The sequence below is a fragment of the Miniopterus schreibersii genome (assembly GCF_964146895.1).
Source record: "Miniopterus schreibersii genome assembly, chromosome: 18".
Lineage (NCBI taxonomy): Eukaryota > Metazoa > Chordata > Mammalia > Chiroptera > Miniopteridae > Miniopterus > Miniopterus schreibersii.
The window spans coordinates 36,263,335-36,404,350 of record NC_138121.1 but is presented as its reverse complement, the minus strand read 5'-3'; the positions used below and the strand labels follow the sequence as shown (position 1 = coordinate 36,404,350).

General features: G+C 52.8%; 1 protein-coding gene across 2 annotated transcripts; it reads left to right on the top strand.

Annotated features, from left to right (window-relative positions):
- The first annotated feature begins 67,689 nt into the window (after positions 1-67,689).
- On the top strand, positions 67,690-136,346 carry NKD1 (NKD inhibitor of WNT signaling pathway 1). 2 transcript variants are annotated; one of them, XM_081117858.1, is made up of 10 exons: positions 67,690-67,869; positions 67,977-68,009; positions 68,636-68,769; positions 112,277-112,343; positions 127,103-127,209; positions 129,494-129,589; positions 132,009-132,156; positions 132,541-132,625; positions 133,906-134,033; positions 134,804-136,346. In XM_081117858.1, the coding sequence occupies exons 1-10, from the start codon at positions 67,845-67,847 to the stop codon at positions 135,391-135,393; spliced, it is 1,413 nt and encodes a 470-aa protein (XP_080973984.1). In that variant the 5' UTR covers positions 67,690-67,844; the 3' UTR covers positions 135,394-136,346. The 2 variants fall into 2 exon arrangements, with proteins under 2 accessions (XP_080973984.1, XP_080973985.1); XM_081117859.1 differs by lacking the exons at positions 67,690-67,869; positions 67,977-68,009; positions 68,636-68,769 and adding an exon at positions 124,777-124,863 and having other exon boundaries at positions 112,273-112,343.
- Positions 136,347-141,016: the final 4,670 nt, after the last annotated feature.

Below are 141,016 nucleotides of genomic sequence, written 5' to 3'. Positions count from 1 at the left end.
GTTCCTCCAAAAGAGGAAGACACTTGGATTCTGGGTAGGGATGGGGGAGAGAGAGAGAAATATTCCTCCTTTGTTAGGGTTTGGCATCTACTGTAAGCCCCTAAGCTGGACAATGACCTGAATATGCCTGACCCTGGGTCTGTAAATTAGCTGGCAAAAATAGGGCAGGAAGGCTGTTGCATGACCCCCCCCCCCCCCAGGAGCTGCAGGTACTCTGGGCAAGTTCACCTGAGTTCTTTTTTTCATGATAGTGGCTTTGCTGCCTGAATCAAAGATTAGCCAAATGAAGAAGGGCTCTGCACTTTTGTGACCATGATTTGGCCAATGAACTCACAGCGCCATCCAACAGAGAGGATCACACACAGGGTGAAAGCTACAGCCACGTCTCTGATGCATGAAACGCTGTACTCGAGAAATGATTTATGTAACGACATCTCACCTCTTTTATTTCACATTCCAATCTTAAGATAACATTTAAAACCTTAATGTTGTTTTCAGGAATAGGCAATGAAAGAAATCGTTCGTGCCTTTGCCACTCCTGGAAGTTTTGTTTTTCTTTATGAAAACGACCTACGTACAAAGTCAGTATTCAATGAAAGTGTGAGGAGCATTGCTAAGTATATAAAGCAAGCAGTATTGGGCTGAAAGGCATGGACAGTCTGAAATGCAAAAATAGATTGCTGATAGGAGTCCTTGAAATAAGTTTTAGAAAGTTGTAAAAAAATATCACCATTGGGTGCAACTAAAGTTATCAATGAAAATGTTCATTTGGACCAAATTCGTTTGGGGCATTTCACTTGGTGCCAGAGACAAATTAAAAAATTTATGGCAGCATGGTAAAGTCTTTGGAACAACCAAAATGGCCTGAAAATGATTTTGAAATTAAAAAAAGACAAACCCGACCGGTGTGGCTCAGCGGTTGAGCATCAACCTATGATCCAGGAGATCTCGGTTTGATTCCTGGTCAGGGCACATGCCCGGGTTGCAGGCTCGATCCCCAGTAGGGGGCGTGCAGGAGGCAGCCGATCAAAGACTCTCTCATCACTGATGTTTCTCTCTCTCTCCCTCTCCCTTCCTCTCTCTGAAATCAATACATATATTTTAAAAAAAGACAAGATTGAGGGGGTTGTTCTAGACTAAAGAGGACCCAAGGGACAGAACAGCTAACTGCAAGGTGTGGTCTTTGATTGAGCCCTAGTTTAAACGTCTTTAAAAGAGATTTTTAGCCCTGGCCAGTGTGGCCTAGTTGGTTGGGTGTCATCCTGTGCACCAAAGTGTTGCCAGTTCGATTCCTGGTCAGGGCACACACCAGGGTTGCTGGCTCGATCCCGGTAAGGAGCCTGCAGGAGGCAGACAAATGATGTTTCTCTCTCTCCCTCTCCCTTCCTCTCTCTCTAAAAATCAATTTTTTTAAAATAAAGAGATTTTTAGAACAAATGAGTATTTAAATGTGAACTAATTATTAGATGATATTAGGAGATTGTTGATTTTGTTAGAAAAGAATATGGTATCATGGAAAATTATCCTCTTTTTTGACAATACATGCCGAAGTATGACTGTCACAATGTCTGAAATTTACTTACAAAGGGTTTAGCAAAAAAAAAAAAAAAAAAAGATGAAATATATATGTTAATTCTAGAGGGAAATTTATTGATTTTCATCTTCTTAGTCTATTTTTTTAGTATATTTCAAACATGTCTCTAAAAAACTTAAAAATGTTCCAGTGCGTATAAGAACCTTTAAATCTCTTAATAACCTGGTCACAAACAGCAAAAACACAGCGGCAGTGACTGATGAAGAAAAAGAGTGGGTGCGCTCTAAAACGCTGGCTTTATGGCCCCCACAGCAACAGTAACCCGAGGGAGGCGTGGGTGGTGGGGCCTGGGTGTGGCCGGCGGTGACTTTACCACAGCGTGTGAGATCCCCACGCTGGTGGCCCGCCAGCTCCTGCGGGAGCCCTTGCCAGGGTTTATGGTTGGGTTTACGAAATTCATTCAATACTTTGGCACCTGCACAAGAAATACATGTATGCCCTTGGAAACGTGAGTGTGCCCTCGGAAAAAAAAAAAAAAAAAAAAAAATTAAACCGAACCAAAGCCTATAAACTCAGTGTGGAATCTACAAATTGTGTCTCACCTCTCCCCCGTCCTCCTGATTTCACTGTCACCGCCCCTGAGGTTAAGGCTGCCGGTGGCTTTCCCTTAGATTCAGGAGCTGTGGTTCTTGACCTTGGCTGCTAAGAAAGCCCTGGGTGACCTTGAACCTGGGGCCTTCAACTTCTCATCAGTAAATAGAGAAGACCAAACCTGTCTCTCGGGTGTTGTGTGTGTGTGTGAGTACACGTAACATAAATGAGCTATTTCAAAGTGCGCAGCTCAGTAGTATTGAGAACATTCCCACACTGTAGTCCGAGATTTTTCCTCTTAACGGACATTCCGAGCTCCTTAGGCACAGTCGCGCCAGCCCCCCGTCCCCAGCCCCCCGTCCCCAGCCAGCCACCTCCTTGCCTCCATGCATTTACCGACCGACGATATTTCAAATGAACAGATCGTACAATATGTGACCGTCATGTCCGGTCCTGCTGCTTTAACCCGACGTTTTCGAGGTGCAGCCACGTTGCAGCGTCTCTCGTTTCGCGGCCGAGCCATGTGCACGGATGGACCGCAGCTTGCTCATCTGTCATTCGCCAGCGGACATTTGGGTTGTTTCCACCCGACTATCCTGAGTAATGTTGCGATGGACATGCACATGCAAGTGTTTGTTCGCATTCTGTTACCGATTCTTTTGGGTGTATACCTGGGAGTAAAACTGGGTCATGTGGCGAGTCCCTTTAACTTTCTGAAGAGCTGCCATGCTGGGTCCCACAGTGGCCGAGCCACTTTGCATCCCCCCCAGCAGAGTTTGGGGGCTCCAGCTTCTCCCCATCCTAACACTTGTGATTTTCTGTTTTCTGGATGTAGCCGTGCTAGTGTGTGAAACGGCTTTGTTTGCATTTTCCTAATGACTAGTGTGTTGAGCATCGGATCATGGGCTTATTGGTCATTTGTGTATCCCCTTTGGAGGAATGTCAAGTCCTTTGACTATGTTCAAACTTGGTTATTTGTTTCCTTGCTGTCCAGGTGTGGTTCTTTCACTCTCTTGATAGTGCCTTTTGAGGCACACACGTTTGAGTTTCGATGAACCCCATTTTATATATATATTTTTTCTTTTGCGGCCTGTACGTTTAGTGTCATACGTAAGAGACCATTGCCAAACTCAAGGTCATTAAGATTTTCTCTTAGGTTTCCTTCTAACAGTTTTATAGTTTTAGCTCTTAAATTTAGGTCTTTGATTCATTTTTGTACATGGTATAAGGTAAGGGTCCAACTTCATTCTTTTGCTTGTGGACATATATCTAGTTTTCCCGGCACCATTTGTTGAAAAGATTGTCCTTTCCCCATTGAATTGTCTTGGCACCGGTGTCATGAGGTAGGTGATCACATATGCAAGGGTTTATTTCTGGGCTCTTTACTCTGTCCCACGGATCTATAAGTCTATCCTTACCACACTGTTTTGATTACTGTCACTATACTAGGTTTTGAAATTGAGAAGAGTGAGTCCTCCAACTTGGTTCTTTTTCAAGGTTGTTTTGACCAGGGTGCCTTGAAATTGCTATGAATGTTAAGATAGGGCTTTCTCTTTCTATTGAGGTTTTGATAGGGAGGGTGTTGACTGTAAATATTGTCATCTGAACTGTTAAGTCTTCCAATCCATTAACACAGGATGGCTTTTCTTATATTAGGCCATCTTTATTCTCTCAGCAGTGTTTTGTAGTTTTCAGTGTATAAGTGTCTCACTTCCTTGGTTAAATTTATTTCCAACTATTTCATTTTTTTTAGCTGCTGTTGTAAATTGAACTGTTTTATTAATTTCCTTTTTGGATTGTTCATTGCTAGTATATAGAAATACAACTGATTTTTGTATGTTGATTTTATATCCTGCAACTTTGCTGGATTTATTGGCTCTAATAGCATTTTTTTGGTGTGAATTCTTTAGGGTTTTCTACATAGAAGATCATGTCATCTGTGAACAGAGATCATTTTATTTCTTCCTTTCCAAATTTGATACTCTTTAATTTCTTTTCTGGCCTAACTGCTCTGGCTAGAACTTCCAGCATTATGTTGAACAAAAGTGATAAAAGCAAGCATATTGTCTTTTTTTTTAATCTTCACCCAAGGATATTTTTTCCATTGGTTCTCTTAGAGTGGAGGAACAGGAGGAGGTGAGAGAGAGAGAGAGAGAGAGAAACACTGATGTGAGAGAGACACATCAATTGGTTGCTTCCCGTATGGGCCCTAAGCAGGGATGGGGATTGAATCTGCAACCGAAGTACATGACCTTGACCCAGAATTGAACCCGAGACCCTTTGGTCCCAGGGTGGACGCTGTAACCGCTGAGCCAAACTGGCCAGGGTGTAAGCATGGCGTGTTCCTGATCTTAGGGGGAAAGCCTCCAGCCTTTCGCCATTGAACATGATGCTAGCTGTGGATTTTTCATACACAGCCTTTATCGTACTGAGGACGTTCTGTTCTATTCCTAGTTTATCGAACGTTTTTATCATGGAAGGTTGTAGAATTTTACAAATGTTTTTCCTGCATCAGTTGAGATGATAATATGTTTTCCCCCTCATTCTATTAATGTGGTGTGTTACATTTTCTTATGTTGAACGCACTTGGTTTGGGTGTATAGTTCTTTTACTATGCTGCTGAACTGAGTTTCCTAGTATTTTGTTTAGGATTTTGAATCTATATTTTTAGAAGATATTGGCCTGTAGTTTTCTTATACTGTCCTTGTCTGGCTTTGGTATCAGAGTACTGCTGGCCTCATAGGTTATAGATTGGGAAACCTTTGTTGCCTTGAGTCTCTGAGGAATGACTACTACACAGAGTACAGTTCTTTGCTGACCTCCGTTGTACATGTGATGTGTGTACAAGACACAAACCTTTATTGTGGCAGATGTTGGGCTTGTTTGTTACTGCAGCATAACCTAGCCTTTCCTGACTAGTAAGGCAGGCAGTGCTATAACTCCTGTTCTATATATATATAAGGATACTGAGCCCCTGGATCTTGCCCAATGTCATACAACTAATTTAGTTTTAGAAATAGGGATAGAACTCATATCCCTAACCCCAGTCCTAGATCCTTTCCCACTGGCTTCTGACAGCACAGGTAGCTTTCTGAAAGAGGCTGACCTTACTTGGGGCTCCTGATGCGATGCAAGAATGATCCTTTATCTCAGGGCAACTCTCTCTCATCCCATTGTTTCTGTGTCCAAAATCCCACTATTGGCCTAAATTATATTTATATTTATTTATTTATTAAAAAAATATATATTTTATTGATTTCAGAGAGAGGAAGGGAGAGGGAGAGAGAGAGAGAAACATCAATGATGAGGGAGAGTCATTGATCGGCTGCCTCCTGCACGCCCTCTGCTGGGGATTGAGCTGCAACCCAGGCACGTGCCCTGACCGGGAATCGAACTGCAGTCTCCTGGATCCTAGGTCAATGTTCAACTGGTGAGCTGCGCCGGCCGGGCAGGCCTACATTTAAAAGCATCATTTCCTGTTATAATGCAGATCCATTCATTGCGGAGATGGTCTGCTCCTAGTGTGTGGGTGCAGCCTGTTTTGGAGATTTCGCTGATCTTTACCACTTTTAGGAGACTGGGCTTTTCTGGCCATGTCTGACGAGAAGAGAGAACATGCTCATGGTCTGGTGGTTCTGTGCATGGCATCGGGTCACAGACCCAAGTTTGAGTCCCATTAGCCTCAATTTTCTCAGCTGTAAAGTGTAGGCCAATAAAAAAGAGGTTGTGTTAAATTAGTTAAACCATATGAACCACCTGATACACAATTAATAGCCACAATAAATAGTCACTAGGGAAAGACTGTGGGAATTTGAATGCCAGGATTTTTGTCTAGCGGGTGACAGGGAGGCGTAAGAGCAGCAGAACATTTTAGGATGACCCTGCTGGTGGCCTCGTGCAGGTGGGTTGGGGGGAGGGCAGGGGGAGGGGACCAGTTGGAAAGCCATGTAAGCAGTTGCTGTGCAGGCCGGGCCGTGCAGGGACAGTGGGTGTGCTAGGGCAGGACAGTAGTGGGAGGCCAGGGGAAGGGGGAGCAGGGCGGTGGTGATGACTGCATGACCCTCTCAGCATGCCTCTAGTCCCTGCGTGGTCCAACCCGATTTCAGTCTCTGGTCCAGCCAGCCCAGGCCCTGCCCTGAGCTCCGGCGCCTACCCACAGCCTGCAGACCAGCTGGGGGGTGGGATGGTGCTGCAGGCTGTTTGCAACTGGCTGAATGCTGATGTCCACAACTTACCAGTTGTACTTTGAATATTAGCCCTGCCTGTAGCTGTCTCCTCTTCCTGAGAAAAGGAAAGCTCTCGGGAACCATCCCAGATACCAAGGGCAGGCTCTGGCAGCGGGGCCACTCTCGGAGCTGGCTCTTCCCTTTAAAGCGAAACCACTGGCTTTAGGCTTACTGACCCTGGGCACCGCTGGGTTCCCCGTCTGTGTCCACAGGAATCAAACCTGCCTGGGCTCTTTTTCCAAGTCAGCTGAAAAGTTTCTAATCTCTTTGCAAAGTGTCAAGTATCTCCCAGTGCCTTAAAAGGTGCTTTTCTAAAAGCAGATCAAACAGTTTTGACATTTGCTTCCGAGCCATTTAAAGTCCTACTACAGGCTGGCTGCTGGCCTTGGCTGCTCCCCGGCTGCAGATAAAGGTTTAAGTGGCATCTCTGGGTGCAGGTATGAGGAGCCTGTTCTTTGGGAGCCGCACCCCAGAAGAAACATATTCTGTAGAAGTTAATCTGCTGCTTTGTCTTGGCCAACAATTTATTCTTTCATGAAAGCCAGGCCCTGGCCCCCAATTGCATTCTGTGCACACATTTTTTTAATTTGCTGAATTTGCAAAAACACATCAGTGGTCCCGCTGCCTTTGGGTTTTTATGTTTAGCAAAATAATCCCACAGCATTGCCTTCAAAGGGCTCCCAGCATCAAGCGTCCCCCAGCTCCATCCTGGCCTTCCAAGGAGGGAGCCGAACAGTGCTCAGGAGCTGGTGAGGAGTGTGGGACCTGGGTCACTTGTCTGTTAGCAGCGCTGTGAAGGGCGGCCAGCGAGGACCATCCACAATGGGCTTGTCAACTCAGATGCCAGCAAGAGTCAGGGAAATACAGGAAATGGGCCAAGAAAACTGGGGGTTGGGGACAATAAGGAGTGGTGGGGACTGAGGCAAACTGGGCACTGCATGCCCTGTCTAACTGGGGCTGCTGGCTCGGCATGGAACAGTTGTTGCCGTGTGGGAAAGTGGGCCCAGTGCCCTCAGAGCTTCCCATTTTTCAAAAGAAGTCGGGCATTTGGCGTTTGTACAATGTGAAATCTGTCCATTTCTCAGTGTTGGCCCAATTCTTTTCAAACACTCTGCAGGCCAAAGCAAACACGTCTGTTGGTGGAATCTGGCTGTCGGTGTGCGCTCTCTGATCATGGGGCAGAGATAAGGAGTGGGGAAGGCCCACTCACCTTTTTGCTTTAATAGGAGAGGTCATCCAGTTCAACGGTTTCATTTTACAGATGGGGAAACTGAGGCCCATCACCTAGAGATCTCATCGACTGCCTTTCTCCTCCAAGATGTAAGATTTAAGAATGTCACTCTCCAGGATGTTATGTCCCCCCAGGACTTGCACTTTTATAAGGAAGACCTGAAAGTCTTTGCAACTCAAAGAAGTGCTTCTCTTCGGGGGTGGAATTTCAGACAAAGGGACAGAGCAGTGGGGTGAGGCCTTTTCAAAGGTCCTTCAGATGCTAGGTGACTGTCCACTCTGCCCAGTCCCAGGTGGTTCCTGGGGTAGGTCTCCCCCCAGCAATATCTGGGAGAGGTACCTGTTCTCCCACAAGCTGGGTCCCACAAGAAACGGGGCCACTGGAACTCAGGGTCACGTTTGGCATTGCCACACCTGCCTGAAATTCCCAAGATGCTCTGGCTCTGGCTGCTGGCCACCATGGAAGACAGTGCCTCCCTCCCTGGGTAAAAGAAATCCAAGCTGCAAAGATTCATCCCAGGACCTGCTCCAGCCTTGGCCAGAGAAGAGGCAGTTTCCTAGGAGGGGAGGATGGCATTCTCACCTCTTGTCCTGCTGGCATGGAGGAAGATGGTCAGAGGGCCCTCTCTCCTGCCCCACACCCCCAGCCTTGTTTTTGTCTGCCTCCACACCTCCTCATGTGCAGCCTGTCAGAGGCCTGACCACCAAATTAGCTCTTTGTGATTTTATTTGGCTTTTATTGGCTCAAGCTGGATGTTGGAGATGGAGCCAGATGTGAGGCTGGGGGACCACTTGAAAGGCCAGGTAATTAGCAGCATCTGCCTTTGCCTTCTTATCTTGACAGGCGGACACACAGAGCCGTGACCTGGGAGCTGGGAGGCAGCTGCCTTCTCCACATTAAATGAGACAAAGGCCAAAGGGGAGGCGTACTTGGCCTGAAATGCCACCATCTGTGTGTGTGTGTGCGTGTGTGTGCGCGCGTGCATGCATGTGTGAGTGCATTGAAGAACCATCCCCTCCATCCATTGTGTCTTGCCCCCAAACTCAGAGAGAACCTTCTGCCAACCTCCAAACACCTAGGGCAGAGTTATTACTTTCAAATTGAGGGGTAGTCTACATAGAGTGGAATGTATCGATCGTAAGTACATAGTTGTGATGAGTTTTCATGAATGAGTAAAATTCATGTAGCCCATGACCCCATGAAGATTTCCAACATGTTCGTCTTCCTGGAGAGTTCTTTATGCTCCTTTTAAGTGACTCCTCCCCCTCCCCTCCCCAGGCAACCACAGTTCTGCTATTGCCATAGTTTTTGCCTGCTCTTAAATATCATGCAAACGAAATGATAGAATATCAACAGAGATTCACAGTCTTTTTGTGTCTGGCTTCTTTTGCTCAACATAATGTTTCTGAGGTTCATCCAAGTTGTTACATGTATCAGTCATTCATTCCTCTGTATTGCTGAGGATTGTTCCATTGTGTGAAGGTATCACATTGGTTTATCCTTTCTCTGGTTACTTGGGTTGGGTGCTTGGGTTGTTTCTGGCTTTTGGCTGTTATGAATAATTAAGTATACTAGTTTTCAATGGCTGTGTCACACATTGCCATAAACTGAGTGGCTTAAAACAACATAAATGTATTATTTCCTAGTTTCTATGGATTAGGTGTCCAGGCACAGGTTAGTGGGGTTCACTGCTCAGGGTCTCACCAGGATGAAATCAAGGTGTTGGTCAGGGCTGGGGTCTCATCTGAACCTCCGGGTCCTCTACTAAGTTTATAGAATTATTGGTGTCAGTTTCTTGTGGCTGTAGGACTGAAGTCCTCAGCTCCCGAAGCTGACCTGTTCCCTGCCATGTGGTTCTCTCCACAACATGGAAATTTGCTTCTTCATGGCCAACAAGAATACATCTGCCACCATTTCAAATCTTTCTGACTTCTTCCATCTCTGACCTCCAGGCCCTCTTTTAAAGGACTCGCCTGATTAGGTCAGGCTCGCCCAGGACAACCTCCCTTTTGATGAAAGTCAGCTGATTAGGGACACATGCAAAATCCCTGCACCTTTGCCATATAACAGGAGTGCTATCCTGTCATGTTCACACTCAGGGTGTATATACCAGGAGGCTATTTTGGAATTCTGTCTACTGCAAGTACCTATAAACATTCTGGAGTTTTGTTATTTAAGTATGTATCTTTAAAAAATAAAGTTTTTCTGGTCAAGCTAAAATAGCAGTATCCCACTTAACAAAATAAATAATTATTTGTAAATATCATCTTATACCTGGTTCATATTTAGTGAGGGAAGCGGCTGTCTTAGCAATGTGTCTCATTAGCTGGTCTGTCCAAAGGGGAGTCTTGCCAGGACCTTGCAGCCCCCCTGGGCACATTCCCTCAGTTGCTTTCCACCTGGCACAGCGCCCTTTATCCTGGCTGGTTGAAGAGGGCAGGGCTGCCACTGTCTGGATCAGTGCGGTTGCTTCCTTTTGTCACTGTTTAGCTTCATCCTTTATCCCCTTTTCAGCCTGTGAACTGGAAGTCAAATCTGAAGTTTGATGGACCCATGTAAACATTTTTTGGCTGGAACATATGAGAGATGCTGAGGGCTTCAGATTGTGTAATGTGGGGAGACGCTTGATTTCTGGTTGTCCTACTGCTGGTTGTACAAGACTGATTCCTGGGTCAGGGTGGGGACCGGCTGACCCCTCCAGTGCTGTATATACATCTTGGGCCAGAAGGAAATCTGTGGGGTCTTACAATTCAAATGCCCGTTTATGCATTGGCTGTTAACCTAATGTTTTAAACACATCAATTGATGATCCTTGTCTGAATCAGTGATTTCATTAGGGGCCAAAGGTGGACTTTTGGCCCAGCCTTTCCATTCTGGGATGCTAGGGTTTGGTCCCAAATCTGCCTGGCTTTGGCCTCTGGAGGCCTGATCTCCTCTCAGCTGGGACCACCTGGCGTAGACCCTCACCAGGGGGTCTACGAGGTGGCAGGAGATGGGAGGGGCAGGGGACCCAGTTCTGTAGCAGCCCGTGTGCAGGTCAGGCTTCAGGCATCACTGCACTGACACCTCCAGGTGGCCCGGCCCGCCACCACCTAGTCTCCGGGCCCTGGGGCACGTTGTGGCTCTCCAGTGTTACTTAACAAATGAATGAATAAATGTGAGGTAAGCAGATGACTGGATGCTCATCTGGCCCGAACACTGGGCTCCTGAGCCGCCTGAATGTGCATTTGGCTCTGGGTTTCCCAGTCCTTTCTCATTCAGGAGCCCCAGCCAAGCACTGGGAACCTCTCGCTGGGTCTCTGACTGGTACCTGCTCCTGCAGGGAGCCCACCTTGATGTTGATGCCCCTCCTCCACCCAATGCCCTGGACTCTGCCTGGGGCAGAGCTTCCTGAGGCGGAGCTCCGCCAGCCTGCTGGAGGGGCCTCTCCCGGAGCCTATCTTGCTCCCTGGGGCCCCATCACAATGGACCAGCCAGGCCAAGCTGCAGCTGGAGATAGGACGGAGCGAGGCTGGCACGCCACCCATTGGAAGGTGCCCATCAGATAACAAACATGAGGCTACTCAGGCGCATTGGGGCGTGGTGCACATACTCCCCAGACACGACTCCCTCCACCCTGGCCTTCCTCCTGGAAAATGGCTCAGCAGCTGGGCTCCGACTCCAGACCAGCTGCCCCTCCTGCAGAGAGATCTGCCTTTAATTTAGAAGTTCTATTTCTTCCTCTGAGGAAAAGTCTTTGTGGTACCAATTAAGGAACACTTTTATCCCCTCCTGTTGGAGGAGTGAGGACTTTGGGGACTTCCTAGGAAAAGGGCTCCTTTTCTCACTCATTCCCAAGGCAGGGTGACTTTTTCTTGGGAAGGGCACCTGGCAGGTGGCTCTGGGAGGGTCCTGCTGGTGACTTGGAGGTTGACACCTATGAAGGGCTTGCTGTGTGCCAGGCACTGTGCTAAGCACGCTGCATGGTACCTCCCTGCACCTTCTCAACCTCCCCACAGGAAAGCCTGGTGTCTTCCCAGCTTACAGATAAGGAAACCGAGGCTCAGTTATAGGATGGAAGGAGTCCGGGGTGGGCAACTTGTCACCAAATGACTGGTTGGTCTTTTCAAGTGATAGTGTCATACTGAGGGCTCAGCGTTGGTGTCTGTTGCCGGCAGATTAGACGTTCTGCAGAGGGAGTCGCTCCATCCACCTTGGTGAGCGGAAGCTCATGTTTTTTTGGCTCATAAAGAGTGTCTGCTCCTGTCACTGTGGCTGCTCCTTCCATGAACCCATTTTACCAGCGCTGGAGTGGCCAGTGACAGACGCCTGACCTTGACAGGCCCTGTTCTTCTAGTAGATTGTTCTATGGCAGATGCTCTCCGAGGGGAGCTCCCCGGGCCTTCGCCTCACGTTGCCTTCCCCAGGTCTCCCTGGCGCACCCCCCTCTCTGTTCTCTCCCCTTGCCCTGTGCTCTTCTATCTGGCAGCTCCTGAGTTGTTTCCTTTATAATAAACCAGCCGTTATAAGAAAGCCCCTCCTGAGTTCTATGAGTCGTTCCAGAGACTTATAGAACCTCCGGGGGGCATTGTGGGAACCTCTGAACTTGTAGTTGCTGAGGCAGAAGTGTGGGTCACCGGGGGACCCCATTTGTGGCTGGCATCTGAAGTGAGAGCTGTCTTGAGGGACTGAGCCCTAAACCTGGGGAGTCTGATGCTCACTCCAGGTAGTTAGGGTCAGAATGAGATTGAATAGTTGGACACCAAGTTAGTGTCAGAGAACTGGAGACCTGGGGTCAGAAAAAGACACAGGTAGGCCCTCAGCGAGTATCTGTTGAATGAACAAAGAATAACAGCTAACACAAATTAAGCACCAAAGCCTGTGCCCCATGCCAAACTCTCTACAGTCACTCATTCAGAAAACACTTTTTGCGTGAGTGCTACATGCCATGTGCTCGTCTCTGTGTTCAGGCGCAGCTGGGAGCAATTAAGCCAATACAACAAATATGCTTTTAGCACCTACTACATGCTCTGAGTACTGGGGAGACAGCCATGGACAAGCCAAGTGTATGCAACAAATATCTACTGAGTCCCTACTGTGTGTCATTGCTCCCCACAGGCCTGGAGGATTCAGCAGTGACCGGGCAAAATGCCCACCCTGTGTGTATTCCGCAGGAGCCACAGGAGGTAAATTCTCTGATTTTGTCCATTTTACAAATTGAGACCCAGAGAGGTTAATTGTCTTTCACAAGGTCACACAGCCAGGGCAGTGAGGCTAGACCTGACCCCTGGCCTATCTGACATCAAGCCTGTGTTCTCACCCTCGGGCCCATACTGAGTGTGAATGTTGGGGCGAGTCCTGTGGTCCACCTTTCTGCCCACTTCAGGGCTCCTACCCCGCCACGCAAGCCCCCTTCTTCTGGGCCCCCCACCCTGTTCCCTCGGCTCTGATACACAAGACTCTGACCACGGCTGGCGGGGTTCCTGAGTGACAGCCCCGAGTGCCGTAATGTGTTTTTGCGCACAAAACCCCGTGTTCAGCAAATTGCTGTGACCGAGACCCTATCCAGTTACCTGCCGCATCAGAGGTATGCTCTGCACTGCCAAGCAAAGCAGAGAATAATACCTCTAAGAATTTTAACCATTAGATGGAAAAAGCACGCCCCTGGCAGCCCCTGGCAGGCGCTGCCCAGCGGGAACCAGATACAAAGCAAACAAGGGTTTGTCCCATGTGTGGGCCCATGTCTTTCCCGGTGGAGAGGACCCCTCCTCCCCCTGGCCCCACAGTCACGTTGTCAAAGCCATCGGTCACCTGACTCCAGTCACTGGCTGGCTGGAGCTGTGTGGCACTGGGGTTTCCACTCACTGGCGTGGAACCCTGAACTGGCGTCTGCCCCTGCGTGGGCGACCACTGAGCCGGGGGCTCCGGGCATGGCTCTGAGGCCACTTCTCCCCAGCTGAGCTGCCGGACTTTGGGCGAGTGAGGAGCCTCACACGGGATGGCAATAATAACACACACGTCACTTGTGGGGCTGAAGCGGCTGAACAGAGTCCTTAACGCAGTCGATAGGTTCTTGGGGCTGAGCTGAAATGTCTAATGAAGCCAGTTTTTCCATCAGCTAATTGATGTAAACAACAGTGAAGTCCCTGGGGCACCTCATCCATGTTACAATGAAACTACGTTGAACAAAATGATGTTATATGAAGACCTGCTGTATAAGCAAAGATGGGGTACGCCCTTGGGTGCTATAGTTTCAGCTGTTAGCTTTACCTGAAAGCCAGACGTTGACGTGCGTGTCTCAGAGGCACCTCCAGCCCCTGCCAGGTGCACACGCCCGAGTGGAGCAGCTGCGCTCCCCACGCCCGCGGAGCTCCCAGCCCAGGGAGGTGACGGCCACATGAGCAAGCCTGACGTTAGAACTGGGTCTACGACAGAGGTTTTCACCTGCCCCTGACTCTTTCCCCCTAAAAGCCATCAAAGACCAAGAAAACTCTGTGCTGGACATGATCCTTCACCCACTGCCCCTTCCAGATAATCGGGGGGGCCCTACCAGTCTTCCGAGGATGAACCTGCTGCCAGTCCCTCCCCAGGCACCGGGAGACCCTCTCTTCTCGCTCAGGGCTGGCCCCTCCTGGACCTAAGTCCACCCTGATGTCCTCAGTGGTTCAGTGCTCTGATTTTACACCTAGTTTTGGAGTCAGATGACCCAGGCTTGGGTCCATGTTCTGCCAGTTACTACTAATTTTGGCACGATGGGGCAAGTACAAATCTTTCTGTCCCTCAGTTTCCTCATCTGTGGGTTGTAGTGAAGTTTTTAAGGAGTTAACCACAGAAAGCACTCAGAAAAATGCTGGGCCCCTCGCAGGTGTTCAGTGAGTATCAGGTCTTATTATTCCTAATAGCTGTAAAGCGGCAACGATGACCCCAGGGCTGTTGACAAGATGGCACGTGCGACATGCCCATCACGTGGTCAGTGCCAAGATGTGAGCGGGGGTCTGTGCAACGGTCGGAACCGCTTCAGAGCCGGCCAGCGTTCCGAAGCGGCTGGACGCCACGCTGGCGCTCCGTGCAACGGGGCAGGAAGTGGAGCTGCTGAAGAATGATCGGGAACCTGGTCATCCCATTGCGTTAAGTGAAAAATCAAGAGGACCCTGGCCAGGTAGCTCAGTTGGTTAGAGCATCGTCCTGATACGCCAAGGTTGTGGGTTCGATCTCCACCAGCGTACCTGCAGGAACCAACCAACCAACGCATGAGTAAGTGGAACACAAATCGGTGTTTCTCCCTCTCCCTCCCTCAGCTCCCCTGACCTTGCTGCAGTTGCAAAGAGGCTTCTTCCCCTGCCATCTGGGCAGGCTTGGGGTGGCTTTGACCAAGAGATTATGCAGAAGTGACACCGTGTAACTTTCAAGACTAGGTCACAAAGCCATGGAGATTCCCTTCACTTGCTGGAACCTTCTCCTTTAGAGCCCCTAGCCTCTGGGTAAGATTACCCTGTGGCCGCCTCCATAGTCTGAGGAGTCCTAAGCCACATGCGGAAGCGCTGAGTAGGAACTTGGGTCAACAGTCTCAGCCCAGGAGCCAGACATGTGAATGAAGAAGCTTCTAGATGATTCTAGTCCCCAGCCAGCTGTTTAGTCTTCGTATCTGAGACTTCAGACATCATGAAGCAGACCGGCCATCCCTGCTGTGCCCTGTCCAAACTCCTGGCCCACAGAATCTGTGAGCAGCATTAAATGACTGTTCTTTGCCAGTAAGCTGGGCATGGCTTATATGCTGATAGATGTCATGTATTGATAGATAGCTGTTATATATTGGCAGATAACTGGAATGGGGGATTATGAGAACTTTTTATTCTTTTAACTACTTTTCTGGAAACTTCAAGATTTTAAAATTATGAGCATATGTTTTTATTATTAAGAAAATACTGCCCGGCTGGGCGTGGCTCAGCGGTTGAGCGTCGACCTGGGATCCAGGAGATCAGGGTTCAATTCCCGGTCAGGGCACATGCCTGGGTTGTGGGCTCGATCAATGACTCTTTCATCATTGATGTTTCTATCTCTCTCTCTCCCTCTCCTTTCCTCTCTCTGAAATCAATAAAGATATATTTAAAAATAAAAATAAAAAGAAAATACTCATAGGCCCGGCAGGGCTTGGCTTAGCAGTTGAGCGTCGACCTAGGATCCAGGCGATCGAGGTTTGATTCCTGGTCAGGGCACACGCCCCGGTTGCGGGCTAACCGATAAGTGACTCTCATCATTGATGTTTCTATCTCTGTCTCTCCCTCTCCTTTCCTCTCTCTGAAATCAATAAAGATATATTTAAAAAAAAAAAGAAGAAGAAAGAAAATACTTATAAGGAAATGTTTGTTGAGTGTATGAAGAAAGTAAAGAAGGAAAAATTAATTAAAGAAAAGGAGAGAGAGAGAGGGAGGGAAAAAGGAAAGAGGGAGCCATTTTTGTGGGAAGGCCCTGACTCCATCATTCTCAGGAATCATGGCTCAGATGATTCCCCTGCACATTTCTTTCCTCTGCGACTCATTCCCTTAAACCACTCTGCCCTTGGACTGTGAATGAAGGGCAGCAATAAATGAGTCAGACAGCTGGCTGTGTGTCTTTGTGCAGCTCACTCAACCTCTCTGTGCGCATTGTCTGACCTGCTAGGTGAGGCACACACAAACACTAGGACCCAGCTGGGCTGTGGAAGACACCGGATTCAAATATGAGGCTGCTTGACTTCTGCCCGAGTAGCTCTTCTTTGTCCACTAAGGGGGTCCAGAAAAAGGCCTTGGGGGGTTTTGGCAGCTGCTCCCAGCCTGCCCCGCCTGGGAGCCGTCTGTGTGGGCTGCCATGGGGCAGAGTGCTAGGCACAGAGCAGCGAGGCTGGGGGCCCCGGGCTGCACAGTCCCCCCAGGAAGCCGAGTGATCCCTCCCGTAACCCTTTCACCCCTGCATTCTCTGAATGAAGCCATTCAGAGGAGGAAACCCGACCGCCCATGTTTTATGCATGTCCAGCCATGCCAGGAGCGGCAGGTCTCCCATGGAGGGATTATTTTTAGCCAGAGCCTGTGAGTGAGCTGGGGGCTTGAAAGAAGCCACCCCCTCACCCAAGGCCCCCTCCCTTGTTGGGTGGCCAAGGCACTGTTAACAATCTGTGCCCAGCAATGGGGGTACTGGTCTGAGCCAGGCCTCTGCAGGGGGCGAGGGGGGTCTTGTCTATCCAGGCTGTCTGTTGTGCAGCCAACTAAAGCAGCTGGCCATCACTGACACCTGTGTGGCCACCTCCCATGGGGAGCTCACTCCCTCCCTTTGCAGGTGTTGGCTCTGGGTAAGGCTAAACCCAGGGGAGGGGCACGAGCACATTGCAGAGAATCCGTGTGAGAGGATGTCACCTTTGTCAGCCCTTTGAAACTCCTCTGCCGCTGCAAAACCTAATCCGGTTGTTGGGGGTGCCTAGCTTTCATCACTCCCAGCTTCCTCCTGGTCCATGTCCCCAGCAGGTAGAGTGTCCATGTCAGGGTAGATTGTCAGCAAATCCTAGGTAATTAACATCTTTTTGTGTCAAGTTTCCATGCTCATCCTCCCTCATTCCTCCTGCCTTGCTTTCAACTAAGTGTCAGCAGCAGTGTGGCTAGCATTTATTGAGCACCTACTCTGTGCTTAGCGATTTTTCACACAATGTCTTTTAAAAATCCTCAAAGCCCTTTGGGGGCAGGCACTGCTATGGGCCTCATATTTTCTTTTTTCTTACGGTGAAACGGAGGCTCAGAGAGGTGAGTGCTTGAAGCCACATAGTGAGTTTGGGCAGAGCAGGAACTCAGACCCAAGCCCGTCTGACCCAAAGGAGTGCTCTCTCCACACTTTGAGGGCAGACCTGGTGACTTTTAGGTTAAGGGCCAAACAGCTCAGAGGTGTTTTTCCTATGTTCTCTCCTTTGGATGAATATTCAGAAGCTACAAAATGTGGAAATGGAAGGAACCGTGGAGATCACTTCTTTCAGGCAGTTCATTTCTCAGGTGGAGAAACTGAGGCCCAGAGAGAGATCACTTGGTGCCCTCTCCTGTGTGCTGACCCTCTTCCAGGGTTCCTTCTGTTCCAGTCCAAGGTTTTCTGTCACCTCCTCTCCCTGAGCCTCTGCCTGCCTTTGTCCACAGGACAGGTCATACACTGGACTCACTAGCTGTCGTGGTCGTGAAAGTGCTCAGTATACAGATGGGCCTGACTGCCTGTTGCCAGCCCTGCTAGCCTCGGCCCCATTTGGCAGATCGGTTCCAGGCCAGCTTGTAACCCCTCTTGGAGGCATTGACCTGAGCGACAGGGCCTTCATTGCAAATGTCTCTGTTGCTTCGAGCCTGGCTAAGGGTGGGTGCTGAATTATGACTGTGAGGATGAGTGAATTGTCACTGTGCAGATGAATGAGGAATGCTACATAGATGACCAATGTCCGGACCACTCAGAAATCCCTCCAGGTCTGTCCACGAGAGAGAATTCAATAGAGGGCCTCGATTACAGAAGCGCAGTAAGAGCTGAGAGGCCAACCAGAGAAAGGAAGGACAGCTGGGCGCCTAGCAACGCCAGGAAGCTGCTTCCCCCCCCCCCCCCCCCCCCCCCCCCCCCCCGGCCCGGGGCAGGCAGGGGAGGTGGTGTTACCAGAGCCCGGGAGCTGGGGCAGGAGCGAGAATCTGGGAGGGGCAGCCTTCTGGGGGTGAGGGGGGACCAGAGACTAGGCACAGTCTCTGTTGGAGACACCACAGGAAACACAAAGATGGGGGCGAGGGGAGAACACCTTGGCTTTTCCCTCCTCTTACTCGGCAGTGCCTCCCACTGGCCAGACCAACCCAGAAGCCAGGTGGCAAAGGAGCCTGGGAAACAGTTCCTGTGACACGGAGCAGAGCGGGAGAAAGGCAAGGCTGGGATCGGGCATCAATGGGCAGTGACTGGCACAAGGTCATGAATATCATCCCGGTCACCTCATGGAGGCCCTAAGAGCAACCACTGGCCAAGTGCTCCCAGGTGCTCTACCTCCTTTTCACCCCAGGCTGACACTTTTACAGAGAAGGAGGCCCAGACACAGAGCAAGGAAGTGTCTCTGCCAGGGACGGGGGACCTGGCTTTGACCCTGACCTCGTGCTCCCATTCTGTGCCCCCTCCATGGGCTCGGGTGGAGCGGTGCCGCCTTCAATACAAGGTAGTCAGTGTTACTCTTTCCCACCTTACAGCTAGGGAAATGGAGGCGCGGACAGGTTACACGACCACCTGGGTCACTTAGTCTGTTGATAGCTGTGCCGGGAGTTTGAATCCGCTTCTGGCTCCAGAGCACAGGCCCCTAACCCTTGGGCTTGTTGAGGAGGCCAGTCCTCTGTCCATGGGGCTCCCTGGAACCCTTCTCGGGGCCACTGCTTGGAAGCCCACGTGACACCCTTTAGCTCCTTAACTCTGCCCGGATGGATGGCGGGCTGGCGAGGCTCAGGCGTGACCCGCAAGCCCAATTAGAGGAATTCAAAATGCCATTTATTTATCAATGACTTAAGCTCATTTGATCATGAAGGATGGAGCCCAAACTGTTCTCTGAAGCCACTGTGGTCCCTCGGCTGTGCCAAATCTGCCTTTGATCTGCTAATCCTGAGTTTATAAGGTTAGGAGATAAGCAGGCGGAACGAATTCTTTTCTCCTGTGGTCCACCTAAGGGGCCATTCCCCCAAACATCACAGGCCGCCCGGGCCCCTGTGGCCTCCTCGCCCGGATAACTCAGGTGGTGTGTAAACGGGCCCCTACACCTGGGACAGGCTGCTGGGGCGGCAGGCTCGCCACAGGGCCTGCCAGCTGCCCCCTCAGCTCCCCCCTCCCCCTCCCCCTCCTCTTCCCCCTCCTCCTCTTCCTCCTCTTCCTCCTCTTCCTCCTCCTCCTCTTCCTCCTCCTCCTCTTCCTCTGCCTCCTCCTGCTCCTCCCCCTCCCCTTCCTCCCCCTCCCCTTCCTCCCCCTCCCCTTCCTCCCCCTCCCCCCTCCTCCCCCTCCCCTTTCCCCCCTCTTCCCCCTCCTCCTCCTTGTACCTGCCCCTCTGGCTGACCTCAGGCTGGGAAAACCAGGAAGCCAATCCTGCCAGTGACTTCCCCAGGCTGCTGGGACCTGCTCCCTCCTGGGTCTTCCTTGTCTTTCACCCACAGATCTGTCCTTCCCTACTGTCCTGCATTTGCCCTGGAGAGGTGACTGAGACCCTGTCCCTAGCAGAAGGACAAGACTTCAGGCCAGCTGAGTCCAACCCATGTGTATTTGCTCTTGCAGGAGAAAGCCCCCAGGGAGTGTTGATAATTCACTGAGCTGAGGAACCAAGAGACCTGCAGACAGGGGGGCTGTGAAAGCCAGCTCTGGCCAGCTGTGTGACCTTGGGCAACCGGTTAACCTCTCTGAGCTTCTTTGTTCATAAAATGGGGATAATGATGGTACCTGCCATCATTAATTTAATTCTCGCTGCGAGGATGAAATGAGGATGCCTACAGCCTGGTGCAGAATAAATGCTTAATAAAGGGCACTGTTGCGATGATTTTTGTGATCATTCATAATAATGAGAACACAAAGTCTGTGCAGGGTTACACACTCATCTGTTCGGTGGTAGGCCTGTCCCCATGAACCCCAGGGACAAAATATTTGGACCGAGCCATGCTGCTTAGGCCAGTGCTGGGAAGAGTGATTAAGACCCAAGTGGTCAGTGCTCTGGGGGAGACGGGACATTGGCTAGGTGCTCTGGCCAGCAGCTATGACTGTCATTCAAATCATAGATTGGCAAGGGACACGAGAGAGCTTGGCAGGTTGGAAGAGGCCAGGATCACTTCGAGGCGGACAGAGAAAGGAGTCTCCTGCTTCACAGCGAGGCTGACTGGTTGGAGAGCTGGGCTGACCTAGTTCATGTGGAATTCATGCTTTATGCAAAAGGCTGTCACGGCCAAAACTAGACCTAGAGAGGGGAAAGGGGGGTCCGAGGCGGAATGGCTTGCTTACTCTGCACTGGGGCGGGAGAGAAGTGGGTCAGGGCAGGAGCACTGTTTTGGGAGTCTGGAGACTTTCTATTCTCACGCCACTTCCTACCAGCTCTGAGTCCTTGGCCAAGTCCCCTCCCAGAGATGATATCACCTGGCCTCGTGCCTGCCTCTCTGTTCTTAAACTATAAACTAAGCTCCTTTGAGAAGAGGCTCTGCCTCATTCATCTTTGTGTCGCCCACAAGTCAGCGGAGAGCAGCCATTTATAAGACGTTCCTAAAATAGACTCAGCTCTCCACTTCACATCTTGGAATGGGGGCTGGGGGCCAGATGCTGAGATTTCTGCCGATTTCTAGGTGCCAACACTTTCACAGTCACTGCTGGCTCTGACTGCCTGCTGCCCCGAGCTCTCCTCTCACTTGCGTCTCGTCCGTGACTGTGTCTGTTCTTGTCCCTGCACTAGCCCCAAAGTGGACCCAAACTCTTTCCCCAAACAGTCCCCAAATGCCACTCAGGCGAGCCATCCCTTTGGACGCAGACTTTGCTGACTGGTGGTTTCAGAATGAGGAAGGTGGCATTGCAGAAGCGGACAAGTTGAAGTCAGTATTTGTCATCGACCTGGAAAGGCCCCTGAGCCCCTTGCCCCTACGGAAAGTTTCCGCCCAATACCTTTCTGGGTGGGCTCCAGCCACGTGGGCCCACTCTTATTTCTCCAGCTCACCCCTCACCCCTTCCAAACCCTTAGGTACAGCAGTTTATCATCTTCCAACACACACGTTGAGGCCCCACTTTCCCATGCAAAGTGCCCCAGAAAGAGATTTTTCTAAACAAAGTTTTCTCTGGAAATGGGACTTTGGAACCAACTGTTAAATCGCTTTATTTATGTCTGTATTTCTTCTTACCCTTTTCCCTGCCTGCCCGGGCACTGCCCTCTCCGGGTCTGTCTCCCCTCATTTGTAAATGGGCTCACCGTCCCTGCCTTTCCATCTCACAAGCCTGTTTGGGGGGATTAAAAACAGAGAGGTATCAGCACAAGAAACCAAAAGGGCCACACACACGTCCGTGTCCTCCTTGTAATGAATATTCCATGATGATGACAATGCACCGTCCGACTCTGGAAGGACTCTGGTCTCTTCGGTTTGGATCTCCGCACAGGAAGCTTTTGACCTCGCTGACAAAACAGCTCTTTGCTCGGCCCGCCACTGAGATCTGCCAAGGGCAGGAAGGATGGTGCGGAAACTGAGGTTCCTGGTTAGAGAGAGGCCAGCGGCGTCTGCTCTGCCTCCTCTCCTGGGGGGGGGGGGGGGTCTTGTTTCTTCTTATTTTGATTTGGATTTTTTTTTCACCATATGCACATCTTCCTCTTGGCTTCCTTCACAGCTTGATAAGTGATTGGTTCTTGCTTTCAACATCAGTTGCAAGGCATATACTTTTTTACTTAGGTGCGATTCTGTGTCTAAGTTCTTGGGCACTGAGAGAAAGCAATAAGTTCCCCTGCAGAGGTAGGCTGTGTAAATATATATTAGTTTGGCAGAAGGAATGGGGACTGATAAAATATTCAGAAAGCAGCCTGCTCTGGAGGGATGTTATTCTGCACAGCCAGGGAGCAGATTAATGACACCGTCTGTGAGGAAGAGAGAACGGCCCATAAAATATGTATTAGTGGGGTTGGAGGTGGGATGGGTGGGGCTGCTCAGGGTTGGCCGTGCGGGCCCCAGCCTTGGAATCTGGCACCCACCCTTGGTCTCCTCCATCAGGGCTCCCAACACCTGGCTCTTGGGCCCTGGAGGGTGAAAGCACCAACAGGGGTGTGCTGGCTATACCAAGCCCGCTATAGGGGATCGGACGGGTTCTTTGGGTGGAGAGGTGGGAGGCCTGGCCCTGCCTCTAAGCTGCTGTGTGGTCTTAGACAAGTCACTTAACCTCTCTGAGTCTTTGTTTCCTCCACTAGAAAATGAAGACTAGATGATTCCTAACAGGGCTGAGTAAGTGGTGGGAAGGTGGATGGGATGATCACGGGGAATGAAGCAAGTTAGAAAGAGTATTTGCTAGGCTTCGCCATCAGGGGAGTACTGTATGTGCCAGAAGAAATTCTTCGATAAGCTTGGGGTAGAGGGTAAGGCCCCTTAGGAGCATGCCTGAGTAACAAGTGTGGTCCCCAAGTTGCTTTTGTAGGTGGACAGTCCTGTTAACTTTAGGGTGTGTTTTTTGGATGACTAGGAGTGCAAGTTTGGGGGGAGAGCCGAACTGCTTGGAGGAATGGCTGAGGGGAGAGAGGCCGAGGGTGTTAATACCGGTCAGCTCCTCCCCTAAGTCCAGAGGGCACCAATATCTACACCAATCAGACCACCGGAGGGGCCCACAGACCTGGACCTGGTCCTGGGCCCGATTCCTTAAGTCGCTTCTGCCATAGACAATGCAGGATGCTTTGTCCCCTCCCCACCCCCAATTCAAGCCCTTCCCCAAGCTTAACTCTGCAGGATTCGCTTGTATGACATAGGGGGGCACACAAACTCTTTACTGTGGCTGGACCCTCAGATTTTGCCCAGTTTTCATGGGCTAGGCATTGTGCTGCTGGGATTATCTCATTTCAGCCCTGGAACAACTCTGTGTGGCAAATACTATTATTATTCATTTTACAAATGAGGAGGCTGAGGCTCAGAGAAGTCAAGGAACTAGTCCAAGGTAACACAGCAGTACTCTGATACAGAGGCCACAGCCCTCATCATGGTGCTATCTTCTCTCTCCCAGTTAGACTGAAGCTTCTTAGGGGCGGGCCCTGGTTCCATTGCCCCCATGAGGCAGAGCCTAGGCCTGGTCCCTGGGGTTCAGCAAGCACCGGTGATCAATTGAATTCCCTGTTGGGAAGAGACCTTCCCAACCTCTCATTGACAGAGTCCTTGTCCAGTCATGGGTTTGGACGAATCCCACAGAAGGACATCTGCTTGGCGTCACCAAAGCTCAGTGTCTTGGATTTAGAGGGTGCTCCTGGTGTGTTTGTCGGCAAGGTCTCACTTACGACTGTTTCTCCTCTGAGCACCTCATGCTGAGGTTTCCAGCAGCTTGGACGAACCAGTGAGCCTCCAGACCGGGGAGTTCACCGGCCCCGTGGGAGAGCTGAGGGGCTGCTGGGACCTCAGTGGACCGGGACAAGGGGACTCCCATGACAAAAGGCATCACAGACAAAACTGGGGGAAGACAAAACCACCCAAAAGACCCACTATACATAAAAGGGAGGCAAACAACTGAGTAGAAAGTGGGCAAAGAATAGGAACAGGTCGTTCCCAGGAGAGGTGACTTGCAGGGCCGCTAAAGCAGGTGTGTGCACCTGGACAGGTGCAGCCCCCAGTCAAAGTGTGAGAAGATGCTTACCCCCCCATGACCGGGGAATGCAGCCCACAGAAACCACGTGGTAGAGATCGGATAGGCCTTCTCAAGACGTGGCCTTCATCCCTCACTCCCTCCCTTGGTTCCTCCATTTATGTCTTTCTCAGGAGCCAAGGCTGAATTCTGAAAATCAATTCTTTGTAGATTCCCTAACGTGGAGCCCTCCCTTCTGATCAAGATCAAAGAGGAGGTGCCTTCTCCCCATCTGCCCCTGTTCTGGAAGCTGGCCATGGGAAGTCACAGGAAGCTGGAGGTCTGGTCGCCTCTGGTTCAGTACACTGTCATCGAAGCAGGAACAATGATGTCCTCGCCCAGCTGGGGCAGCTCAGCGGTTGAGCATCGACCTAGGATCCAGGAGACTGAGGTTCAATCCCCTGTCAGGACACATGCCCGGGCTGTGTGTGGGATCCCTAGCAGGGGGCGTGCAGGAGGCAGCCGATCAATGACTCTCTCATCATTGATGTTTCTATCTCTCTCTCCCCCTCTCCCTTCCTCTCTCTGAAATCAATAAAAACATTTTTAAAAAAAGAATGACGTCCTCCGGGGCCTTGGCAGGACAGCAGGGGCTTCCTCCCAGACCTGCTTCTCCCCTGCGCTGACCATGGTGGGGGGCCTCTCTCACACTGTTGAGGGGGCCCACATTGCTTAGAGTGTGCCATGAGCTTCTTTCTTTTCAAGGAGCCAGAAGATGGCCTGGAGAAGGGCCCATGTCAGCACCCAAGGTGGGCGAGGCTGGACGTCAGCGCTGGTGCTGAGCATAATGGGGTGGGCACCTCCCTCCACCTTGGGAGCCCTCAGGAGCACCAGAAGCTGCCACCCCCGACATTTTCCATAAAACCCTCCCAGGTGTGATCCTTCAATGTCTTTGTCCATCTGTGACTAAAGACAGACGGAGCCTGGGGCCTATGGCCACCAAAACAGGGCTGCCCGGGAGAGCCCCATCTGCAACCTCCCATTGGGCTACCGTGAGCGGAGGAAATCAACTGGTACTTTTAGGGTGATGAGAGAAGCTCGTCCACCCTGACTGATGGGGAAATACTTAAAATAAGAATTACGGCAACATCAACGGGCTGTCGCCAACATTAATGATACAGCTTGTCTAGAAGATGCTGTTAGTTTGCTAGGGCCGCCATAACAAAGGGCCACAGACTGGGGGCTTAAGCAAGAGAAGATTATCCTCACGTTGCTGGAGGCTGGACGTCTCAGATCAAGGTGTCGGCAGGGTTGGTTTTTCCCAAGGGCTCTCTCCTCGGCTCGCAGATGGCACCTTCCCCTGTGTCCTCACATGCTCTTCCCTCTGGGTTGTCTGTGCCCAAATTTCCTCCTCTTATAAAGACATTATTATATTGGATTAGGGCCCACCTTAATGACCTAATTTTTACATAATCACTTCTTTAAAGACCCAGTCTCCAAATACAGTCACATTCTGAGGTGCTAGGGGTTAAGGCTTCAACATACGAGCTTTTGGACATGATTCAACCCACAGCCGATGCTCAGTGAGTGCCCCTTCCCTTCCTCTCCAGGAAACTGTAAGACACCCCAGTGACTAAGAGTGTCCACAGCTCATCCAGCGTGCTGTGAGAGGCGGTGTTCGGGAATGTCATACAGGCCCTTAATTCAAAGTCTAACCCTTTGATGGGACTTGTAGATGACACTGGAACTTTCTGAAATGAAATGTAGCAAATGTGAGGGCCACTTGGGAATTAAGGGCCCAAGCTGGGCACAGGGGATGGGCAATGAGCTGGACCATGCAGTGGCTTTGGTCATGACCCCACTGATGTCTGCAGCTGGGACCCCGGAACAGTCTTTACTGGGATGCTCTGGTATTGGGGACTTCCCATATGGCATCCTTGCTCTTTTAATCATCACCCAAGGGTATTTTTTCCATTGCTTTTCAGAGAGAGTGGAAGGGAGAGAGAAAGAGAGAGAAACATCAATGTGAGAAAGACATCAACTGGTTGCCTCCGCATGTGCCCTGACCGGGGTCAGGGATGGAGCCTGCAACCGAGACACATGTCCTTGGCTGGAATCAAACCCAGTCCTCAGGATGATGCTCTAACCATTGGGCAAACCCAGCTAGGGCGGCATCCTTGCTTTTCTCCTCCTGTCTCCTGCCTCTGGCCTTGGCCTTTAAGAGACCAAGTCCTAATAGTGACACCCACCACAAGCCGTTTCTCGAGCACTCACTAAGTGCCGGACACTTCACTAAGCACTCTCTCCATGAGTTACGTCACCTCTCTAGGTGGGGTCTCTTGTTATCTCCATTGAAAAGGCCTGGAGAGGTCAGATGACTTGCTCAAGCTCACGCACAAGGCAGAGGCCAGAATGGAAGTTCAGGCCAGTGGTGGTGGTTGGGTTGGGTAATGTGATCAAAGATGCAGACGTTGCTTCTTTGACACAGCCCACCAACCATGCTGGACCCTGACCTTTTCACCCATGGCCTGGCCTGGAGCCTGCCCCCTCTGCCTTCAGGACAAGACAGCCCCCTCCAGCTCCACTCTGGCCTCTCTCGCTGTCACTGTGCCAGCGGCAGGGAGCTTTCATTCGAGTGGAATTGAGCCGAGGACTTTTGTAGCACTTCATTTGCATGTATGCCAACAAGCCGCAATGTGTAGCAACCTTGGAACACTTTCAAAGGCAGGAATAATTCCTCTGAAATCGGTCTTCCGAAAGCTTTATCTTGTCCTTTCTTTTTTTTGTTAATCTTGGAGCCCCTTAGCATGTCAAAGCAATTTTTCTGATGTCACATCTTCTAGACATTAGCATGAAAGGGCTTTAAGAGATGATTTGAGAAAGAATAAATGTTGAATGAGCATTTATTATAGAGCCGTTTATGCCACATTTGCATTTTGACTATTTCTGCCATGCGGCTGCAGCAGCAAGCTGATTTGAAAGTCAATGGTGTCTAAACAGGCGAAGGTACAACTGTGTTTACACTCGGCTGTTCCCTCTACATGTTGATTTCTAGAAAGAGGAGGTTTCATTGGGCTGAAGTGTCTTGGGGAACGAGACTAAGCAGAGCTTGCGTGCCTGAACACCCAGGTGGCACTGCCCCTGAGCAGAGGTCAGGGAAGCCCATCGGGAGCCCCCAGTTTTTTCTGCGCACCTTCTAAGAAATTAACTAGCAGTTCCTGTCGCCTTCAGGAAGCTGGCCTGGCCCATGTGGCATAAGTGCAGCGGTTCAAGGCCCAGCCTGTGCGTGAGGCTGCAGCCTCTGCTAGCTCCTGAGACCGTGTTTTTATGTTTTCTTATCTGTGACATGGCCCTGACACCTGTCCACATCTCATGGGGTCGACGTGAGGGCAAATGGAGGATAGGAAATCTCCAGTGTGGTGCCAGGCACATAGTACGTGCTCAATAAATAGTCATGGGTTTTGATATTGTTATTGGTTTGGGGGCTGCAGAACTCGGTCAGAGTTCCAGAGACATGACCTTGGTTTGTGATAAGTGTGGGCTTTTCCGTCTCTGCACCTGGAAGAAGCTCATTCTGTGGGTTCTGACCACAGGCAGGTGGATGTGAGTAGGTTCTGGGGCATCTTAGGGATTGTGTCAGGCCTGTGTGTATGTGTGTGGGAGAGAGAGACAGAGACAGAGACAGAGAGTCAGAGAGAGACAGAGAGACAAATACAGGAACAGAGAGAGATCAGCTCAGTGTAATTCCAGGCTCCCTGAAGCTCTGGTCCCTAGGAGCTCAGGTCCCCAGCCCCGACTCTTTATTTCCCTGTAAGTCTCTTTCTGTGTTTGTCCCCCTTCCCCCACCAGACTGTAGGCTGTTTGAGGGCAGGGCGAGGCTCTTATTCATTTTCATTAAAATCTGGCAGTCAGTTGATGCTTAATACTTTCAAGCTTGTTTTTTAAAAGCCCCTCACCTGGGTCCAAGGCAACCTTAGGGGGGGCCCAACCAGTGCCAGCCTAGAGGGGCTGCTGCTCGCAGCTGGGGGTGGGGGCCTGGAGCCCTGTCTCCTGGGCAGGACCTCTCCCTTCCCTCGCCCGCACCTATCTCTTTGGAGCAGAGGAGGAAGCCCTCCCCCCAAATCTAGATCACCCCTTTCATTTCACAGGTAGGGGCTTCATTTCCCCTTGGTCACACATCAAGGCCATGGGCTGAGCTAGGCCTTGGCAACCTGGTAGGCCTCCTCTCAACCCTGTCCCACCCTCCTGTGGGGCTGGGTTCCTTCTGGAATAGTCCCTAAAGCCAGCCCTGAGGCCAGGTCTGCTCAGCCCCTGCTCTTGCTGTTATTCTTCCCCACCCTGCTCCCCAGCTCCCAGCCTCCCAGTCCTGCCCTCCGCCCAACAACCCCCCTACCTGCTCCCCTGGCCCCACAGACTGACACTCAGGCCTCAAATCATTCTCTTATTTCTCTGCCCTGTTTCCTTGATTTTTACAAAACCAGACCAACACCAGCTGTACCACTTCTTGAGCACCTACTGTGTACTGGGCACAGCCCGAGGCCCTTTCTCTGCAAGGCGGCCCCACCCCCATCGTGTGGATGAATGCCCAGGCTCACCTAGCTCAGGCCTCAGAGCTGGGATTTGAACCCAGGCTCTGCCTGACTGCAGGGACTCTACAATTGTCACATGGCTGGGCTGCTTCCACATAAGCATCTGCTACCTTTTCTGTCGTCCTTGAGCCTTCTCAGGGTGGAGTCTACCCTGCTTGGTCCCCTCCCCTGGGCCAAGCTCAGTGCCAAGGACATCACTAAGTCCCTCCATCTAGACTCATGGACTTGATCACACACTCACCCTGCTCATCTCCCAAAGGACCTGATCCTGGCCACCTCCCTGAGGCACTGCACGCTGTATGTCTATGAAGAGAACCCAGGAACATAAGACAAGTGCCGTTTAATGTTCCACTGAGTCTGGCAGAGCTGTGTAGCTCTGGGCAAGTTACTTAACCTCTCTGAACCCTGGTTTCCTTCTCCCTCAAATGAGGATAATAATAGAGGAGTTGCTTTCCATCTCTGGGCCTCCCTTTCCTCTTTATAAAATCACAGTTGGGCAATCTATTTCTGAATTCCCATTAGTTCAGCAGGTCTCAGACCCCAGGGTGTCAGGAGTGGGATTTGCCCCTTTCCATCCCCCAACCAGAAGGGAAAACGGTCTTACCCAGGCTCCCATCCAGCAGGCGATCTGCAGCCTGGGCTGAATCCTTGTTCTGTAGAGAAAATAAGAGGGAAGGGTTGCCAGTCAGAGGCTGCTTGAAAATAAAATCATAAGCGTTGGTTCAGGAGGAGGAGGGGGAGAGAGAGCGCGAGAGCTCTCGAGCCCACTTCAAGGCCAGCTCCCCTCCCCTGGCTGGAAACCTGTATCTGTGAGGATGAAGGGAGCAGAGCAGAGGCAAAGGCTGGCCTTCTGACGAACATGTGGTGCCCACTTTGAACCGTGGCCTTTGTGCCTCCTATTCAGGGCAGCCTGGAGACAATGGGGGGGCAGGCACACACGGGAGGACAATGACAGGGACATCGCTGCCGTTTTGCATTCCCTTTGAAGTGGCTCTGCCCTGGCCCCCTGCCACTCCAAAAAGAATGCTTTTGTTGCCTGCTCCAAAGATGCTGTAAGATGCTGCGGAAAAAGTAACCGGAGGGGATCTGCTCGATCAAAAAAAAAATTAAATATAAGAAACAAATTGAGCTGGCCACATGGGGGATGGCAGTAGCTTTGAACCTGAGAGGAGAAGGGACATCGTGATCCAACCCTTTCTCTCTCTAGGGTTTCTGGGCGGCAGGCTCAGTGGGGGCAGAGGCGTGCTGGGTGGGAGCTGGGGGCCAGGGAGGGGGCTGGGGTCTCCTAGGAGGCCTCGGAAGCTGGAGCTGGCACTAAGAAAGCTGAAATCCACTCTAGTGCTGGTGCTTGGGCAGAAAAATGCTAGACACAAAACCAAAGTAATAGTAGCATTTGCTGAATATGGTGTGTGCCATGCATGGAGCTAAGTGCTTATTTTCTTGCCTGTGTGATTACCTTCGAAATGCTTCACTATGAATCATGTGATGAATGTGTGTGGAAGATAACTGCATCCTGGAGGCGGCGGTCAGCATCAGAACAGCCTGAATCAGGGATCCACACTGCAGGGTGCAGGGCTGGGGCAGGCCATGGAGCGGGAGGAGCCCTGCGAAGTCCCAGGGGGTGCCACGCAGACTGTGGTTTTCTCATGGTACCTGCTGGAGTTGCAGAACGGACACCCTGTGCACCTGCACATAGTGTCCCTGGCAGGGTCAAGGGATCTATGAAGGGGCCTCATGAGGAATATGTACCTTCAAATACTGTTATCAAAATCAACATCGAGAATTTGCTATTAGTGTGAGGGTTGGTAGAAGCAGTTTCTTTCATTGTGACATGAATGGAGTTCAAGGTAGCAGGTGGGCTGGCAAGGCTGGAGAGGCCCTGCTGCCTGTGAGAGATGAGCTGTATGGACTGGTGAGGCCCAACTTCTACCCCCAGCTTGGCACGGTGTCTGGCTCATTGTAAATGCTCAATAATTGTTACAATGATCCCCATTCTGCTGTTGAGGAAGCTAAGGCTCAGAGAGGTGAAATGACTTGCCCAAGCACACACAGCTCATAAGTGGTGGTTTCAGGTGGGGGTACTCTTGGGCTCTCGAGCCCCTGTTTGTCCTGATTTTGAAAGGGACCATCTCTCAAGTGGGCAGTAACTTGGTCAAATCATGACTTTATGCACCATCCCCTCAGACCACATGGGCCAAGGCCCCCTGCTCGACAGAAGCAGATGCCCAGACGGTGAGCCTCTGCTCCATCAGATCTTTTGGACGTGCACTAAGTATCCAGAACTCTTCCTGCCTGCATGCCCTGGGATGGCCGCCAGAGCTCTCTTCCCAGAGAGTGTTCAAAGGCCAGGGCCAAAGGAGGTCTTGAATTGGTGGGCAATCCTCTGGGTCCCTTGTTATCATTTCCAAGCACCCAGCCCCACCGCTGCCTGCTGCCAAGATTGGGGGACTCCTGGGGGTGCCTCTCTCTATGTCCACCCTGCTGAGTCTGAAGTGCCTGGGAATTAACACTCCCCATGAGCACAGGTGTATGAAGCTCCCTTCCTCCTTGCCCTGGTTGGGACAACTCCGAGTATAACTTCTGCCGGCCCCCTGTGGGATCAGGTTGAAGCTGTTCCCTGCTGAACTATGCCTGAGATCACACCTTCCTTGGTCCTGCCCTTCCCCACCCTGCTTCACCCACGCCCTTGCCAGTCTCCCTCCAAGTTCCTTCCCACTCCCCACAGGTGACCAGTAGGCAGAGGAGACACAGAGGCCACATAAGGGACAGAGACTGTGAGCTGGCAGGAAACAGAGGGTGGAGAGGAAGGGAGAGAGGACCTGAGAGCCCAAGAGGATCAGGATCCCAGGGGTTCAGGGCTTTTCTGTCTGTATGTGTGTCTGTCTGCCAGTGTCTCTGGGTAACCAGCCCCTTGCAGGCTCTCTGACAGCCCCACGCACTCTGGCCTGCTGGCCTGCTGGCCTCCTGCACAGGAGTCCTAGCCTCAGCTCCTGGGGCTGTCTCTTTATGGCTCCTGCAGACTCCAAGGTGTCCTCAGTGGCTCTCACAGCCAAAGGTCTGGCTATTCTCAGCTCCTGGGCACTCAGCAGCCCACAGGTTGGCATGGGTAGGCAGCCTGTACCCCCATCATCTCTCCTGTGGGTGATGCTCCTGCTCTCAGGAACTTTGTTGTACCCCTGAGGGCTGTAGCATAGAGCCCAATGTGCCATCCTAATCCAAGCTCCCCACTGGGCAGACCAAGGGCCTGAGGAGACCCCCTTACCTGCTGGATCCAGGGTGTGCAATATGCTGAGTAATGTGCCAGCCACTGCAGGGGGAGAAAAGAGAGACACGAGGCTAGCTCCCTGCCCTCTGGAACATGAGGCCCAGGTACAGGCCTGGCAGGTCCCAAGCAGCCAAGAGCAACTGGGTGCCAGTGGCCAGTGGCCAGTGGGCTGAGTCAGACAGGCAAGAACTCAGCAGAGGGAGAGGAAGCTTGTTCTCAGAACATCAGGAGGACTTCCTGGAGGAGGGAGTATGAACTGAGCTTTGATTCCTGGAGCCAGGGGGCTGTAGACAGAATCAGGCAACCATTGCGCCTTCACCAGGCTCTTGCCCAGGCTTGGGCTTGTGTTTGACTCACTTATTCCCTGCAACCCTGCAAGGGGGATCCTCTCCTTTCTAGATTCTAGATGAGAAAATTGAGGCACAGAGAGGTCACAGAGCCCACACAGCTGGTGACTGGTAGGACCCAGGTTAGAGCTGTCAGTGTGTCGGGGGCACACAGACCCTGTAAAGGAATACATTGCTGTCATTCAAGGCCATATGCTTTCTAGTGGAAGGAGGGAGGTACAGTGTGGGCTTAGGATGAGGCTTGTGAGAGGTGTGGAAAGCTGCACAAACGAGGAAACTTTTGAATTGGGCTCTTGCAGGATGAGTAGGAGTTTGTCCCGGGCAGAGGAGAACATGTAGGTCAGAGAGAGGGGGCAAGGAGGAGCTGCGAGTGCTTATAGGGTACGGCTAGAAACGGGGCTGGAGGAAGGTGAAGCTGAAGACAGCATGTAGCACATTGTAGAAACTCAAAAATGGTTTATTGGATGAATGAATGACCGACTCCTATCCCCAGGGTCTTTCCTATATAGGAGGAGTTCGATAAATATTTGTTAAGCAAATGAATGGAAGAACAAACTGTTTTTCCTTTGCCTGGCACAGTGCTTGGCACGCAGCGAACAGTCCATAGCCATTTGCCGAATGAAAGAATGAATTAATGAAGCGGTGATGCAATGGAATGGGGGGGGCACCGGACCGCCTCGCGCAGCCGGGCGGCCCGTGCGGTGCCGGGTGCCGGGTGCCGGGTGCCGGTGCCGCGCCGCCCGCCCTGCCCCTGGTGCGGCCCTAACGCGGAGCAGATGGCGCGGGGCGGCAGCCGGGCGCGGGGCCCTGGGCCGCCGCCGGCGCTTTGAAGTGAGCCGCTGGGGCCCCGCGGCCGCCCCGCCAGCGCCCGGCCGGGCTGGCGGCCGCGCGGCGGCGCGTGTTTATCCAGGTGCGGGCTGGGGGCTGGGCGCGGGATCCTCTTTCCTCCGGCCCATCTGGGACTTCAAAGCGCAGCTCAGGCTCAAAGGCGGCCTCGGGTGGGGGCGGGGTGGGGCGGGGTGGGCGTGCTGGCTTCCTGCGCTCAGCCGCTCGCAGGCCAGAGGGGTCCCTTCCCCCTTGCACCACTGCCCCCCCCCCCCCCAGTGCGCTTTTTTGAGCACCTACTGTGTGTCAGGCCAGGCGCTGGGCTCTGAAGCTGTTGCGTGTATGATCTCTTGTTATCTCACTGTAGCTAGAGACTGGCAATGCTATGCCCCCCATTTTACAGGTGAGGGAACTGAGGCCCAGAAAGGTCAAGGACTTGCCCAATAGCCTCCCTGCATCCCTGTCTTTAGGAGCAGCCCCCCTCCAGTTCTGTCTGAGTCTGGTCCTCCCAGCCACGGACACGTGGTTACAGTTCATTATACAAGCAGTGTCTGGCATGTCTTGAGCACCTACCATGTGCCAGGTGTGTGGTAGGCAGCTAGCTCCAGAGTTCTCTTTGCCCATCAGATTCTGCTCCACTTCCTCCAAAGAGCCCTCCCAGGGAGCCAGGTTCAGGGCTCTTTGCATCACAGAGCAGCCAGCAGAGCTTGGCTGTCCGCACCCTCCATCCATCTTCTCTTGGTACCAGGCACCAGCAGCATGGGCATCACAGGGGAGATTGTTAGCAGTGCGGAACCTCAGGCCCCTCCTCAGGCCTGCAGAATGAAATCTGTATTCTAAAAGATGCCCAGTGCATTAAAGTATGAGGGGCACTGGACTGTAAGGGCACTTTGGCTAAAAGTCCGCTATTGTCACTGTGTGACACAGCCTGTCATTAAAAAAGCTATCCCTCCCTCATCCGACTGGCAGCTCCTCAAGGCAAGAGCTGAGCCGTCTAGGTCGGACCAGAAGTGTTTCCACGATGCTCACCCCGGCAGACTGGGGTCTTCCCGAGGACAGGTGTTGGTCCTGCCCACCCAACCGGGAACTTAGTAGAAACTCAGTAGAGCTGGTTCCTGGTCCCAGACTTGCCTAAAGCGTGTGATGCCTCCCCCATCTGATTGGAAGTCTCCAGCGTTCCCTATGGAACTGGACTCTTTGTGGGATCAGGAGCCACCTGCAAGGAGAGGTGTCTGGTGTCTGCGCTCTCCCAGAGGGTGGAGAAGCCCAGGGTGGAGGTGGGACCTCACTCTGGCATCCTAATGACCTGCTTCCTGGCCCAGGGTGTGCCTGTTAGAGGGCCCTGGCAGGGCGTGGGGGTGGGGGGTGAGAGGGCAGATACCATAGTGGGACCTTGTGTACTGCCTGACACCAGGCCTCTGGGCAAACATTTGTCCTTGCGTGTCACCAAGGGACCATTCAGGCGGCAGTAAGCCCGAGGGCGGTGCAGGAGTGAGCCTGCTGGCAGCGGGAGGGTATTTTTAGAGCTTTGACTGACAGCCCTTTATTAAGCTGTTGCTGCCTCTGCCCCGGCCCCCAGCCCCTTCTGGCCTGGACAAAAAAGAAAGCACATTGTCATTTTGTTAGGAAGAGGGTCCTGGAAGCCCCTCCTTGGTCCCTTGCGGAATGGACAGGTTATTTCTCGCTGTGTTTGGGGTCCAGACACCCCTGCGGCACTCCCAGCATGCCCCACAGCCTGGATCTTCACACATCGAGCAGTGATAAATGGCTTCGGCATCGCTGCCATCACCTCGCACCCTCTGATCCCGCTTGCTTTGTTCTTCCTTTAAAGCCAGTGGGCGGGTGTGCGTGGGGGGGGCTCTCTCTCTTCCCCTTCACCATCAGCGGTCTCCTGGATACTTGCAGGCCTGTGCTCTGATACCACTTGAAAGGGACCGCGACACTCAGTTATCTGGTCTGGGAAGTCCGGCCGTGAGTTGTCTGTGCTGACTGGTGGAGTACGTGGGGTGGGAGGGCATGCCTGCCCGTGGATGTGTGTGTGCACGAGTACCGTGTGCATGCCCGTGTATGCTTGTGTGTGTATAGATTTGGAGATGTGCTAATATGCGTGCCTTTTAGTAACTATAGCTTTATAACTTATTTTGATCTTCAGTAAGGCAAGACTGCCCCATTCCCACCCACCACACAAACATCCTCTGTTCTTTAAAAAAATTTTTTTTTGATGACCCAGTAGTTGCACTCTTAGGAATATGCCCAACAAATTTGTGCATAAATGTGGATCAAAGGACAAGTACCAGAAAGCTATTTGTAACATCTCCAAGCTGGAAACTACCCAAATGCCTGTGAGAGTAGAATGGACAAATATAAGCCGAGAGGGCTCTGCACTGGGACACTGAGAATAAAGAAATGAGAATACACCATCGACAACTCAGGTAACAGTATGGATGAACTGCACCATTACGATGCTGAGTGAAAGAAGCCAGAATTCAAAAGAGTACATATGGTTTGATTCCATGTACAGAAAGTTCAAAAACAGGCAAAGCTAGTTGATCAAGATAGAGACCAGGAAGATGGTTACCCTCAAAGGTGGTAGTGACTACAGAGGGGTACAGAGGGCTTCTGGGGCAATATTCTGTTCCTTGATCTGGGTCTTGGAGACCTGGGTACGGCCACGGTGTAAAATTTCACTGAGCTGTACACTGCTAATCTGGGTACTTTTCTGAGTGTATTGCTATTTTTGTGTTATAGTTCTTCCAGGATTTTTAGGATCAGCTTATAGAGTTCAATGAAAAATTCTATTGAGGTCTTAGTTGGAATTGTATTATATTATAGATTAATTTGGGGAGATTTGCCCTCTTGATGTCATTGGTTCTTTTTCTCCATGAACATGGTATATCTACACATTGGTATATATTCACATTGTTTACATCTCCTCCTAAAGTTTTATGGTTTTCTCTAGAGTCTTGTGGACTTCCAGTTGGGTTTATTCCAAGGTACCTTGTGTGTTGTTGTTATTGTGAAGGGAATATTTTTCTCTTGTTTTCAAATCTTTTTTTTATTGTGGTAAAATATACATAACATGAAATTTACCATTTTCACAATTTTAAAGTATACAGTTCAGTGATTTCACTATAAGATGGAGATATTAAACTTGGAATGTGTGTGTGTGTTTGTAAAATCTGCCAATTTGAATATGTTGGCAACCAATTTAAATTTTTTAGACAGCACTGTGCAAGTCACATAAAATCAGGCTAAGGATTGGATTTGGCCTCTGGGCTCCCAGTCTGTGGCCTTTGACCCTGGTAACTCATAAGGGTCTTTCTATTCTGGCAGATTCTCCCCAGTCTGCTGGCTTAGCTTTTGAGCTGCTGGCTGAAGGCTCCCCCATTTTCTCAGGAGACTGGGATGCAGCCCTACCTTCTGGCTCCAGCCCCTAAACCAGTATGGTCAGGAGCCTGGTTATCTTCCTTTCTCTGTGTTTTACGCACATCTCAGTGGGGGACATGTCTTGACCAGACTCAGCCAGACAGAAAAGCTTGATGGGATTTGAGGTGAGGACTGGATTTTCCACATCCATTCCCCGCAGCCCCCTCTCTTGCATGCACCAGCTGCGTGAGTGACTTTTCCTCTTGCACTAAAGAAGGTAGCTTTTACCCTCTAATAGTAAAACACTTTATGTTTACACCTGCACACGCATAAATGCAAAAATGTATGCATGTAAACATGTGTGTTGATGCACTTTTTCCATTTTATTGTGCTCCCTACCTTCTTTTCTCCCTCCCCGCTCCCACCCCAGCCATCCTTGCAAGCTGGTAGCATCCCCTGTGTCCCTATCTGTTCTCAAACAACCATATATGGACACACGCATAGACACAGCACACGTGTACTGTTAGAGGTCTTTGCGTCGAGATATTATGTATGTATGTTTCTCTGCATTTCACTTTTCTCCTCTGACACTGTGGAAGCCCCTTGCATGGGCTCTAATTTGTTCTTTATACAGGCTGAGTAACAGTCTAGGGTGTGCAGTGCTGTGAGCCAGTCATTTCCCACTGCTGGACACTAGACTACGCTGTGGCCAGGAGGATGCCCTGAAATTGGAGCATCTTAACACAGATGTTTATTTCCTGTTCCTGTCCAGTGCCGTGTGGTTGGGCAGCCTCGGTGATGTTCTCCAGACTGGGGCTCGGGGATTGGGATCCTGCTGGCTCCATCAGGGGGAAGACGGGATGGGATCACGCAGTGGGCTTTATGGCCACACATCATCTCTTCCCCCAGCCCATTAGCCAGAACCTGGTCATGTGGTCCCTACCGAGCTGCAAGGGAGTCTGGGAAACAAAATCTTCCCTGCGTAACAGTCTCTGTCACACTTTGTTTTGAGGGTTTTTTTCCCATTATGAATAGTATTTCAATAACTATTTTTTTTGTCATTTGTCCTTAGGCTATGGTAGTTTAATTTCTATCAGGTTTCCAGGGTTAGGGTTGCTGGGTCAAAGGAACTACATACATATTTTTAAATGCAAAATTTTAATGTCACTCCTGAAGTTTTAATTGGTGTTGCCAGAATTCTTTTCAAAAAGACTGTAATAATTTACATTTTCAGCAACCACATATGAATGAATGTAGCCTTTTTCTAAGTTCCTGCCAGCAATTGCATGATTGTTCTTTCAAATTTTCCTCTGTGATATCTCATTGTCAGTTTAATTTGCATTTCCCTGACCGCTAATGAGTGTGAGCATCTTTTCATTTGTTTGTAGCCACTTGCCTTCATTCTTTTGTGAATTGCCTATTCATGTCCTTCGTCATCATTTCTTTTGGGTTGTTTGCCCTTTTCTCTTCAATTTGTAAGAGCCCTTTGTGTATTATAGATGGCAACCCTTTGCCCCCAGGGTCACAAATATTTTTTCCAAATTTGTTGTTTGTCTATTAACGTTGCTTATGGTATCTTTTACCTTACCAAAGAGTAACGTTGTTATGTGGTCAAGTGTGTGTGTATTTTTAGTTTCTGTATTCCAGGTTTGCATTTTGAAAGGTCTCTCCTCACTGGGGTCCCGTAAGAAGCTGCTTTCCCTTCATGGGCTGAGAATTGGAAATAGCCCTCCTCTCTCCTGGGTGTTTGTAGCCACCCTGCTACTCCTGGCCACATGAGGAACAAGGGCTCAGACCTGATTCCTACAAAACTTTCCAGGCCTTTGGTAGCTGAACAACCTGGGTCACATGGATGAAGATTGGGAGGCAGTGAACCTGGAGGGGCCCTGAGCTTGGAGCCTGAGAGCCTGACTGCCAGAACTGTTATGGGTTGCCTCCGGGACCTTGGCTGAATCCCTGGGCCTCTTTGGCCTTCAATTGCTGCTGACTTCTTAGGGTGCTGTGAATCTCAGGTGAAAAATGAAACACTGTACAGGAGCTGAGATGCAGAGATAATGGGACAACTGACGATTTCTGCGTCTTGACAATGAGTGACTTTACATCATCATCTCACTTAATCCTCAACAATCCCGAGACATAGGTATCATTACCTTCTTCTTAGAAGTAAAGAAAACACCCTGGCCGTGTAGCTCAGGTGGTTAGAGCATCACCCCAATACACCAAGGTTTCCGGCTCGATCCCCAGTCAGGGCACATACAAGAATCAACCAATGGATGTATAATAAGTGGAACAACAAATCGATGTTTCACTCTCTCTCAAATCAATCAATAAAAAAAGAAAACATAGGCTCTGAGCGCCTAAACTACATGCTCAAGGTTGCATAGCACACAAGGTGCAAAGCAAGAGTTCAGAATTTGGGTCATTTCTAACCTGTGTGTGTGCATGCGTGAGTGTGTGTGTGTGTGTGTGTGTGTGATAGGCTGGTGAGGAGAACTTTACAGTATTTCAAAGAGAGACTCTGCAGAGCTTGAGGGTTATTGTGAAAAGCGTGAGAAATTTTGTCACACACTCCGGGTATTTCCTGGGAGGACCACCTTCCTGGCATTCAAAGTTATCAAACTTGTCGAAGTGGACAAGGGCGGCCTCCAAGCAAGGCTGGTGCGGGAAGGCTGCACGAGGCCTCTGATATGAAATTGCCCCAGGAGGAAGGGGCAGGCCCACGGAGTGGAGGACCAGCTGTGACAGGCACCAAGGCGCCATGGGTATGGGGCTCCTGGGGCTCCTGGGGCTCCTGGGGCTCCTGGGGCTCCTGGGGCTCAGCTGGGCTGTGGCTGAGACACCTGGGGGGTGAGAGCCAGGTCGGTGTGAGGCAGGCTGCCTGCTCCCACAGACTCGAAATCCCCAAGTTGCCATGACAACTCGCGGTTCACATCAACATACAGAGCATGGGGAATTCACTGCCTCTCCTGTAACCAAAGCCTGCGGAGCATCTCGCTTCAGGTATGGCGGGTTGGTGTGCTCACAGGATGTCGTCGGGTCCCTGTTTCTCTCTGGCCTCTGCCATCTTTTCGTAATGTTTCTTCAATTTGGTCTTATTCTTAGGCAGACGCTCCCCGGGAGGCAGCGAAGGCGGGCACACGCCAGGCTGACATCCTAGAGCTTAGCATCCCGTCGGTGGAAAGCAGACGCCCGTTTCCCACGCCGTCCACCCAGGCTCTCCCTGGCCCGGCGCCAGTCACACGGCCAGCTCTGGCCCAGCCCCTGGGGCCCGGAGATGAACGCTCCAATTGGTGCCCAGGTCGGGGCATGGCCCTGGAGCTGCAGGTGGCTGGGGCTGTTTCCCCAAAGAAAAGGAAAGTTATTAGAATAATGGTTGCTGTCCAAGTAAAACTGAGAGGTACCCACCTCCCCTGACACTGTACCTTTGGGTTTCCCTGGCTCTGGGGACCAGGCAGAGCCAGTCGTTCTGAGCCCATAAGTCACACTCAGAGAGGAAGCACCCACAGCTCCTGCCCCAGAGACTCACCCTGAGTGGGGCTTTGAGGGGAAGGAGCAGGACCAGCCCGGCCATCCCTGCCCGCAGGGGCTGCTCGTGCGAGTTCCTGGCTGAGCTCCTCTCAAGGCTGGATCACAAAGCTCTGGAAATGCGTGTTTGGGATGGAAACACAGACACGCAGTTAATTATGGCGTCCTGCTCGGCGCCACCCTAATTAAGGCAGTTCCCTGTGGGGGCCAAGATTTAATGCTCTGTCTTTTATAGTGCTTGGTGGCAAGTGGGCGGCACTGTCCTCTCCCCTCCCTCTGATGCATCCCGTCTGGCTGGCGGAGGGCCGGGGGAGAGGGCAGCCTGGCTGGCTGGCAGGCAAATGAGAAAGGCGGCCTAGGCCCCAGTGGAGGGGCAGAGCTGCCCTCCCAGGACAGGGACTGGGCAGGTGGGGTCAGTGTGAAGGGTAGTGATATTAATCTTGGCTCTCTCCTTCTGGGAGGTGGCGGGTGGGGTGGCAGTGTCCCACTCAGAAGAAAAATGTTAGGACTCTCTTGGCTCTAAGGCCTTCCAGGAAGTTGGAAATGGCCCCCAGATGGCACTGGTGACATGGCTGGCCAGGAGCACAATCAACTCCCGATGTCTGGCTTCATGACCCCTGTGATGGAAATAAAACAGGGAGGGCAGATCCACTGCCAAAAAGTATATTAAAAACACCATAGAATTGCTTTAGAAACCACCAGAATTCCCCTCTACTATCCACAGTATACGATTGTCCAGTCCACTAAAATAGAATTCATTGGCTCACAGAGCAGGCGGGGACATAAAAATCACTCCATCCTACATGTGAAGGAAATGTGGCTACGAGAGAAGTGATCTTTCCAAGATCCCAGAATGCGGTACATTGGTGCAGACGACAGCCCGAGAGTAGGTGTCACCTCCAGGGCCAATGCCCGATGACTGGACGGCGGAAGGATATGATCGGAGGCCTTTATCTCGCTCAGCAGGGAACAGACTCTTGATTGATTAGTGATGCCTACCTTGGGCACTGGAGGGGGTGTGGTAGTACCTGTGCCAAGTTTTTGCCGTCCCTGCCTACATGTCAGAGGGATGCTCTGAGACAGGCCCTGAAAGTAGACAATCTTGGAGGGTTCGGGCTGGGAAGAAGCTGGAAGTCAGAACAGGCTTGGTGAGAGAAACAGGCAGTCTGTGAAGCCCCTCCATGAATTGCCATCAAACAGCCACGAGGGATTGGTGGTCAGGATTGCAAACTGGGAGTTTTGAAGGTTTTTGACTTTAAGGAATCTTCAGATGAAGCGTGGGCTACATCTCTGCAGTCCTGCCTATAAAAAGGGCACATACTGCGTGGTCTTCTGGGAGCTTTCCTTTCTGTGAAGACACTTTTATTTGGGGTTTCTGCTCCTCACGTCTGAAGGCAGTCTAATCACCTAATGCCTTCTTGAGGGAGAAATAAAGCCCACTTTCAACAGATAAGAAACGTAGTGGGATCCTTTCTTCTTTCTCGTTTCTTGGACTTCTTTGGCTGTGGCGGTGCACTGGGCCTCACAGAATTCTTCCAGAAATGCCTTCCTTGTGAATTAGTGTGTGAGGGGGTTCGTGTTTTTCTGGCCTGGCTGCCCTGCTGGGCACAGGGTCCAGGTGTAAGGGACCAAGGATGTGACTGCTCAGAGCCCTGGCCATGTGCAGAGAGGCTGCAGCCCCTGTGGCATGCTTCTGATGCTTTTGAATCCCCACTGGGAATCATTTTCCCTTTTCCATCCCAAATATGGGCCGGGGCTCTGGAAGGCGTGGGAGAACTAATTTGAGGCGAGTGTAAACACTTCCATGCCAGTGGAACCCTGGCCAGCAAGAATTCCAAGCCATCCGAGAAGTCTGCCAGCCTAGAGCTGGACTTTGGCTGGGACCCTCTGCTGTAGCTACTTTTAGCTGGGAACATTTTTCCCAGACTCTAGAAGGCCACATTTGAAGGATTAAGATTTATTTAACAAAGATCCCAAACTGACTAGGGGCATTTCTACACTGGGTTGGCCATTTACATGCCTGCCTCCACTTCTGGGTGGTGGAACCTACCTACTTGTTAAGATTCAGAGCTGAGGAGGCAAGTAATCCTGGCTATCTCCTGGGGTCTATTTCTTATTGACTTTGGGCCAAATACCTAACATGTTGGAGTCTGTTTCCTCACCTGGAAAGTGGAGATAATATTCATACCTACTTCGAGAGTCGTGGTGAGGACCAGGCAAGATAATGTGCAGATGAGAATACTTGCACATGCTGGTGTTTGTATCTGTCAGTCCAGGCAAGGCTATGCTGCAGTAACAAACATCCCCCAGAGCTCAGTGGTGTACCACAACAGAAGTTGTTTTTTTTTCTCTTACAAAGTTTGCTGTAGGTCCAAGCTACATTTCAGGGTGGCTTTTCCCCTGCATGTGACACATGATCCAGAAGATTCTATTTTGGTTCTACCATGTCAGTAAGAAGCCTCCCTGTTCACTGTGGCAGAGGAAGAGACTAGCTAAAGAATTGGGCAGAACACTCTTGTTCTCAGTTTTTGGCCAGAACTATCACATAGGTCCTTCTATTAGCAGGGGTGTTGGGATATATAATTTTCTTTATGTCCAGGAAGGAAAAGTGACCAGATATTGGGGAGCACTTGTAATGCCTCCCACTGTGTTCAATAAATATTTGCTTCCTGCATTTTCGACAAGGCATAGATAGATGAAAAGATAAATGTATTTTCTTAATTCCTTGGAAGCAGGCAGTCCTTTGCATTTTATAGAAGGCTTCCTCAACCTCATTTCTAATCTCCTGGGGAAGATGTTTCCCCCTGGTGTGTGAGCAGAGGGAAGATGGGAATAAAGTGCTGGGGACCTACTTGGTGGTTGGACAAGCAAGTGTCAGAACCATCTGACTCTGCAGAGGAATTGCCCTGCCCCGAGCTTCCAAGGAGGCAGGACGTGAGGCTGGCCCTTCAGCAGTTCTTTGTGGATGGGAAGGAACACCTACCGCATGCCAGGCTCAAGCCAATTGCTATATATGCTTATTACTAGCACCCTGACTTTACAGCTGGAGAAACCGAGGCTCAGAGAGGCGAACTCTCCTGCCGAAGTCATGCAGTCATGGTGCAAGGAGGGAGGGGACGGGGGTGGGATGTTGGCTTGAGGAGAAGGTCAGGGATGCCCAGTCCTCCCTTATCCCTTTTGCTCACATTATGGCCCAACAGGCAAAACAGGGGGAGTTGTCTGCAAAATACCAAATGTAACAACATGAGGGAGGCTCTTTGCAAAAATTCATGGTGCTCACGGGAGTTTCTTACAATTAAAAAATAAGATTTAACTTTTCCGTGTAGAATCGGCCACTGGCTTCTTTTGAATGAAAGGGGCTTGTGGGGGGTTCTGCAGAGTGATGACGGGGATCTTCTCCATGTTGGGGTCTTAGGCTGGCCAAGATCAGGGTCAAAGTTCCCTTTTCTTGTAAGATGGGGAAACTGAGACCCAGAGCAGGGAAGGGATTGCTCTGGGTCACACAAGTAAGAAGTGGCAGACAGGTGAGAACTTAGCTGTCTTGACCCCCTGTCCCTCTCTCGACCCCCTACACAGCTGTCCGGGGGGCAGAGAGAAAGGGAAGTCTGTGGGCACAAAGCCAGGAAGTGACACCCCCACCACACTTCAGCCCCCTAAAGTCCCATTTCTCACAGGTGATCGAGAATATGTTGTCATGGCATTTGTTAGAATTCTAATAAGATGTCAGAAAAGTCAAGCCCAAGGGGCACAAGGCGGGGACGCCTTGTTTTCTGTGTTCACCACCCCTCTGCGCCAGTGCTCGGCAGCAGCAGGCCTTCCGAGCTTGGCCCTGGCCCTCCCCGGGCTTGCTCTCCCGACACCGCACTAGGGCCTGCTCCTCAGTACGCACCTGACCTGCCCCCCAAACCCTGGCCTTGGTTTTGCCAGGAACTGAGGTTTGGAACATTCAAACGAGGACAGGCAGCTTGCAGGCGGAGGTGGGGTGAGCTTCCCATCCCTGGGCGTGCACAAGCTGAAGTTGGTGGGTGCAGCATGCTGCAGGGGTGCCTCTTGTACACGGGAGCCCCCCGCCCAGGTCCTGCTCCGTGCTCCAGGGACCGTCTCCCACGCCCACTCGCCCTCTGGCTTTGGCTTGGGTTTGGCCAACGGGAGATCAGAAGGCGCCGGAGGGAGCAGTTAGCTGTCCATTCCTGCCTCTCCCCGTCAGACCACTGCTTCAAGCTGTGGCCACCCCCGATGCCACCCTCCTCGGTTCTGTACCTGCTCTGTCTCTTGTCCTTCCAGGTGCCCCATGGTGCTCATCTCAGGGTGCCACCCCTGCCCCGGTTGCCCTTCCCCTGTAAATGGCTCATCATAAGCTCCCCTCAGCCACCCTGTGGCAGATGCCATGTGTTTCCTGCCGGACCCAGACTGATACAAACAGGAAGGACGGGGCGTCAGTCCCCTGGACCTAGTCCCTTCCAAAGGTCCCAGCTCCAGGTCGCAGGGTGCTTTTGGCCTCCCAGCTTTTCCGATGGCCTGGCCCCTCCCGTGCCAGGCCTGCCTGAGCTCCCACCAGCCTTATTTATTTATTGAACAACATGGAGCACAGTTTCCTTTTGTGTTTAATGTGTCAGCGTTTCAATGGATTCGGACTTCAAGGCTTGGGTTTTGTTGACAATAATGAGATCACCCAGACAATTATCGTCTGATTTTTCAGTTCGCCAGAGAGGGGAAGATTAAAGAAAAGTTAAGAAGCTTTGGCTGTTTCCTGTTACCCGTTTGCTGGGAGGGGTGGGGGTGGGGTTGAGGGGCTGCGAAGAAGAGAAAATCTAACTGCTTGAAAACGTCCACGTTGGGACACACTCGGACTGTCTGCACCCGGCGGCTTTGCTCGCAGACAGCGGTGCCCACGTGGGGTGACGACCAGGAGCCCAAAGGCTCCTCTCCCCGGGTGCTTCCCGCTCGGGCCACAGCGCCTGAAAGTCCACCAGCTCTGACATCCGCTCCTTCGGCTTAAATCCTGGGGTGAGACAGGAGGCTGGAACTCAACAAACATTGAATATTATCATTATTATTCTTGATAGAATGATTGTTACTGGTTCAGCTCAGCTGCTAACTTGTTGGCATGGCATGGTTTCACTCCTCCAACCTCAGTTTCCCCTCTGTGCTGTGAGGAATGCCTGAATGAGCCCATCCAAGCATGAGCCCTGACACCTGCCACCTGCCACAGATCCCTCCGCCTTAGTTGCGTGGCTATATCAGGTGAGGAGACCCTGGGCAGGGCGTGTGAGCCTGCTGGAGGGACAAGTGGGCCCTGGAGGCTTCTTCGCTCCTGTCACGTGCTCCTACCGAGTCCTCAGCCCCCGGAGGACAGATCTCAGCTGGGGGCTTTAGAGCACATCCCATGGGGCCCCTGGAGAAGTGGGGTGCTGGGGAGGGCAGGGCAAGCTGGAAGGTCTGCCCTCCTTCTGTCCCTCCATCTGGGGCTCCTAGCAGGCCCCTCCTGTGAATTACCCCACTGACTGATAGACTATGGCATTTACGCTCAGAAAAACCATCCAGAAAACGACTCTACCGCTGGGCATGTTCTCACTGCCCTTTCTAGAACACTGCAGAGACCCTCCCCCAGAGGCCCTGCCTGTCCCTTTGATTATCAGCTTCTCTCTCATTCCCTGCCACCTCCCCCTCTAGCTCAGCCTGCCTCTGTGGCATTCCTCTCTGCCCGCCTCCCAGGTTGTCACTCCGCTGCTCTATCTGGGTGGTGACACTTTGAAACAACCTGCTAAGTATGGGATGGTGGAAGGTGATTACTGGGACAAAGCTGTTTTTCAAAGAGAGAGAGAGAGGAGGAGAGGAGAGCAGAGGAGCGGAGGGGAGAGAGAGGGAGAGAGATGATAGGAGGTGAAGGGGACTCAGAATCTTAAGCAAGAAGAATGCTAGACAAATGGGGAAACCGAGGCCCGGAGAGAGGAGAGGACCCCTGTCTCCCAGCTTGGCTCAGCACGACAACCCATCACCTAGGCCTTGAATCCCCTACAGCAAAAGCAAGGGCCGTGTCCTGAGTTTTTTTCATAAAGCTTTTTATTCTGGAAGTCCTTCCCACTCTTGGTGTTTGAAGGTCCCTTCTGTTATGAAATCCTGGTGACAGTGGACAGTTGCTGATTTCCTTTATAAATTTCCTTGCTTGACCTAATACATAGATTTTAAAAATTGGCAATGTCAAGTTGATAAGCCACATTTGGGGGAGATTTAACTGTTGTGTGATAGCCAATGTCTGGGGACATCTGCGTTCCAGCACACTGAGAAGGCACAGACCAGCATTTGCTGAACTCTTCTGATGGGGAGCTCCCTACTTCCCCTGGAATGTGGAACCACGGAACACAGGCTTAGGGAGGCCAATGCTCACAGATCCCCTGCCCCAGGCCAGGCCGAGCCTGCAGGTGAACCCAGAGGGCCCTTCCCGCACCCCCACCCCCACCCCCCGCCACAGGACCGAATTCACAATGTAGCCCAGCCACTCTGGCTCCCAAGGCCTTGCATCCCTGGGGGGCAGAAAAGGAAGGACAAGTGATTATGAATGATCTTTTACTTTCTTTGCTATTGTCTGAATTTTTACAACGAGCAGAATAACTTTTATAGCCACCTCCAATAAATCATCTTCATACTGAAAAAAAAGAGCCTGTAAGCCTCTGCTCTCCAATCTCAAAAGTAATAATTGCTCGTGGCACTACATGGGGAATCCAGGGAAGGCCTGAGAACATCTTGCTCCCTGAGAAAAGGACCGCAGGCAGTTTTCGACTTTGTTTTCCATCATGAGGACGACTTAGAACCGAAGGACACAAGCCAGGAACGTGGTGTCAAACACTTTTGCTCTGAGAGGACCTGGGGGCAGAGTCTGCTGCCTCCGGGGCTCCCCTCTCTTCCACGTGCCTACCTGGCACACCCATCTCCCCAGGGCACACTGATGCCAGCCCAGGAGCTCCCCTGACACCTCTTTGTGGAGCAGGATACAAAGCAGCATGGGACAGCCAGCCGAGGGACGCGGCCACTCCTGGGTGCCCAGGAGAACTGTGTGGGATGGGCTTTGATGGGGTTTATTGCTTCATGTTGTTTAGCTCAAAACAGAGCTAAGGCTCCTAATCATCTCGTGTGATTTGAAAACCATTTGGAAATGGTTTTCCAAGCAACCTGGGCAGACCCTGCAGGGTCCAGGAGGCATTCAGGGGCCTGGCCTCAGGTTGCAGGCCTGCCGCCCCGCTCTGCCTGACACCCAGTCCACAAGGGCAGCAGGTGCCTGACGCCCAAGGGCTGGGGGAGCGAGTGGGTGTGCAGGGCGTGGGGCGGCTGGGCAGGGAGCAGGGGCTCCAGCCTGGGCCTGGGGCATTGTCCGCAGGGGCACAGAGGGAGGAGGTTTTCTGGGGTAGCAGGGGACAGAGATGAGCAAGAAAAATGGGGTCATTCTTCTAAAAGCTGAGTGCGCAGCACTGGGGTAACTCTCAGGGTGGGGAGCCCTGTTTGTTCAGGGCGGCCTGGGGGTCCGTGCCAAAGCGTGGCTGGGCGATTCACCGCAGGAACGGCCAGTTCAGAGCACAGGGGGAGCTAGTGCTGGCATGGCAGGTAGTTCTGCCATCTGGGGGTTTAGGACCTGGGGGCCTTCCAGCCATCAACAACATGGGGAAACTGAGGCCCAAAGAGGAGCAAGGACTCTCCTAAGCTCCCTTAATGAGTTAGCAACAGAGCTGGGTTCCCAATCCAGGTGGCTCTGGAAACCTGGGTTGTAGCACTGCAGGGCCTCTGCTTCTCCATCTGAAAAATGGAGATAAATACAGATCCGCCAAGGAGCCGATGCAGGATCCAGGTGCTGTTTATAACTGGCTCCTAAATCCAGTCCCCATGCCCCTGCCTGCCCTTCTAGGCCCTTCCCAACTTCCTCTCTCCTCCCAGCCCCTCCATTCAGCTTCCTGGGGACACGTGCTCTTTCCCTGTTCTGTGTTTGGTCCCCCATTTTCCAGTAGAGGACGAGCCTGGCTCCCAATTCTCACCTCCGTTCTTTGTGGTTGCCCTTCTGGAACACAGGCCTGAGACAAAGGCCTTTCTTCCAGTTCTGGGCATGGCTTACCAGCTAAGGAAAGAAGGGGCACAATTTCCTAGGGATCTGAGTGCATTGCCACCTGGGCCAATGGCTGCTGAGAGGGGGGAAGTCTGCAAAGACACCAGCATTTCTATGCACCAACTGTGTGCCTGATATTTTATAGTCATTTAAGCCTCATGAAAGCCCTGTGGTGTGAATGTTATTTATCCCCGTTTTACTGGTGAGGAAACTGAGGTCCAATTTGCCAGAACTACTTCTCTCTGAATGTTGTGCATCCATCTAGCCTGAATCCTCCAGGCCTGGGCTGGAGACTCACCTTGTTTCTCCCCTTGATTGGACATCTCAGGGGCAGGGCCTGGGTGACCACTGGCATGAGGGCTGAGCAGGTATTTATTTGGTGCCACCAGCTTTGTGGGGTCCCAGGTCAAAGGGGAACTACTGTATACAGTTCTGTGAATTTTGATAAACCACCACCATAAGCAACATATAGATTGTCTCCGCCACTCCAAAAATTCCCCTTGGCTCCTTTTAGTCTATCCTGGTCCCCACCCCAACCTTGGCACCATGATCAGTTTTCTGTTCCTATAGTTTTGCCTTTTCCAGAATGTAGTAGAAATGGAGCCTACACTATGGAGACTTTTGAGCTCTTTAACTTAGCAGAATGTGTGTGAGATTCGGCAATTTTGGTCCATGTGTAGGTGGTTCATTCCTATTATTGCTGATTAATATTCCTTTACTTGGATATACCACAATTTGTTTATTCCAGTTGAGGAACATTTAGATTGTTTCCAGCCTTTGATGATTACAAATAACACCATCATAAATAAACACAGATTTTTCTGTGAACATACATTTTTATTTCTTTTGGGTCATACCTAGGAGTGGGATTGCTAGGTTGCATAGTAAGCGTATGTTTCACTTTATAAAAAATTGACAAATTGTTTCCAATGTGGTGTTGCCTTTTCATTCCCACCAGCAATGTAAGACAGTTCCAGTCGCTCCCAGTATTTGTCAGCACTTGGTATTGTCGAATTTAAAAAAATTAGCCATTCTCATAGGAGCATAGTGTTATCTTACTGTGGTTTTAATTTGCATTTCCCTAATGACTAATGATGCTAAACATCTTTTCATGTGGTTATTTGCCATCTGTATATCTTCTTTAATGAAGTGTCCAAATCTTTAGTGTGTTTTTAATTAGGCTTTAAAAGTAATTTATATATTCTGGATACAATACAAAGTGTTTTGTTTTTTAAATCAGAATCTGTCTATAATATTTAAGGAGATTTCAAGTAAAAGTTAGATTTCTGGTTTTTAAAAAAAGTTGGAAGATCTTGCAAGGTTGAGACCAGCATCCCACATGGCAACAGTGGCTAAGGCTAAGTAGTGCCTGCATCTTTGGATGGACTGGTTCCTCCAACCTCCTGCCTCTTTACAAGCCAGCCTACTAGGCTTTTGAGTTTGAGACCCTCTGAATAATGCATTCTTCTCTGTTTGACTGTGATGTGTGCCGTCCACAGTGACAGCAAGCCATAGGGCTGAGTTCAGATTTTGCACTGTTATTTTCCCCATCTTCCCCCTTGCTCCTTACCAAACCCATTTATTCAAATGACCACTAAACCTTCCTTATGCCCCTTGGTTCCTTGATGTTCCCCACCTGGCCACCATGTTGTGCCATTCATGTGGTAATTTATGTGGATGGCACCCCCTGGAGTTGTGGAGTGCACAACCCACAGTACCATACATGCTAGCCTGGTCCTTTGTCCCTGCCTAGCCCAGGACTCAGGTGTTTGTTTTTTGCTCACCAGGTGGGAAGATGCTATGCAGCACAGACCAAAACCTGAAGTTGTCTCAACCTTCTTAGCTTTTGAGTTTACACTTAAAAATTCACTGAGCAGATTATACTGGCCCAGTGGTTCTCACACTTCGGGGTGCACTAGAATCACCTGGAAGGTGTGTTGCAACACACATGGTTGAGTTCCACTGCTTGTCCAGGACCAGCTTTGAGAACCACTGATGAACTGATGATCCAGAGGGGACAGGACGGGAAGAGAGTGACTTGAGTGGGAGAGGCTCATCTAGGGAGAAGAGGTCATGAGAGGAAAATTAAATTCCTTGAGAGAGGAAAAGAGTACGTGGAATTCTAAGATCCCTAAAGTAACAGGATAGAACCAGGGGAGAGCGGAGTGGTAGCCCCTCCAAGGGAAATGTGTACACCTCGGATGGCTGGACTGAGACCCAGGCCGTAGCACAGATCCCATGCCCAGGTGTGGCTGGAGGTCCCAGAGTTGCAGGGACCCTGTGAGTTGTCAGCTCTGCCTTCAATAGTGACCAGGAGCAAGTTCTAGTCATGCTGCTGGGAGGGTACTTGGAGTTGTGTTTAGTTTGATTTTAGAAAAATTAAAGGGTGACTTGTTTTTTAACACATCTAAGATCACAGAGTAAAATTCACACCTGCTACAGATGGTATCAGTGGTCAGCACCTTCATCTTCCCAATTGCAGGGGCTTAGCCCACAAGGATTCTCTTTCTTGAGCACAGAGAAACCAATGGTGGAAGGACGTCAACAGATAATACAGGTTAGTTTGTGAATAATCGCTCAGTGGAAGTGTCAAGAGTTGGTTGAAATCACTGCTAGTTTTCCCTATCACTAAAGCTTTTTATTTTATTTTTTTTGGTTAATCCTTACCTGAGGATATTTTTTCCATTGCTTTTTCAGAGTGGAAGGGAGGAAGGGATGGAGAGGGAGAGAGGGAGAGAGGGGGGAAAGGGAGAGAGAGAGGAGAGAAACATCCACGTGAGAGAGCCACAGCTACTGGTACCCTCCCACACAGGCCTCCACCCGGGGCGGGGAGCGAGTCCCCAACCCTAGGTACTGCTCTTGACTGGGAATCGAACCTTTGATCCTTTGGTCCCCTCTCCCCCCAGGATGCTCTAACCACTCTACAGCACCGCTAGGGCCGCTAAAGCTTTTTTAATGATAATAATAACAATCTTAATGGTTAAAACACTGGCCAGGTGCTGAGGAGCTACCATACCAGGTACCATGAGCAAGGATCTCCAATTAGTTTACTTATTTTGAATCCCCCCAAATCCCTACATGGTAGGAATTTATTATTCTCATGTTATAAATGGGAGAAACTGAGGTTAATAAGTTGTCAGGAATAGAACCCGGGTCTGTCTTACTCTGTTTACATGGAGGATGATGTGGCTGTAAGGACAGATCACCTCTTAAATGTTAAGATTCAGGGAGAAGTCAAGGGCGGGGGTGGGGTGGGGGTGGGACAGCTGAGGCCGGACCTCAGGAAGGCCTGGACGGGGAGGTTGGCGGCTCCTCCCGGCTCCCCAGGGCCCTGTGGCCTCAGCTTGTCCCCGCATGTCACCGTCGCCCTTCTCAGCCTACAGATGCCTCGCCATCTGGTTGTCTGTGGCTGGGCTTTGGCCACCCCGGCACAGCTGTGCAGACTGGCCCCGAACCCCACTGCCAGGAGGGAGGATCTGACTGGCCCAGCTGGGGCCAGGTGTCCACCGTGGTCCGATCGGCTGTTTCAAGAGAGGGCGCGGGAGGGGGAGAAGGGAGGCGGAGGGGTGTGCGGGGAGAGGTCTCCCCGGGTAAAGGGTGTGCTCTGAGCAGGAGGCACCAGCTGTGCAGGCTCCCTGGGGCTCCCAGAAGGAATCACCCAGCAAGAGTGGAACCCCTTGCCCAGGTGTGGAGCCAGGCCCACCTGCGTCTACCTCTTGGCCCCACTGTAACCTTGGGCAAGTCCTTGAGCCTCTAAAGCCTCAGTTTTTCTCAGTTGTAAAAGGGAGAAACTAGAACCCACTCGACAGGACTGTTGTGAAGGGTAATGTCTACTCAGCATCCCGCACCTAACAGGCCCCCAGCATTAACGTCAGGTGGTCCCTAGGTTATGGGAAGGGTCCTTGCTGTGCATTTTTCCAAAATAGCTGTATGGACCCTAATATCAAAATGAGAGAGGGTAAACCCATCCGTTTGTCTTCTAAGTCTTATTTCTTGAGTCTATCATTAACCTCTGCGTGACCTTGGGCTGGTTATTTGAATGCCACAGGACCTCAGTTTCTCGTCTGTAAAATGGGCACAATCATTCCCACTACTGGCTACCTTCTCCAATGCAGAGCTGAGGTTTTGGTGGGCCCAGAGATAAAAAAGCAAGAACTTCTAGGAAAACAATCATTTACAGGATTTGTTGAAAAGAGAAAAATGGTGCTGAATAGAGCAGAAAATTCAAACACCCAGCCCAGAGGATCACGAAAAAAACCTGCAGAAAACTGGTTAGCTTATTCCTTCCATTGAGGCCCATTATTGCCAGATATTCTAATTATTAAAGAGAAATTAAGACTAAAATATTCTATTTCTTTAAGAAATATTTAAGTATCTGGTATATGTTTAAAAACTTTTCATATTTGCATTAGTATTTAAAGAAAAAATCGTCACGGAGGTCAAATAAGACCTACTGTGGGGCCGCCAGTTTGAGACCCCTCCTCTGAGGCTGGCATGAATGTCTGGGCCTTACTCTGAATGTTTGGGCCCACTCAGGCTCTGGTCCAGCCTCTGGCCAGCCTCTGGCCAGGCCGCGGCACCCTCCCCCACGGCAGCCTCCTCCTGCCTGCTGCCAGGGATGACTTCAGCTGGAAGACAAAGGGGCCTTCATGTTCAAAGGCCGGAGGAGGGGGACGGCTCATCCTCGGTCCTCCACAAACAAACAGGGTGGCTTTGATCTGGGCAGGGGTGGGCGCAGCAGCTCCAATTAGGCGATCAGCCCGTGACTGGGCTAAAGAATGTTCGTAATAAAATAAAAGATCTAAGTGGGGGTAATGAAGGGTAATGGAAAAATGGTGTCACTCAGGGTTTTCTCTGAGCTGGCCCATTTGAGGTGGATTAACCGACTAGTAGGGGAGAGAGGACAAGGGGCCCTCGCCCTCATCCTGGGTGCCCGGAAGAGACAGCAGGACCCCATTTCCTGACGCATGTCCCTCCTCACCTTTGCGGATGCCGCCCCTCCTTTCCAGAGTGACCACTGTCCCTCATTCAACTCAAGTGAGTCAAGACGTTCCCCGGGGACCCTCCTGGGGAGAAGATGCCCTGCTGTCCCACCTTTGTCGCCATCACCCTGCTGTGAGGTGCTTCACTCTCTGGAGCCTGACCCATGAGTCTGGTCCTGCCTCCCAGCAGGGCTTGGGCTACTTCCTTCTAGAAACTTTGGTTCCTTGGAGGCAGGAACCTGTGCGTTGGGATGGCAGGTCTTCCTCAGCGTCCACACGTGTGCACCATGGAGGAAGGGCCAAGAGAAGACATTGAGCTCAAGTCAATGGTGTGATATGTCAGTTTCTGCAGAAGGAAGCACGGGGACACCTCCAGCGTGCCAACTGCTTTATGCCCATTACCAGGCCTGCTGCACGTGGCTGCTCCGGTTGTGCCCTGCACAACCCACGGGGTGTCGTGCAGCTTAGGGAGTGTCTCCTTCCATAATTCCATTGTCTTTATGGTCATGCGGCAAGGCAGCCACTGGTTCTCAAGTGGGGAAACCGAGGCTCAAGGAGTTGAATAATGTTCCCCAAGCAGGATGACTAAGCTGGGAACATGGATCCTGCTGGCTCCTGTTTATGTTACTTCATCTGGATGCGACCCTGACAACCTGGAGTCGGTATGGAGTAGACACTGCTCTAGGGTTTTATGCTCATGAACTCATTGAATCCTTGCCCATCCCAATGAAGTGGCTACAGTGAATGTCATCTCCGTTGACAAACGCAGAAGCTGAGGCAGAGTGTGGACCAGACTGAGGAAGTTGCCCAAGGAGATTTAGGAATCAGAGTTGTGGGTGTTTGAAGTCAAGGAGCGGGGCCCTCAAACCCCACGGTGTTACCCACTGCATGTCTCACCCTCATTCTTACTTCATCCTGGCTACTTGGTCTGATGTGGGTCTCCCCTGCCTTTTAAATTGGTGATTCCATTCGCATGAGAAAGCCCAGGGAGAGATTTATTCTGTTCCAGACCATTTTTGTCATTTCCATGTGTGCAGGGACCACTGATCAGGAATTTCCTGGAGCGATGGGGACCCAAGTCACCCAGCCAGCTCCTGGGGATCCATCCAGGGGCAGGAGGAGAAATTCCCAGGGTCCCTCCCTCCCTGCACCGGGTCCTGCTGCCGGGGAAACTGTGAGTACCGTCTGGATTTATCTGTAATATATGAAGAGAAGGCAGGCCTTTCCTTGACGTGGAGCTCCTTTGGCTTTTCCGTCCTTTTTCTATTAGCTTCAGCTAATTTGTATGACGACTTCCTTTGCTTCTGAATTGGCAGCGAGTGGATGTGATGGGGTATTAGCCTTGCTCCTGTCTTCTCAGTGACAGAAGCGGCTCTTTTTAAGAAGACGGGTGACTCCGAGGAGGTGGCTGTCTCCCATCCTCCCGGCGGTGGAAGAGGGGGAGTGTCCAAGAAACGGAGTTCTAGAGTGGCGGCTCTGGTTTAGCTCTTGGAGCAGAGGAGATTGCGGGGACAGGGAAGTCAAGCCAGTGCCTGGACAGGCAAATCCAGGAGCCCACTCTGGAGGCAGCTGTAGAGACACCTGTGCGTTTTTCCCCTCACTGGTCTCAGACTTTTGAAACCCATCAGACTTCTGAGCTAGGTTCATGAAGTCCTACCTCTCCCACTAACAGGCCAACCGCTCCGTGGTGTGGAAGTCCAGCTAGGACCGGAGCAGAGCGAGGATGGCCCCTGCCTTCCCGGCACTCTGCGGTGCTGAAAGTCCTTGGTGGTGGGTTCCAGCTGGCTTGCCCGCCCAGCCTGGGGAGGCCTCTGCTTTCCTCGGTCCACAGGTTCAACTGTTAATCTTGTCCAGAAGCCCCGCACATCACACCCATAATAGTGTTTGACCAAGTGTCCAGGCACCCGTGGCCAAGTCAAGTTGACGCAAAAAATTCACTATCACCACCTCCCACAGAAGCCAAGTCCTTGAAGGAGAGATGGCGATGTGTCCAATGCCCGCTGGCTTGGCATTGCTGGGAAAGGTCTGTGCACATAGAAAGCCACATGCTACTCTGTGGGCCACGGTAGGGCTCCCTCGGGTAAACCTGACGGTACTCATGACCCCATCCTTGCTGAGGAGCACCACTAACCTGTACTCCACATCCCAGCAGTTGTGCTCACCCACCCATCACATCCACAGCCTCCAAATTTCCCCTCTTCCCCTCAGCTCCAATCCTGGGTGGGCCAACTGCCTGCACCTCAGGGTGGACATCCTGTCCCCTCCTGCCTCTGACAGGCCACTCTCTTCCCGTCCTGGTGTGGCTGCTGGGGTGGCCTTCAAAACGCTCTCCTTTTGTCACAGATGCCCAGGATGCTGGACTGGCAGAGTCTCTGGAGAGGGGGTGTCTTCCCCAGCCCCTCTTATAGCTGGGAAGCTGAGAGCTGAGGCCCAGAGAGGAGAAGGGACTTGTCTGAAGTGGCTGCCCGGCCCTTGGGCCCTGGGCTTCCTGTGTGTTCCCCAAGGGGCAGAGTGAGGAGAGGGCTGTGGGGATGACCGGGAGTCCGCATGCAGGTAATGTGATAGGGGTGGGGCGCATGTGTGTGCCTGACGTGTGTGCTGTGCACGTGAGTAGGTATGTGGGTATGTGTGGCTCCTACAGAATGACCTTGGGCAGGGGATGCTGAATGGGGGGCTGAGGGCAAGGGGGATGGGCGGGGGCCAAGTAGAGCCAGCTAATGGATAAAACCACTTCTCTGGGGCCCTAAGAGGGGGGGTGAGAGCTCCACCTCCTTCAGACACAAGCCACCTCTAGCATACCTTAGGGGGCTTGCAGTGAGCTGTTCTGCCCCAGATCTCCTGAATGAGAGGGGGTGGGGTGGAAGTTCACCAGGGTCCTCCTGCCACCTGGTGCCAGGCAAACCCCGGGTCCAGCTCTGTGGAAGTGCTTCTAGCTGTGTGCCCTGCTGGTGCTCGGCCCCTCAGGGCACGATTTCTGCCATCTGTACAGAAAGGGTTGTGCCAGGCTGGAGGCGGTTTCCAAACACCAGCTTCCAGGCCAACATCTGCCCCTGGCCTTGGCAAGACCAGAAGAGTAGAGACAATGCAGTGAGTTGTTCATGAGCCTAAGTGCATTCAGTTTAACGGACCATCCTTTCTTCTGTGATGATGTCTTTCTTCTTTTTGATATTCAAATGCCCTTAAAAAATTAAATTATAGATGCTGTGCCTGTGTGTGCACGGTCATATGCGTATGGGAGGGAAAGGCAGAGTAGTGACCCAAGTGTGGTCTGAGGAGGCCTGGGACCCCTCAGACCTTTTCAGGGGGTCGACAAGGTCAGAAATAGTTTCCTAGCGACGCTGAGATGCTCTGTGCCCATTTCACTGTGTGGACATTTGCACTGACAATCAGTAGCTGGTGGGTGCAGGAGCTGGTGGGTGCGCTGCAGTGAGAAGCACTGGTGAGGCTCTGATGCATTCGCAGGATGAAAACCAGAAGAGACAGCATCACTTAAGAATGTCCTGAAAGCAGGAACATTGATTGATTTGCTAATTTCTCCATCCTTGAATACAGCCATCTTAATATTGTGTGTATTATTGTGTGCATAAAGCATTTCTCCGGCATGCCGAGATACAATAGTTATCTTAGGAAAAGTACCTGTGCCATTGTCTGAGTTGAGAGCTGAATACCACTTTTACTTGGGGGAAAAAAAGAGTCACAGAGAAATTAGGGTTATTTGGACTTGACAGACATTTTCCTGAAAAGGAGTGAGATGTGCCTGGCACCTCGAGGAAAATGATGGAGAGTATTTATTGCCAGTGATAAAAATTCAAGCTTTCAAGATAATGGCGATAAATGCCTGGGATAGAATGAGCGTTCGATGACCACTATCCTTCCCTCCCCCACCCCCATCTCTCACCTTCTTCCCTCTCTTCTTGGTGGAGATTAGCTGCTGGGTCCTGGCTGGCAGTCTCTGAGAATTTAGCATGAGCACAGGGTAAGCTGCTATAAGATTTGTCCCTCCAAGTAGAGCAGCTAATAGAAGTTCTTTCTCTTGTGTAAGACTCCAAGTTAAGAGGTAGTCTGGGAGTGGGGTGCAATTTGACTCCATGAAATAGCTCATGGCCCAAGCGACTTGCATCTCGTTTTCTGCCCGCCCCATGGGTGAACCTGGACCTCTGCACTGTGTCTATGTTCCAACCTCTGAAAAGGAGGAAGGATCAGGTGAAGGGCAACACACATCTCTGCTTACATCCATCCACACATGGCAACATGTAGCTGCAAGGGAGGCTGGACAATGGAGTGTTTGGCTGTGTGGCAGTTCTATCACTAAAACGAACAGAGGGAAAGTGGGTACTGGGGCACAGATAACTGTTTCTACTACAGTGGATGTAATATCAGGAGAGAGAAATATGAGATTAGCAAACATGTGGCACCTATAGGCTCTCAACTTCAAAGAGATTCTCAGGAGAAAACCCAGAGAGGCTGACAAGGCCTCAGCACTCGGGCACTGCTTCCTATCCTCACCTTGTCAATCTATACATGTGATCTAGGCCATGTACCCTCAGGTTTTCTCCAAACATCTGAACCAATTAAGTGTAGGAGGGACCCTAGAGATGCCCCCTCATTCTATAAAAGGAAGACTGAGCTCAAGTCAGGGAGATTCTTGCCTGATGACACACAGTGAGTCAGAGTTAGGGTGGCCAGTTCTAAGAGGTCAAGTTCACCCATTTAAAGACATCACCAAAGACCAGGCTTGGTTTGGGATGTGGCAAGACTGGCCCAGGCAGGTTGCTGACTTAGCTGGGCAAACATTAGTGCCTGGGCGTGGTCAAACTTTCTCCTCCTCTGAATGCCAGGCTTGTAGGGGTTAGATATCATAGATGGAGGCAGAAGTCATAGATTCAGTCCCAGGTTACCACTTATAGACCATGTGAGCTTGGGCAGGTTATTTCAAGGTTTGAGACTTACTTTCTCCATCCATGAAGTGGGCCTAATACCTCTCTGACAGGTCCTGAGTTCTATGCATGGAGCAGTGGAGTTATGAGGACATTCTGCCTTCCTCGGGTAAGATAATGTCCCCCTTCCCCTCCTCACCTCCATCCTTTGGGGGACTTTTGCCTTGCCATTCCAAACTATGGTTGGTGTGGGGCTGCCAATCAACTCCATTTGGCCACAGGATTGGGCACCGAACTCAAGTTGACCTAACCAATCTCCTCTAGTGATTGGCCCAGGAATGTGCACATGACCCAAGCTAGACCAATCAGAATCCTTCCCCAGGATTTTTCTCACCAGAGCTGGGGAACAATAATTCTCTTTCACTCTTAGCACAGTTTGTTAGGTTACAAGTCTGAAGCTGCGCATGTCTGTCCTCCCAGCACCTGGGTTATGTGAGCCCAGAAAGTTCCTTTCTGCTTGGGCTAGTTTCAGTTGGATTCTGTGATTGATACTTACAACTAAAAAGTCCTGGAGAAAACATTATATTTTGGTGTTTTTATAATAATAATGAGAAACCCTTTTATCACCTATTTACCAGGTTTTGTGCCAGGTGCTCCACACATTAGCTCGGGACTCACCTCCATCTGTGGTATTTGTGTGCTCACCTCCCTGAGGCTGGGTTTGTCCAAACCCTTTGTGGAGCACCCAGCTTGGTGCCCGTCCTGTACTAGGTGTAGAGCAGCCTGATGACATCCCTCAGTGGGTCACCTTGGACTTGGCATCCAGTGTGAGGTGGCCAGTGCAGACAGCTGCCACCACATGGGTTCCACAGGCCACATGGAGCTGGCCCTCTGGCCAGGAGTTGGCTGGGGACTGAGGTGGCTGCATGAAAGTGGGAAGGATCCCTACTCCTGCTTGTCCCGAGCACCCCATCCTCAGCTCCTTCTTTCCTACCAGCATGTTAACAGCTGGCTCCAGAATTCCTTCTGGGGGCTGTGAGAGTGGGGGGGGCAAGGAATTGTTTCTATTAAACCGCTTATGCTGAAGGTAAGGCCTTCCCAGGGCTCCAGCTAGCGTGTGGTGTGTGTAAGGGAGCGAAGTGTACACAGCCACTCACAGGGAGCCTGGCAATAGTGGGCCCTCGGCACAGCACAGCTTCTCACACTTCGGCCTCCCTGCCTGGACTTGAGGACAGGCGAGGACCCTGTCTGATTCATCCCTGTGTCCTCTGTGCCCAGCCCAGTCCTGGGACATTGGAGGGACCTGGTACCCGTTTGCCAAGGGACTGGGGAAATAATGCTGAGGACAGTGAGGGCATTTGTAAAAACTGGGCAGCAGGCATCAATCTATACCCTGTCTTTTCCCCTTTGGGTGAGAGCCTGAGGCCAGGCTGATTATCACAGTCCCACCCCTTCCCCGCCTTCCATTTTCTTTGGGATGAGTTGACCAAGCAGAGGGCGAAACTGGTGACCACAAGCTGGGGTCCAGCAGGAACACATGTTTCATTTGGCCTGAACCATGACTTGAACTTTTTAAAACTAGTTGACAATATTAAAATTTGGTGATTTCACCTAGAAACCTGGATTTCCAGCTACTCTTGCAAAATCAAAAGGTCCAGCAACTCCGGGCCCTCAGGTAGTCACTGGCTCTGAGCTGCAACTGTCCCTCTAGGCCGGGCATGCACCCCCAGGTCTAGCTGGTCCAAGCCCATCTCCTTCGATTCCTGCCCCTCCCCTGGTGAGGTTGTGACCCTGGTTCTATGGAGTCTGTGGGCAGTGCCGGTGACCCTTCAGGTCTCAGTTTGGCAAATCATGGCCATGCGGGGGCTTCTGTCTGTATGGGGAGAGTTCTCACTGGAGGGAACCTGTGGAGGTGCCCTCCAAGTGTACTGGCCAGTGTGCCAGCGCTCACGGCCAGGCCTCCATGGGCACCGTCCTGCCCACTTTCCCTCCCTTCCCTACCTCAGCCAGCGAGCCAGGCTGCAGCATTGTTTTGGGACGCAAACATACACACGTTATTGGAACCCCAGATCAAAGGCGGCGTCCCACAGACCGCCTCTCAATGGTTCCTTTGTGCTGGCGGAAGCCTGTGAGGAGTTAGGACCCAGGCAGAGAGGAGGGGCTGGGAAGGGGCTCAGTACAAAGATACTTGTCACCCAGAGAAGCCTGCGACGATGATGTTAAAAGAGGCGCCAGGTGGAGGATGGACCCCAGCTTGCTGTTGGAAGATGCAAATTAGAGTTCTCAGTTCTGTGAAGAAAACACCAGGCCCTGTGTGTGGCTTCTGGGGAAGGGACAGCAGCGACTGGGTTCAGGAGCAGTGGCCTCTGTCTGCCCTGGGTGGGTGTGATATAAACAAAGCCTCGTGGAGCAATAGGGTGGCAGTGACCTCCTGTTGGGCACAGAGGCAAAGGAAACAAAAATGGCATGGGCTTGGAGAAGGCCGGAAACACCAAGGGGACAAGTGTCACCTCTGGTCAGATGGCTCGTTTGCGCAGCCATTCCTGCTTTTGTCAAACATTTCTAAAGCCCCTACTGTGTGCCAGGCACAGAGTAGTGCGAGGCGGGTACAAGCATGACTGACAGGGTCAGGGTAGGCAGGGTGCTCTGCTGTGCCCACCTCATCTGTAGAAGTGGCATCGCTCTCCCCCCAGGGCCTGGGCTGGACTGGCCGCCCTAAGCCCTAAGCGGTTCACACACATTGTCTCATTTATCTCTAGGGCTGGTTTGAACAAAGAAGTACTTTGAGAGTTCAGCTGCTGAGCCAGGAATCCTGCCTGCATGGGGGGGGGGGGGGTGTTGGAAAGCAGGTATGAGAAGGGGGTTCCTAAGAGGGAACCCACGAGGACTGAATGGAGGTCAAGAGGTCACTGTGGTGCTGCGATTCGGAGGAGATGGGCAGACACTTGCTGACCCCTAAGCTTCACAGGGCCTCTGTCCTCAGCCCTCTGTCTACACTCTCTCCCTAGGGGATCTCATCAATGTCAGGCTTTAAACCCATCTATGTGCTTATGACTCCCAGGTACATCGCTCCAGCCTGCAGCTCACTTCTGAACTCTAGGCTCATAGATCCCGCTGCCTACTTGATCTCGCGGCTTTGATGTTCAACAGGCCTCTCAAAATAACGTGTGCAAACTGAAGGCGCTAGCCTGCCCTGCAGACCAGTCCCACCCACAGGCTTTCTCCTCTCAGTTAACAGCAGCTCCCTCCTTCCAGTGGCTCAGGCCAAAGCCCTTGGCATCTTCCTCAAGGCCCCTTTCTCTAACTTCCAAATACATTCAGCATCAGACTTCTTACCTCCTCCACGGCGATTGCCCTGGTCTGAGCCATTGTCACGTCATGGCTGGGCTGCTACAGTCACCTCTCTGCCTGTCTCCTTGCTTCTGCCTGGTCTCTGGCCACCCCCCCCCCAATCCACACTCAGTTCTCAACACAGCAGCCCAGTCATTTCAGGCCTTGATTCTCTAGCTCCCACCTCTTTCCATTAAAGCTGAAGCCCTTTGCCCGAGGCCCACCTTATGACCTCACCAACTCCTCCTCCTTGAAAGCCCCTCCCCCTCCCTCTGCTTCAGAGCCACTAGCCTCCTTGTTCCCCAAGTATTCTCACATGTGCCCACCTCAGGGCCTTTGCACTTGCTGTTCTCTCTGCCTGGACCTGCTTTCCCCTGGTACCTTCATGGTTCCCTTCCTCATTTTCAAGCCTTGGCTCTGGCCCCTCTATTGAAATTGCAGCCCCTCCCCTAGCATTTCCTCACCCTCTTTCCCACTTGATTTTCCCCCCACAGACGCACCACACCCTACATTTCACTGACTTACTTTTGTCTGTGTAAGAGACAAGATAATATAAGAGCCTGGTACAGATTAGGCCCTCAACAAATCTTTGCTGAATGACTTAATTAATAAAAGAGAAGCACCTTTGTTTCTTGGGCCCCTCCTTCCTGACTTCTGTCCCTCCTCCCCAGGACTGTTACTCACTCAATGAAGAGGCGTTTTGTCACCCGGGTAGCTGCAGAGAAAGCTGAACCTTCTAGAGCCTCCGAGTGTGATCTACAGACCAGCAGCGTCAGTCTCATCTGGAAGCTTACCAGAAATGCTGATTCTCAGGTCCTGCCTTCCAACAAGTTCCCAGGGGAGCCACATTAAATTCCAAACTGCCCTAATCTAGGCTATTTGACCCTAAGCAAGAAAGGGGGACCAAGGGTCTCTCAGGGACCCAGGGCCAGCACACATAGGAAGCACTGACAAGGTTTGGACCTGGGAATGCGCAGTATCAGGCACCGAGATTGTCTATCTGTCTCTCCCCACCCGGTTTACTAGCTCTGCTGCTCTCTGACTACTCCTACTCTGCTCTCCCTGCTTGTTGGTCAACCCACATGGACTCCGCCAGCTCCTCCAGCGCCTGGGACTAGGGAGTTCCTCAGCTGCGGAGACCGCCGGGGATGGGACCTCAGGCTCTAGGCCTCTCTATTTGAATTCTGCAGAGATGCTGATTGGTCAGGCTTGTGGGTCACACATCCAATCAGCTGTGGCCAAGGAGTGAAGGGGTCCTGTGGTACCAACAGGTAGCAAGGCCACCCTGAAGCTGTGCCCGGTGGGGTGGAGTGGGAGTGAGGGAGGGGGAGGAGGGGGAGAAGTGGGAGAGGGAGAGGAAGGTAAGCTGGAAGGGAAGGCAGGTGAGGCAGGCAAATTGACCATGAGCATCACTACAGCGGCTGCTTTTCCTCGTATCTTGAGCTGGGGCTTTAAGAAGCCCCTGCACCCACAGGGCCTCATGTGTACTAGGTATTTGATTGCTCAGAGGCTTGGAGGTGCCCAAATATGTCCTAAGATGCGGAAAATGCCCACCATAGACACATATGGGGACACCCCCTCAGGGAGCCTGCCCACCCTGCCCTGTCCTCGAGGAGCTTTCCTTCCTGTCATCCTCTTGGGCTAGGTCCCTGGATTTAGTACTTGGAATCTCAGGCTAGTCCAGCATTTTCCAAAGTGTGTTCCACTTGTTTCTACTTGAGCTTCCTAAAAAGGGTTCCCTGGTCTGGTGAGTTAAACAAATAAACAAATAAAACCCTGCTTAGGTTGTTCTCCTTTTGGAGAATTGAAAAGCTCGGCTGCCCACTGAAGGTTCTGACAAGTCCTGCAGGAAAAGGAATGTGTATCCCTTTGGCCAAGGCAGGGCTGCCCAAAGTTTCCCATGGAGCCTTTACACACATGTGGTATTTGGTGGAACCCATTTTGGGAGCTGCTGATCTATCCGACCCTTTCTTCTGTTTCATAAACGGGGAGACCACGTGTGGTGATTAAGTGTAGGCTGACTGCACATAACTGGAAAATGAAGGCTTAAAAAGATGGGAGTTTCTTTCTCCTTTTTGTAAAAGAAACCTGGACATGGGCAGACTGGTACCATGACTGGAAGGGCTTCCCAGACAAGCCGGGAGAAGGGCAGAGGGGCAGGAACAGAGGAGAGCAGGGGCGCAATGAGGCCCGGTCGGTTCTCTCCCTCCTCCAGGGTCACCCGGGAAGTCTGCGTGTCCTCTGAACTTGCTAGAACACCCTAGACCCAGAGGAGTTGGTGGCACAAAAGTTCAGTTTAGTTCAGTCAACATTTAAGCTCCAGAAATGGTCCTTGGACTTCTTTCCTCTAATACCCAAATACAGTGGCTTGGGGGCCTCACCCCTTGTTCTGGGGAAAGCCCAGCTTCCCCCCACCTCATCTCCAAGGACTAAGGCTGGGGTCTGGCATTCCTCCTGGCTGCCTCTGGCTCCCACCTTCCCCTCCATGACCATCTACGTTCCAGACAGCCTGTGGCCTGTTGCCCTGTGGATGACGCACCTTGGGTCTCCTTTCTGATTCCTTCATTTTGTCCTGTGCCACTACCCCAGAGGTGTGGTGAGGATTTTGCCGAGGTTTGGAGTAACTGAGGGCAAGTCAAGCATAGAGCTGAGCAGGTGACAACTGCCAATCACTTATTAGTCATCATTGTCCTGAAAATTAATGCCCCCCCCCACCTCCTCACTGCCTGTGCCCCTTCTGAGGCCTGTGTTATTTCTCTCTTCTCCCACTCTATTTCCCTCGAGACCCTTTTCTTCCCTTTCCTGGTTGCCATCTCCCAAATCCCTGTGCCTTTCTCATGCAGGACAATTTCACTGCCCCCTGGCCGAAACCAGGTTTCCAGCCCCTGAGCAGTGCCTAAACTCACCAGGGAACTGTGGAAAAGCCACTCCAGGGACGGGGAGGGGGAAGCACAGACTTGGACATTATGTTTTTCTTTAGTATACCTCAGATCAATTCTTGGCACCCTTCCCACTCTCTTATTGACCACAACACGCCCCAGGGCCAGAGGTAGGGCTGTGTGGGTTCTTCTCGTTCCACATAGAGCACCTCCTATGGGCAGTGCTGGGTACTGCATCTAGAGATGTAAGGCAGGCAAGACCCCAGAAGGAGCCCCAAGTGGAGAAAGAGGGGAGGGGACCTAGGCTATTCAGAGTGGCCAGAGCTCTTCAGGTTAGAAGGTCAAGGAGGGCTTCCTATAGGAAGTGGCATTTGAAGGGGGCCAGATCAGATGGCTTAACCTGGGGATAAGCATGGGGGTGGCTAATGAGGGTGATGTGGTGTTTCCCCCCCCAAACTTCCCAGCTCCACGTCTGACAGATTTCGCCTAAACCAGCCTTGCTAAATCTCAAGCCCCATGAAACCCGTTTCTGCTCTAATCTCTCTCTTATCTCTTCCTTGCCTTCCTTCCCCATTCTCCTCCCCCAAAGGATGGGAAATCTTCAAAGAAAAAGATGTCACTGTAAGTATACAGCCCAAGAAGTGGGCCAGATAAATTATTAAAACACATAAAAAGACAGTGAGTCGTGGCTCAGGAAGCCAGCAGAGACCGAAGAGCCACCCCAGGTGGGTGGTGGGCTGGTGGACCCTGGGGAGCCCCTCCTCAGAGCCCTGGACAGGCTAAGTTTTCACTGGAAGGCCCACCTCTCTGGTTTCTTGCCCGGGGCCAGGTTGGTGGTGGGGGTGGGGGGTGTCCCGATTCCAATACAGCAAGTCCCAGGCGCCTGCTGGGCTGGGAAGGGCCAGGCTGGAGGTGGAGGGGGGCCTTTGTGTCTGGGCTGGACATTTGGGATTTACTTCCCCCAAGACTCAAACTGGTAACTGCAGAGTTTTAGTTGTTGCTTTTATCTCTTTTTGAACTGTAAAAAGAAATTCCCGAGGGGAAGGGGGGATACTTTTTTCTCATGAAAGAAGAAAGCCATGACTGGTTTAAGGAAGTAACCAACTTTCTGAGTACTGTGAGAAAGAACACTTAGAGTTTTGCTTTGATTTCCACGCACCCTGGCACCGGTGTGGGGGTGGGGGTGAGAGAGACAAGCAGAAACCCCAACCAAAAGCCATTTCCTTAGATCCGGGGTCTGATTCAGACACCTCCCCCCTCCCACCCATAACCTGTCACCTTGCTCTGGCTCTTGCCTTTCCCTCAGGGTTCTCACTTCGACACAATTGACATTTTGGGCTGGATGCTTCCTTCTTTTGGGGCCTGTCTTGTGCACTGTAGGATGCTTAGCAGCAACTCTGGCCTCTTCTTCTAGATGCCTTCAGACATTGCCAAATGTCCCCAGGTGTGTGTGTGTGTGTGTGTGTATGTGTGTGCAAATTGCCCTCACTTGAGAACTATGGCTAAGTTAGTGTTGCCTTCTAACTTACCACACTGTTTGCCTGGCATCACATTAATTGTTTCTTGCCTGTCCTCCTCCCAGCAGAGGATGACATGAGAGTGGGGATTGTCTATTTTGTTCACTGATATATCGTAAGTGCCTAAAACAGTGCTTGTCACAGAGCTGGCACTGAATCAGTGTTTGTTTCTAGACGGGAGACTCTCTCTCTGTGGTGGAATGTGAAGTCTGGACTGTGTTAGGACAGCCTGATGCAGGAGAACAGCATGGCAATGGGATCCACAGGCTTGGGTTTAGTTCCTAACCAGGTCACTGGCTGCTGTGTGACCTTGGACAAGTGACTTCACCTCTCTGAGCCTAGTAGGTTCCCTCTTTTGTAGACCAAATACAAGCCTGCATCAGAGAGTGGTTGGTTGTGAGGGCTATACATCACTTAGACCAGCGATTTTCAACCTTTTTCATCTCATAGCACATAAACTAATTGCTAAAATTTTTCGGTACTCCAAAAAATATATTGTTTTGCCAATTGACAAAAAAAAAAAGGTATAATTTTGATTCATTCACACTGGACGGTTGTTGTTGTGCTGGCTGTTGTCATTTTTTAATTTGACAGTTTAAGGGAAAAGAGGCCAGTGCCCCTGACTAAAGAATCAGGTATTGCATGTGGTACTCCGGTTGAAAATCTCTGACTTAGACAATGGCTGGCATATAGTAGGTGGTAGATATTCTTTAATTGCAACATATAATGGACAACAATTTACCTGCTTATAAAATTAGCCTTCGTTTCCACCAAAATGTGTGTAAAAACAGGAAGCTTGGAGGATGGAACTAAGACACTGTTGGGGGAAGATATGTCTGACTCTGGAAGGCCATGCAGCTCCCAAAGTCCTTTTGAGGCATGAAGCTGCTCCAGAGCTGTGATGTCCAGTGCAGTAGCCACTAGCCACATGTGGCCACTGGTTGCTTGCAATGCGGTTAGTCTGGGTTGAGATGTACTCTCAGCGTAAAATACACACTGGATTTCAAACACTTAGCGCGAATCAAAGAATGTAAAATATCTCATATGTTGAAACTATATTTTTGATATAGATTAAATAAAATATATTATTAAAATTAATTTCCTCTGCTTCTTGGAACTTTTAAAAACAAATGTGGCTAACTAGGAAATTTAGAGTTACGTTTGTGGCTCCCATTTTCTTTCCACTGGGCAGGGCCACACTAAGGAGCTGGCAAAAAGGGCAGTCTTGCGTCTCCATTTTACAGATGTTAAAACTGAGGCGCTCACAGAGAATTCAGTCCAAGGGCGGAGCTGGTCTCCCTCCCAGCCCTGGGCTTTCTTTTCCCACGCGCAGGCTGTCCGGTACCAGGGCGAGCTTAACAACAGGCCTGTGGTGTCCCCAGCAGAGAGGGCATTCTCTCAGGGAACCACAGAGGTGGGGTGGAACCCCTTGATGTCGCCCTCCCCGCTGCAGAGACCTCTCCAGACAAAACAAATAAGCCCTTGGGTCTGGCGAAGTGCAACTGCGAGCGGAAACCAAGGAAGATCAAAGACCCATTGGTTACCCCCTTCCGGGCGCGCAGCTGGCAGCTCGCCCCGACCCCAGGCGGGCACCCACAGGCCCCCTGGGCAGGGGATCCGAGCGATTGGCCGGCAGCTCGCTGCTTTCGGACACTTGTCGCCGGAGGAGTGGGCTGGGTCCACAACTGGCAGGGGCGCGGTAGGGGCTGCGCCCAGACTCACATCCAAACCCAGGGGCGAGGCGGGGGGCGTGCGGCCAGGAACCGGCCGACATTCTCCGCGAAGGCAGGTCTCGGGAAGACTCGCAGGGCCGCGCAGCCCGCGCGCAGCAGCGGCCTCTCCAGACCTCAGTTTCATCACCTGTGTATTGGGGCCCTGGGTCCCGCCCAGCTCGCGTCGAGGGGAAACGGGGTGAGGGGTGAGGGTGGGGGGAGGCACATTACTTATAGCGACAGGAGCGGCTGTCCTGGGGCGGGCAGGACCTAGGAAGGTGTTTGTCCCCAAAAGCCTCAGCCAGCGGCCCCGACCCCAGGCCCAGCGCAGGGTCTCCAGCCCGCGCCCCGGCCGGGGGACGCGCGCGGCGGCCTGGCGGGGGCGCTGTGTGGGGCGGCGGCGCCCGCCGCGCCCGCCCCCGTCCCGCGGGCCCCGCCCCGCCCGCCCGGCGGCCCGCCTCGCCTTTGATGCGCCGCGCCGGCCAATGGGCGCGCGGGGAGGCGCGGGCGCGGCGCGGGCTGGGGGCTCGGCGCGCCCGGCGTCAGTCGGGCCGCGGCGACGGCGGCAGGAGCTGGTCCCGGCGCCGCCTCGGGCTGCGCTCGGCTCGGGGGCCGCTCCCGGAGGAGGGCCAGGCGAGGGGCGGCGAGCCGCGGGGCCCCGGGCCGCGCGCATGGCTTAGGGCGCCCCGCCCGCCGCGCCCCAGCATGGGGAAACTTCACTCCAAGCCGGGTCAGTGCCCCGCCCGCGCGCCGCCCCGCGCCCCCGCCCGCGCCCCGGTCGCTAACTCTCTGCCTCTCCTTTCTTTCCGGCTCCCGCCGCCCGCGATGTGCCCGCAGCCGCCGTGTGCAAGCGCAGGGAGAGCCCGGAAGGTAGGGGGGCGCGGGGCGCCGCCGGGATGGACGGATCGGCCTAGCCGCGGGGTCCCGCTGCCGGCCGCCCCAGCCCTCGCTCTGGCCACCAGTCCCGCACACCGCCCCGGGGCAGCCTCCGTGTCCCCTCCGCCCCCCCTCGGTCCTGCGCTCCCTCTCCTGAGCCCCAACCCCTCCCCTCGCGGTCCCCGCCCTCCGCGCTCACTGCGCCCCCTCGTCGGACTCCCCAGCCCCTTCCCCCAGGATTCTGTCCCTTCTTTTTTTGGCCCCCAGCCCCCTCTCCCGAGACCTTGGCTCCTGCGCCCGCTGTGCCCCCTCTCCTGACCCTCACCCCCTGTTCGGTGCACCCGGCTTCAGACCCTCACGCGGGTTCTCAGCAGCCCGTCCTCTGGACTCGCTCTTCTGTTCCCCAGACCTTCCTCCTTGGGCACTGCTCCCCCTTCGCGCTCCCCTCTGGGTCCCTGCTCTTGGGGCTTCGCTGAACCCCCTTCTCCTGTCTCTCGGACTGTGCCCGGCTCTCCCCCCTCCCAGCACCCCTGCCTCTGCGGCGCGCCCACTCCCTCCCTCCCCTCCCCGGGAACTTTGGGCCCGGGGGCCAGACTCAGGGCCCGTGTCGTCCCGCCCAGGTGACAGCTTCGCGGCGAGCGCCGCCTGGGCTCGGAAAGGCATCGAGGAGTGGATCGGGAGGCAGCGCTGCCCCGGCGGCAGCTCCGGACCCCGACAGCTGCGGGCGGCGGGCACCGTCGGCAGAGGAACCCGGGTACGATTCCCACAGCCCCCCTTTCAACCTCGGAGATGGGTCTCCAGACCCCCCCCCCCGCAACTTTTACCACCTTCTTGGCACAGCCTCTAAGTCCAGAAGTCCCTTCTCAGCCGCCCCTGCCCCACCAACATGACCTGTACGCCCCTGCCCTGAGGAACCTTACAGGTGACAGGGGTGGCAGTCTTCTGCCTGGTTGGGAGCAGGGGGCTGCCCAGGGGGAAAGGTCCTAGGTGAGGAGGTGGTGCAGGTCCAGGCGATGGGGTAGCTTGTCTGTGCTGGGAGGACTTGGGGGCCTGCTCTTGTTTTTGTGGCCAGCATTCTAAGGTGGGCTTCGAGGTGGGGCTGGGTAGAGGAAGCAGGTATCGAAGGGTATCTGGGTGGAGCTCAGGACTGTGCGGGCCTCCAGATATGCTCTGTGTGTCTGTGGCACTGTCAGTACCATCTGCCCGGGAACCCCAACAGAGCAGCCTGCCGTCTGGGTGGCAGAGCTTGGGAGGCACTGAGACCCGGTAGACCCCCTAGCCTGGCCCACGAGGAGAGCGCCTCATTCTGCTGTAGCCTGGGCCCACTCCTGAGGGTCCCCGAGGTTGGAGTTGTTCCTGGGGAAGCAGTAGATGTGACAGGGGAGTGAGCGAGTCCAGCCCCAGCTCCTGGCCTGGGACTGGTGTTCACAGATGTCCTCTGAGCTCTGGAACTCGGCACGGTCTTTCAGATGGTCTGCGTGGAACTCAAGCAAGCCAAGGATCAAAGGATGAATCAACTTTTTGATGTGACATTTAATTTTTTTTTAGCTTGGAGGGGAAAAGACTGAGTCTCAGGTCTGGTTAGTTCTTTGGTCTTGTCCATGGGCTGGGGAGGGGCCAGTGGAGTTTTCAGATGTGTGTGTGCATTTGAGTGGTGGGGCCTGGGCTGGCTGCAGCTCAGTGGCAGGGGCCAGTGCTGGGAGGTGAGCCTGTGGATAAAGCCGACTCTTGTGCACGTATGAAATAACCTCTGCTCCTGGGAGAAGCTCCCATCTGCTCCTCCACCCTCCACTTAGCTGGAAATTTCTCCTCCACATGTCTCGTCATCTGTAGACTGGGTTGGAACTGGAGCTGCTGTCCCCTAGCACGGGTCACAACTTGGTAGGTGGGGGCACTGTAGTTAGGGCCCTTTAAAAACAGACCTGCAAACTTCCCTGTCTCCCCCAGCGTTTCCAGTTTATGATGTACATATTTTTTTAAAGCCCAATGAAAATGATCCGATTTAGCCATATGAACAAATGCATTTGTGGCTCAAGACAGAGCCAACTGAGTGGATTTCCATTAATCAAGTTTGGGGTTTTTTCCGCCTGTTTATTTTTACAAAGTATTCCTGCAGAATGACATTTTTTGCAGCCCCCCCCTCCCCTTTTTCCCCCCTTTCCTAAACTGCCAGGCAGCCTGCTCCATGCTTTAGGGGAAACTTGAAATACAGCGAGGGCTTACTTCAACTGACTTTTATCTTCAAAGCCGTAACAAATGTTACCCGCATGTTTTTGGTGGGTCTCCTTGGCATCCAGTCCTGGAGGATGGGAGGGAGGAGGAAGGAAGGAGAGAAAAACAAAAGTCTGTCGTTTTTAATTAAATAGTAGTGTTCCCAGCAAAAGGAATGCGAGCCAGTAAAAGTTGCCATGGGGGGAAATGAGGGAGGGTGAGGAGGGGCCCCAGCTTAAGTCGGTGGCTTTGGTGAAGTCACGGAATTGTGTTGCCTGGTTCCTTCCCCCAGCTGAGGACGGCACGGGACGGTGCCTGCCCCCCTTCCACATCCCCCGTCTCAGAGAAACGCTGAGGGGTCATTAATGTTTGTTCAAAGCACTTTTGAAGATGCAAGACACAGAGCCATGAGCGTGACATATGTTGGTGGTGGAGGGTGGGCCCTGCCCTCCAAGATACTAAGGGGAGGGAACTTCTGCTTCCTCGGAGTTGTGCTTGGTGACTGGGACCCAGACACCTGGGTTTCCACCAGCCCTGGTCCAGCTACTGGGTGTTCAGAGGTGGGGGTGGCAAGTGCACCCTGGGGAGAGGTCAGGTGAGCCCAAGGTGGGGGCCTGCAAGGTGATTTCAGGTGGTACCTGGAGGATACTTTTAATCCTAATAGTTATGGTTTTATCAGAAGAAAACTAACTAGGACGTCAAACCCATGATTTCTTAGATATTATTGCTTAGGATGAAATTAAGTTGAAAGAGGTCACCTGAAGTTGACTCCGAGAAAAATAACTGCCAGTGGTCACAATGGTGAATGTGGGGACGGGATGCCCACAGTTTGGGAAACACTGATTGTGAGCAGGACCGCTGTGGGCAACCCTCAGTCTGATTTACTCCCTGACTTTCAGTGGCAGGGAAAGGGGGGTTGCAAGTTCCCCGGTTACATCATCAAGATGTAGCAGGATGCGGGCTCCCAAGCCTGCTGGTTCCAAGGGCTGCCAGAGCCCCCCCCCCCCCAGCCCCAGGCTGCCTTGGTATGGGCTCTGTCTCAGCCCCTTCCCCAGCCTTTCACCAAAGTGTCCGAGGGCACCTTAGTGGTTCTCTTATTATTGTTATTATTACTATTATTATTGCAATGATAACGACTGTTTATTAAGTGCCTGTCCGTGTCGAGCGCTTTGCTTACATTATCTTAATCCTCCTCATACCCCTGTAAAGTTACCAGCCAGCTGGTGGGGACTCTTTTTCTCCCTCTCCGGAGCACTTTCTAGAACAACGGCAGCCACCACGTGTGGTGAAGCCCTGTGCCGGAGCATCTGCCCGGGAGGGCCGCACCTACTACTTCCCAGAGGGGTGGCAGCCTGCCAGCTGCGAGTGCTTCGGGGTGAGGCAGGTTTTGGGGTGCACAGAAGCAGGAGGGGCCGCTGCTTGCCCTCTTCCTCCCTCACGGGGTCTTGATAGCTTCGTAAATGTTCAGGTGGGTGGGTGCAAGTCACACTCAAGGCCCTGGGGTGTCGGAGGGTGGACCTCGTTGGCACTGACCTAAGCCTGTCTTCCTGAATGCAAAACGAAACGAGGCCAGGCTCTGCCACCAGAGCTTGTCACCTGTACGGGCCATTGTACCTTTGTATACCTTCAGAAGCGCGCCTGTAAAATGGGCATAAGAACATTCTTATCCCCAGCCGGGTTATGGCAGGTAACTCTAAAACGGGGAGGCTCGCTAAGACACTGGTGGAGATGGGGGGCCCAGCTTATGAAAGCAGAGTCCCCCGGCCCCGTACACTGTGGGCTCACCTGAAGGGACACCGGCTAAGGCTGTGGCTTCTGTCCTCTCTGTGGGTTCAAGGTGAACTCCAAGGGGACATGAGCTCAGGGGAGAGAAACGATGAGGAACGCGAGGTATACAAGTGCTACGAAAGGAGCAATCGAGTGAGCAGCTCCTGGGCCTGACAGCAAGGGGCTCCACCATGAGAAATTAAAATAAGCATCGAAATCTGAAAGGGATGGGGGGATAGCCTTGGAAATGGGAAGCAGCAACAGGCACTACAAAAGAAAACCAGTTGGAAATTCTGGGTCTGGACACTATAATGGGTGAAATAGGAAAGCTTAATGACGTAGAGACATAGATGGAACCATACTTGGAGTAGCAGCCCGTGTGGCTGTGCCCGCTCACGGATTTAAGACGAACGCCTCCCCGCCCCCGTTTGGCCCCTTTGTTCTGTGAGAGGCCTGAAGGGAGCCTGAGCCCTGTGCAGGCAAGGCTGCTGCTGGAGCAAAGGTGGCTGCCAGGCAGTTGGGAAATTTGATTAGGGGACACCTAGTGCATTTTGGTATTTAGGGAAGATTGGGAGGGCGCAGGCCCGGTTGGAGCCCGCGGGTCCCTGTGGGGCTGGGCGCTGAGGTTGGAGGCCGGCCCAGCTGCTGCCCGAGTGCCGGATTCCCGGGGAATTACCCTTGAATGATACCAGTTGGCACAATTAAAAAGCCCCGTGTCTTCAGCATATGGAAAGTGTTAGGCCTCCTTACGTGGTTTCAAAGCTATGTGCCGGGAGGTGGACTTGACATTTGAGGTAGAGCATAAATTAAATATTTGCTGTTTTGGAATTAAAAGATGACTTGCTTTGAGGCTGGCAGAGGCACTTGGGCCTCCCCTTGCTGGCATCTTTGAGTTCTTCACGGAGGGTCTTTGCCCCTGGCACCCAGGCCAGCTTCATACCCTTGCCTGGGAGCTTTCTTTACCCCTGGGGAGGAGGGAGGAAGACTGGGCAGCCTGAGCTGGGCAAAGTGCCAGTGGGCTTCTGGTTTCCAGTAGGCCTTGGCCCCTCAGGACGGGGCGTGGGGCGCAGTCCCATTCTGAGAGCTTTATGCATCTCTGTGGCATGCTCTCTGGTCGAGGCCTCAAGGATGTCCCGTCTTCCATTGGAACTTTTTTTCTTTGAGGAGGCCGGTTCCCTGAGTCAGGCTGTGTGCGTATTTTAGTCCCTTGAACTCAGGAACAGTCCCTGTGTGTTCACATTCTGTACAAACCCAGGGACAAGCTAGACCAGAGGACAACCATTGCGTGTCCCACAAGCTCCTGGAACCTGGGGTGTGCGTCGTCTCTTCTCCCGGTGGAGATGTCGGAGTGAGGGGAGAAGGCGGCCAGTGGGTGCACAGAGGGTGCCCCTCTTTATATCAAGAAGCTCAGGTTCCATGCTCAGGGACCGAACTGTCCCCGAGGGCTTCAGACATCAAGGCTGAACCATTGAGGAAAGAGTCACTTTCTGGGTAATGCATCTTCCTTGTGGTAGCCCCCGGGCACGTAGTGGGCGCTCGGGAGCTATGTGCTGAAGGAATGAACGAATGAATGGAGGGTAGATTAGGTCACCACCCCGGCCTCCTCCCACATCTGCTTCCCAGCCCCGTGGGACCGGATGCAGGAGTAAATGGATTAGAACTTTCAGGCGCTCAGCTGTTAATTAATTCCGATCAATAACGAATTGTCATTCCTCATGAACCCCCTAGCTGTGCCAGGCCTTGAAGATACAGTAGCAAAGAAAGAGACGCGTCCCTGTCCTCCGGTGGCATCCAGCCTAAAAGAGTAAGCAGGTAAACGGGCTGACTGACAGTAACACTCATGAGATGCTGTGAGGCAGCCTTTCGGCCAAGACCTGAAAGCCAGTGAGGAAGAAGTGTGGGCAGAGGGGCGGCACGTGTGCAGGGAGGTGCCCAGGCTTGCGCTTGTCCGTGGAAACGGGTGACTGTCGGGTTGGGCAGCCCAGAAGGGACTGTGGGCTCCACGTGGCTCCACAGCCTATGGGGCCTGGACATCTCTCTGGTGCCCAGTCTTTCGCAAAGCCCTGCGCACTCCTGGCTCTCAGCATGTTGAGCTACCTGTCTCTCTGGACATGTGTGAGCGGTGGAGCTGCTGAGCAGTCAGTGTGCCGCCCCAGCCCCCAGCATGCGCCCTAGAGCTCATTACTGCGGAGTGTCATGTACTTGGGGGCGTTGCTCCAGCTGTTTGGATGGATTGGTGGTACCCCTGCCCTATGGGGGTGGAGGGTCAGCTGAAGGGCCAGAAGCCTGGCAGTGGTGGGATGTGGGGGACCTGTGGGGTGGGATTGATTGCCCAAGGGCCAGGGGACAGAGGCAGTGACAAGTCCATCCCAGAGAGAGCTCATCCTGGCCCAGAACTGCGGTGAGTCTGCGCCTAAGGGAAGAGGGACCCTTGCCTTAGTTTACCAGATGTGTCCTAGAAGGGGGAGTGCAAAGTGACCCTCATGTCGATGGGCAGTGCCAATGTCCCTGAAATCTGGGGGCTCTGGCATCAGGTACCCTGTGATCCTCCTAGTTCAGGGGTTCTTGCAGCCTCGCTCACTGGCTGTGGGTTCACAATGTGCTTTGGTTTAGAAACTTTTGGAATTTTTAGGTCGCTTGTTGGATTCCAAAGCAGGCACTTCTGGCTGCCTCCCCGACTTCCCTCTCTTTTTTCACTCACACATGTTCTTTTTGTGGCTCTTGTCTCTCACAGACATTCTTTCTCTTCCTCTCGCTCTCCCTCTCCCTCCCCCCTCTCCCCCCTCTCCCCGAGGAAGGAAAAAATTCAGACTCTCACAAACAAAATATCTGCCATTCCATCTGAGGGAGAACTGAGGCAGGAGCCCAGAATATCCTGGAAGAAACGCCAGCAAGAGCTGAAGGCCTCAGTTGTTTAATCTGGAAGGCGCTCTTTGATGTCACCGTGCTCCGTTTATCCTGGGAAGCTGCCTGCTTCTTTACGGCTGGCTTCAGCCTCTCGGCATGAAGAGCGGCTGAGTTCCTTCAGGGTGGAGGAAAAGCCTGATCACTCCCCTAAGGGCAGGCCTGGTGATGCCGCTGCTCCTGCCAGCCCAGGTGGGGAGGAGAGCCTTTTCCAAACAAGCATTTCCAGAGACATAAGTAATTCTTTGATAACTTCCCGGGAAAGCGGAGGGGCCTGTTTATCCATGTGGGCACCGGTCACGGGGCCTTGTGAGGAAAGCCTCAGGTCCCGCCACTGAAGTCATCCTCAGCCCCAGGAAGGTGGCATGCACAGGCTCTTGCCAGGGTGTGTGTTTGCTTTGAGGGCACCATGAAATTGGTCTAGGCTTCACTTTCCTTACTTGGTGAGCCACGTGGGCTGTGGCCGGTGTGTGTGGCCTTGTGTGTGGCCTTTCAGAGGACTCCAGGGAGCTGGGTGGGCTTCACAGTGGTGTGACATCAGCTGAAGAGCCCTCCCTTTGGGTCTTGGATTTTCCAGCTAAGAAGCAGGATAAAGCACTTATTATATTTTTAGCAACTATCTATTGAATACATTCTATTCAAAGTCATTTATGCATCTGTGCAATACATACTGAGTACGTACTTTAGGCCACGTACAATCTGCTCTATCAATCAAGCATGGTTCTTGTTCTCATGGGGCTTACACTCTAGTACAAAATATTTTTAAAAACAAATTGTGGAGTCTAAGTTGTGGTATTTGCCTCAAAGGAGAAGTACTGGGTGCTCTGAGAACATTTAATGGGGATCACACCTAATCTGAGTGGTATTCGTTCCACAAATCTCTTGAGTGTGCTTAGGGTGTTGTGGAAACTGTGAGAAATAGGACGTAGTTCCTGCCTCGCAGAACTTAACGTTTAGTGGAACTAAATGTTCATCTTTGTCTCTCATTGATTTTTCTTTTCTTATTGCATTGGTTACATACCTATACTGTTTCATAACCATTAAGAATGATGTTTGTTGTTTATCTGCTTAAGAAAGCTTTCTTCAACTCCTGGTTTGCTAAGGTTTTTAAAAGCAGGAATGATTATTGAATTTTATCAAATGTTGCTGGGGTGTTGATGGAGCTGATCATTCTTTGCAAATGTATGATTTGTATGCATGATTTGCATGGCTACATTTCCTAGTGCTCAGCTTTCTTTGCACTCATAAACTAGATCCTTGTTGTGATAGATTGCTGTTTTAAAATGTTTCTGTGTTTGCTTTGCTAACATTTTACTTTGGATTTTGTATGGATATTCATGTCAGATTGTTTGGCTCATAGTTTGGGAAGGTGGGTATGGAACAATGAAGACAATGTTAAGGGACTATTAGAGGATGCTCTGGGGACACTGCATGTTTAGAGCAGCAAGTGCCAAGTGGTCTACGGTCAGAGGTGGTCTTGAAGGAGCTGTGTTTTAAGCCCAAAGGTGAATGGGGGGAGGGGTGGCGGTGAGCAAGGCAAGGTGGGGATCTATAATGGCAGTGCGAGCGTGTGCAGGGTGGGCCAGCAGCATGTGGTGAAGACAGCAGTTCATTTGAGATGCTGATTGAAGTTCAGTTAGCTGAAGAGGGGTCTGGGCCTGGGCCTGGGCCTGGGGGCCTTCTCAGCCATGGTAGGGAGCTTAGTCTTTGTCCTTAGGGGAGACAAGGGTCAGGCCCTGTGTGAGGGGCCAGCAGGGCAGAGGTGAGCCCCGTGATCTGGGGGAGCTCTTGTGAATGGAAAGAAGGAATGTGGGGATGGCTTTCAGTTGTAAAAGTACTTTGGAGGACCAAGAGGAATCAAGTGACTGTCTTCTATGGCTCAGTAAGAGATTCCAGGATGTCTGCATTGGTCCCAGCACAGCACTTAGTTCTTAGTTGCCATCCAGGGGACCCTTGGAGCTATAAGTGATGGGCCAGAGAAGTCTAATAGGACATAAGGTAGAATAGGGTGGCGGTTAAAGAGCAAGGAGTCTGGAGCTCAGTGTTCTGAGTTCAAATCCTACTGCACCGTTTTCTAACTGTGGGACCTTGGGCGTAGCATTGGACCTCCGTGTCAGCCAGGAGGAGAATGGGCTGTGGTCAAAGAGAACTCAGAGGGGTTCTGCTTTGGGTTTGGAGTGACGGTTGGGGTGTTTGAGATACAGAGAACAACCAGGTTTGGTAAAAATGTCTCGAACCAAGGGTTTGGGAAGTGCAAGGGCTCGGAGGCATGTGTGGTGCTTAGAGAAGCTCTTCAGCCCACTTCGGCATGTGACTTAGGATGGGCCACAGACTCTGAGACTTCAGGGCAGAAATACGTGGTCCCACAGAGGGCCTGGGCCATGCCTGGGGGCGGAAGGTGCTGTTATGTCTGGTAACCCATTGTGAGCCCTTGCCTACCCACTGCAGATCTTCCCCTGTGACTATTTTTTTTACTGATATCTATGCACTGCAGCTTCTCTCCTTTCTGGCAGGGTGGGAGGTTGGGGGAGAACCTCCCCTCACGTGAAGTAGTGCCAACCTGGATCTGATTGGCTGGCCTGCACCTGCTGCCTGAGCCCCCCCCCCCCTCGAGTATAGAGCTGGGGCCTGGAGAGGGTGGGGCAGAGCATAAAGGGCTCCTGTTAGTGGGATGGGCCTGTCTACCCTCAGGCCACAGGTGAGGGCTGGGGAAGACCACAGCCTCCCAGGATGTTTTTCTAAAGAAACTCCCGAAAGCCACGTGCTCTGCCCCTTGCACAGAAGCTATGGCTTAGGGCGGCTCCACTGAGGGGCTTGGGCATGCTCCTTAGGGGCGCCACTCCATGCCTGGCTTCTAGAGGGAGCCTCGTTACAGAGCGGCTTGACCTTGACTTCGTTTGTTTTCCCCTCGACTTTAAGAGCAAAATGACAAGGTAAGGAAACTACTACAAACCAGGGACACAGCTGCCCTTTCAGTGGGCACTGGAGGCTTCTCCTGTTCCCCTGCCCGGAAATCCAGAGGGGCACACCTCAGTCAGTCCTGGGTACGTGCCCCCTTCTCCATGCTCTGTGGGCGCTGCTAAGTGCCCCCCGTGAGCTGAGCCCCTTGGGTGCTGCGCTGAGTGTCCGCTGTATCCAAGCCCTGGGCCAAGTGCTGTCTGTGCTGCTCAGTTTTCACAGCATTGTTATGAGGCAGGGACAGTTATCATCCCCATTCTACTGACAGGGACACTGAGGCTTAAAGAAGTCTACTCCTTATGCAGAGTCACCAGGCTTGTAAGTGGAATCTTGCTCCAGCCAGATTCAAATTTAGGTCAGTTGGATTTGAGAACCATCTTAAATCAGTTTAGATGACTTTTTCCCCCTTAAACTATTTTATTACCGTATTTGTGGCTCATAAAATCAATTCAGTGACCAGCATTTAAAAAATGAAATAGAAAAGAATAAATTTATGTCAGAACTTCACATGCAGTAAGAGTGAGTATTGCTTTGTGTAACTTTGTGTGTGCTTTGTAGACGTGGCTATAGACGTGGCCATCCATATTTGGAGCTGATTAGCTGGATGTACCTAGGTTATCTGTATCTACGCACGCACTTCTGCCCAAACCCATATGCACAGGGGCCAGTGATAAACCATAATTCTTACAGTAGGTCACCATCAAAGTTTGGGAAACACTGGGGTTTGGTCATGGGTGTGGGCTCTGAGCCTGCATGCCTGGCTTTTAGTCCTAGCTCTGCTTCTCACTAGCTGTGTGACCTTGGGCAAGTTCCCTACCTCTCTGTGCCAAAGTCTCCTTCGTTAGCTTCAGGCCTTTTGGTTTGTTGACTTGGTCAGAAGGAATTCTCCCAGGACGGCCATGGGTGCTTTCTTGCTTAGGGCCTGAAGAAAATGAGGAGTCCTTTGTGGGTCTCATGTCCTCTTGCCTGAGAAACCACCTCTGAGTGTGAGCAGCGGTAGCTGCCTCCCCGGTAGGAGGACACACGGCGGGGTCTTTGGGGGCTGGACAGAGCACAGTGTTGGGAATCCTGAGCCTGGGTGGGGTGGGGTGGGGTGGCTTAGCTAGCAGGCAGGTATCTATTGTGACCTCTCCTGGCCTTTGCCGCCTCCTCTCAGAATATAGTGAAGAACGGGAGGGTGTTTAGGTTATGTTTTGCTGTATAACAGATAACTCCAAAATGTATGACTTAATCATTTTATGATTTGCTTAAGATTGTGCCTTTGCGTAGGGCCTGGCAGGGCTGACTTGTCTATGGCTCCATGTGGCATAGTTGGGGTGGCTCAGACAGCTAGGGGCCACTGCAACGGGTGCACTGGGTCATATGTCAGGGCCTCGGTGTTCTTCCAGGTGGCCTCAACACCTGGCTAGCTTGGGCTTCCTCATGGTATGGTGGCCTCAGGGTATCAGGCTTCCTCCCCAAGAGCGAGGAAGTGGGAATTGCCGGGCCTTCTTAAGGTTAGGACAAGCATGGGCAATGCCACGTTCTTTTGCTTAAAGCCATTCATGGGTCCGGCCCAGATGTCGGGGAAGGGACTGTACTGGGGCATAAATACTGGGAGGTGGGGTTCACTGGGGGTCGTCAAAGTCGTCTACCAGAGAGGTTGTGGTCTCCTGGACAGAAACTGTTGAGAGGCCGAGGGAGAAAAGGACTGCACGGTGTTGGTCGGGTCCTGGATGCTGGTGGTCACAGCTGGGTGGGCAGGGACTGTCTTGATGGAGGGACATCAGAGGCAGGCTGGAGTGGGTCATGCGGCTTCTGGGGAACACCTGCACGTGCAGAAGCACATACTCGCGAGAGCATCCATGGCTGCGTTATTCAGAAGAATTAACACTTTGTCACGGCTCAGACATCCGTCGCAGGGTGCAGGCTCGCGAGCCACGGTGCCGCGGCCTCACGCCTCTCCCCGCGGCGCCTGAGGCTGTGCTGGAAGGAGGCCTGCCAGCTGTGGCCTGAGCGGTGCAGGAGCCCAGCCCAGGAGGAACTTGGTCTTGGTTTTGGCATTACACAAAAGTCTCTTCGGGGCTACACGTCCTGTATTTGCAGGTGCACAGGGAAGGGTCTGGAAGGATGCCCCTCAAAGCCTGTTCCCCTGAGGAGTGCTGGGAGGAGGTGAGGAGAGGAGGAATTTCACTTTCTGCATTACGCATTTCTGCACTGTTGACTTTTCAGTGAGCGTGTACTATGTTTGTATCTTTCAAAAAGCTAGTACAAGAGAGTGAGGGTTGAGGAAATAGCATATGTAGGCAGCTCTATGGAGCTCTACTGGTGTGGGGGGGGCAGGGATAGGAGGGGGGGTGGGGTGGGAAGGACTCAGAGCCTGACCTGAAGACCACCTGCATCTGAAGCTCCTCAGTGCTATTTAAATGCAGAGACCTTGGGTCCCTGTCCCCAGAGGCCCTCTGAGTCAGAGCCTCTCTGTACTGGCTGATAACTGTGCTGACGGGACCCTGGAGGAAAGTGGGGAGGGGTGGGGTGCAGGGCAGAGGCGGCTGAGGCAGGATGGCATTCCCCGTCTGTAGAACCGTGGGATCAAGCGAGTGGCCCTGTGGAGAAGCCGGCACAGTTCCTGGCTTGTGACAAACTCTTAGTTCATGTCTCTGTCTCCTTCTGTGCCCTTCCCCATGGCTGTGGCTCCTTCAACCAAGTGGCCTCCGAGCTTTCCTGACCGTCATCAACACCTGGCCTCTGTTCCATGGTCCCGGGGCCTCATTTTATACCTGGAGGAGGGGATGTTAAAGGCCCTCTACCTGGTGCTCTCCAGCAGGACTTCCTGTGAGGATGGCAGTTCTCTGTGGGAAGAAAGTTCTGTCCCCAGGAACTGTTAGCCACCTGTGCTCTGAGCACTGGAATGTGGCTACTGTGGCTGAGAAACTGAATTGTAAGTATATTTTATTTGAATCAATTTAACTGTAAATTTAAATAGCACAGCTCTGGACCGATGGAGAAGACCCAGCACTGCAGTGCAGCTGGCTAACCCTAACCCTATCCCTCATCCTAACCCAACCCTATCCCTAATCCTAACAGTAACCCTAACCCTATCCCTATCCCTAACCCTAACAGTAACCCTAACAGTAATCCTAACCCTATCCCTGACCTTAACCCTAACCCTAACCCTAACAGTAACCCTAACCCTATCCCTAACCCTGACAGTAACCCTAACCCTATCCCTAACAGTAACTGTAATCCTAACCCTATCCCTAACCCTGACCCTAATGATACCGCAGCTCAGCTAACCCCCATCCTGAGGGCTGTCCAGGGAGTTGCTTGCAGCAGGTGGTGGTGGGAAGAAAGCTCTGCCCTCAGGAAGCACTGGGGAAACCCTCCGGGGCACTTCCCAGACCCAACCCCTTGGAGTCCTGGCTTTGATCAAGCTTGAAGGGAAGCAGCCCCAGCTGGTCATTGTCACAGTCAGCGATGGGAAGGGTTGTGGGGTTCCAGGTGGGTGGGTAGGAGCACCTTCTGGTGTCATAAATCGAGGTCCTGCTGGGCAGCTGCTTCTGGGTGCTCGGGTGAGGACCCATCCCCTTGGCTCTGGTCTGGGGCGCTGCAAGGCAGAGCCCACCTCCGGGGCTGGAGCAGCTGACTGGGTGCGGCCTGCTTTTCCCCAGTAGCAAGAGCCAGTGTTTATCCAGAGCTTAATGGTTTGCAGATCCTTCCTCACAGTGATTTGTTAGGCCATTACTATTTGCAGAAACCTGGCCAAGGTCCATAGTCATCCCCTGGGGAAACTGAGGCAGACTGCGAGGTCTGAGACCGGGTTGCGTGTGGCTCCCATCCTATCCTCAGGGCAGAGGCTCAGAGAACGTTTGCCAGGTGAATGAGTGTGTTTTGGGGGGGCCTGGCAGCTTGGCCAGAGGGCCCGGGGTCTCAGAGGGGGCAGGGGCTCAGGTTCTGGCCTCTGAATCCCACCTCCTCTCTCAGGTTCCTGCTGCTCTGAGTCTCTGAAGAGCACCCCTCCTTGCTTCTTTCCTGCCCTTCAGAAAGGGCCTTCCACTTTTTTCTTATAAATAAAGGAAGTCGTGTGCATGGGTTAAAAAAAAAAACGGGGGAAGAAAATTCAAAACAGTACTAAAGGGAACGGAGGAAAAGGGAGCCCTCCCTCCCACCTGATCCTCCCCGCCTTCCAGGTGTCCGTGGTCCCCAGTTCCTCGGAGCTTTTCTCGCTGTACCCCGTCTCTGCACACTCACCCCGGCATGGACTGTGGGAGCCTCTCAGCCCACAAGACTGGGAAGGGTTGGCATTTGTAGGTTAATTGAAAAATTCATTTAAGATGAGGAACCATAAAAAAGTGACAGAGGCCTTAAACATTTTCTTTTAACTTAAGTTGCACGTTATAATCTGGTTCTGCTCCTGGCTTTTTTAACTTCACAGTGTATCTTGGAAATCATTCCACATCCGTACGTATAACCTTACTGCACTGTGGCGCTCAGCCCTCCATTGTGAGGCCGGCCCGCAACGCCTTCCACGGATCCGTCAGTGGCCACTTTAGGTGGATGGTGTGCATTTCTGCGGCTGTGCTTCTGGCCCGCCCTAGCCACACACACACTCTACACCCTGATGTCATTGCCAGGGGTGACTTTACTACTTTTCTGGCAAAGCCAGTCTCTCCCCCAGGTTTTGTCTTCAAAACCCAGAAGGGAAGCGGCTTTGGGAGGAGTTTGTGGTTGAGTAAGTGTGGCCTTGCTCTGGTGGATTAGGCAGGACTTTTTGGGTTTTAAGCCCGTCTCACCTGTTTTATACAAAGGCACGTTATTGGCTCATGAAACTGGGAGCTTTAGAGGGTGGATTGAATTCAGGTACAGCTGGATCCTGGAGCTCTGGCTCTGACCCAGGATGCTGGTCTGTGCCTTCAGCTCTGCGTTCTTTTGGGTAGGCTTCATTCTCAGACAGACTCCCCCAGGTAGTGGTAGTTTGGCTCCCACCAGTCTGGGCTTTCATCTCCGGCTGGAAGAGAGTTCCAGCCAAAGCCCAAGCTGGGCTCCCTTGTTTTGATGAGTCACATGCCCATTCCAGAACCGATCTCTGTGCCCCTGATGTTCCTGGGAGTAGGGACTGGGATTAGCTACTCCCAAACCTCAAGGGCAGGAGGTAAGAGTGGGTGGTTCCCTAAAGAAAAGCCAGCAGTAAGGAGAAGGCTGTGAAATACATGCTGGGTGGGCAGAGAGCACCTGCACAGCCCGGCCCCCGGGGTAGGACTCCCTGACCACAGCTCTGGCCAGCAGCTGGCGAGCATGCATGGGAACAGGCAGCTGACCGTCTTGGGAGAACTACTCCTTGACAGTGGGCCTTGGAAGCGCCTGCATGGTTTGCCACCTCCTCCATACAGCCCACATGGGTCACAGCCTTACCTTCAAGCTCCTGGCCTTTCCATGAGGATCATAGATCTATGATTCTTAATGCTCAGCAGGTAGGTAACCAACTCTTTGGGGCGACCACTAATTCTATTGGTGTCTCTCTCCTCGAATAAATGCTCTTATACTTTTCACTCCACTTTCAGGGTGCCCATAGCCCCAAGGTTAAGAACCCTGCCTTAGTTTGTATGGCTAGTTTTTTAAACCTCATTTTAACTTTTTCCCCCCTACGTGGGCCTTCTCCCAATTCCAGGGGGCTCAGAGCTTTGAACCTTAGTTCAGATAAGGTTTATACTGAACCCTGTTGAAGTTGGGTCTTAAGTTTCCTCATCTGTGAAATGGGGAAAAGAATACCCACCTGCTGGAGTCATTTCAAGGATTAAATGAAATAATGCACATAGCGGTTTACTGCTTAGCCTGCAGTGAGCTCTCAGTAAATGTACCCAACAGCCTGCGGAGCTGCCAGTAGGTCTGCACTGTTCTGGGTTGACTTACTTTGTCTGCCCGGGTCCAGGACAGCACCTGGACAAGCTTGGGTGCTATTCGATGGGTGAAGAGAGACCACCCTTTTCGCTCAGGAGTTGCCACGTGATGATTTTTTTCCACTTCCAGATGGGGAAACTGAGGCCTGGGAGGTTTCAGTGACTTAGCCAGGTGTCTCGGGGTTAGTTTGGGTTAGTTATGACTGCCTTTACACTCCAGTTATAGGGGACCCCTCCCTTCTAATCTGTGCCTTCTGCCTGGATAAGGGCAGGCCATAGGTGACAGCTCACCTGTGCATGGTAGCTGCTTGATGGAGTTCCCAGGCTCAGCAGGGTCCTTTCCAGTCTCAGACCCCAGCCAGTGGGTCCCTGGCCCGCCCAGCTGGCCACCGGGTCCAGGGTAGCGGGCATTGTTCTGTAGAAATTCGAACTGGGGCTTTGCTTTGAAATTAATACACAAAGTCCCTGTGGTTAGCGGCAAATTAATCACAGTGCTAAGGAGGGACTGTCTGGGTAGACATGACTTCATGAGCTTGTCATAAAGTCAGCCCCTGCCATGTTTTACTCTCCAAGATTTTTGACTTTCAGAAAAGGAAGCACAGATAGAGTTACCAAGTTTTGCAGAAATATTTGTACTGGGCAGAAGATTGCTTTATGGCGAAGCCAGTTATTTCAGGAGACAAGCAAAGGGCCCTTTCTTTTCACGTCTGTGGGAGGAAAATATTATGCCGGGAAGCCTGCTTCTTGGACAGGCCGTTCGAGAGGCTAGGCCACATTTCTGGAGCTGGGAGTGGGTGACAGGTGGTGTGAGGGCCTGGGGGACCCCGAGCGTGCCCCCACTTTCTCTTACCCCTTCGTGGGGAGTTGGGGCTTGTTTCACAGGTAGAGGTCCCCCCAGTATGTGAGTCTCCCCACTGGGGAGACAGCAGGTCTGGGGTCAGAGCTAGCTCTGCCATTTACCAGTGTGGGGCTGGGTCTTCACCTATCTGAGCCTCAGTTTCCCATGTGTAAACTGGGGGTAACATAGCTCTCGGTGGCATGGGCGTGTTGTCAGCGTTAAATGAGAGCATCCATGCCAAGCTCTTACTTCTTGACTTGGTTCACGCTCTCCATGGAGGTGAGGCAGGTCGGAGGCAGGCAGACGGGCCTCCCTTCATCCACGTTCCCGAACCAGCTTGTCCCGTGGCTCCCTTTGCTGGAGCCTTCGGGTGCAGTGGGCTGTCTCCTGAGTCCCGAGTGAAGACGTCCAGTCTGATGCAGCGGGTGGGAGGCCGGGCCACCCCAGCGTGGCAGATGTGTGGGCCTCCTTCCCTGCGCTGGGTCGGTACCGCAGTTCTCGGAAGGGCCTGTCTTCTCTGGGAAGTTCGGGGAAACATGTTGGCTTGGTGGTACTCAAGGAGGGTGGGTTTGACCTTTGGGGAGAAGAGTTTGCTCCCTCCCCCTCCCTCGCGGAGGAAGGATGCCTGCCAGGAGCTCTGTTTGCGTCTGGAGCAGCCATGTGCCTGATAAGGAGGCGGCATCCTTGCCCCCTTCTTGCTTCTGACCGTGATCCTTTTAAGTTGGGCCGTGGGGAGGGCTCATTTACTCTGTTCCCTTCCTCACCTCCCTTTCATGCTATAGAGTGCGAGGGAGAGTTTATCTTGTTCTGCAGGAGATCTGTCGTCTTGGCTTGGGAACGGCATCCAAGTTTACAGAATGGAGTCTGGTGCCCGGAGCCTTCGGGTAAATATTTTGGGAAGTTGGATTCCACCGGCTTTAGGGCCCGTGGGCTGGGCAGCGCGTGCTTTTCCGTGACTGGACGGCCGAACTTGGACTCTGCTGATACAGTGCCGGGTACATGCTGAGGCATCTTAGCACCCAGGATTCCTGCCTCTTCAGGGCCCCCTTGGGCTGTGCCTCCGCCCTCCCACCCATGCCTATGGCTGCTTCACTCCCTGCAAATACATCTGCCCCCCTTTATCCTCAGAGCCCCTTGTCCTTCTCGTGGAGCTTCCAACATTCATTCACCACCCCCATCCCTGAAGCCCGCCCCCAAGCCTGCCCCCCGTTCCTAAAACCTCCACATCGCTTTGCTGACACCACCTGTGTTCTGCCCTGGGCTGACTGAGGCAGATAGGTGGGCCCTGGACAACATCCATGTTCTCCTGCCTCAGTTTCCTCATCAATACAATGGGATGGAAATAACAGAACCCCCTTCCTAGGGGGAGGGTGACAAGCTAATACCTGGGAAGCCTCAGGGCCTGCCATGCAGTAGGGTTTGGTAACATTTCAGTCTCCAGACTATACGCTCCTGGAGAGGCCAGTTTTCATTCACCTTTGGATCTTCTTGAGAGCATGGGGTTCTGTCTGTAAGGCCTGAGGGCACAGGAAGTGGAACCCGCAGGCTGGGAGGGGTGGGTTCCTTGGCTGGAGAAAGTCTCTCAAACTTGGTTTGTAAAGAAGATAAACGCTATTGCTGTAGCAGGGTGGTTGGAGCACAAGGGACATGGTCCACTAGCCTCTGGTGTCACACGGCCATCGAGCATTTGAAATATGGCTGATTTCTAAGGCTTAGTATGCAAACAAAGCATAGAAAATTCGTCATCAATGATTTTCACATTGATTATATGTTTTAAATGGAAGTATTTTAGATATGTTGGCTTAAAGAACATTATTAATTTCACTTTTTTAAAAATGGGGCTACTGGAAAAATTAAAGTTACAAATATGGCTTTTGTTCTATTCCTATTGGGCAGTACTGGTCTAGATTCCATACCATTCGTTCTTGGGGACAGAAAAATCTCACTCTTTTTAGTTATAAAGCACAGATATACATATAGGTCTATATAAATAGACACAGATATCTGTGGTATTAACATTTCACGGTGGGGTAATAGGAAAAAAAGCCTAAATACGCTCTGTATGGGGCTGGGGGCAGGTAATGAAGAATGAGAGATCCTGTTTCAGAGACAGCCAGACCTGAATGAGATGCTGGCTTTGCCCCTAACTAGCTGTGTGACTTACGATGAGTTCCTTAACCTCACTGTGCCTGTTTCTTCACCTGTAAATGGGACTAGAAATACATCCCCACCTATCTGTCATGTCAGTTAAATATGAATGCCTCTGAAACACTTTGCTCAGTACCTGACAAACAGAAAGCAGGTAATAGGACAGTTATTATGGTTATTCATATTAATGTGCAATTAATATTCATATGTAATTACTATTAATGTAATTAATATTCAGCATCCAGAGGCCGAACAGGGCTTCCACTTCCAGAATTTACTGAGTAACCATAATGACTTTTTGCCTCTGTTTTTCCATCTGGAAGATGTGTTGCTGGAACAACCTGCTCAGCACTGTGCCAGGATGTGGGTGGGGGTCTGCACTGTGGGCTGGTCATGGTGGCCTTTGCTGGGCTCATGGCTGACCCTCTGGCTGTGTGGGAATCCAGCTGTCAGGGCTGTGCTGGGCTGGGCATCACCTCCCGGTGGCTGCTTTCAAAGGGAGAACCGGGAGGAAGGTGGAGGCAGACGGAGAGGGGCTGTCTGCTGACTGCCCGACACAGACAATTGGATTAAAGGTGCCCTTCAAGGACTTGGAAATTGTCAGTGACATGGGGACTGCAGGCAGCCACCTTCCAATAACAAAAGCAAATTCCCTCTTCTGAGATCACAGTTTGAGAGACACAGACGCTGAGGCTCTTCCTCCAGTGGGAGGAGGTGATGGAGAGGCCGGTGAGCAGTGCAGCTGGCTGTGCGGCCTGGTGCACTGGGGTTGATGCCCATGGTGGCCTTGGCGATTGGGTGCGGGTCTTTGGAGTTTCAGGTGGCCTGAATCCACGTGGAGGTTTCCAACAGCCTCTGGTTTATCTTCTGTATTTCAGCCAGGCTGCTCGTACAATGCAAATGGGATTTTATAGAACTGTGTGCTCCTACTTAAATCTCTACCTTGACTTCCCGCGACCTCAAAGGTATAGGGTCCTTCCCACGGTCTAAGAGACTGAGCATGATGCGCCCGTTTCCCACTTCTCAGCCCTGCTCGCTTCCTCCTCACCATTCGTGATCTTTTTGGAACACCCCCCCACCCCACCCCAGGGCCTTTGCACATGCTGTTCCTTCTGCTTGAAATGCTCTTCCCGATACTCTTTGCTGGGTTCTCCCCTGCTCGCCCATCAGGACTCAACTTCCACATCACTGCCTCAGAGCAGGCGTCCCGGAGGCCCCACTCAGAACCTGCTTCCTTCCTTACTACCGCTCCTGCTCCGGCCATGTCATCTCTGTCCTCATTCTTGTCCTCTGGGTGCTCGCCTCCAGACCAGTGCTCATCAGTGATTTATTCCTGTGGTAACTGAGTGACAGCTCACCTCCCACAGGAGCATCAACTCCGAGGTGTTGGGCAGTTACCCCCGGGGCTCCAAGGCCTGACACAGTGGGGGGCACGTGAGAGGGCCTGTTAATCTGTGCAGAATGAAATCGCTTTGCTGTACGTCCTGGGCAAGGCCTCTCTCCTCTCTTGGCTTCAACCATCCTGTTTGTAAGTGGGGGTGGTAGGACTCAGTCACTTCTAAGTTGCTTCCATCTTGGACTTTTTTAGGAATTAACCTGTGCTTTTTCTTGGACCCCATACGTTACTTGGAAGGCTGGGTGTTGCAGGGTCACGTGTCCTACCCTTTCCTTTGTGCTCCAACTGGGCAGGCTCATGGGTCTACTGTGGGACCCTGGGAAACAGAAATCCTCTGTGTACCTACTAGCCCTTCCCTACATGTGGGCGCTCGGCACCCCCAAGGTTCCTTTTAGTAATGAGCTTGGCTGCAGCGTGGCCCTGGGGCTTGAGCCCGTCTCTGCCCAGCCCAGAGAATGCTGAGGCCAAAGGGGTGCTGACCTGCCCATGCAGAAGAGGGAGGACAATGGGCTCTGAAACCCGGTGAGTCTGAATCCTGCTACCTATCAGTTATGTGACTTTGAGCAACTTCCTAACCTCTGAGACCTCAGTCTCCCCATCTGTAAGATGGGACTAGAGTTGACCCTCTTGGGGCTGGTGTATGAGTTCAGTAGCCGTGCTTGTGACCCCCGTGGCCTGGCATAGATGAGATGCTCAGTACAGCTGCTCTTGTTATGATTAATAATTATTCCTTCACGAAATTGTTCTCGTGAGGGAGAAGGAGATAGAAATCTTTCTGGAATTTCTTCCCCCATGGAAAGGTCTTTGTGATTTCCTTCCTTCTGGAAACCCCCTGCCCTCAGCACCACCCTCTCCCCGTCCCTCCATTGTTCCCCCTACACTCTGTCTGGTCACCGGCTAACTCATTAGTGTCTCCAGTTGGAGGGTTGCTATGGAGACCTTGTGCTGAACTTGCCCTGTGGGTCGGTGCGTGCCCTGTTACCCCCCCTCGGGCCCAGGGGCTACAGTCAAGGGTTAGGGGGACAAGGGAGGCTCAGTGTGGAGTCTGGGCCTCCATCTTCCCCTTGAGCTGCCCTGCGGAGCCAGCAAGTGCTTTTTGGGGTCAAATCAGAACTGGCCGGGGCTCTGCCGCAAGGGACCTCCCTGCCTAGGCCGTCGTCTTGGCTCAGGGCTGGAAGAGGGTCTGCCCTGGCAGCCCTGTGGAATCTGAGACCTGGGGGGATTAGCACCCTTTCTGAGCGCAGCTCTGAGCCCTCTGGAGTGTATCTGGCAGCTGTTCCCAAGACTGCCTCTTGTGCATCGGGGTAACTGGGGAAATTCAACATATAACTTCTGGGTTCAACCCCTGGCGATTCTGACTCAGTGGGTGTTGAGGCCCCTTATGGAAATAGGCCAGGCCCCCTTCAGCCACAGGGATGGAAGGGGGAGGGGTGGCGACCCGAAGAGGATCAGGGTGTCATTGTCACAGATGGGGGAGGGGTGCCCAGCGGCACCAGCGACAGCTGTTAACTAACTATATCTGGGGTGCAGCCCTGGAGTCTCCTTTTAACATACACATATACATATATGAATATATATGAATGTATACATGTGTATATTACATGTGTATACATATCTATACATTTCTAAATTTTATTTGTGCCTTATCACAGCTTTTTTTTTTTTTTAAATTATGTTTTTATTGATTTCAGAGAGAGGAGGGGAAAGGGAGAGAGAGATAGAAACATCAATGATGAGAGAGTCATTGATTGGTTGCCTCCTGCATGTCCCCCCCCGGGGATCGAGCCCGCAACCCTGGCATGTGCCCTGATGAGGAATCGAACCACGATCTCCTGGATCCTAGGACAATGCTCAACCATTGAGCCATGCCCAGCTGGGCCCTTATCACAGCTTTTTTAAGTAAACGTTCTCCCATTTTACAGATGGTAAAAGTGAGGCCCTGAGTGACAAGGTCCCTTCTTCCAGGTCATGAGTATCAAGTTCTGGAACTCGATATTGAATCTTTACTTAGGACTGCCTGTGCTCCCCCGGCTTCCCCACGGCCTCTCTTGGGACTCAGTTTTCCTGCCTGTCAGATGGGTACACTGTACTCTCCTTGACCAGCACCCTGGTGGACAGTGCTTGGAAAGTGGAGCTGGGGATTGGAAACTGGGGTGCGTGAGTCACCCGTCCCGACGCAGGGTGACTCCTTGAAGTCAGGACTTGGGGCTGAGGTGTCCTGGGAGGGCCTGTTTGGTTTGGTTGACGTTTCCGAGTGATGCTGGGCCTCACTGGTACTCTGGCTGAGCTGACACAGCCGTCTTTCCCCAGGGACTAAATTTAGGATTCCTCGGCTGGTGGCTGGGCCTTGGCTTGTTTTTGGAAAGTCTCCATTCTGCTCCTCCCGCTGCGATGGCCAAAGCTCAGGCATGACCAGAGGACTGTCTTGCCTGGTCTCCACTCACACACTCCAGCCTGAATCGATCCTTCCGAGTTAATTAGCAGCTGGCCCCATAGGCCTGGCGTGGCGGGCAGGAGGGCCGTGCTCCTGGTGTGCCAGGAGCCAGGGGGTCCCCTCCCCACCGCGCAAAGGCAGAGGCCCTCTCACGGAGGCACTGGGGTTTTCTTTGGCACTCGGTGAGCAAATGGCTCCCTCTCCCTTTTCTTCTGAGCCCTGTAAAAATAAAAAGTTAAAAGACCCTCAAGTTTGAACAGTAAAACCAAATACATGAAACCAAGCTGTTTCCATGTGGGGGCCACAGGCTGAACACCCAAGTTTGAAACTTCCTCTCGTCGGAATTTATGGAAGGCTTGGAAACTTTCCCTTTTCCCTTTAAACATCAGAATTGGCTCGGGGCATTCTTTAAAAGCACAGCCCTGGTGCTGCTCGCAGCTTGATTTAATACAGCTTGAATACAATACTAACTTCTGAACCCGCTCTCTTCAGAGAGACGTGGAAACTTGTTTCATGACACCAGTAAGTAGGGGTTTTTTTTCCTTTAGCCAAGAAGTATATTCTAAGATTTATTAGATTCTCCACTGCCCTCCCCCTAGTAACCCAGATTCTCACTGGAAGTAAAGGAAGCTTGCTCAGAACATGTTCTTTAACTAGGGGCTGGAAGATAGGGAGACCAGTCCTGGGGGAAATGTTGGCTCTAGAAGATTCAGCAGTGGCCGGGGCCGCTTCACAAGCATTTGCTTCATAGACCAGAACCTTAGGACCTGGGCCTTAGGCATAGCAGCAGAGGGGTAATTGTATTTTGGGGAGACAGGGCTGAGTGGGAATGGGGGTGGGGACATTGGGGAGGAAAGTCAGCCTTCCTGCCAAGGGGAGGGGTAGGGTCGGTCAGCCTGTGTTCCTGGGAGAGGTTATCTGAAAAGCCAGAGATGTTTTCACAGTTTTCCCCCAGAACTAACTCAGATTCCTTCTCGCCTCTGCCTTTGTGTGTGAGTCTCACATCTGAGGGCTCCTTCCCAGGGCCATGGGGTCGAGTTTGGCCTTTAGGATGCTCAGGGGCTCCAGTGTTGGGAAGGGGGTGTGTGTCCTTTCTTGTTTTCCCTCTGGATGCAGCCGAGGCTCAGCTGGGTGACCTGCACACGTGTTTTTGGCTCCTACAGCATAAAACATTTTTAATCCACTAGTTGCCAGCATTTAAAAATTGGACATATTACATAAAAATCCAAATATGAGAGGATGGAAGATCTGGAAACACCAGGCCTACATTTGGGTGTGGCCATCATTGGGTGCACCTTCTAGAGCAGGGCTTCTCGACCGGAGCTGGAGCTGGGGACATTGGCAAGTGGGAGACATTCTTGGTTATCACAGCCTGGGGCGGGTGGATGCTACCAGTATCTGGTGGATAGAGGCCAGCGGTGCTGTTAAATATCCTGTGTGCACAGGACGGCCCCTCATATCAATAATGCCAAGATTAAAAAACCCTGTTATGGGGAGCCTGAGGGTTTCCTTTGGCTTCAGAGCTCTCCAAGCCCACTCCTGGCTTCTGGAAGATTCTAAGCTCCCGAGGGGCTGGTTGCCAGCCCCTTGGCTTATTCCTGACTTTTGTTCGAAGTTGAGACTAGTTGCCCCTCCCCCGTCCCAGCAGTTCATTGGGTGGGTGGGCAGGATACACTCATTGAATAACTATTTTTTCCAAAATAATTTTTTATAACTTATTCTTGATCAAGCTAGTAGGCATAATTATTTGGAGGCTTTCTGGTGGGCTGCATGTAGGAGGCAGTGGCTGATCTGGTGAAGCAAGGTGAGTTTTTCCTGCATTGCTTTTGCCTTGAGCTGCCCACCTGGTGAGGATTTGTTTTCTAGACCCATGGCATTTTCCTTTCTTCTCCTGATTTGGATTGAGTAACCCTAGTTATAGCAAATAAACCTTGATACTACAGTGGCTTACCATACTAGAATTATATTAATCGCTCATGTACCAGTCTGAAACAGGTATCTTGGTTAGAAGGTGACTGTCACCCATGTAGTGATTTAGTGGCTCAGGCTCCTTCCATCTTTTGGCTCGTTCATCGACCAGGGCTTCTGAGTTCTCTGCTTCCAGCTGATGAAAGAATGAGAGAATGGAAAAACTCTACCCACTTCTTATGATCCCTAGGTGTAAGGTAGCACATAGCATGTAGTTGCATGGCCCCATGATGCAAGGGTGCTGAGAAATGTAGTCCCATCTGGGCAGTCATCTCCCCATTGACAGCCCACACTGTGGAAGGGGGAGAGTGAGTATTGGGTGCAGGTATCTAACTCTGCTCCAGCCCCAACTTGAGTCCCTGGTTTGGTTCTGTCGCTGTCTTGGGTGCTGTCTCTTGCATTTACTCAGCACATCTTCTGCCAACTCCTGACGGAGATTTTGAGTCCTTGCTATGTGGGGCTACTGCTACTTGCTCAGAAGCAACTGCATTGAAGGAGCTGGCTGAACAGTCAGTGCCCACTCTCTGTGGTCATTTTGTGGCTGTGGGTACTTTGTGGGCTTCCACAGAGCTGGTGACTTGTTTTTCTGATCCAGGATGATGTTGAGCTATTTTGCAACATCCCTCAGTGGCTGTGAGCCGCCAGGGCTCAAGGAGTGGGATCTAGGGGGGCTGGATTGTGTGGAGGGAGACTGCCTGCTTGGTCTCCCCGAGCTGTGCATGCTGGAAGGTGCATTTCTTGTCCAGCAATGCATTTGTCTCTTGTCCAGCCATAACAAGGCAGCTTCTGGACCAGATGCCAGCCTTGATCTGAGGAGCTCCCTGGGATGTTTCTGAGAAGGCCAGAGTGCATTGCCCGCCCAAGGATGTCTCAACTAATTAGTCCATTAGAGTTGATGGGCCTCAGATCATGAATTTGGAGCTGTCTGCTAATTATGCCTCAAATGTGATTTTAGTTAAACGATTAAGGGCCCTCCCAGGGCTGCTCTCCCTGCAGCAGCCCCTTGGGCCTCTGCCTGGAGCTCTTGCCAAGATGAGGTTCTTCTCTGTCCTGGGAGAGATCTGCTCCCTCCCAGGGCCCGAGGGAGGCTAGATCTTACAGGTGGCCATTTCCAGACTGAAGTCTTTGCAAAGAATGTGGCAGCCTCACACCTTCCAGACATTCCTGTATATGTGCATCGAGGGGAACGGTGCCACTCACTGGTCAGCACACCCATTTATTCTGGACAGGCTCTCAGTGGCTCTGGTGACCAGCAGGGATTCTGGGGTCCAAAGCCTACTGCCTTCGCCTTGGGGTTCACCCCAGAACTGTCTGTGATTCTGATGGGAACGCAAATTTGCGTAGTCAATGCATGTGCTGCGGATCCCCCCCAGGCCTGCTGTGGATGAAACATAAGGTGTGTTTCTCTCCACCTCAGGCTGCGTGCGGCCTCTGTGTAGGTGCTGGGCTGGGTGGGCTGCATGTAGGAGCTAAGAGGTTGTGGTGAAGTGGCTGCATCTTCTTTGTTGCCCTCCCACTGAGGAGTGGAGTTTATTCCTTACCTGGGATCTGGGCGGGTCCAGTAATTGCTTTACCCAGTAGAATGCTCTGGAAGAAACACCTGAGAAGTCCTGGCAGCTTCTGCTTCTGTGCTTTTGAGAGCCCCGAGCTGCCATAGGAGCAGTCCAGTGACCTGGCAGGAGAAACCACGTGGAGAGGTCACGGAGAGAGAGAGTCCCTGAGACAGAATGGAGTGAGAGGGGGACCCAGCTAGCCTAGGGTCTCAGCCAAGCCTGGCCTTCCAGCCACGCCTGCCAAGGTCCCAGATACAAGTGAGCTGTTTCGGGTGCTCCAGCCCAGTCCCCATGACTGCAACCCCAGCCTCCATCTGCTGGCAGCTGCGCAGAGACTCAGGTGCCGGCATAGCTGACTGGCTGAGCCAGTCCGCCTACAGCATCATGAGAATTAATAAGTGGAGGTAATAAAGAGGCAGTAAAGCCACTAAGTTTGAGGACTGTTGTACAACAATAGATAACCAAAATAGAGGTGTAGCTAATGTCAGCTTGCGTGGAAGAAAGATGACATGTCCCCTGGCACGCAGTAGAGCGTCGCCTCATGCATATAGAAGGGAGCAGGGACAGAGCAGTAAGTGGTTTTATTTAAGGGACACAGCACACAGGTGTGACAGAGTGACAAGGGTCATTACTCCAGATGTGACTCAATCCCTTCATGGGTGTCAAGAGTTCTAGGATTCAAAGCCTGATCAAGATACGGAAGTTCATTGACAATCTCTCGTGGAAAGCAAACCCATGGATTTAAATGGGTTTTCCATTCCACACAGTATTGCTATTCACGCTGTTAATCTCAGGAGGGTTTTCCTGTGTCAGAGGGTGAGTATATTCCCGTGTATATACATATTTACATACATACAACTATTTTACATATGTGTGTTTATGTCTAGTTAGCTGTTGCTGTGTAACAAGCCACTTCAGGGCTTAGTGACTTAATAGTCATCAGTCACTCCTCATACATCTACAGGTCCGTTGAGCGTCTTTATTGAACTGGGCCGGGCTGGGCTCCTCTGGGTTGGGTTTGTTTCTGCTTCTGAGGGCAGCTGCCTGGTCTAGAAGAGAATTGGCTGGGACCCGTCGATTCCTTCATGACCTCGTCACATCCCTCCAGCAGGCCAGCCAGGCATTTCCCATCGGTGACAGGCATCCGAGAGAGGAAGTGAACACCCAGGTGGCTTATCAAGTCTCTGGCTGAATCACACTTGCTCTGGTCCCGTTGGCCGGGGCAGGTCACAGGGCTGAGCCCAGAGTCAAGGTGGGAGGGCACCGCTGAAGGGTGTGAACAGATAGGGCCATTATTGCCATAGGCCTGCCATGGTGGGCTGAGGCGCCTTTTTCCTGCCCACAGGCCCTGGAATTGCCACTTTCCTAAGGGGAAACTTGCATTGTTATTCAGCCTGTCGTTTTCTCATCTGTAAAATGGGCACCATGCAAGGTAATCAAAAGAAGACAAGTGTGAAGCATGTGGCACAGTGCCTGGCACAGAATAGGCACTTGGAAGATGTCAGCAATTATAACGATCAGCTTACTTATAAGCAACCCTGGGTCGCAGGCACATGGTCATTGGTAGCTACTGGCACTGGTTGGTGTCTGTTCCTTGGCCTCTATGGATAAATGATGGGTCTCTTCCAGCTAGGGTGTCCCCACCGACTCCATCTCCCCCGACTGTGGGCAACAGGGGTCTCGTGACACTACAGCCCCATCTTGCAGCCCCCATAGTCCCAAGGGCTCTGGGCTATCGTCTGTAGATGGGAACAAGTTGCTGACACCCAACCTAGGGTCCAGACGTTGGCCCAGGTGCCCATGGGCTGGATGCACAGAGCCCCCTGAGGAAGTCCCAGGACTGCTGGGGGGCCCTGTGGTGGAGTCTTCCCTGGCTCCCCTGAAGGGTCAAGAACGCTGCTGCATTTGGGAGGTGGGTTCATTTTTGTTCCTTTCCCCTCAAAACTTGGCCTTTTAAAGGGGTTTTGTTCCAGGGTAGGGAAACCTGTCATTAGGTTCAGATTTGGACCATGTGGTGCCTGCCACCATTCAGACACTGAGGAGCCCAGAGGCATGGCCAAAGTCCCTTGCTGGCATTTGTACCAAATACGTGGCTGGGCCCAGGGCTGGGATGCTGGCAGTTTCAGCCTGGTCTGCGCGGGAGCTGGACGGGGCTGTGGCGGGAGTGCCGGAGAAGGCGCCCAGCAGCTGGGCTCTGTCATCTTCTGGAGACATGGCCCCTGTTGGCCAAGGAATCTGGGCCCGCATCTGAGATGAAGCTGCTTTGGATGCACACCCCCGGCCCTGGAAGCTGCGGAGCACCCTGGGCAGTGGGCCCAATTGGGGACTTGGGGCCTGGATGCCGGGAACTGAAAGCTGGCCTGACTTCTGAGGCCTGTGGGGCTGGCTCTCCAGAGGCCTCGCTGCCTCCAAGATCCAGCTGCCAAGCAGCCTCGACTTAGGCAGGGCCTCCCGTCCTCCGAGCGCTGCTCCGCCCCTCTTCCCCCAGCAGGCCCCCATCCCTTGCTCTGTGCCTCAGTCCCCCCACCCTGGCTGCACAGTGTGTCTGCCTTGATTTCTCTCTTCTCTTCAATTAGAATCTGTAATAGTAGTAAAAACAATAGCAGCCAGAGTGACAGTGGTAATAGCTACCATTTATCTAGAGTCTTCCATGTGCTCAGGCGTGCTGAGCCCATTACATTGAGTGTTTCATTGTGTCTTTGGCTATTTAACGAACAGGTCCAGGAGGCCACCATTCCTGTGTATGGTGAGGATGCTTATGTCCATTGTGTGTGTGCTTATCAGACTCGGCACCCAGTGTGGGCCTGGCTCTATGGTGCTGTGACTGTCCTCACGCTCTGGATAAGTGTCTGGAGTGGTCAGTTCACATGTGGAGCTGCTATTTCTGCCCACGGTCACAGCCACCCTCTTGCAGGCCTGGCAGGCACCCAGTGGGAAAGGCAGAAACACCCACACACATTCATGCCTCCTGCATGTCAAACCAGCAGATGCTAGAGACATTCACAAGCTGTCATCACTTTTGGGGCCGGGGGTCCTTCTGTTTTTCTGTTACAAGGGCATCTTTATGTACTTTTCATTCACCTTGATTTTTATTTATTGTACATACATTCCTATAGAGCTTCCGACGAGCCAAGGCACTGTTCTAAGTGCTTTGCAAATATCACCTAGTTTAATCATCACAGCAACTCCATGAGGTAAATATTATTTCCTGTTGCTACAAAGGAGGAAACTGAGGCAGAGGGAAGTTTAACACCTTGCCCAGCATCACACAGCTGGTAGGTGACAGAGCCAAGACCCAAACCCCAGGCAGTCTAGGGGCAGACTCTGGGCTCCATGCCACTCGGTGATGCTGCTGGCTTGTGGCTCCACTATGAGCTCAAGGCCGTTAGCACTTGACCTACTGTAAAATTAGGGCTGCTGGGGTCCTTCCTGCGTATTTCTTGAAGGTATGTGTTTGCACTTCATTCCACAAAGGTGCATGTGCGCTGTTTCTCACCCACGCAGGTGCAGGTGCGCTGTTTCTCACCCACGCAGGTGCAGGTGCGCTGTTTCTCACCCACGCAGGTGCGCTGTTTCTCACCCACGTAGGTGCAGGTGCACTGTTTCTCACCCACGTAGGTGTAGGTGCAGGTGCTCTGTTTCTCACCCATGCAGGTGCAGGTGCAGGTGCGCTGTTTCTCACCCACGCAGGTGTAGGTGCGCTGTTTCTCACCCACGCAGGTGCAGGTGCACTGTTTCTCACCCACGCAGGTGCAGGTGCGCTGTTTCTCACCCACACAGGTGCAGGTGTGCTGTTTCTCACCCACGCAGGTGCGCTGTTTCTCACCCACGTAGGTGCAGGTGCGCTGTTTCTCACCCACGTAGGTGTAGGTGCAGGTGCTCTGTTTCTCACCCATGCAGGTGCAGGTGCAGGTGCAGGTGCGCTGTTTCTCACCCACGCAGGTGTAGGTGCGCTGTTTCTCACCCACGCAGGTGCAGGTGCACTGTTTCTCACCCACGCAGGTGCAGGTGCGCTGTTTCTCACCCACGCAGGTGTAGGTGCGCTGTTTCCCCCCCAACCAGGTGCAGGTGTGCTGTTTCTCACCCACGCAGGTGCAGGTGCAGGTGCGCTGTTTCTCACCCACGCAGGTGTAGGTGCGCTGTTTCTCACCCACGCAGGTGCAGGTGTGCTGTTTCTTACCCACGCAGGTGTAGGTGAGCTATTTCTCACCCACGCAGGTGTAGGTGCGTTGTTTCTGAGTCTGAGCTGCTTGTCTCTCTATGGTCAGTGCAGTGCCCTGGGCTAGCACTTTGGGACCAAGAGAGCAAGGTGCGAGGCTGATCCCAAGTCTGGGTGGGGGATACATTTAGATCCACAAATTACCTTCCTGCTCCCACAGCACTTCTACTCCAGGCAGTCCTGAGAGACTGACTCCTGGTTCTGTGAATGGGCGGTGGCCCTTAAGGGTGGCCTGAGGTAGCAGAATGATGGAGGTAAGGGCCTGGCTGAACTGACCTCATCACGAGTCCATAGAATCAGGGACTGTTGGAGCAAGAAAGCCTTTGGAGACACCTTTTTTCCCTGCCTCCTCCCTTTTTCCAGGTGGGGAAACAGGTATAATGCGAGGTTCCCAGGCTAGCATTTTTCCCTCACCATAACCACATGTCTCCCATGAACAAGACTGGGAAGTAGGGCAAGACTACGGAGGGATTTGAGTTGGTTGAAAATAGGGAGCTACTGAGGACTGCAGATCAGGGAGGGATCCTGTGAAAATAAAGGAGTGTGCCATCTGGACTGGGGTGTGAGCCGAGGAGCTTGGGTGGCAAAGTGCTTTTCAGGTTCCTCTGGCTGAACCAAGAAGTCAGGCATGGAGGTTGCCTGGGGGTAGGCCAGGGAGCTGTGTGGGACAGTGTCGAGCAACCCAAGGGGCCGCTGTCTGCTCACGAGTGGAAGAACCTGGGCTGTGTGTGGCATATCACAGCCTGGGTCTCAGGTTGGAGAGGCCTTTTGCACCTGTCCAATTTGCATTCTGGGCAGTGGCTTGGCTGCTGCTGAGGACAGAGCTGGCTGAGGCTGCAGGAGACACCAGGCCTGTGTTTTGAGCAGGAGCCAGGGCTGGATTCTGGAACAGACAACCGGCTCAGGTCCAGTCCGTGTTGGCCCTAGATCAATGGAAGCCATCACAGGGCCAGTGCATTGCCTCCGAGCTGGGTGGGGCCTCTTGGGGTTGCTGTCCCCAGAGTCACTAGCTCTGAGAACATTATCAGCATGTCCTGGTCTGCCAAGGGCGGTCTTCCCTCTGCCCAGGCCCCCTGACTCTGATTCCTGGTCTCTGCTTGACAGCTCACCCAGGATGTTTTTATCAACACAGAGAAAACACAGGGCCTGCCGGGAGGAGGAAAAGGAGGGGTAGCCGTTTGCTTTTTGGCTGCTCTTTGTGTTCAGACACTGTGCCAGCTCCGTGGGGCCTCCTCAATGAGTTTTTCCACGCATGTCGGGGAGACTGGCGACCCATAAGTAATAATAATACAGAGCGCCGAGGACTACAGTGGGGCATCACAGACAGCCGGGGCCGTACTGAGTCTGGGGACCCAGGGTGGCTTCTCCAAGAGGGGACCTTACAGCTGAGGCTGGGAGTAGGTATTATTAGGAAGTACATAGAAGGAGAAAGTCGGGGGAGCATTGTGGGCAGAGGGCAGGGGTGGGAAGAGTGGAGGGGAGACAGAATGGAAGGCATTAATCATGGGGGAAGGTGGAGTTGGGCAGTTGCAGGGATCGAGCAGGACTCATTCATCGGTTAATAACAGAAAACAAGCTCAAACTGGCTTAAACAAAGGGGACAATTCAGTGGTTCTTTTAACTGAAAAGTCCAGAGAAATACTGGCTTCAGGTATAGTTGGATCCAGGTGCTCAGACAGTTGTCAGAGCCCATTTTCTATTGCTTCCCCTCCTGGATCTGTTTTCCTCTGTGTTGGCTTTTTTTCTTAGTATCTCCCTGTAAAGAGGTAAAATGTTCTCTTGTGTCAGATTCCCATCCTCACATCTCATTCCTGTCAGCAGAAGAGAACAGATGTCTTAGAGTCGCATCTCTTTGGCCCAGCTTGGGTCAGGTGCCCAGCCTTGTGGCCAGGGATGTGCAGAGTTTTCATGAGTCAGACTTGGGTCATGTATCCACCCTGTGGTTGGGGGAGAAATCAACCCTGTCCACACCTTATGGGTGAAAGTGGTAGTGGTGGGGTTTCCAGATAAAATACAGGACACTCAGTTAAGTGTGAGTTTCAGGTGAAGAACAATTTTTATAAAGGTATACCCCCAATACTGTCTGGGACATATTTATCCTAAACAGTGATTGAATCTGAGATCCAGATGTAACTGAGTTTCCTGTGTTTTTATTTGTGAAGTCTGGTGAGCTTCTGGAGGGTGGCCCTCCAAGGAAGGCCAAGGTCTTACCAGGAGAAGGAGGGATGGATGCAAGGGGGGTGGGGTGTGTGTTTCCAAATCACAGATGTGTACTGCGGAGGCGAAGAGAGGGACCAAGAGCTTTTCTTGAATCTTGATCCTTCCTGAAGGTACAGTCTGTGAAGTCAGCCCTAAGAACTATGGGTATTTGGTAAAAGAAGTCCCTGGGGGGGGGTGAGGAACTCAGAATGGGCTTCTGGTACTTGAGTTAGGCCCTAGGGTTAGGGAGAGGCATTCATGAAGTGGGGGCAGGGTGAGTGGTGGGTGAGAGAAAATGTCTCATCTCCACCAGCCTGCCAGTTAGGACATCAGGGTCCCTGGCCCCTCACCTAGCTGGACTGGCTATGGGGTGACAGATGTCTTTGTCTGTGACTAACCAGCTTGCTGTCCACCAGCCTATCTGCTCCCTATGAATTCACCAAATATGTCAGGCTTCCTCCAACGACCAGTGGTAGAGAGCTGGGTGGTTGAGCAGCGAGCTGGGTAGTTGAGTAGAGAGCTGGGCGGTTGAGTAGAGAGTGTCTGGTTGAACAGAGAGCTGTCTGGTTGAGCAGTGAGCTGGGTGGTTGAGTAGAGAGCTGGGTGGTTGAGTAGAGAGTGTCTGGTTGAGTAGAGAGTGTCTGGTTGAGTAGAGAGCTGGGTGGTTGAGCAGAGAACTGGGTGGTTGAGTAGAGAGCTGGGTGGTTGAGCAGAGAGCTGGGCAGTTGAGTAGAGAGTGTCTGGTTGAGCAGAGAGCTGGGTGGTTGAGCAGAGAACTGGGTGGTTGAGTAGAGAGCTGGGTGGTTGAGTAGAGAGTGTTTGGTTGAGTAGAGAGCTGGGTGGTTGAGCAAGGTGGGTGGTTGAGCAGAGAGCTGGGTGGTTGAGTAGAGACCGTCAGGTACCCCGGAAGCAGAGCCTGCAAATGAGGGTCCTAGGCAGGTGTGCAGGTGATCCATGTGGGGCAGCTCCCCGGGCAGACTAGTGGGGAGGGGAGGAAGAGGGGCAGAGTGGGAAAGAAGGCCAGCAAGGTGCAATTTCCAGCAAAGTCTTAGGTGGAATTTCCAGCAAAGTCTTGGCTTCCGCCTGACCCTGCAGGGAGCTCTGGAGTAGAACTTGTGCCTCCAAGTGGTGCCTCCTGGAGGCAAGGAAGCTGGGCTCCTGTTCTGCGCCAGGCAGTCACTGGAGTCAGGGCCACCTGGGGACAGTGGGGGTGGGGTGGGAGGGCTTAAGTTCCTCTGAATCTGCAGACAAAGCCCTAGGGATGTCCTGAAGAAACCTCATACGTGTGGGCTGCTGGTGGGGACACCCGGACTGAGGGGTGAGCCACCATCAAAGGGCCTGGATAAGTTGGGAGGAGTTGCATGCTGTGAACCCCTCCAGGGGGTTTCTAATGCAAATTATCTTCAGAGTCTGGAGCAGTCTTTCAGAGAAGAGCCCAGGACCTTCCCCAGTCTACATGAACCAAAGCTTGTGGGAACTGGGCCTGAGGGTGTGAGCTGGCTGACTCAGAGCATCCCAACTTTGGTGGAATTGAGGGGCTCCAGTCCTTACTTCCTGCCCCTGTGGGGACTGATCTTTTTCAGACTGGTTTGGGTGTTCCTGATTCTAATTGTGGCTCTGCCACTCTTTGGCTCTGTGACCGTGGCCAAGCCCTGTCCGTTTTTGAGGCCTTAGTTTCCTCATCTGTGCTCTGAGAGGTTCTTAACCTAAAGTTCACAAAAAAGGTCAATGTGCAGTTTTATTCCCTTGACATTTTTCTGGGGGAGAAATTCTCAGAGGGGTTTGGACCTCCCACAGGTCAGAGCCTCTAGAAAAGGGCTCTGGTCTGGGCCTGACATCCTGGGACACAGGTGTCACATCCCAACTGCACCTTGTTCTTGCCTCCCCTTGCAGAGCCTCAGTCTCCTCATCTGTAAAAGGGCTGATTGTTCCCTTGTTGACCTCTTAGGGTTGTTGGGTGATCAGGTGACGCAAGGAGTGCAGTGGGACACAGTGTGGGTGTGAGGGGTGGAGTCACTGCCATGAATGCCTTCTTGTCCCTAGGCCCAAGAGCGTCCTCAGACCTTGGATGCTGGTCATCTAGCATCTCTTAGACCTCTGTGACTTCCCAGGGACCACTCTGTGGTGACTGGGGTCCCTTTTCATACAAAATATTTTTTTTAGGTCTTTGCTTGCCTCAGAGTTGAATGTGGTGTGCAGCTGTTGGGGTGGGGAGGAGAGAGCTGCCATCCTCCCCTGCTCCCAGGGACAGCTCAGCTGGCCTGATGCCATTTCTGGAATCAAGGCCTTGTCTGCATTACATGACCACAAAAAAGGGTCTTGCCAGCCCCCTGGCTCCCTATGCGTGCACAGCCAAGAGCGGTGAGAGGCAGGTGGTTTCTGGCCGTGGTCTCTTCATGGTTCGTGTGCACAGGGTCTCTGTGGGAGGGGGCAGTGGGGTCTGGGGGTGGAGAAGCCCATTGCCTCCACCTTCCTTCCCAGCTGGATTCAGAAAATCGCCTCTTTCACTGGAAAGTTGCAAACCTCACCACCATGACCCTCCCCGCCGACTTCTGTGTGCGAGTCCTTCTAGGACAACTTGGGCTGGTTTCTGTTTGCTCTCGTGCCTTCTCCAGGATGCTTTGCTGTTATTTCTGATTGTAGAAGTGATCATGCATGCTCATGTCAAGCAGTTTGACGACCTTGAGCCCAGTGCCCAGGCACGACCTCTGGGAACATTTTGTGCAGTCTGCCCAGCGCCTCTGGCTGCCTGGAAATGCACGTAGAGAATGTAGCCGATGCTGTCGAGTTCTCCCTGCCCTTTGGCAACTGCTTTCTCTTTCAGGAAAACATGAGGAATGTTTCTCCAAGTCAGTAAGTATAGAGCCGCATGTAGTTGTTCAGCACATATTGGTTGAGTGCCTCCTCCATGGTCATGGATATGGGGTGTGTCAGATGGCAGTCAGTGCCCAGGGAAAACTAAGGCCGAGCCTACAATTTCAAATAGAGGGGTTTGGAAGACCTCACCCTGGGAGCAGGTGACTGAGCCCACCCCGTAGTAGGGGAGGGAGGGGGAGGAACTCCGGGCAGAGGAAAGGGCCGTGCAGAGGGCCTGAGGTGGGAGCATGCCAGGGGGAGAGAGGAGGGCAGAGAGGGGATGGGGAGACAGATGGTGGGTCTTTGTAGGACATTAATAGGACTTTGGAGAATAGGAGAGGATGGGGGGCAGAGAACAGGAACCGACTGCCACTGTCCAAGTGAGAGAGGACAGACTCTATGGCCGGGAGTCTGTGGTAGGTGAGGAGGTGAGCCCTTGCTGGCCTCAGGGACATTGTGAACGCAGAGCCAACCGACCAGATTCACGGTGGGGTGAACGCGCAGGGGTGGGGAGGTTGAAAGAAGCTGCAAAATAACCCCTGGGTTTCTGGCCTGAGCAGCAGGAAGGAGGGAACTGCCCTGGTGGATATGGGCAAGAAATGGGGAGGACGGGTCTGGGGCTGCACGACTCAGATTGCACACGGGCTTGAGACACCCTGGAATAGCTTGGTGCTTGTGGGGGGCAGGCAATGATGCTGTGTCATTCTCCATGGAGCAGCCGCTTAAAAAGCTTAATTTCTTTTTAGTATAAAACTATTGAGGGAGAGAAGACACGCAACACCACAAATCCAAATAGTTCTGAAAGCTGGACAGCGAGGAGATAGCTCCCAAATCCCATTCCCCAAGGGCAGCCACTATGATGAAAGTCTAGCATATCCTTCCAGAGAGTTCTGGGAAATGTGTCTCTTTTGTTTATTAGCCAGGGGATCTGACTCTGGACTACTCCTCACCTGCTATCCCACCTGACAGCCCCTGGGACCCTCGGAGGCTCACTCAGAGCAGAGCCATTACCTTTTCTGTTCTTTCATGTCCCATTCTTATGTGACCCTCAAGGCACTTCTGTGTCACAGGCTCATCTTACAGATGTGGACACAGATTTATAGGCACAGAGCTGGTGACACCCAAACAGCTAATATACCGAATAGACTGAGCTCTCTGGGAGCCCAGAGGGACCTTTGATTCTGCCCAAACTCGGCTGTTGCAGGGAGGCTGGGTGTCAGCAGTCACTGGTGCAGGGGAGGGATAGACCTCATGGCTAGCAAGGGGGAAGGTGCTCCAGGCAGAGGAAGCAATGCAGGCAGGCAAGGGTTTGGAGGCCCCGGCAGGTGGTCCAGCCTGTGAGAGGAATGGTGGAGGTCCCCAAGGCCCCCAAAGCAAGGACTAGGACCAGAGGGGCAGGAAGATGATTTCTGCAAGAGCTTGGGGGCCAGATGGGGTGGACTCTGTGTGTGTGAGAGTGTGTGTTATGTGTATGTTGTATATGTGTGTAGTGTATGTGTTGTGTGTGTGTAGTGTATGTGTTGTGTGTGTTATGTGTGTTGCATGTTATGTGCATGTTGTATATGTGTATGTCGCATGTGTGTTGTGTGAAAGTATATGTATGTGAGAGTGAATGAGTCTATGTGTGTTACATGTATGTTGTATATGTGTATAGTGTATGTGTTGTATGAGTCTGTTATATGTGTGTTGTGTGTTATATGGTGCGTGTGTTGTGTGTTATATGCATGTTGTGTTGCATGTTGTGTTATATGTGTATCGTGTTATATGCAGTGCGTTGTTATGTGTGTGTTGCGTGTGCTGCATGTTGTGCGTTACATGTGTGTTGTCTGTGTGAGAGCGTTATGTGTGTGTGTGTTGCATGAGTGAGTGTGAGTGTGCACACACAGCAGGAGGGGTCCAGAGTCTAGCCCAGACCATTGCCCTCTTGTCCTCTCCTGAAAGCGAGGACTCCTGGGATGTAGAAATGAGAGGATCTTGTTCCACCTGTTTAATTGGGAGAAACAAGAAGCCCCAACCCCGCATTCTCCAGGGGTTCCAGGCTGCATGGAGCCCCCGATGGGGCTGGCTTGTGCTCCAGACAGGGGCGCACACCCTTTCTTCACAGTGAGGTGGCCGTGGTCTGTGGGGACGCCGTTCTTTGCTCGACAGATGACAGCCCTGCCTGTCATAAGCAGCCTGGCTCATAGCCACCCTGCTCAGCAGGGCACGCGCGCTGGACCCTGGCAGCAGAGCCAGCGCCTGTCCCGGGGCCAGGAGCTGCTGGCAGAAGCAGTTCCAGCTGCTCGAAGATCAGAGCCACATCACAGCGCCTTTGGCCTCTCCCGTTATCGGCACTCGGCTGTGCGGTGTGGTAGGCCAGTGCTGGGCAGGTCAGCCGTGTGGCGCGCCAGCTGTGTGGCAGGCAGTGGCGTGGTGGGGTCAGCGGTGTGCTGGGTCATGGGCTGGTGGGGTCATCTGTGTGGCAGGCAGTGGCACGGCGGGGTCAGTGGCCGGGCAGGAGGGCAGCTGAGTGCAGTCGGCGCTGGAGATGTCACTTGAGGCCTCACAGGGCCCACCTGTGACCAGGTGTACGGCATCCCTGAGCACAGTGGGGTAGATGAGAGGACAGGAAGGCAGAGAATGACAGATGTCGGAGAGAAGTAGCCGCTCCATTTATGACCTGCTGGCCAGCTGGCAGCGTGTGGAGGGCCTCACCGTAGCGCTCATTCCCCTGTGCCAGCTGTACCACGGTGCTGTTGTTTCCACATTCAGGTGAGGAAACTGAGGTACAGACAGGTGGAATCATTTGTGCGGGGTCACACAGTATAGGGCGGAGGAGCCAGGGCTTAACATCAGACCCTCAGGCCAGTCACCTCCCTTCTCCAAGCCTCGGTTTCCTTGGGGTGAAGCACCAGCTCCCCGGGTTGCTGGAGAGTTTAGTAACGTACCTCAGGTGCTGAGCAGAGCCCTTGGCACAGGCCAGGCCCTCACGACAGAAATGCTGCTTACTGTCATCACTGAGTCCTCTGTATTCATCACCTCGGTTACTCCCTCACCCCGCAAGCCCATCACACCCTGGTTTCCACCATAAACACTCTTTTGATCGCTAGTAGGGAAAATCCCAGGGAAGCCAATAATGGACTCGCAAAGCCCCAGGGGCTGCCCAGCCCTGGACAGTCTGCCTTGTGTTAGGTCATCTCAGCCTAGAATCACAAAGGTTGGAAGATTCTGGGTAATGCCCAAGTTTTCTGTTGGCCTTAGCCAATTTTCTCCATGCCCAGAAATCACATTGTGGAAACAGGAGCTTTTGAGGAAGTCCTGCAGTCGGGGAGGGGGAACGCTTGTGGGGCTGTGAGCACCTTCTTTCACTCCTCCTTACCAGGTGCTTGCCCTTCCCACCTGTTGGAACCAGCCTGGTGGCTCAGGGTGGGGGTGGGGGGAGAGGACCTCAACACTGGGCTCTTTAAGCTCGTAGTTCCCAAAGCATGAGCCACATTCTGTGGGGAGATGGGGCATGGGGTAAGTGGGGACAACTCCTGGTTTAATGGTTCTGTATCTGTTAAAAAATAAGCATTATTTTATTTTATTTTTTTAAAATATGTCTTTATTGATTTCAGAGAGAGGAAAGGAGAGGGAGAGAGAGATAGAAACATCAATGATGAGAGAGTCATTGATCGAGCCCGCAACCTGGGCATGTGCTCTGACCGGGAATCTAACCCTGATTGCCTGGATCCCAGGTCGATGCTTAACCACTGAGCCACGCCCGGCCGGGCAGCATTATTTTTTAACCCGCCCCCACTAGGACCTCACACATATGATTGCACTGGTCTTATTGCATATGGCAATGGTAGGTTTGAGAGAAAGAGAGAGAGTAGCAATGTGAGGACAAGTGTGGCAGCCCTGGTGAGACCGGGTTCTGGGGGTAGTTGGGACACAGGTGTGTGGATGCTGACTGCTTGCTGGGGGGACAGCCCAGGAGTAGACTTTGCTGGCCCACACTGCTTGTGGCTTCTGCTGCAAAGCCATCTTTGGAGGTTCTCTGCACCCTGGAGGGTGCAGGGCCTGGGGCTCGGAGGAAGGGAATGTAGTGACCCCAGGTTCAGGCCCCGGGCGAAGCCCTTCCTGTTAAGCTCTGCCATGCCACTGCCTTCCCACTACCCACCCGCCTTCCACCTTTCTGATACGCAGTCCCTCAAGTCCAGAAAGTGTGTAAGGCTGCAGTCCCCAGGGTGCGGGGAAGGCGTCTCTCAGCAAGGCCTGCCCGCAGTGGCGCGGGCTCCCCAGGATGCAGGCCAGGCTGCTTTGTACAGTGTGCTGGGAGAGGAGAGCTCGCCAGGAATTTCCTGGGGCAGCTCCAGGGCAGACTGCTTAGATGGAAGGGTTTCGGGGTGGCCGGGTCCTGCCTCCCAGCCTTTGCTTCCCTGGCTGGCCGATCCCAGCCCTGTGCATTCCTGGGATCTCTAAGTTGTACTGGGTTCTGTGGGTACCAGGAGTTTCCTTTGAAACCCGTGGCACCAACATCTGTTAGCTCTTAGAGCACAGAAAGATTGACAGAGAACTGCTGGGGCAGGCGGCGGGGGAAGATATTAAGCTCAGGAGTATGAAGTCGCAGAGACAAAGAGGAAAAACCCCAACTGAACTCCAGCCCGCTCCCCAAGGCCCTGCTTTGATGTGGTTTCCTGTCCCCGGAGGCCTTATAAGGCACTGTGCCTGCGATTCTGGGCTCCGGCTGGTGCTGGCTGCACAGGGCGCCCAGAGGAGCTGGCGTCTCTTCCTGGGGCCCCTGTGGGGCAGAGGAGGGCAGTGCTGGGATTCTGGAGGGAGATAGGTCTTAGCCCTGGGGCCTGAGAGGCCACCAAGCCTGGCCATTGGGCAGGGGACAGCCTGGTACCAGGCTGGTGGGTCAGGAGGTCTGGGGATCCAGGAGGCCTTTGAGGAGAACTTGGAGCAGAGGCTGAGGCCCACTGTCCAGGGGACCTGGGAGCAGGGGGTGGGCAAAGTGATGGCTTCTTACGGGGTGGTGGTGAAGGGTGTGGGCTCTGGAGCCAGATGGCTCGCCTTCAGTCCTGGCTCTGGCACTGGTTGAGTGACCTTGGGCGAGTCATTAACCCCTGTGCCTTAGTTTTCTCATCTGTAAAGTGGGGACAGTAATGGTACTAGATCAAAGGATTGCCATGAGGACTAAATGCGAAGCCCTATGAAGAGCGTGCCAGGCCCTGGCTGGTGTGGCTCCGTGGTTAGAGCATTGGCCTGCACACCAAAGCGTTGAGGGTTCGATTCCCGGTCAAGGGCACGTACTTGGGTTGTGGGTTTGCTTCCCATCCCTGGTCTGGGCACATGTGGGAGGCAACCAATCGAAGTGTTTCTCTCTCACATCAGTGTTTCTCCCCCCTCCCTCCCTCTCTCCCTTCTTCCCTCTCTCCCACTCTCTGAAAAGCAATGGAAAAAATATCTTCTGGTGAGGATTAATAAAAAACATATATATTAAAAAAAGAAGACGAGTGTGCCAGGCTGGGAGCGCGTTTCTAGGTGACCGTGGGTGCCTTGGCTCTGGCGAGCCTTTCCGCTTCTCCCAGGAATGGTCTGGTGGCCATCTGACAATAAGCGTAGGAGTAATAAGCAATAACCACTGACCTCTTGGGCCCCAGGCATGGTATCAGGCACAGTGCTGAGCACTTGATATTCAGTGGCTTACGTCATCCTCACACACACCCAAGACATCGTGAGGGCTGTCCTCCCTGTGCACACATTGAGATAAAGTTCCTTCACCCAGAGGGCCCAGCTTGTGCCAGGCAGAAATGGGATTTGAACTGTGGTCTCACCAACTCCAGTTCCATGCCCTGCACCTCCTGCACCGTGGCTCCCAGTAGGGCTCCTTTCTGGCAAGAGGCCCGAGTGCCTTCCTGCACTGTGGTCCTGAGGACCTGGCAGGGGACCTTGCATGCAGGGCTCTCGCCCAGGGCTCTGTCGTGTCCCGTACCTCATGGGTAAAGGCTATGTGGACCTTTGAGACCCTTTGGACAGATGGGTCTACTTGGCCACTGACCCACAGGAGCTGCTGGCTGGGCTGATTTTCTTGCACTTCTTTAAGTGTGATTCTTGGTCCCTGGCAAGTGCCAGGGCTCTGAGCCACCTCTGTCCCTGTGCCCACAGGAGCCCTGATTTCACTGTACATGCTCCGGTGGGGCATCAAAGGAGCTGGCTTGAGTCGTGGCCCTGCCCCTCGTCGGCTGGTGCTCCAGAGCCAGGCACCAGGCCTCTTGGAGCCTCCTCCTCATTTAAACACAGGGCCAGTGGGAACCCCTTGATATGGAGGTTCTGGGGAGGGGTCTTTGCACTTGGTAAGAGGTGTGAGTGGCTGCCATTATTTTCCGGTCTCATATGCTCCTTGAGGGCAGAGGGCACTTTCTTTGTAGGAAAAAATCTAGTATCAATTATACCTGTCACTTCATAATTTGCAAATCATTTTTAAGCGCATTTATTCCTTGAGAGATGGAAAGAAGCGGGCCATTGTGATGCTTAAAAGACTTACTCTCTCTATAAGGTGCCTAGCACGGTGTCTGGCACATAAGAAATGCACAGGCATTGTCAGCTGTCATATTATTGTTGAGGCTTATCACTGTGCCCATTTAATAGGTAGGCAGACTGAGGACCACGGGGACTGCACTGCACTTCCCTGGGCCATCTGGCTCAGTGGATGAGATGAGTTTTTGCCGTAGTTGAGTATCTGCAGTGTGTCAGCAGACCATGGCGCTGAGGAGCTTTCGAAGTGTTATACAGAGCAGAGCGTGGTTTAGCAGGAAGAACTTGCCAGAACTCTAGAGGCTTTAATACATCAGAGAGCATGGTCCTCCCAGCAGACAGTTCTCAGAGAGCATTGAAGCCATCATCAGAGGATGCTGTGGGTGCGTTCTACACCTCGCAAGGCATTGTTACAGGGTCCCAGACAACTGCTTTGTTGGTGGTGACACCTGGAGTCTTTCAGCTCCTCCAAGTGTGCCACTAAAAGACACGCGTGCTCCAGAGTCTTTGTCTCGCAGATCCCGTCGGCCATGCAGGGAGCGGTCAGGGTGGCGGCTGGGGTCAGCACCGAGCCCCGCACTCCGGAGGACCTCAGCATGCAGAGGTCTGTGGTTCCCTTGAAGACAGTCCCCGGCTCCTGTGACAAAGTACCACCGCCTGCCAGCCTCTCTGTGGAGGCGGCATCCGTCTTCCCCTGGCATGAAAGATCGGCTCTAATTGGCTGCTGGGGCGTGCCAGCCACCTAATGATACCACCTGAGTGTGTCCCTTTCCTGTCACTGTTTCCCAGGTCCCCCGTCAACTCTGGCTGTGTTAACACAAACAGCCAGTTTACAAGCCCCGGAAATGTTTGGTGATTATAATAATTGGCGGAGGAGGGGAGGGGAGCCATCCGGACTGAGGAATCATGTGGCCTGGTTTTGAATCGGTGGGACACCTAGGGTCTGAATGGCCACCTTGTAACAACCTTTGAGAAAAAGACTGCAATGCCCTGAACGATTTTAAAGAAGAGAACAGAGAAGACCAACCCCGAATTCCCAAGCGTTAGCTGCGTATCTTTAAAACAAAACAAAATGAAATGAAATAGGAGAGTTACCCCCAGCTATGTCCAATTGGTCAGGTGGACTATACAAAGCAATTTTAATATTTTAATTTAATTTTTCTCTTAAGACGTGCACTGGGTTTTCTTTTAAGCATCAGAGGAGCAGGATCCCCCCAGCTTTTCAAGGAGAGGGTGCTTTTTCTTTCCCTTTTCACTTATTTTTTCTTCCAGAAAGGGTAGCTGGTGATAGCTGCTGAGTTTGGGCTTTTTTATCGCTTGCCATTTTGTGGTTGGAGAAGTGCTGCCACAGTGTAATTGTGGGCATCGGGAGCGATAAGGCTGTGTAATCCTCCCAAACTCACTGCTTCCTACATAAAGGAGCATTTCTCAAAGCGGGTGCCTTGGAACACAAATCCCACGTCATGCTTTGGAAAAATAAAACTAGTCTAACGAGGTTCGAGATACCACATTATTTGGGTACTCACAGTGTCCATTGCCATAGTAAGGAACTTTGTTTAACTTTGTTTAAAATAATCTTTTTTGATCACAGAACTCTTCTTGGCAGAAAACCAATAAATACAGAAGATAGTTTGACAACTAGCCTTAGCCTTTTGTCTGGAGTTATCCTGCTGGGCTGGGGTCAGAGAGATGGGACCTTTGTGGACATCCCAGAAATTTCCCAGCCTGTGGACTAACCAAGCTCCCTGGGCCAGCCTGACAGCCCCCTCGGGGCAGCCTGATCCAGCCGAGGGGGAGCAGCTCTGCCCTCTGGGATGAGCTACTTGCCACCTTTAACCCACGCGAGGGGACCAGGCAAGGCATGTGCAGGGAGGCGTGTGTGTCGGGAGATGTGGGAGGTGTGATGGAAGTCAGAGCACAGAGGGTCCTAAATGTCATGCTGAGGAGTTAGGGTTTATGTTAAGGGTGGTAGGAGCCCACCCTGGGGCACACGGGCCTCTATGAACCACCTAGACAGCCAGCCTCCATGGAGGAAGGATCCACATTGAGATCTCTTCTTGAGCCCACAGGGCAGGCTCCTTGGTCTGCCCAGAGGGATAGATGAGGGGCATTTTCTGATCTGGTCTTTGTCTTTTCCTGGGGTGGAGGGTGGAACTCTCTTTCTGAGGGAGCAGTGTGTCCCGTGTTGTTTTGTGGTGGGCTACGGGCCGAGAAAATCACTTCCTAAACAGCAGTGCGATGATCAGTTCTTCAGGTGTGATGGGATTGTCCTCGGTGGGCCCGGATTCCCACCAGAACAGTCAGAACAGGGTCCCTACCTCCTCGTGACCAGCCAGGCACATGTTCGCAACGCCACCTTTTCTGTCCCCGTGCCAGGTGCCTACCTGACCCCGAGATATCCTTCATACCCCTCCCTGTCTTGTCTTCCTCCAGGAGCTCGTGGGTGAGGTTTTCAGAGAAACGCTCAGCGAGGATGAAGAGGAAGACTTTCGACTGGAAGGTACTAGAATCCATTGCTTTCTTCCCAGAGGGCAGTGAAGTGGGGAAGGGGCCATCTGGTCTACCACATGTCCTGCAGACCCTCCAGAAAATCTGCAGTCCAGGTAGAGGGCAGGACTCGGGGTGGGGGACGGGGGAGCTGAGGAGCAAGAGGGGAGTGTGGCTTCCATAGTCTAGGCCCAGAGTGGAGCCAGACCACGTGGGTTCACCTGCCGGCCCTGCTCTGTCAGCTGTGGGGCCTTGGACAGGTTGTTTGACCTCAGCTGCTCCGTGGGGAGGTGACCACAGTGGCTCCTCATGGGCCCCTCACGCAGTGTCAGGCATGCAGTGAGCACTCCCTGCGATAGCGATTATGTTTCCCATTTCTCCATTCATTCACCCACCTGGAGCACACGCGTGTGCACACCCACCCGCCAGCCCTCACCTCCCTCCTCTTAGTGGCCACACCTTCTTTCTTCGAGGGGAAGCACCCTGCTGAAGAAAGAATTAGGACACTAGAGGAGAGGGCCACCGCTGCCACTGGCACACTAACTTGACTCTGGCCAAGCAAGGGACCTTTCTGAGCCTTTCGCTCCACATTTGTAGCAAAGCAAAGAGGGCCTTTCCCTGCCTGGCTTCCTGACTTGGTGCAAGGAACAATGGCACCTACCGGTGTTTGCTAAACGGGATTGCATTTCCACTTTCTACTCTGACTCAGGAGAGAGTTGCTGAACTGATGCCTCCTTACAGCAGTGAGGCCCTCTGTGCTGGGGAGGGACAGGCAGCTGGCAGGAGAGCTGGGGGCCCAGGGGTCTCTGGGGAGAATCTAGGCCTTGAGAGGAGAGCAGACAGCCCCAGCAGGTTCTCGAGGGGGACTGTGGCCACATGTGGCCTGAGAGCCGTTATAAAGGTAGACCCTCAGGCCTGCGAGTCCAGTCTGCACTTTCATGGGCTCCTAGGCGACCTGTATGCACACTGCACTGTGAGAAGCACTGTTTTAGGAGAGTCATTCAAGTGTGTAGGAGGCAGGCTGGGGACCCAGGTATGTAGCGAGCTTTGCTCACTCAAGAGCAGGTCTTCAGTCAAGGGGGAGGCCCCATGGACAGACAGCTTTGTCCAGGCTGTGGGTGTTTTCCTTGACCGTGGAGGCCTGTGGATCTGGTGGCTGCACTCAGGGGCTCCCCACGTCTCAGTGGTCACCCTGACTCCATGGACAGATGCCAGGATTTGGTGCTTAGAGGAGATCTGGGGAGTCAGATAAAGGTCTGCAGGATGTAGGCCTGGGACTTAGGTTGACCCCAGACACTAATCTAACACTTTTTTCATTTATCTGTTCATTTACCCATTCACATGGGAACTTACTAGCAAGTTCATTCTCTGGTACATCCACTTCTCCACCTGTCATTCGCTTACTATCCATCCAACCACCCACTTGTCCACTCATCTATGTATCTATCCACCCATCTCTCACTCATCCCATCACCCACCCAGCCACTAACCCATGACTCACCCATAGCCCACCCATCCAGCACTCACCCAGCCACCACCAGCCAGCCCTTATCCATCACCCACCACCCGTAACCCATCCTCTGCCCATGTAGTCATCATCCATCGCTCTTCCCTTAACCCACTTAACCCCCCAGTTATCACCCATCTGTCTCTCCATCTGTTTTTCCAGCTACCCATTGTTTATTTCCTCCTGGGTTAATGTCCAAAATGAGGCACTTCTCTGCCCATTGAGGCCCAGTCTGAAATCATGCAACTGATTTCAAATGAGTTGTCTTTCCCCCTACAGCCAGACAGGAAACGGCCGCCCATGGAACCCACCTCCCTCTACAAGGGGGGTGACCTTGGTCAGCACAAGCCCTGATGTAGTATAGCAGAAGGGGCACTGGCCCAGGAGCCCATCGATTAGGCTCCCTCCCAGCTCCGGCAGTGACCTGCTGTGGATCTGGGCCCAGTCCCTCTCTCAGGGCCCCCTCCCCCTCTGTAATGGTGAGTGGGGACTGGTGGGTGCTCAGAGGATGGGGGCACTTTTCAGGGAGGATGAACTGCAGTGGGGTCGGTACTTACAATGTTGGGCACCTAGGAGGTGCCCGAGGGTCCCAGCTCCTGTCTAGGACAGGGCATGAATTTGGGGGCACTTGGTCTGACCTCATAGCCCACTAGCTGCTTGTCAGGCTTCCAGGGCAGTCTGGGCGCCTTGCCAGCCATGGAGGGTTTTCAGGCACGTTGGTGCCACCATTGATGAGCAGGGGGTTGGGAGCCCCTCACCTGCTTCGGTTTCCCATCTGGGGGTTGGACTAGGTTTTCGGTGGTCAAGTTGCCCAGCCCCTTTCTTCAACAAAAGCTTACTCAGAGGCATACAACGTAAAGCGGCTAGAGCAGGTTGCAGAAGACATCCTGTTACAGACAGCGTGTTATCTTTTCTGTGGCAGAGGGCACCAGACACTACTGTTTCCTTGTTCATGTGTGCATCTGCCATATATGTGTGTTGTGTAGCCAGAGGCCTAGGCAGGCAAACACAGTCTCTCCTGAGTACAGGAGGAGAAGCCTCAAACTGGAAGGAATGGTCCAAGAGGACTGTCGTGTTACCTGTAATTAATGTTTTAACTTTTACAAGAACATAATCATATATCTCTTGTGAAATGAAAGACTAATGACAGAATTAAAAAGTGAAAACAATAGGTAAATAAAGCAGTAAGAGTGGCAGCTCTGGCTTGTACCTGGCCTGCCTGGTAGAAGGCTGGGCCCAGTGACCAGCTGTGGCTCTCTGGTTGCCCACCCCAGGATGGGGGATGTGGCTGTGACCAGAAGGCCACCCCACTTGCTGGGCTGGTGAGCACAGGTGCTGTGAGTCCTGGCCTTGGAGAAGCGTCCACCTGGCCTGGAGGGGCTGGGGGTGGGGGCTCTGGGTGTCCCTCTGAGCGCCGGCCAGGGAGAGCAAGCTGAATCCTGAATCTCTTCTTTGTCTTCCTCTTGGCCAAGTTCATTGCCTCTTGGCGGGCTGGAGGGCTGTTTAAGGGGGGAAAAAAGGCCATCTGAGGCGTGAAGATAAAAAGAAGTGTTTTAGCCATCCCAGGAGAGCGTGGCTTTAGCTCCTGCGTTGTTATGTAAAGCCGGCCCTAATCCAGCGTCTTACCCGTCTTAACTGGCCAGCTGGGGGCACAGGGAAGGGGATTAGGGCTGGGCTGTGCGGGCAGGGCTGCTGAGCTCCTTTTGAACTGTGGGGAGAACAGTAAACATCAGAAGTCCCAAGCTCCGAGCTGGCTGGGCGTGGCGGGGGTGGGCACGGGGCTGGAGTGGGGAACAGGGGAGTGGAACCCTCCCTCTGCTGACCTGGCCAGGGCAAGGTCAGCCCCACGCCTCACCCCAGCACCCACGGACTTCCCAGCCTCCCCAGTGGGACAGACTGTGGCTTGTGACCTGAGGTGAAAATCAGTGCCAGGCCTGTTGGCAGACTCGTCACTGAGCAGCTTCCGGGAAGTGCTGGGCCTGGGGTCTCCTCCTGACCCAGCTCAGGTGACAGCTGCTGCTCTGCGCCCGTCAGAGGGAAAGACCCATAAGTGGGTCTCCTCTCTCCTTCCCACCTACTGCTGCTCCCAGCCCTGCCCGGCCTCTTGTCTCACCTCTGCCTCTCACCCTCCAGCCTGTGCCCACTGACCCTCAACATCCCCAAGTGCCTGTTTCTTGTCTTCCAACATCTTTGGGGGTGAGGGGAGGCAGAGTGCAGTCCGCTTGGCATTTCCTGTAGAAAGCTGACTCCTAGAACCCAGTCTAGCATGCTGGTCCCACTCGGAAAGGAGCCCTCAAGACCACCCTTGTTAAGCGCCCCTCTCCCTGGGGGTACAGCTGCTTCCTCCTGCTCCCCACCTCCCAGCCTGGGTTGGGCCTGGCAGGGCCTGTGGCATCTCTGCTTCCCCTGCCCCAAGGACAGATGTGCCTGGAGCAGCTGGTCCTGCCCAGCAGGGCAGTGGTGTCGGGACTGAGACCTGGGGGCCTGTCCAAATGTGCACTGTCCCTGAACATTGCCTCTCCCAGCTGAGGCCACAAGAGGTACCTTCTTCCTCCCTCAGGTCAGACCCCCGTTTCAGCCTGGCTTTCTGAGACTCACTGTGTGACTTTGGGTGAGCCACTTAACCTCTCTGTGCTTTCGTTTCTTCGTTGGGGGCAATCAGCATTTCTTCCTCAGGTCTCTTGTGAAGACAGGAGCTCATCTGCTAAGCCCAGAGAACAGCCCTGGCTGGCCCAGTGTGTGTGAGCTGTCGGGATTTGTGTCATTTTGTGGGCCCATCTTTCTCCACAAGGGGCCAGCCAGTGGTTATAGTCATTTACTCGTCCAGATCAAACAAGGCTACTTTCAAAGCTTCTCTAGTGCTATAGAATCTCTGTCTCCTACTCCCAGAGCATGGCCCAGGGTCTGGCATGCCACAAGTGCTCAATAAATACTCACTAGAATGAATTCAGTACAAGGAAGTCACTGAAGTCAGGTGACCCTCTGACTTGGGCCACCCAGGCTGGGCCCTGTAATCCCCTGGGGCCCAGGCCAGTCCATCCAGACTCCGGGGTGTGAGGTGTCAGCTCTTCACAGAGCTGAGGAACCCTTGGAGGGCCTTTTCATCCCCTCCATTTGGAGTTGGAAAGCTGAGACCAGAGAGGGGATGTAACCTGTCCAAAGTCACACAGCCGATTGAGGACAGAAATCAGGCCTGGAGCCCTCCTCATGCAGTGAGTACTGACCGAGCCCCCACTGCAGGAGGGGGGCCCTGCCGGACCTGGCTTGTCAGCTATGAGCAAGGTCAGGGTCAGGGCAGTCACGTGGTGGAGGCAGGGCGTGAATAAATAAACCGGGAGTGAGCCTGCGAGTTTCTGCTGGTGGAGTAAACTTAATCTGCGAAGGGGTAAGACCAGGTGAAGGGTTGAGTGTGACAGGCCTCTCTGAGGAGGTGACATTGTCGCTGAGATGCAGGTTCCAGGGAGGAGCCAGTCATGGGCGGATGTGGGGGGAGAGTAGTCAGAAGGAGCGAGCAGAAGTGGGGTCCCGGAAAGAACAGAGAGGAGGCGGCTGGGGCAGGAGCTGGGGCAGTGGGCGAGGGTGGAGCCGTACACTTGGGCTTCACGCTTTTGGAAGAGAAAGCTGGCCCGGCTGCAGGCAGGGGAGGGCCGGATCCTGACTTCCATTTCACCGAGATAACTGGCTTCTGAGAAGGCTGGGCGGGCGGAGGGAGGGAGGGGCTGTGCAGAGGGGAGGTGAAGGCAGCAGTGTCGCCAGGGGGCACGTGTTGGCCTATAGGGGAGCAGCGTGGCTGGGGAGGAGGGGCCGGGGGGGGTGGGGATGGGGGGGTGAAGGAGAGGAAGGGGTCCTGGGTGCACCTTAGACTCCTAGCTTACAGAGCTAAGAAAATGGTGCTGTCGCTTCTGAAGAGGAAGTTTGCCCAGGTGACAGTCAAGGCTTTGATTTTTGGATGTGTTGGAGTCAAGATGCCTGTTGGACATCCAAGTAGAGATGCTGAGTAAGCAGGTGGTCACTGAGCTGGGAGTTCAGGGAGCAGATGGGGGGAGAGAGACAGATGGATGGATGGATAGATAGATGGTAGATAGATAGATAGATAGATAGATAGATAGATAGATAGATAGATGATAGATAGATAGATAGATAGATAGATGATAGATAGATAGATAGATAGATGATAGATAGATAGATAGATGATAGATAGATGATAGATGATAGATAGATAGATAGATAGATAGATAGATAGATAGATAGATGATAGATAGATAGATAGATAGATAGATGATAGATAGATAGATAGATAGATGATAGATAGATAGATAGATGATAGATAGATAGATAGATAGATAGATAGATAGATAGATAGATAGATAGATAGATAGATGATAGACAGAGGCACAGAGAAACAGGGAGGGAGAGGGAAGGAGGGAGAAAGGGAGAAAGAGAGAAGCAGAGAGGGGGGAGGGAGAGAACAAAAGAGAGGGGGGGCAAGGGAGGGAGGGAGAGGGGGAGAGAGGACTTCTTGGGACATAGACACTGAGGTTCCCCGTGACCCCTGGGCAAGGCTGGTCGATCGGAGGGGCTGGCTGTGGTCCCTGGGAGCCGGAGAGGAAGGGGAGCTCACTGGAGAGCAGCAGCACCCCCCACCCCAGGGGCAGGTGGCCGCACCCACGGGCTTCTCTCCCCCAGTTCGGAGCCGGAGCCGGAGCCAGGCCCGCTGGCCTGCCAGTCAGTCGCCTGACTCCACTCCTCTGCAGTCCCCGGAAGCCCGGGTTTCAGCGGCGACAGCAGTTTCTCTCAAGTCTGCTACTCATAAAAGCTCTGCTCGCACAGTGGAAACTCTGACTGGTGTCAGATACCGGGGAGGCTTTCATAGTTTCAAGTAGCTCGGGGTTAGATTTTAAAAGTTGGATTTCATCACATGTTTTAACTTGGGCGGGGATGGGAGAGAGTGGAAGGGACATGATATTTTTAGCCCAAAGAAGGCTTTTTTCCCTTCCCTGTCCCTCTCCCCGTGTTTTCCCCTCCCTCCCTGAACAGATGTTCCGTCTCAGTCCCGTTTGAACCTCACAGCGAGTGCTCATCATCTTGATGCTCCGATGAGAGAAAAGGCCAGGGTGCTATTTGTTGGGAAGGGTCCCCCCAAACCCCACTCCTTTTTCCGTTCCTCTTTCCCCTCAGTCACAACTGGCACTGAAATAACATCTATTTACAGTAAAGTGCATCGTGTGAGGCAGGAGGGTGGGGAGACCCGGGGGGCATTGCTGGTCTCGGGAAGGGTGGTCACACACTGGTAGGAGCGACCGGAAACCACCTTAGCGGGTCCTGTGTTGGCTAAATTAGTTTTAGTGGCAGTGGTTTTTCCTGAAAGACAGGGGCTCTAAGTAATGGATTGTTAATTCAGGATTCTTTTGGTTCTTTTGGATACTCTACCCAAATTCGGTAAAGCTTTGGTGCAATTGAAAAATCCTAGGGTAGAGCTTGGGTGAAAAGGGCTGGCTGGACGCGGGAGCTCCAGCCACGTCGTCCACATGCTTGCACACACTCTCTGTCCCTCTCTGTCATCTCGCCTTTGCCCTGTTGGCTCCTCCCCGAAGGTGGCCAAGGTGATGGTCTGGGCTCACATCCTAGGGGCTCAGCCACTACAGGAGAGGGCTCCAAATCTCACTACTTCTTGCAGAAGTTTGATTCTCTCTTTACTGGCCAACCTGAGCCTAGGGTTTGTGGGACCCAAAGCTCATCCCTTTCTGGGGGCCCTTCTTTAAGAGAAAGAATACATGATTCTTTTGTAACTATGGACTAGATCTATATCCTGAGAAACCTAAATAAACATCCTCAACTCAGCCTCCCCTGAGCTGGATTCCAGAGAAGTCGCTCTGATATCACGTGACACGGGGAAGTATGGGAAGTCAGAATGGAAAGAGACAGCAGTCTTAACGATTAAGGATAAAATCCCTCATTTTGAAAATGTCATAAAAACACCATGTGCACACACTGCTGGTTCCAAGTTGGAAGGGGCTTGTGCATGGAGGGGCCCAGACGCTCAGCTCATTTGCTTCGCCAGGAGCTCTCCTTTGCTGCTGACCTGGGACCAGCCACAGTGGCCACCAGGATGGGATGAGCTGGGTCGGGTCTAGGTACCAAGTGTACCCCTGAGCCGGAGTGGGGACCAGCCCCCGTAAACCACATGGATTGAAATGGGGGTGCCGAGGCCCACCAGAGGAAGTCCATATGCTGCGATCGGAAGGAGAATGGTTGCAGAACAGGCAGGAACAGGTGTCACTGGTGTGACAGGGTGCAGAGAGTGGCCGAGGAGTCAGGAAAGAAGGATTTTAGTTCTGTTCCTACACCTTCTGGGTTCAGATCCTAGTTCGGCTGCTCTTGCTTCATTTTGATGATGACGTTGACTCCACATAGTGTGATGGGCCCTGTGCTATGTACTGAGGCCACGGGAGGATCGGTTAACTGAGTAATGGTGATAAGGGTGTAGCACGGCTCCCCAGTCCCGGGGCCTGCGGGCATGCTTCTCGGAGGTGGGGAGGCTTAAGCCGAAGACCTGAAGGATGAGCAGGAGTTGGAGAGACAGAAAGAGTGCTCTTGGCAGGGGTCACGCATGAGGGCATGGCAGGGTCAAAAGGTGAAAGGCAGTTCCGGTGGAGGGACGGGCTGAGGGGCCCGAGTGGGCAGATCCTTTTCAGAAGGAAATGGCCTGATCGAGTTTGCTTTTTAAGCTCACTCTCTTCTTTTGTCAAATGCAGACAGTAGCACGCTCTGCATGGCATTATTGAGGGGTGTTAAAGAAACAGTGTATGTTCTTACCCACTTTACCGGTGTCCCCAGTGCAACCCACAGCCGTGGAGATCTGTGCATCTCCGGGACCCCCGCTCCCCAGGGAGAGCCTCCTGCACAGAATGCAAGAAACCATTTGGCCTGGAATGTACACACGATACCTTTCTCTTTTTACGCACAGCAGATTACCCCACCTAATTATATTTGGCATAGGCTAATATTAAAATTCATCTGCCTTTCCTCTGACAGCTGCTGTCGGGGGTTGGGGAGTCAGAAACATCCTGGCAAGCCACCCCGAGACGAAAATATTTGCGGCAGATAATCTGTACGTGGACCATTGAGAAAGGACAGTGGATGTGTTAGGGCGAGTGTCCAAACTCCAGCAAGGAAGCGCTGGCCTGTGTTAAATCTGACACTGTGTTAACCGAGTGCGAGCCAGGTAACTGGGCCGAGACAGATGTCTGCGGTGCCTTGGAGTGTTATGGTCATTTCTGGTCTTTGGTGGGGCTGATTTAGTTATAACCCTGTTTCAAATTTGTCTCTTCTTCCAAAGTTTAATATCAGCCAGACCTTTCTGGATTGTGTTAAAGTGAGCGGGTATCCGCTGGTACCATTCAGGGTATGGATTTTAGCCTAAGTACGGGATTCAGGTGTAACCTACCCCTTTTCAACCATCCCCTTCCCCAGGCTCAGCCAAGCCGGAATCTGTGGTGTGCTTGTTACGTGGCCTTCCTCGTGTCTACCGTGTCCACCTGTGGGATTTGGTGCCGTTAGCACACCATGGTGGGCAGCCTGCTCTGTGCACGTATGGCACATGCCATCCACTGTGGGCAGATCTGGGCCAGTAGCCAGCAGGGCCTCAGCCCTCAGGAAACTGGCATCGTGGCTGTGTGGACGTGGCCGGCCCCCGTGAAGCCATCAGAAGATCCCAGCTAGGACTGCACAGAATAAAGTGCTAGCTGATGGAATGAGTTTAGACAGCACTCTGCTAGCAACAAATATGTTTGTGCAAATTAGAAAAAGGGGCCCCTCCTCAAGACACCTTTCGCCATCTGTCCAAAAAATGTCATAGGCAATCCTAAATGTACACTGCTGAACACAGGCAAGGCACGGCGCCTCCTAGAGCTGTACCGGTGTACAGCCTGCTTCTCACAGCCAGCCTCCCAGTGACCCCAAATGACTCTGCCCAAGCCCGGGGAGCAGAGCCCTGAGGTGCTCATCCTGCCTAGGAGGGTGGCGTGCGGGCCGACGAGTCTGTTTTATTTCACAGCCCTTCTTCTTCTCGAGCTGTCTGGGTGGCGCCAGCTGTCAACGGCCCGTGCTGGGTCTGCTATGCCATCCTGCTCCCTGGGTCACTGCTATTTGCCAGGGTAAACAGTCCCAAGAAAGTGGCCATGGCTCTCCCAGCCTGCTGACCCAAATGAGCCCGGGTGCCTCCTCCCACGGGGCCCCTGGGTGAGGTAGGGGATGGGAGTCGAGACCAGGATCAAAGTTGCCACATTCAGGTATTTCCTCCCTGTCCCAGTGTTCCTCAAGCACCCTCTTCTCTCTCTCTTCCTCCCCACCCCTCTTTTTTTTTAAACTGGGGGAGGGGAGAAGGAAGAGACTGTCTTTGATCTCAGTGGAGGAAAAAAGTCTGTTCTGTTCAGGCTTTTGGCTAACACAACAAACAGTGTTTAAAATTTAACTTTGCTTAATTAATTAGTAATTCTGTTTAATGCTGTCTGATCTCCCTCCAAAAGGTATTTTGAAGCTTGAGAAGGGAACATCAAAGGGAGCCGGGTGAAGATGGTCAAGTAATGCATTTAATCTGGCAGTTGCTGGGGGTGGAGCGATGCCAGGCTGCTGCGAATGCGGGAAGCATCATCTGGTAAACATAGCCCGCTCCTTGGCTCCTCTGCTCCCGTGCCAGGGTGCAAGGAGGGACCGGGAGCGGTTTCCAAAGAACAGGAGCTCCACCCACTGCCCCCAGACTCATTTGAGCTGAGAACTGGCTTTGAGAAAGCAGTGTTGACATCTCCTTTCTTCCGTGGTGTGGCTGGGCAGGTTGTGTACTGCTCAAGGGTTCCCAGTCAAGCGGGTGAGCAGCAGGTGGAACCCAGCCTGTGCCCCGTGGATCAGGGTGCCCTGGTGGGGTGAAGGCTGCCTTTACCTAAAGCGCAGTTCACAAACCTTTCTGTGAAGGGCCCGGAGAGTACATATAGGGTGTCCCCAAAAATGTATACATACTTTATGTATACACGCTTTAACAGCTGGTAGCTCAATTTTGAAAACGAAATGCATTTTAATAAGCACTGCCTTTATAATTATTCAAAGTGTGTGTGCATTTTTTGGGACATGCTATATTTTGGACTCTGTGGACCATACAGTCTCTGTTGTGACTACTCAACCTCTGCCATCATAGAGTGAAGCAGCCACATGTCCCAATAAAACTTTATTTACAAAAACAGGTGGTGGGCTGGCTTTAGCTCACAGGGGCGTGGTTTGCCAGTCCTGCTCTGTGTCACCCCCCGGGTACTCCAGAGGCAAGTGATGGGCTTTGCATTTCTCCTACTCTGTCCCTTCTTTTCCTTCTCTTCTACTTTCTCCTGCTTTCCTTTCCTCTTTCAAATGAGTAGTATCTACTGTGGTTGCTGTGACTTGCAATTGAAGAGTGACCAGAGCCCCCCTGAAATTATGCCCCCCAAAAGATCATCTCTGGGAAAACAAATCGCTAGGCTGAACAGGAGTAAGAGACAGAGTGGGCTTGGAATCTGGTACCAAAGGCCATCTCAATAACAGCATCATTCCCTTGCTGAGGTTGGACCCCAGCAGCTGCGGTGAGCACCATTCTCCCTTCTCCAGCCTACCTGTGAGCCCAACAGTGGGTGCACGGATGGGTGGATACATATACGTATGTATGAATGGGTGAGTGGTGGATGGGTGGATGAAAGGATGGCTGGATGGAAGGATGGCTGGGTGGAAGGATGGCTGGATGGCTGGATGGAAGGATGGTTGGATGATAGATGGATGATGGATGGAAGGATGGGTAGGATGGGTGGATGGATAGATGGAATGGATGATGGATGATGGGTGGATGGATGATAGATGGATGATGAACGGATGGTGGATGGATGGAGGGAAGGAGGGAAGGCTGTTTTTTCTGCACAGGGATGGCTGGGGGTGGGTGATGGTTTGGCATTGTTTTGTTTCAGAGGGTCCATGTGGATGTAGAAGATGGTCCCTGATTTCCAACCCCTGACCCCTGGCCCCTGACCCTGGTATTGATGTCCGATAGGCTTTCTGATAGATTCTCTGACACCTCTTCGGGCCCTTGGACAGGGGACAGTAAAAGGGTGAAAGGCCATCTTTGGTGGGGCAAGGGGGTGCTGACTGTCCTTATTCCAGGCCCCTAGGGCCCCAGGGCAGGATGGCTCCCTGTCCTACTACCCATCCGGGCCCAACCCCATGCTGGTAAGGGGCCCCCAGTGGGTGTCTGGGTAGTTTTCTGAGCTAGGATGGGATGAGGGACCTGCTGGTGAAGGCAGGACAATCCAGGCCACCCTGATCTTTGAAAAAGACACATGGAGCGGGAGAGGGGTGGTAGGGATGTTTTCCTCCTCCCTGGGAGAGAGAAAGGAGGAGAGGCAGGGAGGACCTGACAGAGGACAGGCTGTTTCTGTACAGTGGGAGGAGGGGGCTCCAGAGGAGAGAGCAGGGACAGAGGTTTCTTTTCTTTGGGTTTTATCAAGTGGAACTTGAAAGGCAACATTGAACCTGAAGGTGGTTTTCTGATAACTTCTCTTTGAACTTGAAGTTTGGTTTCGATAAGCCTGGCCGGCTTACATCTCCAGCCAGGACCTCTGCAGAGGGAGGCAGTGGCTTTGAAGATGGAGCTGGCCTTTGTTTTCCTGTCTTCTTTCTCTTCTCTGCAGCACCCAACCCTGCCCTCTGGGGTAGGGGGGTAGGGGGGTGAATAGAGAATGTTGCTGGTTGTGACAGCACTGTGTTGTCTCTGGGGGGCAGTGCTAGGTTGGGGGATCATGTGGATCTGGGCTGTCAGCTGGGACCATGGCTCAGCTACATCTTTTGCAAAGCCAGCATTTATTGAGCACTTACCAGATTCAGGCCTCTGTGCTCAGTAGGCACTTTTCTCATTGCCCCCTCCCAATAGCCCTGTGAGGGAGAGACCATTCATCCCCGTTACAGATGAGGAGACTGAGACCCAGAGAAGCCAGGTGCCTGACCCCAGGTTGCACAGGTCAGTGGCAGTCAGGATATGAGAACAATGTGCCCCCTCAACCTGGGTACTCCAGCCAAGCTCAGCCTCACCCATTGGGAATGCTGGGTGCTTCTAAGGCTCAGAGCTTCACTTAGTGCTGAGGGTGAGGCCAACACTCCCCAACTTTCTCAGATAGGCCTCTAAACCTTCTTGCCTTCTTTTAAATGGGGTGACAGTGGTGCCTACGTCTCTGTGGCCTGGTAGAAGTGAACCATGGCAGTGGCAGTTCTGGCCCAGCAGGACACCAGATTTGGGCTGGAGGAATCAGGGTGCCCAGGCTGTATGCTTGGCTGTCTTTGCATCATGGACCAATTGCCCGCCTGACTCCCCTGGGCTCACCATGGCACTGAAGGGGACACCACCTGGCCATTGAGGAGGAGCAGGGAGGAAAGGACTTGGTTGGATCCACTGTCCCAGAAATGGTTAGCGTCAGTGACCTTCTCTGACCCTGAGGATGCCCAGTGCCCTCACCCTGGGTCCCCAGCCAGAGCCCCTGACAGCTCTAGGGAGTTGTTGCCTTGCTATGGGGGCATTGCAGGCTGGGAGCTCCCTGCACCCTGCTGGCTGTGCAGAGAAGGAAGGAGGCACCCGGGCATGGCTGCCCTGACCCTCAGGCCCAGCCAGGGTTGGGGGTAGCTGTAGACACAGCCAGTCATATCGGTTGCCGCATGGCCTTCCTGTCCCCACCTGTCTGTACGGGTGACTGGGAGCATCCTTGTCTTCAGCCCTCCTTCCCTGTCCTGCTCGCACCCTGGGCTACCTGTTTTAGAAATGATGCTTTTGTGTCCTTTTGTATTTTAAGGAAACATAGCTACCGACTCTGCTGATTCCCCAAAGATTACATGGAGAGGAGGACATTTGTCCTCGAGTAAAGCTGGGACCCTGCCTGCTGGGCCTGGGCCCTGTGCTCAGTCATAGCTCACTGAGCCCACACAGGAACCCTCCAGGAGGACATGCCCATTTTACAGCTGGGGAAGCTGAGCCCTGGGCCACATATCGTGTCAGGAGGCTCAGAACCCAAGCTGAGAGTTTCCTCTGTCCAGGCTGGCCGAGAGGCACCAGGCCCGCTGAGCAGAAGCAGTGTGGAGCGGCAGCCTAGCACGAGCCAGCCTGCTTGGGTTCAAATCCCAGCCCTGTCGTGTACCAGCAAAGCAGTTAGCCTCTCTGAGCCTCACTTTTCCCATCTGGAAAGTGGACCTAATAATAGTCTCTGCCTCCCAGGGTTGCGGTGAGGACTGAGTAGTCAATGGACAGCCGGTGTTTAGTCAGCACTGTGTTGGGCCTGGTGCTGTGAGAGGTAAAACAGGACAACAAATCACAGTCTCGGGGTGGCTGAGTGACTCTGAGGAGACGGGAGCCGTGAGCACAGTCTAGAAAAGTGCTTGGCCAGGCCAAGCTGCTTCCCTGTCTTCAGGCAGAGACAAAATGGGCAGATGGGCTGGAGGTTTGAAGAACCTAGAAGGCTGGGCCTCTGGTCAAGGAGGATGGCTGCCACCCTGGGTTGCCCTCCTGGCATCTCTAGGGGTATTCATGGGAAAATGGGGTCCATAGGTCATGTTCTGTCATGCCCACCCTCCCCACTGCTCCTGGAAGGACACCCAAAAGACAGTGACCTTTGGCTGAGGGGTGGACCCCTGGGTGAACAGAAGCCAAATGAAAGGCACCGGGTTAGCTTGCTTCCGATGATATGCTGTGTTTGTGTGCGTGCGTGTTCACATGTGTGCTGAGTGCACACATGCCCATCACCAAGCCTGTAGAACTGCATCCTGTCCTGTTACTCCTACTGACCATGTACCAATGGGCTGTCTGCTGGGCCCAGGCAGGTGGCATCTTCGAAGAGGCCAAATGTCAGCATGGAAGGTGTGAGACTTTGGCTATGACCTCGGGGCTCCAGAATCACCATGGTGCCCCCTCCTCCACCCCTCTTAACATAGTGGCGGCCACAGTCTGCTCATGTGGGCTTCAAGTTGGGACAGAAAATGGAGCGGAGGCCTGAGAGGCCCACTGTGGTAACCTGGGGGGCTGGCATGGATGAGCCCTGGGAAGGGGGGTCCCCCAGAGCAGCCTGGACAGCCCCAGAGGGCAAAGCAACTTTGCAGCAGATGTGCAGGGCAGGAAGGGGCCCGGCGCCCTGGAGGCCCTCGCTCTGGCCCCGCCGGCCGGCATCGCATGCAGTTGAGCCTGGGCCCCTCACGTGTCCCCGTCTGTTCCCCCACAGTGGCCCTGCCCCCCGAGAAGCCCGATGGGCCGGCCAGTGGAGATGAGCAAAGGATGGAGAAGTCGAGCGGGTCCTGCCTGGGCTCCAAGAAGCAGCTGAAATTCGAAGTAAGTTTCCTTTCCTGGCGCAGGGCCTGGAGAGCAGGGTTTTCTCTTCTCGGTGCTTTTCAAGGAGGAAGCTGAGGCCCGACCAGATGTGGAGGCCGCTCAGCACCCGCGTGGACAGGAGAGGGGGGCCCAGGCCCAGACGTCCCCCTTCCTTGCATGGGCCTGTTTCTGGAAGGGGCCAGCTGACTGCCTGGGACTGCTCATGGTCCACAAGGAGGACTCACCTGGGAAGTCCAGGTGGTGGGGGACCCACATGGTGGGGGTGGGGGGGTAGTTATTCAACCCGAGTTTCTGAACTTTAATCCGAGTTTTTTCTGGAGCTAAGCGGAGGGGGCCAGGGAGAGGGAATCAGGTAAATGCTGTGTGTGCATGCACGAGTGTGTGTGTGTGTGTGTGTGTGTGTGTGTGTGTGTGAAAGCGCACGTATATACGTGCAGGTGTGTGAATGCATGTGTGTGAGCGCATGTGTCTGTACAGGTGTGCACATGTGTGTGAGTGAATGTGTATGCATGCATGAGTATGTGGATATGGGTGTGAGTGCAGGTAGTGCATATGTGCAAGTGTGTGAGTGTGCGTGCATGTGCACACGTGCAGGTGTGTGTATGTGTGTGAATGCACGCATGGACATGTGTATATGAGTGTGTGTGTGTGTGTGCGTGTGGATATGTGTAGGCATGTGTGCGGGGTGAGTGCTGTGCCACCTGAAATGGTTCCTCAGAGAGCAGAGTGGGCACTTGGCAGGTATCAGACAGACAAACCACAACTGAGGGAAGACCGACTTTGAACTCAGCATGGGCTGCCCCGGACTGCTGGAGGGAATTGGCTTTGAGCTGTAGAAACTGGGGGCAGGGACACCATGCTTGGTCACACTTGTGCCAGCGTCCTGAAGCCAGGTAGCACCCCTCTGGGGGGCTGAGCCTGTCCTCATGCCATGCCAGCCCAGGCAAGATGTGGAACAGGATGGTCTGAGAGCATCTTTGCTTGTTTTCGTAGAATCTTGGGCTCTTGAGGCCATTTGTGGGCTCTTTCCCAAATGGCCATTCTTCCTGGAACTCTGTCTGTTGTTCAGCCAGCCCCTGCACACTTCTGGCCCATGACAAAGCTTGCTGCTTCCCAGCTCAGAGCACCTGTGGTTAGACACCCCGGGTTGTCGGAGTGAGAATAAGACGTCACTGCTGTATGAATCATTACGAAGACAATCGCAGCTGCTTCCACTAATGGGGCTTTTCTATGTGCTAACCAGTTTCCACACGTTTCCAGTTCCCTCAAAGCAGACCCCAAGTCAGAGACGAGGGGGTAACCCCAGGGAGCAGGGAAGGAGGGAAGCCAATAAAGGGTTAAGAGATGTGTCACAGCCAGGGCAGCTGGGGCTCAGTCCCTCTGGGGTCCCTCCCAGAGTTGTACAGAATGGCCTCAGATTTTTCCCCTGGAGGGTGCAGAAGCTGGAGTCCACCCTGGGCATGCAGTCCCTGGCTCTTCCTTTCTGGGCTGCCAGGAACTTGAGGCGGGAGGTCGGGAACTGTCCCCCACAGCTAGAGATGAACACCGAGGGGACTGAGGGTTTGAGCGGTAGGCCAGTTAATGCTCCCAACAATTTTATGAGCGCGACACTGTCACTTTCCATAATTTGCACAGGGGAAACTGAGACACACAGAAGACATGCTCAGGGTGGCGGACATGCAGCTTTGGGGGCTGCACATGGGCTGGCACCTGAGGTTGTCTGGAACTTTAGTTCTTTGTGCCCACCCTCTCCTGCCTTCCAGGTCAGGTGGCCACCCTGGGAGTTGCAACACAGCTTCCCAAGTTACTGTGCCCTGTGTGTGTGCGCGTGTGCACGCACATAGGTGCAAGTGTGCATCTGTGTGCATATGTGCAGGTGTGTGTTCATGTGCGAGTGCACAGGTATATACATGCAGGTGTACATGCATGTGTGTGAGCACATGTGTGTACAGGTGTGTACACTTGGATGTATGAGTGTGTGCATGCATGTATGTGGGCAGGGTAGCTCCTAGTCCTTGGTCCAACTTCAGTCCTTCTGAGGCCACAAAGCCCTCTCTCAGACCCTCCCTTGGATTGTCCTTTGACTGTGAGGACGCAGAGACTGTCTGGCACCCCTGCAGGCATCTCTCCTCAGGCCATACCTCCTCCGCCCAGCCTGGCTGCTCTCCGTGCCAGTCAAGTCTTGGTCATTACTCTGCAGTGGAAAGTGGCAGCCCCATGGCCTGGCCTCCAGGTGTTCCAGCCACTGGGTGGACAGCCACGCCTGTGTGTTGTCTGTGTCTAGGAGCTACAGTGTGACGTGTCTGTGGAGGAAGACAGCCGGCAGGAGTGGACCTTCACCCTGTACGACTTTGACAACAATGGCAAAGTCACCCGCGAGGTGAGTGCGCCTGCCTGGCCTCCGGCCACTGGCCATGCCCTTGGTCACAGGGCACTGGTTGTGTGCCTGGTGACTGCTGCCCCTTTCCTTCTTCTGAGGTAGGTCTATCCCTAAGGGTAAACTGTAACAGGAGCAGTGCAGGGTGTGGCTGTGCTGGAAATAAGGCTCCTGGGAGTTTCGGAGAAAGCTGGAGGGGTGTCTAGAGCTTCCTGGCAGTGGAGAGAGGTGACAGAGAGGAGGGGCATTTGGGGTCCTCTGGAGGAGGAACAGCAGGCAGGTGCCAAGCCCCAAACCTCCCCAGAGGAGGACCCTGAGCCCCAACAGAGTCCCATCCTGCTCCCTTCTCTGTAGTCCAGCGATTCAGGCAGGGGCTAGACCCTGGGTATCACACAGGCAGCCACTATAATCCCAGTCTAGCCCCTAGATGTTCTGGCACAGGCCCCCAGAATGTTTTGGTAAAAATTAAAATTAACACAGGCAACAAAAGTGCAAGGAGATAGATGTGACGACATCAAAACATAAAACTTCTGTGCATCAGAGGGCACAGTCATCAGAGTAAATGACAGTCTGTGGAATGGGAGGAAATATTTGCAAATCGTATATCTGATAAAGGAATAAAATCCAGAATATCCTGAATAATATCCAGAGAACTAAAATTTAACATAAAAAAAGAAATAATTCAATCAAAAAATGGACAAAGGACCTGAACAGACGTCTCTCCAAAGAATACGTACAAATAGCCAATTAGCACGTGGAAAGATGTTCAGCGTCACTAATCATTAGAGAAATGCACGTCGAAACCACCATGAGCTCCCCGTCCACCGCCGGAGTGGCTACGATAGAGACAGACAGGATCCGACAAGCGTTGCTGAGGAAGTGGCAGAACCGGAACCCTGGGCGCCGCCGCTGGGAATGCCAGCTGGTGCCGCTGGCGCGGAGAACAGGACGAGGTCCTCAAAACATTATTCATAGAATTCCCACGTGATGCAGCCATTCCGCTTCCCGGCGTATAGCCCCCCGAATGGCAAAGGGGCCCTGAAGAGATCCACGTACACCCACGCTCACGGCAGCACTGTTCCCAGTAGCCCCAAGTGGAAGCAGCGCAGGTGCCCGTCAGCAGCCACGGGGATAAACCGAATGCGGTCGGTCTGTGCACACAGGGAGTGTTACTCAGCCCTAAGAAGGAAGGAGGTTCTGACACAGGCTACATCGCGATGAACCTTGAGGACGTTGTGCTGAGGGATTTAAGACAGCCACTAAAGGACAGAATGTCTGATTCTGCTTACGAGGTACCTAGATAGTCAGATACGTAGAGAAAAGTAGAATGGCAGTTGCCAGGGACTGGGGGGGGGGGAGTTGAAAAAAATAAATTAGTTGCCAGTAGCAAAGGCTCTGAAGGTTTGACAGGAGACTGGATCTGGCTTCTCTGAGATGCCTCTCAGCCAGCCGAAGGGCAGGTCAGCTGAGCCGGGTGGCTGCCACCTGCTGTGGGCGGGGCCAGTGCACACACCTGCCTGGCCATGGCCGTGCTGAGTGTCACCTCTGCTTAAAGCGCTTGTGGGTGGGGGATGAAGGGAGGGCTATGTCTGTCTGTGTTCAGGACAGGTTGCTGGGCAGGTAACTGACCTTCTGTGGCCGTGACCTGCAGAGAGCAAATACCTTTTCCAGAGGTTTCCCAAGTCACGTTAGGCAGGAGGCCTCCCCTCAGACAATGACCTTACTTATGCCCAGAACAAAGGGAGCCCTAGAGAGGGGGACCTGGCCCAGGCCTGCATCCCCAGTCAGAGTCTGAGATGCTCCTGGATCATGTGGTGGAGACCGCTGCCTCGGGGAGGGAGGTAGCCAAGGCCCAGAGAGAAGGTGAGATTTGATCAAGTCCTAATAGAAGAGTTTATCTCTGGGGACACATCTACTTTTCCATTTTTTCATTCAGAAGGTCCTCATCAGACTCAAGAGATGCTATGGGTGTCCCCCCCAGTACTCCCTGGCTCACCTTTTAGTTCCCTTGATGCTATGTGCTGTGGGCAGACATTGTCTACCCTAAGAGCTTTCTCTGGTGCCTGGAAGGTGTCTCAGCCTTCGCTGAACAGCCCAGAAGTCAGGAGCATGAGGCACCCCAGGGCAGCTCTTAACCCCTGAGGGATGAGACTTAGTCCCCTGTGAGGGCCCCGGTGCAACTGAGCCCATTGCCTGTGGCTGTGACCTGCTCATTCAAGTTTTCTGCAGTCTCTCCCCACTTCACTCTCCCTGCTCCTGGGATCCCCTCCCAAGTGAACCCCTATATTCATGTTTCTGCCAGAGGCTTGACTTTGGGGACCCAGAGGGTTGAGCATGTCAGGTTTCAGCAGGCCCTCCGGTTACTGTTTTGGATGCACTGTGGCTGAAACACGTGTGGTTTCTGCTTCCCTCCCAACCCTAGGACATCACCAGCCTGCTGCATACCATCTACGAGGTGGTTGACTCCTCCGTCAACCACTCCCCAACGTCCAGCAAGACGCTGAGGGTGAAGCTCACCGTGGCCCCCGATGGGAGCCAGGGCAAGAAGAGCATCCTTCTCAATCACCCCGGTGAGGGGCTGGGGGTCGTGAGCGCTTTCGCTGGGAGCTACTTTGTGGACGGGTGGGATTGGAGCAGGTCCTTGAAGGAGTGGGGTTTGGAGAGGGAAGGGATTCCAGACGGAAGGCCTGAGTGAGCAAAGCGTGGGGTGGGCATGTGTGTGGCAGGCAGCTATGGCAGGGGCTGCATTGTGATGGGGGGGAGCTGAGCAGGACAGGTAGATATGAGACCCCTCTATCTAGTCCTGGCTCTGAGCGAGCGCCCTGCCACAGGGTCATTGGGCGGCCGCTACGGCCAGCTTTCAAGGGCTGGGTGCCAGGCAGCTTGGAAAACTTGGGCAGGTCCAGGAGGCTGGTGGGCATAGCTCACCAGGCTTTTTCTCGGGCGGGACTCAGACCTGCAGAGCTCCAGGCCCAGAGCAGAGACCAAGCCCTCTGAGGAGCTGCGAAGCTGGGAGAAGAAGCAGAGAGCCACCCTCAGGTACAGCGGGCACAGGCGGGGCCGGGCAGCCCAGTGCACCTGAGCACGGTCAAGCACCAGCTGTGTGCCTGCATCTGAGGGATCCTGAGCAGGAGGTTCCCGTCTGTGCTCTCTTTAGGATGCAGTGATTTCTAATGACAGGCTCACAAATTTCAGTTTTTTAAAATAACAGTATATGTCTCCATTGCTTCACCCAAACGCTGTAGGCCAGGTGTGTCCAGGATTCAGCGTTTGTTGGTTTGCAGAGGTTCTCACAGTGCATTTCCTTTGTGTTACATGTGGGATCTGGGCAGCCCCTCAGGATTTAGCACGTTGGTGTCTCTTTAGGGAGATGCACGAATGGCCATACTAAGTGACTGGCCGTACTAAGTGACGTAAAGACTATAGCTACCTTCTCGTCGCTTAGGGCAGCTTGGCTGCCAGTGGGTTATGCAAAGCCTTTGTTTTTAGGCTTTGGGGACTTCAGAATTGTGGGTAAGGGGCTTGGGGCTGCAGTTACCTTGCACCTGGTGCTATTTCTTTAATTTCAAGGAGGGAAGGAAGAGAGGGTGGAAGGAAAGAGAGAGACTTTGAAAAGCATCGAGTACACTGTAGTGTAGAGCACAGAGCCGCCTGAGACATGAGGCTATGAGTTCCCACTGTGAAGCTGGAGAGGAAATGTCTGCATTTAGAGAGGCACCGGCATAGGGCACAGAGAAGGGGGCACACGGGGAGCTGACAATTGCAGGTACCCAGGCTGGCTGCAGGAGTGGGGGCTGTGCTGGGGTGAAGGGGGGAGGGACGGGGGTGCTGGCAGATCACGGAGGCCCTGCAAGGGGAGGGGCAGGGACGGGAGAACAAGGTGGCCCCTGGCAGTACCTCTCACCCGGCCCCCTCCATACACACGCAGGGAAGGCCCACGGAGTCTGCCAGCCTCGATTCCAATGGTTTGGGGGCTTCTGCTGCCCACACCTGTCTGTGGCTTGTGGCAGGCACGCGTGGTTTGAAGCCTGGTTTTGTCGACCAGTAATCCCTGTCCCTTTCTTTGGGCCTGTCCAAAGCCAAGCCCCCCTCTAGGCCTCCCAGAAGGCCCAGGGAGGCCAGGAAGGGGTCCACCTCCATTGACAGGAAGAAGTGGAAGGAATGGAGGCGCAGCGTACTGAGATGGCCATTCCCTCCCTCACACCCTCCCCAAGGCCCAGAAGCAAATGAGCAAAGAGCCCAGAAGGATTTGTCCCGTGGCACCCAGGAGGCCTGGGGCTGCCCAGCCCAGAGCACTGTCACTTGCCTTCCTGTAATAGGTTGCAGGGGGACAGCCGCCTGGAGCAGTCCGGCTGCTACCACCACTGCGTGGATGAGAACATCGAGAGGAGAAACCACTATTTAGATCTCGCCGGGATAGAGAACTACACGTCCCAGTTCGGGCCTGGTAAGGCAGGGGGGTGGGATGGGGTGGTGGCTGGTGGGTGCAACGGGCAGACAGTGGTCACCATCCCCCCCGGGCTGGGGGAAGATACCACATGGATAGAACAGGTTAAAGATGTTACTGGAGATGATATCACAAACATTTTTAAAAAATTAAAGTAACATGTGCACAAAAGGAACCAAATCAAATAGTACCTGAGGGCTTGTAACAGTGAAAACCAGTGGTCCCCAGCACACCCCGCCCACCCACCCCTGTGCCCCTCTCTCGGCTCTTTTGTCCCACGAGGACCCCCACTTCCCTAAGCGAAATGCTGCTCCATCTTTATCAGCCCTGCTGTCTGTCTGAGCTCTTGCTGCGGTAAATGAAAAGGGAGCGCGGGGAGTTTCGCCCAGCCCCCTTTCCCTCCCCTCCTACGTATGACTTTTCCCTGGGTTACCTCCAGAAGTTTAGGAACTTCCTGTAGGCCTCCTTCGTGCCCTCACGGCCTCAGTCACCAGTCTCTGTCTCTCTTTCGCAAGTCTCTCTAGGGAGAAGAATTCTTTTTAAAGAGCTAACAAAGAAATAGTTCTTGCCGCCTAGCAAACGGCAAAGCTCCATTCCAGAGTGGCTTCCTCCAAGGCCGGGAGGAGACAGGTGGTGGGGAAGGTGGGGACATTCTGATACGGAACAGCTGGCCTTCATCAGTCTTGGTGAACGGGGGTGGGGTGATTTGTGCACAGTGCAGCACCACACATAGTAGGTGCTCATTAAATATCTGTTGCGTTGGTTCCTAGGCTCCCCGTCAGTGGCCCAGAAGTCAGAACTGCCCCCCCGCACCTCCAACCCCACACGGTCTCGCTCCCATGAGCCAGAAGTCATCCACGTCCCCCACCGAAAGCCCCAAGGTGCAGACCCAGGCTCCTTCCACTGCCTTGACACCCCGTTCGCCAGGGTCGCGGAGGTCCAGCAGCGGCTTCGGGGTCCCCAGGATGGGAGCAAGCACTTTGTGAGGTCCCCCAAGGCCCAGGGCAAGAGTGTGGGTGCAGGCCACGTGGCCAGAGGGGCAAGAAGCAAACCCCCTCTGGGACCCGCCGTCCCTGCGATGTCCCCGTCCGCCCATCTGGCCACCAGCCCAGCCCTCCTCCCCACCCTGGCACCCCTCGGGCACAAGAAGCACAAGCACCGAGCCAAGGAGAGCCAGCAGGGCTGCCGGGGCCTGCAGGCGCCGCTGGCCGTGGGCAGCACCGTCGCGGGGCGGGACCACATGAGGGAGCTGCCCGCCGTGGTGGTGTACGACAGCCAGGCCGGCCAGGCGGTCCAGAGACACGAGCACCACCACCACCACGAGCACCACCACCATTACCACCACTTCTACCAGACATAGGGCCCCTCCCAGAGCCCCTCCCCGTCATATGAAGGACCCCCTCCCCCAAGTCCCCAAGGCATTATTATTCTATTAATTATTGTTATTATGACGATTATTGTTATTAATAATTATTGTTACTCCACTAATATTCAGCTAGCCTCCATGTAGAAGATATATGGAAACACAGAACTAAACTTTTATTTATATGTTGTGGGGACCGCTTAACTTACCCAAGAAGTGACTCTGGGTTTGGAAGTGGCCTGTAGATGGCAGAGGCTCCCTCGGGTTCCCAGCTGTGGTTTCTTGCAGGCCCACCCCCTTCCCAGTGACCCCCCTCCCCCCCCCGCCCCCGGGAGCCCCATCTCTCCCAGGAGAACAACCTTTTCTGGCCCGGCTTCCAGAGACCCTTGAAATCTCCGAGAAGATAAACAGCTGCTACCTCTTAGTATTATTCTGGTTTTATTTTGCCCTTACTGATTGTAACGTGCTACAAAGATTTCATCGGACTGCAGACGCACCACCTTCCTGGCTGCTGTGTTATGTCTCAACCTAGAAACCTTAGCTGTCCTTTCTGGAGCTCTCTTCCATGCCTTTCCGGTGGGATCAGGCCCTTGCCCGAAACCAGTCCCGTCTTTTCTGTCACGCACAACATGAAAATGCACTTCTCCTGTCCCTCCTTCTCCTTGCTTCTGTAGAAAGACACACACACGTTTAAAGACTGCCCCCGAAACTGGACTTCTCATCTAGAAACCTCGGAGAGGGAACCAACCACATAAACAAGCGTGGCTTTCCAAGGTCGGGCAATGCTGTGATGTTGGTTGTGGCGGAAGATGTGGAAACTTCGAGTTCTACCCCTGGCAAAAATATATACGTCCCGACGTGGTTCTCTGACGGCTTTCTGTACCTATAGCTAGACGCCATCTGTCCATTTCTATGTATCTTTCTATAAATATACACTCTCAGGTACCTTTCCTGGTGTGCCCAAGTCCATGGTTTGCTTCTAGACACCTCCAGTTGGGGCCACTGTCCATTAGATGTGAATCGCCGCTCGTCTGCCCTCTGGGTCCCTTCTGTGGTTTGGGGTCTGACAGCTTTGGACAGGCCTGTTGCAGCACAGAAGCTTGGGGTGAGTGGGACAGTGGCCAGAGCTGGACTCTGGAGTAGTGTGCTCTCAGAGCAGGTTTCATCGGATCAGGGCCTGAGAGGCCAGGAAAAGGACCACTCTCACCTGTCAGGGACACTCACATTGTGTTATCTACAAAGTGGGCAAAGCCTGAAGGAGTGCAGAATCCTGGGGAGCATCGGGGTGTCGCTCCCAGCCCTGTGTGCAGCGGTGCAAGGGAAGTTATCCTCAGCAGACGGGTGGGTGGGGGAAAGGGAGCCACCTGAGGAAGCAAGGAGTGACTTTCACTGGAGGGATGCCGCCAGCCTGTGGGGACCCTGCAGGGACATGAAACCCTGGCCTCACTCTCCTGCCCACCCTGCGTCCTGTTGGGGTCCTCATTGGCTGAAGACAGTGGTAGTTCAAGGGCAGGGAAGCTGTTGATGAGGGTCACCTGGTGGGCATTCTTCCAGGCCAGAGAGGAGAGCGAGTCTGAGGGACCCAAGATGGAAGAGTGAGCCCGGCTGCCTGCCTTTCTGCTGCTTGGTCTCCTGCTGCCATCTCCTTTTCCAGAGCCTCTGGTTTGGGGTCAAGGTGGTTGGTAAGGAGTAATTTTTGAAAATAGTGGACTTAGTTGTTGTCACCATATTATTGGATTAGTGACCAGTGTGCCTGGGACTGGATCAATACAGTTAATCCTCAGGGCAAACCTACAAGGCAGCCATTGGAAGCTCAGGAAGCATGTCAGGCTCAGAGAGGTTGAGTAACTCCTTTGAGATCACACAGCAGGTGGCAGAACTGGGATTCTAGTCTTCCCCATGGTCCCTCGACCACTGAAGGTTCATCACTGTGTCTGGGCTTCTCACACTCAGCAGCCAACTCAAACTGATGGGAATATAACCAAGGCAGGGAGAGAGGAGGGAGGCCCCCACCCTGGACTACGCAACCAAGTGGAAAAAGATCCTGCACTAGGGGGAGCCCAGGGGAAGATTCTGATTGGCTGGGCTCAGAGCTGATGCTCATGCCTGGACCAACCACCATAACCCACTGGGGTCACATGGCCAACCTGTGGCAAGGGGGCGGGGCCTGCACCAGAAAGGAGGGGAGGGATGCTTAACAGGCGCTGTTGGTGCCCCAGGCCCAGGATTGCTGCAGCCATGGAAACGAACCAGGAGTTGGGTCCATGCAGGGAGCCTCTCTGTGGCCTGGTGGCTTTAGAGCGGTTCCTCAGCCTCTGAGAGGAGGTCCCATGCTGCCTCCCCCAGCCCCACGGCTGTCAGGATTCTATTTCTTGGTAACTGGGATTTATTTTAAAAATCATTTTGAAAATAGTAACACATGTAAAAGATTCAAATAGTACAAAAATGTGTGTAGTGAAAAGTACCTCCTTTTAGCATCCCTGACTACCTCGCAGGGCACCGTCTAGGGGCGTTCGGTGTGGCATGGTGGGTGGGCACAGAATGGGGCCAGGCTGCCTGGATTCAAATCCCGACTTCCTCTCGGAGTGCTTCCCATGGTGTTCTATACTTCTCAAGTCTCGGTGTCCCCTTTACGAAGGGGGATCAGAGAAGACCTGCCCCACAGAGTTATGGTGAGATTTTAGTGAGCTAAAATTGCCTGACCCTTGGGAGCATTATACAAGTGTTAGCTGCCATCATTTGCAAGAATAAATGCATCTACATAAGATATCTCCCCATTTAAATTTTGTTATTTTTTTTAAAAGACACTTTTTTTTTCAGAGCAGTTTTAGGTTTTAACGAAATTGAGAGGACGGTACAAAGATTCCCCATATACCCCCGGCCCCCACACACGCATGCCTTCCCCATTATCAGCATCACTCACTAGAAGGGTACATTTTTTTTACCAAGAATAAACCTTCGTCAACACATCATAATCACCCAAAGTCCATAGTTTTCCTTGGGGTTTGCTGTTGGTGTTGTGCAGTCTATGGGTTTGGACAAATGCGTAATGACATGTATCCACCTTTATAATACCATACAGAGTAGTTTCACTAAATACTAAAACCTATCCGTCTCTCCCTTACCCCCTATTGTGTTCATTTTAAAAATATTTCAAACACAATTTGAAACAGAGAATTGTGTCACAGTGACTGTGAACGCCCCCAGATTTTACAAAAGCTGACATTTTTCAATATTTTTTTCAGATCTATTTTTAAGAAAGAAAACATTGCCGTTACTACTGCCTAATCCCCCTCCCGCCCCACCCTTTTATTTTTACCCAAGGAGTAGCATAGTATTCATACTCTGCCCCTTTCCTCTGTGACCTACTGTCTTTGGAGATCTGCCTCCCTGGGTCCTGCAGCTCTGCCCCCTTCTCTGTAACAGCTGCTCAGACCCCTGCTGCTCTGGGGCTGCCCCGCCCCTTCCCTGCAGGCATGTGGGTCACCCTTGGCCATGGCAGGGCCTTGTCCCTGGCTTGCTTAGGTGCCCACCAACAGGAGACAGAGTAGCAACGCAGAACTGCTGAGTTCAAGAGCACGTGGGATTTCAATTTTGGTGCTATTGTAAATGACCTCTAGAAGAAGTTGTACCAAGTAGTTAGAAGTTGAAGGCACAAGAGAAAGAAAAAGGGAGGGAGTGGGGAGGGGGGACTACAAGGAGTCAACCATGCTCCTTGTTGAGGCTTCGAGCACACTTTCCTGCAGGCTGGGGTGGGTGAGTTTTGCGTTCTTTGCAAGTTTCCCGAGCCCCCTTCCAGAGGAGCTGTTGCTGCTTCCTGGCCCTGAGCTCTGAGCACCGGCTTGTCGGGGCCCAGGGCAGTTGTGGGGGAGACTGGACTTCTGCCTCACCCGCGTGCGTACAAGCACTGGCTGGATGCCCCATTTCTGCTGACCTGTCACGGGGAACCGAGGACATCTGGGGTGTTCGGGCAGCCAGTAGGGTGAGGTCTGCAGCTCCCATGACCGCTCTCATCTCCGGGGGGCCTGGGGGTGCACTTCCGGCCCAACCATGCCAATTACACTTTTCAGCAAGGGAAAAGCCGGGGGCAATTTTTTTGTTCCCCCCCTTTCTCCGTGTTTAGATGTCCGATGATTACTGGGCCAGAGGGAAGGCGTCCTCTTAGGGCAGGAGGAGGGGAGGCTGCTTGTACCTCAAGTGCCATTTCTGTCAGACGCCGGGGCTAATAACCTGCTTCTGTGAGGCCTGTCAGCACTTGGGGAATGAAATAGGACCCCTGAGATGTGTTCTGTGCCAGTGAGCTGGGACACACCCCCATTAAAGGTAGCGCTGCCTGCCGCCCAGCAGATGCCAGGAGACCCTAGGCAGCTTTGCCCTGACCCAGTTCAGCTGAGCATCCGCCCTCCCAGGGCCCGTCTTTGTCCCCAAGGCTCATGGGCTTAGCCCCAGCATCACCCCTTCCCCGACGGGCGTGCCTGTTTTACAGTCTATATAGGTGGTTCAACCGCACCCTTCATTGACTCCTAAATGTTGGGCCCTGTCACTCCCTCCCCCAGTCATTACAGCTTGGTCACTCCCTACAGTCATGCCATTTTAGGGGCTCTGATCTGTTTTCTGGTCCTGTCATCTTCTCCCAAACCAGCAAACCTCTGAACCTGACCCCTCTTCTCAGGGGCTCACGCCCTTGGGTACTTTTACTGGGTAATGTATTGCTGTGCAAAGGACTCTATAGCAGCATGTGCCTTCAGCACGAGAGGGGGCGGGGGGCAGGGATGAGACTCATTTTCTAGTAGCAGAAAGTAACCCTGGGAGGACATGGCAGAGGCTGGTCTAGATTCCCTGTCACCAACTGTCCCACCCACGGGTGCCCCTTCCTCTCCACGCTCTCCCCACAAAGTGAAGAAGCCCGGTGTATTCAGTCCACGAGCTTGGCAGAGACAGGAGGGTGTCTGAGACCCTCCAGACATGACTTGGGCATAGATGAGCCCGGTGGCGGGGGTGGGGAGGTCCAACCAGTAATTCTTGTCCTCTGAGTGCTTTTCAGCACCTGGACAGGTTGTGCCTGGGCCTCACTTCCAATGATGCTGATTTACTGGTCTGGGGTGTGGCCCAGGCATCGAGACGTTTCAGGCTCCCAGGTGACTTCCTGGGCCCAATTGAACCTCGGTTGAAAACCCAGTGAGCTGAACCTCGGTGGAGCAGGTGGAATCCCAGGGTCCTTGCCTTAAGGGGTATGTGTATTAAGGTGTAGGGGAGACAGAGTTCCCCCCACCCCTGCCCTACTGGGACCTCCAGAAAGCTTCATGATGTTGGAGCAAGCAGCCATGACCACACCAGAGGACAGACTGGAGAATTCAACAGCAGCCCTCCCCGTGTGGCCGAGTTCTTTTCCTAGCTGCCCAGCCACCGGAGCCCTCAGTAACCTACCCATCCTCCCCTTACAATAAAATGACAGGCACCCGAAGAGAGCCAAATTTAGGGCGACTCCCAGGGATGTCCTTCAACAAGAGCGGGCCCACAGTGACCCCTTCCTCCCTTGGCTCTTTAGGGAGATGCTGGTGGCCTCTTTCCAATCTTCACACTTTGCTTCGGGGCGCTTGCTCCCTGGGGTGGGGGTCAA

Coding starts and splice junctions, on each gene's coding strand:
- NKD1 (XM_081117858.1), top strand. CDS start 67,845: ATGGGGAAACTTCACTCCAAGCCGG. Junction 67,870..67,976: donor GAAACTTCACTCCAAGCCGG/GTCAGTGCCCCG, acceptor ATGTGCCCGCAG/CCGCCGTGTGCAAGCGCAGG. Junction 112,344..127,102: donor GGAAGACTTTCGACTGGAAG/GTACTAGAATCC, acceptor GTTCCCCCACAG/TGGCCCTGCCCCCCGAGAAG.